General features: G+C 48.5%; 4 protein-coding genes across 4 annotated transcripts in view; 2 read left to right on the top strand and 2 right to left on the bottom strand.

Moving 5' to 3' along the window:
* Positions 1-23412: 23412 nt before the first annotated feature.
* Positions 23413-96591, top strand: LOC149370939 (uncharacterized). The gene is made up of 3 exons (XM_089578864.1): positions 23413-24804; positions 93001-93121; positions 96530-96591. Exons 1-3 carry the CDS (start codon positions 23605-23607, stop codon positions 96589-96591), a joined length of 1383 nt encoding a protein of 460 aa, XP_089434990.1. The 5' UTR covers positions 23413-23604.
* Positions 36925-55924, bottom strand: LOC149370941 (uncharacterized). Its single transcript, XM_089567857.1, has 6 exons — positions 55905-55924; positions 54944-55333; positions 50049-50226; positions 46099-47340; positions 40500-40820; positions 36925-37107 (listed from the first exon to the last, which is right to left on the bottom strand). Exons 1-6 carry the CDS (start codon positions 55922-55924, stop codon positions 36967-36969), a joined length of 2292 nt encoding a protein of 763 aa, XP_089423983.1. The 3' UTR covers positions 36925-36966.
* On the top strand, positions 63645-71754 carry LOC149370940 (uncharacterized). The gene is made up of 4 exons (XM_089567851.1): positions 63645-63699; positions 64333-64550; positions 68410-68742; positions 71316-71754. The coding sequence occupies exons 1-4, from the start codon at positions 63645-63647 to the stop codon at positions 71622-71624; spliced, it is 915 nt and encodes a 304-aa protein (XP_089423977.1). The 3' UTR covers positions 71625-71754.
* Positions 96592-141724: 45133 nt separating the features above from the next.
* The window catches only part of LOC149370938 (uncharacterized), a 2848-nt gene continuing 393 nt past the window's right edge, over positions 141725-144179 (bottom strand). Inside the window, exons 1-2 of the mRNA XM_089584338.1 lie at positions 143184-144179; positions 141725-143089 (exon numbers count right to left, since the gene is read on the bottom strand). The exon at positions 143184-144179 is cut by the window's right edge and continues 393 nt beyond it. Of these exons, the coding sequence (XP_089440464.1) occupies positions 143027-143089; positions 143184-144179 (1059 nt within the window). The 3' untranslated portion in view covers positions 141725-143026. The remainder of the gene's footprint in view (positions 143090-143183) is intronic.

Genomic DNA, 144179 nt, shown 5'->3' with positions numbered 1-144179 from the left:
CGACCGATAGTGCTGGTCGGTTTGTGCGTTGTCAGCACCCCTTCTTTTCCGAGAATGCGACCGAGCGTCTCGCTCACGCCTCTCACGTAGGGGATGCAAACACGTTTCCGCTTCTGGCATGCGTCTGAGGAAATAATAGACCGGATTTTGTTTTGCCTTTCTTGTTTCCTGATAATGCGCCGGATGAATGAGCTTGGGTAGCCGTTCTTTTGGAGGTCAGAAATGACTCGGTTCTTCTCCTTCCTTTTTTCTTCACTTGAGGAACATATGGAGTCGGCTCTCTTCAGTAATGACGTCACGACAGATGCTTTGTGCGGGATGGGATGGTTCGAATCGAAATGTAGGTACCGTCCTGTATGGGTTGGCTTCCTGTGCACCGAGGACTGCAGGCCTTTGTCGTGCCTTGTAAGTAGGACATCCAGAAAAGGCAGGCTGCCCTGCTGTTCATGTTCAACAGTAAATTGTATGGCCGGTTCAACTGAATTTAGATGACTCTGGAGGTTTTCTATCTCTGAGGTTTTCACCACACAAAAGCAGTCGTCTACATAACGGAGGAATAACTTTGGCTTGGGATTAAAGGAGGAGAGGGCCCGGCTTTCGACGTCTTCCATGGTTAGGTTAGCCACTGTGACTGAAATTGATGCCCCCATAGCAGTTCCGGTTGTTTGCTTGAAAAATTCTCCGTTGTAGGTGAAAAAGGTACTGCGCAGACAGAGGTCGAGAAGGCGACATACCTCATCGACGTTGAGTGGAGTTCTCTCGTGCAGCGTTTGGTCGTTTTCGAGTGCGCGGCGAGCAACGGACACAGCAAGGGGAACCGGTACGCAGGTAAATAGCGACACCACGTCAAACGAGACTAGGCTTTCGTCTTCCTCCACGGTAAGGTTCGAGACAAGTTGGACGAAATGCCGCGAATTCTGTACATGCGTGGGTGTTCTGCCGGCGAGCGGCGCCAGTACCTTGTGCAGGTAGTCAGAGAGACGTCGCAGAGGAGACAGGGTGAAGTCTACAATTGGCCGAAGGGGGACGCCAGGTTTGTGAGTTTTAGGTAGCCCGTAAAAACCTGGAGCTGAGCCGTTTCTGGAGATGAGGCGGAGGTAAAGCCATTTGAAATCAGGATGCCGCTTGAACATCTCTGCCAGGGTTTTGTTGAGTGTTGCCTGAGTGTTTGAAGTCGGATCCTTGCGAACCTTCTCATACGCCCCACTGCTCAAAAGGGCTGACGCCTTCTCCTCGTAGTCGCGTCGGTCCATCACCACTGTAGAGTTGCCCTTGTCTGCCGGGAGTATGACGATGTCGGTGTCGTCCCTGAGACCGCGTAGGGCTTTTCGTTCCAGTTGAGACAGATTGCTCGGAAATTTGGGGGGTACCTTGGCGATGACACCAATCGCTTTCAGGCGGACCTCTTCCCTGGCGTGCGGCTCCAGGTGCTGGATCGCATCTTCAACAGCCGCGACTAGTTTTGGGAGGGCGGGACCAGATGATATGTTGAATCCATGTCCTTTTGCGAGAACAGAGGATTCGGGCGGTGTTAAGCGACGGGAGGAGAGGTTCTTTACAAAGCCAGAGTTATGGGGGTCAGGCTGTTTCTTCTGCCGCTGCTGTAGGGCAAACAACTTCTTGTTTTGACACTCACGATGTTTGTTGGCTGCAGTGGAGGCCGCTTCCATGGCAAAGGCGTCCACCCGCGGGAAGAGCTCAGGCATCCTGTGTTCTAGTTGGCGGCGCGCGAAGAACCGGCCCAGCTCCTTTTTGCGGAGAACGGAATGGCACTCGTGTATCCGCGCACTTAATAACTGTTGCTCCGTTTTGGGCACCAGCCGTAGGCCTTCTGCGGTGGTTACAGGGCGCTTTAGGCGAAGGCTCACGGGTATCACATCCTTTTCCTTGCAGGTCTTGTTGAAGTTTAGATGTGTCCGGAAGACAGCAATACTCTTGGTGATGTTGACGTATCGCTTCACTAGCTGCATGGTCTCGATGCCGAAGTCTTGGCGTATAGACTCAAAAGAAAACATTCGACAGAAGTCTGTCTGGTTGGGAAATTTAATGTTAGGAGAAGGTAAGTGACGCCAACCAAGTAAAATACCTCCAGCACCTGGAGCCGCACGTCAGGGAAGAGGTCCGCCTGAAAGCGATTGGTGTCATCGCCAAGGTACCCCCCAAATTTCCGAGCAATCTGTCTCAACTGGAACGAAAAGCCCTACGCGGTCTCAGGGACGACACCGACATCGTCATACTCCCGGCAGACAAGGGCAACTCTACAGTGGTGATGGACCGACGCGACTACGAGGAGAAGGCGTCAGCCCTTTTGAGCAGTGGGGCGTATGAGAAGGTTCGCAAGGATCCGACTTCAAACACTCAGGCAACACTCAACAAAACCCTGGCAGAGATGTTCAAGCGGCATCCTGATTTCAAATGGCTTTACCTCCGCCTCATCTCCAGAAACGGCTCAGCTCCAGGTTTTTACGGGCTACCTAAAACTCACAAACCTGGCGTCCCCCTTCGGCCAATTGTAGACTTCACCCTGTCTCCTCTGCGACGTCTCTCTGACTACCTGCACAAGGTACTGGCGCCGCTCGCCGGCAGAACACCCACGCATGTACAGAATTCGCGGCATTTCGTCCAACTTGTCTCGAACCTTACCGTGGAGGAAGACGAAAGCCTAGTCTCGTTTGACGTGGTGTCGCTATTTACCTGCGTACCGGTTCCCCTTGCTGTGTCCGTTGCTCGCCGCGCACTCGAAAACGACCAAACGCTGCACGAGAGAACTCCACTCAACGTCGATGAGGTATGTCGCCTTCTCGACCTCTGTCTGCGCAGTACCTTTTTCACCTACAACGGAGAATTTTTCAAGCAAACAACCGGAACTGCTATGGGGGCATCAATTTCAGTCACAGTGGCTAACCTAACCATGGAAGACGTCGAAAGCCGGGCCCTCTCCTCCTTTAATCCCAAGCCAAAGTTATTCCTCCGTTATGTAGACGACTGCTTTTGTGTGGTGAAAACCTCAGAGATAGAAAACCTCCAGAGTCATCTAAATTCAGTTGAACCGGCCATACAATTTACTGTTGAACATGAACAGCAGGGCAGCCTGCCTTTTCTGGATGTCCTACTTACAAGGCACGACAAAGGCCTGCAGTCCTCGGTGCACAGGAAGCCAACCCACACAGGACGGTACCTACATTTCGATTCGAACCATCCCATCCCGCACAAAGCATCTGTCGTGACGTCATTACTGAAGAGAGCCGACTCCATATGTTCCTCAAGTGAAGAAAAAAGGAAGGAGAAGAACCGAGTCATTTCTGACCTCCAAAAGAACGGCTACCCAAGCTCATTCATCCGGCGCATTATCAGGAAACAAGAAAGGCAAAACAAAATCCGGTCTATTATTTCCTCAGACGCATGCCAGAAGCGGAAACGTGTTTGCATCCCCTACGTGAGAGGCGTGAGCGAGACGCTCGGTCGCATTCTCGGAAAAGAAGGGGTGCTGACAACGCACAAACCGACCAGAACTATCGGTCGCCTTCTCCCCCGCCCAAAAAACCGGCAGCCCAGAGAAAAGGCCCAGGGCGTCGTGTACAAAATTCCGTGTTCCGTCTGCCCGGCGTCGTACATAGGGGAAACGAAGAACTTCGCGGAAAGGATGAACCAACACAAATCGGACGTCCGTCACATGAATCGTCAACGCAGCGCCGTGGCCGAACACTGTGAAGGGTGTGACCACCCAATTGACTTCGACAGCACCATTGTATTGGAAACGGAAGCTAACCCACGCAGGAGGCTTCTACTCGAGTCGTGGCACATACAGCAAACACGAGAGAATGTTAATCGTTCCCTGGGGACTCTCCCCTCATCCTACGTCCATGGGCTGCGGCCATTGACCCGCAGGTCCTCCACACAGGGGCTTAAAAAGCCAAGCTGCGCTCGCCCGTAGTCACACCGTGAAGAAGGGGCCGAGCCGGTCCCGAAACGTCGTGTTTTTCCTGTATTTTACTTGGTTGGCGTCACTTACCTTCTCCTAACACTATAAGCTCTGCTTTTTTAACACTAGAATTTGAAGGCTTATGTTCGGTTCCCTCGCTAGGGGTCGAAAAGTGCGTTGCTACACTTAAATGTTGTATTACTAAGCGCAAAGTCAATCCGCATAGGTAGCCGAGTAAATATGAGGCGTCAGCAAGCACGCTAGCACGAGGGCGTTGACTCGCCAATGCAAAGCTTTTCGCCTGTAAGGAATAGACTGCCCACTATGTTGCGGATAAAATTGGTATGTCGCTTTACCCGCAGGCTCTGTGTACGCTACCCTGAATAATGCGGCAGGCTCGGCGAAAGGTAAATGGTCAATAAATCCCATGTTTTTACTCCACTTTTATCGAATAGTAACATATCACGGTTCTTTAAAAACATGACCACGGTCAAAATGAATGCTACATCTGATAAATGTCACCTCTCTTTCACCTCGTTCTTCCCACAATTTTTTGACACTAAAATTGGAAATGAAACGAAGATGTGGATGATAAAGGAAGTACAGTGAGAAGAAAGCGTGGAGGATAGCATACAGCCCACGTGCAATCAATGAAAACACTCTAAAAGAAAGATTTTCCTGCATATCGGAAGAATGGACAATTACCATCAATATTTCCATACCAGTACATTGCAGTTCTCAAATTTTCAAAATTTTTGTGCGTGAATGTTGGACATGTATCCATACATGATCAGCATCCAAGCTTGCCATTTACTACACTTAATATACAAGGAGTGACTCTATCGGAATATGACGTTTCGTTTGTTGTATCTCTAATTTAAGCACTACACGGCACTGTGGAGAAAACCAAATCGCAACGAGCTAAGCGGCGGAGCAGTGTACGTGATGTTATGAATTCTGTTCTCTCACATTTTATCTGTCATGTTCTTTTTCCCCTTGTAAACGTTCAAACTTCCACTTCTTCCTAAAAAAATCAAAATTGTCCAACGCTCACAACCGGATGCGACCAATATCAGCGCTAGCTGGTTGTTCGAAATGGTTTAGTTTAATGGTTTCGAGGAGTTTAACGGCTCAAAGCTACTCAGGCTATGAGGCACGCCATAGTGAAGGGCTCCGGAAATTTCGACCACCTAGGGTTGTTTAACGTGCACTCATATTGCACAGTACACGGATCGTTAGCATTCCGCCTCCATCAAAATTCGACCGCCGCGGTCGAGATCGAAACCGCGTCATTCAGGTTATCAGCTGAGGGCTATAACCACTGAGCTAGCGCGGCGATTTTTGTTCGAAATGCTAAACTGAAATTATGGAAACACCTTCCCCCGCAGCACTTTGGTTTTCGCACGCCTCTCATCGTTGCTCTACATAGCGGCCGTCGACACTGAGGTCTTGATGCGACTAGCGCATTCTTGTCATAAACTCTTTCAAGGCCTTGTAAGCAACACTTCTCCCCTTGGAGTCCAGCACAGGTCGTTTTCAAGCCGATGCGCATCACATACGCGCCACGCCCCGAGGACGGTTTTCTGCGTAAGGCGTTCCGCTCCGTCCATCACACATCCGGAGTAGGAGCACATCAGCTCTAAGGAGGACGTGCCCAACGCAAAAACAAGTTTACTTTCCACACGCAGTTAGCGCTGTAGATCTGGCCACCTCCTTCTTTGCTCGATGAAGAGTGCGAATTGGTTGGTTTGGTTTATTTATTTATTTATTTATTTATTTAACAATACTGTCAACCCTCGTGTGAGGGTCCTTACAGAGAGGGTATAAAAATTCCATAGAAAAACAGCACTATTCACAAGCATTGAATACATCAGCATGACACGGTACATCATTCGGTCAAGCATCAAATGGCACTTTCAAGCAGGTGGTTATCCAGAGATCGTTCGAATGCATGCACATCACTCTGTTCCACAACACTCATTGGCAAATTATTCCACATTTCAACTGCATTGAGGGAAGAAGGAATGTTTGAAAGTTTCACTACGGGCGTTGTAAGGCTGAATTATCCGACCATGATTTGTTCTAGAACTGCGTTTGCCTGGTGCTTGTATGTATGTTTCCTTCTGAATATTTATCTGTCCTTGGAGCATGGGGTTTAACGTCCCAATGTGACTCAGGCTATGAGGGACGCCGTGGTGGAAGGCTCCGGATAATTTCGGCCACCTGGGGTTCTTTAACATGCACTGACATCGCGCAGTACACGGTCCTCTGGCGTTTCGCCTTCATCGAAATTCGAGCACTGTGGTAGAGATCGAACCCGCGTCTTACGGGTCGGCAATCAAGCGCCATAACCACTGAGCCAAAGAGGCAGCGTGTCTGAATTCAGGTGAGGCAACATGGTAAGTCCTGATGGTGATGCCTATAATCAGAAAGTATGTTGGGTTGGTTTACTTCGGAATTGGTTCATTTGCGGCAAAAGTTAGTTATTAACAAAAATATTTCTCATTACGATGTGCTCTAAACAATAAGAAAACCAACATGGAGGCGAATATCTATCATATTCTGTTTCCACGCCCTCCAGAGCAATCACTGCTAGGAGTTCGTCCTTCAGACGAGCCTCCTTCCATATCCCAAGGGCGAGGCCAAGTAAGCCTTCAAAAACCTGTCTGTCTTTTTTTTTTAAATTTTACTTCATTCCAGCTAGAGCTCCTCTCATCCGAAAAAAAAAATGATAACGCAGCCCATTTTGTAAAAAAAAAAAGGAAACATTTTTGAGCTCTGCTTTAAGGTCGGCGATTTATAAATTTGTCGAGCGCGGCAAGAACATCATAGACCAAAGCATCGTCGTACCGAGCACCTCCGGCAGCACCGCTGTTAATCATTGGGCTCTTTCGGCAGAGCATTGCATTCGACAGAGCAGATGGAAGGCCGCAGTGTCCTCTAGTTCCACCTTTACCAAACAGCAATAAAATATCCGGAAGCGATAACCGGAATCGACCTTTCAGGGTAGTTTTCAAGGAAACTCCAGATGTTTTTTTTTTTTTAGGTGCGGGTACAACTATTACCAGACTGTGTTTTCTCTACCGGCGGCGGAATCTGGAGTGTCTCGACTGCGTCGGGTCATTGAATCCCGGAATCATATAACGAGCGAGCAGACTAAAGACCACATAGAAGAGTGCGATGGCCTTTGTATAACGAACTGTATATGGGCAAACTTCTTTAGAACTATCCCTTCAGTTCCTGGCTTCTATTTGTCTATATAGCTTTACTTTTTGAGTGTGCGCACAGGGGAAGCAAGATAGCATACTAAGCGATGCTCAGGACGGCTGCGAGGTGCGTAGCTTGGAGGTAGTTTTTTTGCTGGAGTAACCGTTAAGGGACACGGGGAACAACTCCATCTCACTTTTGTTTCGAGTAAAAATTCATCCCCTGGCTTTTTCTTTCTTCTGGTCACCTTTGTCCAGCAGCAAAAGCCGTGTTTATCCTTAAAACATGCATTTAACACTCTTTCCGCTTACTTGTGATGCCTGTACTAAAATCACCGTTTTGCAACCAACGGACAACCGTACCTTCGGGATCCACCCCAAAAACTGTGTCGACGCAAGCAATTTACTTCAAAAATGGCCCAGAGATGGCGACACTAGTGTTTTGTTTTTTGGCCTCCCGTACCTCATAGAAGCTCCGTTATCAGTCACACTACCGTTGTTGACACTAAAATGAAAATACACAAAAAATATTATTATAGCCAAGCTTCAGTTTGTACTCAGTCCAAGCGTGTTGCGGGGGATGCTGTTATCGCCTCAAGTTGCAGAAATGCAACAGTTTGCAATTGTCGAAACGCTACGATTTACTCAGTGAAACGTGTAGAAAGAGAAAGTGAACTTTATAACAGCGCAACCCCGTAATTAAAGTAAATATTTTTCTGCATTCACTATGCTCATTCGGAACGATATGCATGGCTTTAAACCCACGCTGGGCACGCAGCGTTAGGGGATGGCGGAGCCTGTGATGTGAGTTCGCAAAACTTTTATTTCTTTTCACGATGCCCATCTGTTAAGAATAACCTTGTACCGTATGATCATAATATGTGGCGCTTTCTATCATAAATTTTAAGCGGAATAGACCATTCGGCACAGGGTTATATGTGATTTAACAGCACGCTGTATTGGGCGAGTTTAAAGTAGTTTATCGTCATCTGCGCCCGTGTCGTCTTCTTTTTGGTTGGTTCTTTGTCTGTTTTGCGCTGATCTTCAAGTTGAATTATATGTGATGAGAGGCCCCAGAGAAATCCATATAGGAAATGGTCTACGTCGTGTTCTAAACAGCATAAAATTGTGAACCTCTAGTACTGACAATCCTTAAAAAGCAGTAAAATTGAGCTTTTATCCTGACTTTTTGTAATTAAAATTCCAATTCTTTATTTATATATCAAAGAACAAAAAGTTGTGCCTAGCACTGTCTGGTCAAGTAGCCGTAGGCTAGTCTTGTCCAAAAAGTGAGATACAATCACACAGGCACTCCAATACAATACAATTAAAACTTTTAACTGCGGGAAGATGTGCATATTGTCACGGAAGACAGAGCGACAGGACACTGACTGGCAGAATACGGCAGCCAGCCAGCGCGAGACACTTCAACGTCGTACCTTTCTTGCGCCACCTGAGAACACCAGGTGGCAATACTCCCCCCTCCCCCCCCAAAAAAAAATAAAAAAATAAAAGCGGGGCTGGAGCACGAGCGATGGAATGGAAACAAAAAGATCAGCACAAGAACAGAAAAATGGACAAGGGAGGTGGACGAAGGTGTACCACGCGACAACTAGCGGAGCACAGAGCGTACTGCCCATTACCGCTTGAAGTACGCTTTCATGCGGACTACGTTCACGACCTCAGAACGGGTTGGACGACGCTGAGGCCGCACAATCCCGTCTGGAAGAACTTCGTAGGTCACTTCTGTGACACGGCGCAAAAATCTGCAAGGTCCAAAGTAACGGCACATCAGTTTTTCAGACAAGCGTGGACGGCGTACAGGGGTCCACACCCAAACTTGGTCACCGGGGTGGTATTTGACGTGCAGATGATGGAGGTTGTAGCGGCGTGCATCGGTGCCCTGCTGCCGCTCAATGTGAATACGGGAAAGTTGACATGCTTCCTCGGCGCTCTGAGCGAACTGCTCGGCGTCTGGCGTGAGCGGATCGTCATCAGTGCAGCATGGAAGTATAGCATCCAGCACCGTCTGAACGTCACGTCCGTAGACCAGGCGAAATGGAGTAAAGCGGGTCGTCTCCTGGGTGGTCGGGTTGTAGGCGTATGTGACGTACTGGATAATCTCGTCCCAGGTAGCAATACACATGAATACAAGTGTAGTAATGAAACAACAAAAGACATCATAAGGAACAACTGCATAATATGAAAAAAAAAAATCGTACATGTTAGAAAAATAATAAGAAAACTGCGATGCACACAGCTGGTTGAGTAAGCGTTTGCTTACAGTATGTATGTCCCGGAAGAATTTTATTTTTGCTCTAGAAGTAAAGTTTTGAGCACATTTTACTTCGCGTGGAAGAGTATCTCATATTTTCTGAACACGGAGGGCTTTCCAGCTTTCACAGGGCAGCTCATTTAAAGGGATGTACACGAGAATATTACACAAACAAGAAACTGCATTGACCTGAAGAATGATCGTTCAGGCTAAACAACAATCTTTTTTTCTTCAAAACTGATTACGTCATGAAGGAAAGAATTCCAAATGAGGTCCCTGTTATCCTTCCACGTTTCCGCCACACAAAATGTGCAGCTGAAGCACCTTTTTTATGGCGTATAGACCTCACAGCTGCCCTTGAATCAGATAAAACGAACTAAATAAAAAATTTTTGACCCCCTGGACAGATAATATATACCAGTGACTCCAGTTCATCACTCTTCATGCTATGAAACCCCATTTTCAAGAAATGCCAGAATACAAAATTAAAATCTGCTTATATGTCGACATAATGGGTGATGTGTTTGGTATTGGGACTATGTTGTCCTGTGGGTTATGGAGTTCTCCTTTTAACATTTGTCGGTGCTTGAGGCAAGTCATTTTTTTCATGAAAAATTAGCGGCTCTTACAAGCAAGAGTACTAAATCATGTCGATAAATAGTTTAGGTCACAGAACACCGAAAAAAGCGCTGTCGACAGCAGCAAACATGTCAAATTGATTATCCATTTTAGCGCCGTCTGAATCGGATATGCTCTCGAGGGCTTGTAAATCACAAACTTGTAACGAATGTTTGAAAGTGAAAAAAGGGTTTCCTTTGGAAGCACCAAATGAGAAAAAAGATCACGCTGGAAATATACCGACTGCTGCTTTAAATGGATAAAGCAATCCTTTCATGTAATCCGCGCTGAAGTACGATATTACTACGCCTTGCATTTTTCCCTGTCCAATCGGGATTTCCACGGCTCGCCAAGAGCCGCTTAGTGCCATTCGGAAGGTCGACCAGCGTGCGACACAAACTAAAAAGGAAAAGGAAGTTGTCTGGGCAAGACTTAATGCTTTTAAATACTGGGAAAGAGGTTGAGACGAAAAACAAAGATGAGATACGAAATGAACAGCGCAATGAAGGGATCAGAATAGGTGAACACATCCGGCCGAGGGAAATGGGATGAGAACAAGACAGCCGGTTCACACTGAGATTCGGAGTAAGGCTCGTAGATAAGCCGCAAACCCTGGTGCGTGCAGCGAAAGAGCCGAAAGGGGTAACAAAAGGAGAAATAGTGAAAGAGGGTGAAAATACATGGAAAAGTATCGGCGATCGCCAAGATTTTTCTTTGGATCAATCCCTCTCCCTTCTTCCTCTTCATCCTCTTATAATCTACAAAAGGAACGCATCTTCTGGATATTGCTGACGTACCTTTTTTTCGACTTCTCAATTTCGGAAATTATGCTTAAAGTCAATGTTTTGAAATATTGCGTGACAACTAAACTTTGCCAACAGAGACTGCCGTCTATTTTGTGCTTCCTCTTCCCGTAGGTGAGCAACCTTTCAGATGCTCCAAATAAAGCAACGTGGCTCAGCGCTGTCATTCGCCACTTTCGCGGTATCGTTCGTGGCAGAAAAAGCCAAAAATTTATGCGGAAGAAAGACATTTTGGGAACTAATTTAATAACCTACGACTGTTAAAATCCGCTTTCTCAACCAGGGTTAGGCCAACTTTCTTTAGCCATTTTTAGACCAAGACCTAACCTATATCATGTGGAAATCTATAATACGACTCGTGAAATAGCGTAAAAAGTTCTGACTGTGTTTATGCTCTTTGTTCGTTTCCAGCTATTTTGATGGAGTGCAAAGACTCGAGATATAGAGTTCTTGATGGAAGACTTAAACACTTGGGCAACTTTGTATAGTAAGCTACTCATAAGACGCACAGGTTCCGAGATTTTTGCCTCATATTTTTATCCGTAACTGTGTAATTGTGGTAGCGAGGCGGTGATTTTTCGCGCTAAGATCCTGTCAGGGTGGCAATCCTGTTTCGTATTGATTTCACCTGCTAGTGGCTTAGAAAACACATCATGTGGCTTTTAAATGCTTCCCTTTCATATTCGGCTATTGAAATAAAACGAACATAAAACCCAACTTATGCCTGAAACAAGCGAGGAGTTTCGAGTCGATCGCCACCGCTTTTTCTTGCGTATATTAGCATACTGAATTTAACTTATCAACGCGCGTTCTACGAGAATTCTAGGAAATGAAATTTTCTAAAAATACGACTTCCTCGAAATTTCTGTTAAAACTTCAGGACTATATGCACTCACTAAAACGTGCAATATTAAATTTTACGTAATTGGGCAGTCTAAGACGATGGCTATCCTCTCACCTTCTGTCCGCATACTCGCATAAGCTATGTGTGCGAACAGGTTTTCTTCAGCACTCATCGGTCACCCCAACGTAATCCTGAATATCGAGTTCTGAAGACGATTCATATAATATATATGCAATTCACAATACCACTCAGGACGCTATGGTGTGTTCCAGTCCCAATTCTTTTCACGAGAGAGAGAGAGAGAGACTCTTTAATGAAGAGCAGAGAATTTAGCCGGCGTTTAAAAATCGCTGGCATGCTACTCTGCGTAGGGAGGGGAATTTGGGAGATAAAGACAGAAGGAGAGCAGAGTGGAAGAGGTAAAAAAAAAACGAAGATAAAATGCGGCCATGAAATGGGTACTAAGGATGCAATGGCGAGTATTGATGTAACCTATGGAGTGATGGAGTGCATAGTCCGTCAAATGGGCTGACGAAGTTCACTGCATGAAGAATGCATGAAGGTGACGTGCAAGCGAATTTAAAGCTTATCGAGATGTCCAATGTCTTTTAAATATGTGAATAGAAAAGTCATTGCAAGTCTCTGTTGCCTAAGGCAGGCTAAGGGACCTAAAACTTGGTCCATTGTAAGGGGCACTGAGCAGAGCTTCTGCATGCAATGTTCATAGTACGCACGCTCGTTAGCATATGCACGGCACTCAAGCAAGATATGCTCCACAGTTCCTATCGCGGCACAGTTGTCACAGTGCGGACTGTCCATTTGTCTATAACGGTATCGTAAGCCGTTTGTATATGCAGCATTAAGACGAAGTCAATGATAAAGTATTTCCAGATGTCGAGGAATTCTGGGTGAGAGTCTTGATCTAAGATGTGGGTCGATTGAGTGAAGAAATTAGTTGCAACAGCTCAATAGCTTTGGTTTCATATGCAGTCCGCCGGAGGCGTTTTCATCTGTGTGGGCTGCAAAAACGCCCGAGTAGTTAGCTTACGAAGCGTTTTAAAGTCCTATGTGACCGAAATGTAGGGGCACTACGTTCTATAACATCTCCTCTAGAGTGTACTGAGCCATAAAAACTATGTTCATTGGCTCTTACTGTAGGCAAATAGAAACATACTCTGTCACTAGGTAAAACTTTATTGCAAATAACATGCTAATATATATAATTCAAATCACTTATATTACTGGGCAAAAATTATCGCACTACTAATTTTCCAGTCATCAACACTACCCCACCCCTTGTGACCTGTCATCTGTGCTTGGTGTTTTTCATATCAGCGATAAACAAAATCAACAAACCCGAGAGCAAATTCTCTTTTCGTGTATGTTTGATATGGTTTCAGTGCCTGTCGGATTTCTCTATTCGCAGTGCGATTATTTAACATTTACAGATATTTTAAAACCTGTGTGAAATACGTAGGTGCGGTTTGTATAAAGGTAGATTGTACAAGGCGTGCATTGTGTACTAATATGGTTCAATATGTCAATATATTGTTTGAAATTAATTATTAAATTATTTAGTTTTGACTACTAGGAGCAAGGTTGCATTGCGAAATTTAAGGCCGTGAGCACCTTAGGTGAACCCTATCTTCATATTTTCTTCCTCGGCAATGTGGTTCGAAATATTGAGTCAAAAGTGTGAATCTTTTAGTTCGTAGACTTGCTCTTTCTGCACTCCATATTTTTAAACTGACACCATGCACATTTTTACGCATGAGTGTTGTTTGTTCATCTGGTAATGCCGGCGAATCAAACTTGATTTTAGCGACGCATCTCCGAAACAACCAGATGGTTCCTTCTAACTCACATTTCCGAAATAATCATTAGCAGTACTATAACAATGGGCTTCCCAGGATGTTGCTTGGATTTGTACATCAGAGAGCAGTACATCTACTGAACAACAATTGCAAACCAAATAACCCGGAGGTAGACACAGCAATTTTTTTCCTGCTCCACAACAAATGTGTCTTGTTTCCTGTTTGTCAACAAAAACTAGAGGTATCAAATCCTCCGTTGATCAACTTTAGTACTTGTGTCCCTATCGTGTTTGCCCTCGACCCCCTCTAGCTGCAGGCTAATTCGAGTCATATTCTGCCTCAGATATTCGCTGATCCCGCTGCCTCGGTAAGAAAGGAAGACAGCCCGCCTGTAATTGGAACCATACTGCGTAGTAAGCAAGGTGTGCACACACACAGCTTCGACCCGCCAGCCACTGTCACGTCCGGGTGATTGGGACGGTGGCGACAGCCGAGGAATTATCGTGAAGCAGCGCTTCTCTTCCGGGACCTCCGACACATCCGGCGATGTGATTACGCGACATGTACCCCGACACAGTTCAAAGCATAGCCCCCATCCTTGTCCGATCTCGTTATCGCGTCCAAACTCTGCGGGTATCGTATATCATTGTTTTGTTGCTATATAGTAGGTGTTTGTAGCTAAAACTTCTAATATAGACAATAGCGAGGAAGCGAGCTTCAGACGCGAATTATTTTCCAGTGTGTTCAGTGTTTCTTTTAGCGGCAGCAGTAACTGCAATTGATCTGTTTCCTGTTGCGCTGGGGAAGACCGATCCTCTTTTTGCGGAATTGTACATCACGGCCATAGGGAACTTCTGATCCTGTGCCACTGCTTCAGTGGAGAAGAGAGCAGAATCTGAAAGGCTGGAAATTAATGTGTTGCTTACCTGGTGTAAAAAAAGCTCACATGCGAACTGTAAAGAACAAAACACGTTCAGTGCCGCATGTGCCAGAAATGAGGGGATGTGTGAGCAATTAGGGCTTTTTTCATTTAGAAACATGGAATATTCGTATCTTTGTGATAAGTTTCTTTGGCACAATCCTAGGGACACTCGTTGGCATTTGTTAGGCTTCAAAATTCCATACTACCAAAAAAAATACATTATTGGGTGCTGTCTTTTCGATCAATTCATTTTTAGTTTTATTCTTTATAGCAATTCCAGCTTCGTTATAGATATTCTTATTTCCTAATCTGCTTTACATATATGCACTGCTCTTCTCTGTATTGTTGATGCTTTGTTTTCTTTTCAATCTATGAAGCATTGAAAACACGACTACACGTCATAACAGAACTTGCTTTTGTGCTCGTTGTGCACTTGTCTGTTGTGTTTCTTTGTGTTAAGTCCTGTTTGTTCTATTTGTCAAAATCAGCAATAAACAGGGCATTTTACTGTTTTCCAAAAATTGCCACGAAACTGGTGATTCTTCTGATAAAAAACGTCTCATATATTCCATAGTTACAGCGCGAAACACAGGACCAGAGACCAGGACAGAACACAGCGCTGTGTTCTGTCGTACTCTCTGGGCCTGTCTTTCGCGCTGTAACTATGGAATATCGTCACCAACTTGCCCAACAGCTTGCTTTATCGAACTTCACATGTATGTCCTTTTTATGGCTCCAATTTTTTTGCAAGTGGAACAAGAGCGCTACAGTCCCCACGAACTGTGATACCATACAAATGCGTTGCATTCATGGCATATAGTTTAAAACGAGTCGGTTTGCCCCGTTTAATTTTTGAAGGATGCACGTTGGCTAGAAGAAATGCCTTCGTGGAGAGCTCCGAATGAATTGCGTCCACCAACTGCGTAAGTTGCACCAACCTCGTACTGCACAGACAAAATTTTGCATTTCGCCTCCCTCCAGTACGGTGTTTTTTTTTTTTTTAGAGCATGTTTTGAAAATTTTCCAATGATCTCATCTTGAGGAACAAAATACGTCGACATATGATACTGCAAAGTATCGTCATCCGTTTCGGAAGCATGCTTATTTGAAAACAATTGCTGTCAGTGCTGTTACATGTAACTTCACGCGAATATATCACCACCTGCACATAGACACCGTCCCCTTGCCTCAAAATCAAATTACAAGCTATGCCATTGACATACCGCCAATCTATAGCATTTGTGCATGTCCCTAACATCTTCCATACAGCCTGGGAATGCGCAAGCATCTCCTAACCGGCCATCTTCTACTCCACAAGAGCCTCGTGGGAAAACTTACACTCCCGAAGCTGGCGCGTCCACAAACTTTTGCTGGTCTGTCGTGAATGGGAGATCGTGGCCAGCTCTGCGCTTCTAAATTTCAACGACCGCGCTATAAGGATCAACCGTATTAAGTTAAAGTTTCTTCTCTATCGTGAGCCCCTGAAATTACACCAATTTCAGCTTTAATAGAGGCGCATGTTAATGGCCCCTGCCTGACATAAAATTGGAAATGGCCGAATGACTGTCTCACATCTCGGTAGACACCCGAACCGCGCCGTAAGGTAAGGGCGGAAGGTGGCAGTGAAAGAAGGAAGGAAGGAAGAGGTGCCGTAGCGGAGGGTCCGGATTAATTCCGACCACCTGAAGATCTTTAAAACGCACTGACATCGCACGACACACGGCATACGTACCTGAGAACTCCGGCTATTTTGCCGAGCGCTATAACCACTGAGTCACCGCGACGGGCGCCTTTTGCGTTTCGCCTGCATCGAAACGCAATCGCCGTGGCCGTGTTCTAAACAGCAGCTTATATAGGGCTTGTTTCATTTGTAACCTCAAGGAGGTGGTGGTGGGACACTTTTATTAACAGCCTTTATGTTAGGCGTTCATTAGTTCCTGGACCAAGGTGGAGAGTGATGAACAAGTAGAGGATTAGCGCAATAGCCATTTGGCCACCATGTAAATGTGGAGGGCAATTTCAAAATTGAAACTTCACCGAGTGCCTCGCATGCTGCTCTGTGCTCTCTGAAAGAGCTGTGGTGGCAGTTGGACAATCAGAAAAATGTGCTCTGCAGAAAATTTTGCGTAACAGCGGCCACTAAGGCAGAAGCTTCCATATTCGCGATCAGCAATGCTGATCTCTTCGCGTCACCGTGGGGTTAGGATCCCAGTCACGGATATTTCATCGGTGCAGCGCATACGAGGACGAGAAGAGACACAGACAGAAAGTGAACTTACAACTGGCGTTTATTGTTGTTGTTGTTGTTGTTGTGACTGAGAGAAGGATGAAGAGGAAATTGCACGGGCCTGCTACTGGCTCGAGCCAAGCCACCACCGCTGCCACGTGCAGATAGAGGAGAGTTAGAAGAGCAGAGGAAAGAAAAAAAAAGGAAAGAAAAGACGCGCGTCGCAGCAACAACTGCATCCGCCGGAGCGGACGCTGCTCAAAAAACAGATAAGCGGCCGAAGCCGCGCTCGCCGTGTATTGAGGCTCTGCCTCTGTTTAAGTACACTGGCGGACAATCTCAAAAAAGGAAGAAAACATACACATAAAATGACATAAAAGGTTGAACCGGAAATCTGCACGAGGCAGCAGTGGCCCATGCCAAGTTGTGAACATTCGCTTATCGGTGGTTCAAGAAAAATTGACGGTGGTGGTGGTGAAAGCTTTTTAATAAACAGGAGAGTTTGCCGACCAAAAATGGCCCTTTACATAGGTGGAGTCCTCAGTCCAGGACCCCGCTGGACGAGGCCGCTACTCGCGCCCGTTGGAGTAGAGCCCTTTGAGACTCCAGCCCCGAGCAGTTGAGCAGGGCTGCCTCCCATGCCTCTCGGGAAAGGGAAGGATTGGGGGGAAGGGAAGGATTCTTTTGACAGGCCCAAACCATGTGGAAGGTATCGGAAACTTCCCCACAGTGAGGGCAGCGCCCATCAATTTTGGGGTCGAAATGTTTTACTATTGCAGGACACAACAGTGTTGGTCTGCAAGCGCGGCACTTTGGCACTCTAATGTGCTGCATGGCGAAAGCCTTTCCTGGCGCACTGTTCACCTTTGATTTATTTATTTTTATTTTAAATTTTTCGTATTGTTCGTCTTTATTTTTATGTATTTGTTAGTCTTTATTTTTGAACTTTTCCCTTGTTATTTTTTATTTTGTATTTCTTTACTGACATTTTTATTTTTTTATTTTGTGTTGCTTTTCATTTTATTTTTTGTTTTTAACTTCTGTATTTCTTTTCTCGCTTTTTAATTTTGTTTTCATTACCGTGGGTGACCTATTACTCCGAATCCGAGCACTCTGACGTCAAAACCGTTTCGACCAACTGAAAAGCGTGACATCAATGCTGACGAGCTTTCTCTGACAATATTTTGTCGACAACATTCTATCGACAACGATGAGGCATTAACGGCTTTCACTTTAAAACGTATTAAGGCGAAAGCTTTTAGTGCCTTATCGTTGTCGACAGATAGGTTTTAGCAGAGAGAGAGAGAGAGAAGGAAGGAAGGGAAAACTTTATTTACACTAATGGTTTTTCCTGCGGTTTGGGGGCATCTTCAGAGACGTCTTGGTTCTACCCCCAGGAGCCTTCTCTGTCGAAGTCGTCCGCCTCTAATCAGTGGTCGGTTGCCCTCAGTCCAGGGCTCCGCTGGCCACTGCCGCCCGTTGAGCTCGCTGTACCAGACCTTGTTGGTCTTCGCAGCGGTCGCTGGACAGCAGAGTCTCCCACTGCTCCGCACTCGGGTTTTGTATTTTGGGGACCACGTCTATGTTTTGGCAGGCCCATGTGATGTGGTATAGTGTAGGTTTTTCGTCGCACCAGGGACATTTGTTCGTGTATATCGTAGGGTGCATTTTGTTTAGTATATGTAGGTTTGGGAAAGAGCCTGTTTGTAATTGTCTCCAAGTGACAGCTTCCTCTCTGCTGAGAGATTTGTGCGGTGGGGGATATCGCATTCTTCTGACTCTATAATTTTGTAGTATGGCCGAGTATTCCCTGGCTGCTGGCGCGAGTTCCGCGGTCTCGTCGGAAGCTCGGAAAGTAATGTATCCTCGAGCTATCCTGTCGGCCTCTCGGTGAGAGAGAAAACTTTATTTACAAAGGAATTCGGGGCACGCCCCAGGGTCCCCGCACGACCCCACTGCACTCAAGTGTTTATGTTCCTGAGATCCATAACACTGGCAGCACGGCCGGTGGCGATGGTCTGCACGGCCGGGTCCTCCGAGTGCAGCAGGGTCTCCCAGTCCTCCCAGGACTTGAGGTTCTCCAGGTCCCGCGGGGGAGGGTCCGCCGGACAGAGGGAAAGGATGTGGAGGGAAGAAGCGAAGGGTTCTGGGCATAGGGCGCAAGCAGGAGTGGGGAAGGAGGGATGATAGTGGGTTAGGGTAAGGGGCGAGGGGAGAGTATGTGTTTGTAATCTGCGCCAGAGTGTTGCGTGTCTGTTATCTAGGGAGGGGTGGGGCGGGGGGTAGAGCTGGCGAGAGGCTCTGTATGCCTGGGTCAGCTCACTGAATGAGTGCATGCGATCCTTCGTGAATCCCCGATCCGAGGCCACCTGAGCCCGGTTTAAAGAACCTCGGGCTAAAAGGTTGGCGGCCTCGTTTCCGGGATTCCCGGAGTGCGCAGGCACCCATATCAGCTCCACTTGGCGGGGCGGGGGTGCATCGGGCGAGTCCAGTATGCCAAAAGCAGGGACATGAAGTCGGCCTCGAGCAAAATTTAGAATCGGAGTTTTAGAGTCAGTTAAAATATACCGGGCTTCCGTGCGGGTTATAGCAAGTGCAATGGCGGCTTCCTCTGCAGCCTCTGGGGACGTATCTGGAGGTAGAGGTAGTGTGAGGAGGGTGGATGAAGAGGAGTCCACCGCAGCTGCTGTCGCTTCATCACCCGTGCAGGCAGCGTCCACCCATACGGCGTCCGGCTGGGGGCCGTACGCTCGATGGAGTGCCTTCGCACGGGCTCTGCGGCGCTGCTCATGGTGGGACGGGTGCATATTCCTCGGGAGCGGCCTGATGAGAAGCTCTCGGTGAAGGGATCGTGGGATGGCGAGAAGGGTTGGGTCGTTGGCCGGTATTTTGATTCCCAGGGAGTCCAGGATATACCGACCTGTGGAAGTTTTTGTGAGCCTGATGTTTTGGGCCTGTCGGTGGGCCTCCACCAGTTCCCCGATCGTGTTGTGGAGGCCCAGGCCTAGTAATCTGTCTGTGGGTGTGTTGAGGTGAAGATGAAGTGCTACCTTGAATGCCTTGCGAATCAAAGCATCCAAAGCGTTTATGTCATGTTTGGATAGTTGTAAGTATGGGGTAGTGTACAGTACACGGCTGAGGACAAAGGCATGAATAAGGCGACATAGGTCGCGCTCCTTCATGCCTCTATGATGTCCCGAAACCCAGGTGTCACGCTTTTGACGGTTGTCCACCGAGATATGTGAGACAGTTACTGCTTAACTTCCTTTTCTCAAATACAATTTTCATTTTCTTCATTACGGCCCCTCTTTCTCTTTCTTCTTTCACTCCTGCGTCCTTCCTTCCTGTACTGTGCGGCTGAGGTGTCCACCGAGATGACAGCGAATTACTCCTCCATTTCCCTTCCACAAAAAGTGTTGCGTTCAAAGGGCAAGGCACCGCGCCGAACGGGTAATTGTGTTCCGTGGTCTCCCTGGCAGCCCTACAACACGCGCTCGCGTTCCACCCCTAAAGACAAAGCTTAAGCGTTATTAATTAAGAATTAATTAGTATCTTGTCGTTAATCAGTAATGAGCCACTATTTAGTAATATTCTATTGCTTAGTAATTAGTCATTAATGATGTGCGACGTCATCCAGTGGTAACGCCACTAGCGCCACATAGAGCAGTCAAAGTGGTGCAGAAAACGCTTTCGCCTTTACGCACTTCCGACGAAGTGTCCCGTGAATTTTGTTCTTTTTCACATAGAGCAATTGATAGGGTGCTTACGCATTAGTTTTAGAGTTTTTTTAATTTCATAGGCTTCAATGATTTCACTAGTAATCTTAACGCGGCTATCGGTGAAGACCTCGCACTGGTTGGAAATGGGAAACATGGTTCTTTCTTTTCCTTCTTTCTTTCTTCTGTGCAGTCTCTGCGATGAATGCCAAGATGAGCGGAAACATTGTTTTCTACTATGTTCTTGTATCCTAGTAACCGATCATTGAGACATCTACCTGTTTGGCCCATGTAGTGCTTGCCACAGGAAAGCTGGAGCCTGTGCACAACATGTGAACTCTACAAATTTGTTCTTGTGCTTCTTGGCACAGCTCCCCTTGCTTGTGCTGCGAGAGTTCACGAAGGAACAAATCTTACACAGCTTATCGGGCGCAGAAAAATACATATTCACATTGGTACGTGAGCCCACCTTCCTGAGATTGTGAGAAATCGTATGTAAGTAGGGGATAACCGCGAACTTTCTCGTCTCTCCTTTTTTTCAGTTCAATGGCTTCAATGCGGCTGAGGTCAAGGTGTCTTAATAGGCTCTCTGAAACGGATGTTACCAAACACGTCGGGCATCCTGCCGCTTCTAAGCGCTCTACTTGATTCTGAAAGCTGTGTACCATTGCGTGAAGGCACGATTTCTCCAGGGCGTTGCGAAAACATAGCTTGGCTATACCACGCATCGCGAGCTTCGAATGCGCAGACTGGTAAGGCGTTCTGGTTCATTTGCTCGTAGCGCCAGCACACAAGGTCATCAGAGAGGTGCAAGGAAAGGTCTAAGAACCGTAAAATTCCTTCAGAAGGAATTCATGTGTTGGCAAGCGGGTCAAGGCTAGTGATGCAAAACTCTCGATAGTACTATTGATACTATCGATAGATGAGTGGCTATCAAACTATCGATGGTAAAAAAGACTATCGATAGTGCTATCGATAGTGCACTATCGATAGTACTGTCGATAGTTCTATCGTTAGCACTAGCGACGGCCGTATTGATACTACTTGTTATATATAGTGCTATCGATTCTATAAAATCAACCACGCGTACCCACCGCATCCTAAACTTGGTTTCCAGAGTGTGGTATGGAGATTATGGTATGAGTAACTGACAGGACTCGGCCGTTTTCGCCGCCTGCGCGTCACTGAGCTCTGCAGATGTTCCCTACGTAAAGCCGCTGCATAAAATGTTAGCGTGCGAATATCCTAGTTGCGAAGCATGTGTGCGAAAAGCATTCTGCAGGGGGTGGTGGTGGTGAAAACAATTAGGAATGAACAGGTGTGTTTGGATCAGCCCGTAAGGAACCGATCCTTACAAACACTAGGTGGAGGTTGAAGCGGTTACTTCAGCAAGACGACGTCTGCAGTGGGTGGTGGTGGTGAAAACATTTGTTAGGAGGGAACAGGAGGTATGCTTGGATCAGCCCGTAAGGGACCGATCCTTACAAACACTAGGTGGTGGTCCCAAGTTTGGGACAACAGTGGTGGTGGCCGCCGCCCGGGCGCGCCCGACTAAGGCTTTTTGGTCCTGTAATTCGTGGTAGCCGAGCAGGGTCGCCTCCCAGTGCTCCCGGGTTGGGTTGGGGATGGGTGGAATAGCCGGGTTGGAGGGGCAGGCCCACACCATCTGATAGGTGTCAGATGACACCGCACTACAGTGTGGGCAGCTACCGTTAAAGGAGGGGTCAAAATGTTTTAGTGCTGCCGGACACATCAAGACGAAAAAATTACCGAAGATACTTTGGAAATTCTAAAGAGTGCCTGGCGAAAGCCTTGTGGTCAACCTACCGCCGCTTCCCCGAACCGCTTGGCGCGTGACGGGCTTCCCGCATGTGCGGTTTTTATTGTCTTTGGTGACGGCGGTCTCTATTTTGATAGTAGTGTTTTAGAGAGCAGCTCTTTCGCGCCCGTTTCACGGCTTCGCCGGCGCCGTTGTCCGTTCGGCGTTCATTGTGTTCATTGGCCTTGACGTTGACCTTTTACACTGCGATCATTTTAAGGAATGGAAGCGCTGGCTCCCTGGGTCAGTGAATGCCTGAATCGCGCTTTTGTGTTGTTGTTGTGACTGCAAGAGCCGTCGCCTAGCAACCGCCGCGGTGGACACCCGAACCGCACCGTACAGGAAGGGAGACAGTGGGAGGGAAAGAAGAAAGACAAAGAGGGGCCGTAGTGAAGAAAATGAAAATTCTATTTGAAGAAAGGTAATTATGCAGCAACTGTCTCGCATCTCTCGGTGGACGCCCGTCATCCGTTTGCAGAGGAATGAAAGAAGTGGGCGTGAAAGCAGGAATAGAAAGAGTGCCCGTAGTGAAGAATTTGAATTTGAGGAAAGGAAACAGAGAGGTTGCGCTGCTGCGCGGAGGAGACGCTACAGTTGGCACGATTCCAGCGCAAGGACGGACACCGCGAGCGTGGATGGACACCACGAGCATGAGCCATTAAAGGCTTTCGCCTTAAAATTCAGAGGGCGATTTGTTCACCTAAAGTGCGTTGAGGCGAAAGCCTTAAGCGCGGTGTTGGTGCTTGTGTCACTAATGTGGGGTTAAGATGTTAAGCTTCGCCGCTGGGTGGAACGCGACAGCGTCTTCCAACGCTGCCAGGGAGGCCACAGAACGTCATCGCCCGTTCGGCTGCACGCCTTGCTCGTCGGGAAATTCCTTGGAAAGTTATAGACCAACACTTACAACAACCCACGCAGACTACACGCTGTAGACCCGAAGTCATTTGACTCACACTGCAAATTCTGCGGGGAGAAGGCGGACCTTTACCATATGGTATGGGCCTGCCAACGAAATCAGGCGGTCACTGTCAATAACCAGCCAACGCAGGAGGGGTGGGAGGCAGCTCTGACCAGTTCGGAGGAAACGAGTCAAAAAATGGCTGAGGCTTAACCTGGTTAAGCCTGGAGAATGCGAAGCATCATCGTGTCGCGTAATTTGGAGGCGCACAACCACAGCGACGGCGCGAGGTGGGCCCCCGTTTCTGGATTGGCCGCTAGGGGTCCGAGTAGTACAGACGCACCCCACATCGGCTCCGCACAAAGACAGCGGAATTCGCCAATCGCCAGCATCATCCGCCCAAATTTCACCATCCACTGATCTACGAATGTGAGTGCCGCACGCCATCAATTTTTGGCCCGCCTAAGCCATTTTTCGGGCACCCACGGCCCTTTCTTTGTGACCTCTTCGCCTGAGCTAGGCCTCGCTCCGCTGGGAGCTATGCCTACTGCGTCGGACGCTTCCGCCACCAACACCATCATGGAGATGCAGGTGCAGGGAGAGGTTCTTAACCCCCACGACTACGACCCAAGGGACTGGACGCACATTCTTAGTGTGCCTGCCCGCTCCAAGGACGTCCTTTCACCATCCCGAAGCCAGGAGGCCGCAGCCTCTGCTACCGGTGCCCCCAAGTCTGCGCGCCTTGACAAGTCAGCGCACCTACAAGCAACGCGCACAGCTGCGCAGCGTTCGCGGCAGCAGCCGCCGCTTCCTGCTGCAGACTACAAGGTCGTGTTCAGATCACGAGGCGGGCTGCAGCTGGACCTGCTTCCACCCCGACAACTACGGGAAGCCATCCTTCAAGCGGCGTCCCAGCTACACGAACCAACACGTACCCATATCAGGGTACACCCCGTAAACAATACGTGCACCGTAAGCACGCCCATAAAAGCTGACGCGCTTGCCCTGGTTAGCGTAACCAGCATCAAAAACCAAGGCAAGGACTTCGCCGTCGCAGCTTACATAGCCCCGCCGGATGGAGCGGTACGCGGAGTCATCTCCAATGCTTATTGGAATGAGACCCCGACAGAGCTCCTGCAAGACCTGATCACCGGCAACCCAGACGCCCTCATCATGGACGCCTGCCGAATGGGCTCCACGCGTTCCATCCTAATCACTTTCCGAGCTGGACCTGTCCCACGCGCCGTCCTTTATGGAGGAGCCCTCCACAGGTGCACACCCTATCGAGGGCATATAGACGCCTGCACTAACTGCCGCGTCCCTGGTCACCGGGCAGACGTGTGTGTCCACCCAAGATCCCATAAGTGCCCCCGCTGTGGGCAGTCCCACCCAAAGGAAGATGTGCCCTCATGCACCCCCAGCTGCATTCTCTTCGGAGGCCCTCATATGACCGGCACCGGGAACTGCAAGGGACGGGGCCGCAAACTAGCGTCCCCGAAGAACGCTCTCTCTCCTCCGGGTACATCGCGGCTTTCCCGCTGCGATCAACCAGGCACAGCCAGCATACGCAGCTCGACGGCTTCCCGGTCGCCTTGTACAAGCCGGCAGAATGGCAGCAAGAACGCCACGCGTCTCACCTGGGCAGACCGCGTTTCCGGCAAAACCACCCGTCAACCCCCACCACCTCAGTCCTCCCAGGCAGACCCGAGAGACCAGGAACTCAAGGCCTTGCGTGACGAGGTAAGCCGCCTTTCCTCTCTCCTAAGCACCCCCGCCCCCTCCATGCCCCCTCAACCCGCACCCCCTGTCATTAATTCGAGCTCATCATCCACAGACACTTCGAGCACCACTCCTGCAAAGAAACAGCGCACCACAGACGCCACACCCCCTCCCGTGCCCCCAGAAATAGACGCTAAATTAGCAGCACTCGAAGCAAAATTTGACCATAAACTAAAGGAGCTAGACGCCCGCCTCGAGGCCAGATTCAATCACCTTGCCGCCGCCCTCACAGAAAAACATGAGCAGCGCATGGACGCTATGCTTACCAAGATGATGGAGCTCTTGAAGCATAATCTTACCCATCGCTTCACCCAACTTCAAACCCCCTCCACTCCCCCCATCCTACCTCCACAAGCACAAAACACGTTCCCTGAGCCACACATACCAATTGACACCCGTCTTAATACCCTCCTCAATCCCCCCACCATCCAATATGGCGGGGGGGAACACTAATTATCTCCCCATTATAACTTGGAACTGCCGCGGCTTCCGGGCAAAGCGTGCACCTCTGCAACTTCTCCTTCCCACCATCACACCTACGCCCCACATACTTCTTCTCCAGGAGACTGCACACCGAGCAACCCTCCCCAGCTACACATCTACACACTCGGATACCACTAACACACAAAGGGCGTCCACACTCATCCACCGCAGCCTCACCTACAAAACTCATCACATTACGTCTGAGACGCCCTGCGTGATCACGGAAATTATACATCACACACATTCACTTCCTTCTATATTTATAGCAAACATATACCACCCCCCGTCCCTGCCGATGGCCCCGCTAGAATCACTTCTGCGAAAGCTACACCATCTAGCAGGGAAACATCCCCTACTCATCGGCGGGGACTTCAACAGTCAGCATACTGACTGGGGCTACACAACCACGACACATCGAGGTCGCAGGCTCTGGCTGCTCCTGCAGAACCTCCAACTCACTGTGCACAACACGTTTAAGACGCCTACGCGGATCGGCAACAGTGTCAGCATGGACACCAGTCCGGACCTGACGCTCAGCCGCTGTATCCGCGGCGTTACCTGGAACAGAACACAACATACACTGGGCAGTGATCATTACATTATACAAATCACTGTCCCATACAAACCACCCTGTCACGCAAATATGACACACGAACTCATTAACTGGGATGCCTTTCGCACTGCACGCACCGCCCTCCCAGACACTCCCATCGCAGACATCGATGCATGGGTGCAATCACTCAAGCATGACGTTCACCACAACACGCGACACATTGAAACTACAACCGAAACACCGACCCTTGACACACGCCTAGCCCACCTCTGGGAGGCTTATCACAGCATCCTGGAACGCTGGAAAGGCAACAAACACAACAGAACGCTTAAAAGGCGGCTGGCCGCGCTGCAAACACAAATCCAACAGCACTCTGAGGAGCTCTGTCGATCCAACTGGGGACAGATATGTGACGGCATCGCCGGAAACCTGTCCAGCAAACGGGCATGGCAACTGCTCCGACACCTCATTGACCCCACACACACCAAATCAGCAGCACAGCACCACGTGACACGCCTCACACATGAACACATTGACGATCCCGACACCCTTCTAGACACACTTCAAACCATGTACACATCTCCAGGCGGCCCCATACCTCTACCGCACTACACAGGACAAGCAAATCCAACACTCGACATCGACATCACGGAGACGGAAGTCAGAGCGGCCCTCCTGACTCTCCGCGCCAACTCCGCCCCTGGTGCAGACCAAATCACAAACTCCATGCTCCGTAATCTGGATGACCAATCGATCACCCACATTACGAAATACTTCAACCAGTGCTGGAGGGAGGGTAACCTCCCGCAGTGCTGCCGCCACGCGAAGGTAATATTTATACCAAAACCCAACGAACCACTCACCATTCAAAACCTTCGCCCGATTTCGCTAACCTCATGCCTCGGGAAGCTCCTCGAGCATGTTGTGTTAGCGAGACTCACAAGTCACATGGCGGACAACAATCTCTACCCGCATAGCATGGTGGGATTCCGCCCTCATCTATCCGCACAGGATGCCATGCTGCAACTCACACACGACCTTTTTGACCCGCTTCTTCCAGGTCACACCAAGGCAGTCTTAGCTTTGGATCTCTCCAAAGCTTTTGATCGCATTGAACATCAGGCGATCATGACTGCTCTATCCCCATTGAATGTTGGTGTGCGCACGTATGCCTACATTCAAGCATTCCTGACTGACCGCACGGCTCAGATACACTTCGGCCCTCTGTCTTCCACCTCCTACACACTTCAGAGTATCGGCACCCCTCAAGGGTCCGTCCTTTCCCCCTTTCTTTTTAACATAACCCTCATACCCCTCGCCCGGAAATTGGCAACTATTCCCCACCTCAAGCACACTCTTTATGCCGACGATATCACCCTGTGGACCACCCACGGCAGTGACGGCGACATAGAGAACACCTTACAGGAAGCAGCCACCCTCACTCAAAATTGCGCACGGACCATCGGACTGTCTTGCTCCCCAGAGAAGTCCGAACTGCTCCTCATCCGGCCTAAGAACCACCGCTGTCCCCGCTCCCCTATTGCCATTGAATTGAATGGTTACCCGGTACCTGAGGTTGGCACCCTCCGTGTATTGGGCTTGCACATCCAGAACGATGGCAAAAACACCACTACCCTCAAGAAACTCAAGCAGGTTGCAGGCGCGATATCGCACCTCATCCGCAGGGTTTCGGGACATCATAGAGGCATGAAGGAGCGCTACCTATGTCGCCTCATTCATGCCTTTGTCCTCAGCCGTGTACTGTACACTACCCCATACTTACATCTATCCAAACATGACATAAACCGAAGTAAGAGATGATGTTGGGCTAGTCGGTTCATGGTTAGAGCGAAACAAAACTGCGCGAAGAAGACGGGACAAAAGAAAGGCACGAATACACACACACAAAGCGCAGAGTGTGTGTGTATTCGTGCCTTTCTTTTGTCCCGTGTTCTTCGCGCAGTTTTGTTTCGCTATGACATAAACGCTTTGGATGCTTTGATTCGCAAGGCATTCAAGGTAGCACTTCATCTTCCCCTCAACACACCCACAGACAGATTACTAGGCCTGGGCCTGCACAACACGATCGGGGAACTGGTGGAGGCCCACCGACAGGCCCAATACATCAGGCTCACAAAAACTTCCACAGGTCGGTATATCCTGGACTCCCTGTGAATCAAAATACCGGCCAACGACCCAACCCTTCTCGCCATCCCACGATCCCTTCACCGAGAGCTTCTCATCAGGCCGCTCCCGAGGAATATGCACCCGTCCCACCATGAGCAGCGCCGCAGAGCCCGTGCGAAGGCACTCCATCGAGCGTACGGCCCCCAGCCGGACGCCGTATGGGCGGACGCTGCCTGCACGGGTGATGAAGCGACAGCAGCTGCGGTTGACTCCTCTTCATCCACCCTCCTCACACTACCTCTCCCTCCAGATACGTCCCCAGAGGCTGCAGAGGAAGCCGCCATTGCACTTGCTATAACCCGCACGGAAGCCCGGTATATTTTAACTGACTCTAAAACTGCGATTCTAAATTTTGCTCGAGGCCGAGTTCATGTCCCTGCTTTTGGCATACTGGACTCGCCCGATGCACCCCCGCCCCGCCAAGTGGAGCTGATATGGGTGCCTGCGCACTCCGGGAATCCCGGAAACGAGGCCGCCAACCTTTTAGCCCGAGGTTCTTTAAACCGGGCTCAGGTGGCCTCGGATCGGGGATTCACGAAGGATCGCATGCACTCATTCAGTGAGCTGACCCAGGCATACAGAGCCTCTCGCCAGCTCTACCCCCCGCCCCACCCCTCCCTAGATAACAGACACGCAACACTCTGGCGCAGATTACAAACACATACTCTCCCCTCGCCTCTTACCCTAACCCACTACATCCCTCCTTCCCCACTCCTGCTTGCGCCCTATGCCCAGAACCCTTCGCTTCTTCCCTCCACATCCTTTCCCTCTGCCCGTCGGACCCTCCCCCGCGGGACCTAGAGAACCTCAAGACTTGGGAGGACTGGGAGACCCTGCTGCACTCGGAGGACCCGGCCGTGCAGACCATCGCCACCGGCCGTGCTGCCAGTGTTATGGAGCTCAGGAACATAAACACTTGAGTGCAGTGGGGTCGTGCGGGGACCCTGGGGCGTGCCCCGAATTCCTTTGTAAATAAAGTTTTCTCTCTCTCTCTCTTCCTCGTTTCACCACTGTCGTGACGTCATCGTGTCACGTGGTGTGACGTCATGTATCACGTGATTTGGAGGGGCATAACCACGGTGAAGGGCTGAAGTGGTAGCTAAAGTAGTATGCTTCGCATAAAATAACTCATCGAAAGAGCATGGTCAACAGCTTACGCCAATGGGGTTCCGGAGTGAGCTACACCCGCCGCTACAACCTCCTAAACAATTTCATTAAAATATTTTCACCACCACCGTCAGTAAATTCGTTTCTTAGGAAAGGAAATGCATCGGTCTCGCATATCTCGGTGGACACCTGAACCTCGCCGTAAGGGAAGGGAGGAAGATGGCAGTAAACGAAGACAACGTATTCACTATACGCGCCTTTGTTCATTCCAAACCATAGAACTGGCATAGCGGAGTGGTTAGCGTGCTCGTCTCGCACTCCGCAGACCCTGTTTCGATTCCCCAACTCTTCTAATTTCCTGCTCTGTTTTGTTTATTTATTTATTTATTTATTTTACTTGCAGCATCAGAGTTCCTTCAACCGATTGCATGGTTACTAGGCAAAGTACAAATGGCCCCGTTTGAAATTCGTGCACTGTGATGTCATGACCATTTCGACCAATTGTAAACCGTGACAATTCTGTCGACAGCCCCTGCTTACAACGATGAGGCATTAAAGGCTTCCGCCCTAAAAATGTTTGGACGACGCTTAAGCTTCGCCTTTAAGAGTGGAACACGACAGCGTCTTGCAGTGCTGTCAGGGAGTCCACGGAAACCCATCGTCTGTTCGGCGCGATGCCTTACCTTTTGGGCAAATCGAAAGTTGTTTTTTAAGGAAAAAAATTACGCCGACCAGTCTCACTTGCTATGGTGGACACCCGAATGGCGCTATAAGATTTCTCTTACACTGCCTTTATTCTATGTCGCCGGTTCGAATTCCTGCTAAGGTAGGCTCTAACTTGTAAGTTTGTGCTGCATGAAACGCTGAATGCTTCGACACCATCCGGAACAATCGGCGGCAATCGGTTGGTAAGATACGATTTTTTCCGACGCGCGGTGCCGAAAACTTTAACTACGGCTCCTACGACTTTTCAACTGAACGAGCTGTATAAGCTGCCGGGTAAAAAATGAAGCAATGAGGGGTCCCAAGGCAATTCCCGCTGAGCGCGGTGCGGGTGGGCTACTGAAAAGGAATGACGATGTCGTCATCGTGGACGCAAGGCCTTTGGGCAATTCCCAGGCCATATAAAACACGCTTCAAGGGAAGATGGTTCCGAGACATATATGCTCTTGGTGCGGAATTTACCCGGTGACTCCATAACGAGAACTTGTGGAGACCTGTTTGAACTGCAGGTGAATTAGACGCGGGGGGTGTCTACTCTCATCCAAAGACTAACCTGTGCCGTCGGTGTAGAGATACCGTCCAGTACCGCCAGAGGGGAGAGCGTTAACCTGCAATCAGGACGGCATTGTGGGCCACGGCACTCACTTACCGGGGCCAGCGGAGCCCTGGACTAAGGGCAACCGACCATTGATTAGAGGCGGACGACTTCGACAGAGAAGACTCCTGGGGATAGAATCAAGGAGAAAACGTCTCTGAAGATGCCCCCAAACCACAGGAAAAAGGACTAGAGTAAAATAAAGTTTTCCCTTCCTTTCCCTTCCTTACCGGAAGCCAAAACTACAAGTTTCGACTAGCCCGTAAGCAGCCGGGCGCGCAGCAGGGTGACGGAAAGAACAGTCGACCGAGACACGAGGAGGGCCCTTGAAGACCTCGGAGGCGGCCATCGAGCAGAGCGAGAGGCAGCAGCAAGAGCAGGACCGTTCGGATTCATTCCCTCCTTAGCCTGGGGCCAGGGGCGGCGGGAGGGGAAGCTGAAGACGAACGAGAAAAAAAATGTGAGCTGGCGAAATACGGCCTATAAAAGCCCGCTTAAGAGAAGGAATTTAGGAGAGAGCTACAAGTTAGGGATGATATATTTAGCCAGCTAGATGCCATATTGGCAGAGCTCAAACGACTTATTAAGGACACTAAAAAAACAGGATGAGAAGGGACCCCCAGTGCAGTTTAAACTAATGGAGACTCCGACTGTCACTCCCAAGCCCGGGGAGGGAATGGTAGAGAAGGCGGAGAGCCGGCCGGCGGTGAAAAGGCCGCCGTCGGCCAAAGAAGTGCCAAGAAGCTGGCAGAGACGTCAGTGACAGATACGCCGCAGCCTGCCAAGAACTCCAATCTCAGGGCGGATTTGATAGGCTCGAAGCTTTTAGCGGCAAAAGTGGCAGCCAGGTTGGGTAGGATTGAACAAAGATTGGACGCCTTTACCAATGAGTTTAGAGCCTCTCAGAGTCAGGTCATGAATATGTTCCAGCGGATTAACACTTTTCTGGAGGCTCACCTGTCTCCGATGGTCGACCAAGGGCCAATCCAGCTCAACACCTCGCCACATCATGGCCCACTGCCAGCAAATTGAGGTGTGGCAGTGGAACTGCCGAAGCTCCTGTCGTGAACGGGGGAACCTCCAGTTGCACATCGCTGGCCTCTTGTGCGGGGAAGCTGATGGAACAAATGGTTTTCTACAGGTTTCAGGACTATCTACTGGATGGTGAGCTGTGAGCTGCTCCCGTTCTTGAGACAATCATTGGCTCTAGGGCCCACTTGTTAGCGCAAGACGTTATGATACTGCTTAAGAGGGATATAGTGGACAGAGGGTATGGTATGGTACGGGGACTAAATCATTTTGGTGCTCGACCTGAATAAGGCTTTCGCTAATGTGGCCCATGAGGCCATTTTCGACAACTTTTCGGACATAAATCCAGTAGGCAGGGCCTTCCTACATGTTAAATATTTCCTTAATAGTAGAACTGCGGAAATATCGGTGGGAGAAATTAAGTTTGACTTCTTCCCTCGTGGAGGGGGGGGGGGGGGGGTGACATGAGGTTTGGTGCTGTCGCCATTCCTATTTAATGCTGCTTTAATTAAGTTGCCGCCGAGTCTGGAGGAGATCCAGTGCAAAACACGTTTCACGATGACGACATTACGTTATTGGTTATCACGGGCAGTGATGGTCAGCTGGAAGAGACGCTGCATCGGGCAGTAAATGTTGAGCTCGCTAGAGAGGCTGGACTATCTTGCTCACAATCAAAGTCGGGGTAGCTTGTGGTGCGACACGGACCCAGAGGAATGCACGCGAGGCGCTACGTCTCACCGCCTCCGCTGGAAGTGAGTTGGGGGATCCGGATCTTGGGGTTGTAGTTGCAGGAAAACAGAAATAATAAGGAAGTATTAGAGCGGCTCAACAACACGGTCAATGCGATGGTGAGACTGATTAGAAGAATAGCCAACCGCAAGAGAGGGATGAAGGAGAGAGACATGTGTAAGCTGGTGCAGGCATTTGTTTTAGCATGGTGGTGTATGCACTTCCCTGCCTTAAGCTGTTGTCACGGAGAGGGGTAAGGCAGAAGCTATGATCAGGCAAGCAGACACAAAGCTGCGTTGGGCCTAATCAATGATGCATGGACGGAACGTTTAATGGGTCTGGGGTTTCACAACACTGTGGATAAGTTATAGGAGGCGCATCTAATGATGCAGTTGGCTAGGCTGTCGAAAACACGGGCTGGAAGAAACTTTCAAGAAAAGATCGGCATAGAGATGGGTATGCAAGGCCATGAGGCGGTACGCAAGGGGTTCTACATCAAACCTTCGCCGAAAAAATGCATCCGGTGCATCATGAAGACAGAAGAAAGGCGAGGGCGAAAGCGCTCTATGGAAATTATGGGAAATACGAAGGGGCTGCTTACGTGCACGCTTCTTAGTATGGAGAAAGGAAAGCATTTGCTATAACGATAGTGTACGGGCGGGGACGATCGATCGCATTCGGGACGGTGGAGGAGACGGCAATTGCTTTAGCCATAGCTAGTACAAAGGCTGATATGATTTTCAGTGACTCGAAAATCGCCATCTGCAATTTCGTGAGCGGCAGGATATCGGCTGCGGCCTGGCGGCTTCGGAGCCGAGTCAGAAGGGGGGGGGGGGGGGGGGGTTATGAGAGAGGATGAGGTATTACAGGTGCCGGCGGACTCCGGAAACCAGGGGAACGAGGCGGCTCACGCATAAGCTAGAGGTTTCGTCAACCGAGAAGGTGAGTCGCCTGTTCTGGGAGGGTGTCCTTCTATGTCATTACAAATCACTACAAGTTGAGTCAAAGTTTTCCCGCCACCAGATAAGACATTGGTCAAGGAGCAGGAGTGTGTTCGCAGGAGACTCCAGACGGGATCTTTCCTAAGTCCTTATATACTCAGCAAAATATATCGGCAAGAGGTGAACCGGGAGTGTAAATGTTGTAGGGACCCGGAGACATATAATCATATCCTGTAGGACTGCAAAAAAGAGCCGCCCTCTGTGGCTCTACTGCAAGATCCTTCTCTTTAGCAGTGGGAGCCGTGTTGACCAGCTCAGACCCGGACGTCCATATCCGGGACTTGGACTGGGCAGCCCAGTTCGCCGTCTGCCGATCACAGATGGCCATCTAGCACGAAACCTCCTTCACATGCTTTTGACAAATTCAAGTTTTTCCTCCTCCTCGAACACGACCGCGGCACCAGCGTTTCCGTGGAGGGAAACCACAAAAACCCGCCGCGGTGGCTCAGTGGATAAAGCGCTAGTCTACTGAGCCGAGGGGCCTGGGTTCGAACCCGACTGCCGCGGCCGCGTTTCGGTGGAGGCGAAGCGCAAAAGGCGCCCATGTGCTGTGCGATCTCAGTGCACTTTAAATATACCCAGGTATTCAAAATTATTCCGCAGACTCCCACTACTGCACCTCTTTCTTCCTTTCTTCTTTTACTCCCTCCTTTATGCTTTACCTTAATTCCGGTGTGCACCGAGATATATGAGACAATTACTGCATCATTTCCTTTCCTCAAATTTAATTTTCAATTGTCAATTTCAAACACAAAACGCTCCTGTGTGTTGCGCGATGTCAGTGCACTTTAAAGGTATCAGGTTGTCGAACTTGCTCCAGAGCCTTCTAATACGCCGCATTTCTTTCGGTGGCTGAGTGGTTATAGCACTCGGCTGCAAAGATGCGGGTTCGATCCTGGCCGCGGCGGTCGATTTTGATGGAGACAAAATTTTAGAGGCCCGTGTACTGTGCGATGTAGGTGCACGTTAAAGAACCCCAGGTGGTCGAAATTTCCGGAGCCCTTCACTACGGCGCCCTCACAGCCCGAGTCGCTTTGGGACATCGTTGTTGTTCTTGTTGCCTTAGTGATATGGCACATACCCACGACGGGGGATAGGCCGGGGTATAGTCAGGAGGGCCAAACGAGCCAATCTAAGAGGGTAAATTGGTGCGAAGCTAATGGTTTCATTTGGGTAAGAATTCAAAATAATTAGAGCAAATAAAAAAAAGAAAAATGGAAAAGAAAAATAAGCTGGAGAGAAGGTTAGAGAATTGGGCGTTAAACCCCCATGAGCTATTTACCAAGCCTTTCTTCTTTCACTACCTCTCTTATTCCTTTCTTATGGCTCGATTCGGGTCTCCACCGTGATATGCGAGACATTGCGCAATTTACTGCTGCCAAGTGCATGGGGGCCTGCGGCTCTGTCAAGCTGTCGTTTGTGACAGCTTTTACTGCCGGCCTCCAGTGTCGACCGTGTACCCTACGACACAAATAAAGAGATTATTATTATTATTATTATTATTATTATTATTACTTTCCTCGCAAGCAAGCCTCCAACTTCACTAGCACATGGAATCTATATGCAACGAAAAATCGTGTGACACCACTCAGCACTGTACAACGAACGGTTGCTCTCAGTCTTGGTATACGAATGCGGTCGAGAAAACTTGTTTCACATTGCAATGAGCCAATCGGTGGTATACATACCCGAAAAATTAATACGATTGCCTAAAATGGCGGGCCTCTGCTTGCTGTGCGCATCAAACAGGAGCTTGACGAGGTCACCCTATTTTTCTTGCCATCGCTGCAATTTTCCGTATGGTCTGAGAGTACACATGCCGCACTAACACACGCCGCTGGCTTCTATCATAACGGGTCTAGTAAGGCTTTCGCCTTAAAGAGTCTGCGAGGCAATGCGAAGCAGCTCAGTAAAAAGCGCCACCCTCGACTAAGCCCAAATGAGCACGAGCTGACAGGGCAGAGAGGTAAGGTAAAATTGAAAAAAGAACTGTTCCTTCTCCGCCTGCTCACCAACATTTTAACCCTTCCGTTAGCCTGCACTGCAGAGCAGTGTCATACACATATCGCATGGTGTGGCCCTGCCCCTGCAACCTGGTTCTTCCCCCCATCCCCAAGCCAACCCGAGAGGACTGGGAGGTAATCCTTCCCGGTTGCCGCGTCTTAACAGGACCAACAAGCCTTAGTCGGGCGCGCCCGGGTGGCGGCCACCGCCACTGAGGTCACAAATTGGGACCTCCACCTAGTGCTGGTAAATACTGGTTCCTTACGGGCTGATCCAATGATACCTCCTCTCTCTTTATAGCCCAATAAATGTTTTCACCAGCACCACCACCCCTATAACGTTTTCTGGCTAAACCGATGCCTTTATAGTTTAATGCAAGTTTTCATTATCATGATCAGTATTACGTAAATCATAAATTCGGCATCGCAGAAGCACCACAGCACTAACAAAAAAAAAGTTTTCTATTAGAGCCAATGGCCTCAATTGCACTAATCGATTGATCGTTTGAACCATACACAGCCACACGTTAATCCTACGATTTAGGACTGTTTAAGTGATGTTTAAAATGATAAAAAGACAAGCTCTGCTTAACTTTCATCCACCTGTACGTTCATTTCTGACGTGTCCAACAACGGCGAACTCTTCTGTGATCATCTCGTTCATTGCTGCCTCACTAGAATAGAAGTGTCTCCCCACAGTAATGTAACTTCACAGGCTTGAAGTGACCCACACTGCACAAAACAACGCAGAAGGACTACCTAGGAATACACGCACTCTTTAATACATATACAACCTGTTAGAAGTGCAATGCTGAAAAATGCTGATTGTCGTAGCATATTCAGAGGTACTTATGAACATGAGGGAAGCGCAGTAGAGTTCAGTCGCAGTATCCACCACACTACAGTTCCCAAGAAAATAGTCCGGTGATCCTTGCACAGAACGCTGGCGGCTGCAGGACACGTTAGTGTACACTCGCCCGGCCATGCAAAGCAGTTCACGCTGCGTGTATCACGTACAGGGTCTTGAATAAGCTTCATTATTACGGCAGAGTTGCCAGTGCGCAAAATGTCCACAGGCGAAAGTATGCACGCCAAAGCGGGTTAACGCGAATAGTGGCGTCAACATATGCCCTGCTTATAACTTCAACACAACTATGAATCGCGCATGAAACAAGACGAAATTCGATTATGAAGTGCGTCAAATATGATGAAGCATACGAAATCTGCACGAACTGGTGAAGTTAAGCGCATAGTATATCTCTGCGGTCTCAAGAATTATATGTGCAGACATCAAGCAAGCTATGCATAAACGCAGCCTTGTTGGTGAGTCCTACTATGGCCGTCACAAAGAACAGACTGCTAAGCCGGGTACTGAGTGCATCCTGCACTTCACCAGCACCAGACTGCTTGAAAATCCACAAGTCCGTCACGTTACGGAGCCAAAAAAACACACCAACGAAACAGTCACCGTTCGTGTGCGAGCTAACAGACTGTTTGTAAACCGAAGGAATAAGAACAAATATATCTAGAATTGTATGTACAAAACGAGTAAACGCATTTTTCGTTGTCCTTACAAATATCCTAACGAGTTAGTAAGGCAGGAGCACAAAAAAAAAAACGAAGCGGATGACATCACACTAGTTTCGTGCGACGAGTCCAACTGGTGACGTTGCAAAGGGGCCTTTCGTGGATGTTAGACATACAGCCCTGTGCTCAGGCACGAGAGCGCACAGCGTCGTTAGGTTCTGGAGGCTCGGGCCACGTGAAGTTGCCGTACAGATGGTGTTGCGGGCCACAGCTGAACGCCCTTCGGAACCGAGGTGCTGCAGGGATCGCCGCGTTGCATTTGGCCACCTGCGGAAACACGCACGCCAGCTATTAAAAACTGTGCGGCCGTGGTCATCCGTCATTTCGTTTCTCGCCTCAATGGAGAGGCGAGGAAGGAAACTGTCACAAGTGAAGCTTGACAGCCGCGTCAATGCTATTCCATCTAATCTTTCTCTCAAAGCATAGTCCCAGCATACGCGCCAGTCACTGGAGTTCATTGGACTGAGCCCAATTATTCAAGCACTCGCTGCTTCTGTCGAGAATCAAACCTTGGATTTCCCATTTTGACACCATGGGGCTCGAGCAACTTGTTTTCGTTGCGTCAGCTCTCATAGCTAGGCTTTTCCACTGCATAAGAAGGTATTTCAGTACCACATTTCCTGCCCCACTTTACCAGGGTGGGGCAGAGTGCTAAAAAAAGGATATTCTATATCGATACACTAAAAACTGTATTTCCGATACTGATACACGATACCAAATCAGGATTTATTCCCGGTACAGGTACTCGATAGTGTATCGTCGGTACTTCGATACAACACTAAATAATAAGGCTGGTATTATTATTCACCAAGTTAGAAAAGACCTATGGTTATTAAAATTTTTTGCCTATTCGATGTAGCATGCTGTGCTGGAAAAGGGAATCCGGCCGCACTGATTTCTTGACGCTCCACTGTGAGCGAAGCTGTTTCCTTTAATATTTTCGCATTGGAATTTGAATCATGGTGGCATTGAAAAGAAGCTTCCACAAGCAGCCCAGGAAAATCGTTTTTGAAGCTAGTGTTCTTCATGCGAATCGGTCTCTGAACACTTAATTACATAAGAATAAACTTTAAACTGTAGCTTAAGCACTTTTTGTTACTGCACCATTTACTGGTTACCTCTCCCTTTGCCCTACGCTAAAACGTTCGAGCTCAGTGCGGTTTGGAAGTCGAACAGCTATTTCCACAGCACTAAGTTTATTAGAAAGTGGTACGATACGGTTAGTGCAAAATCACCACTCTAGACGTACCAACCCCGAGCAAGAATCTTGTCTTGCTTTGTGTTGTGTAAAGCGTCGGAGTAACTCGGGTAAGCTCGGGTTATTTCGGAGGAGCGTCGCGCAAGCTACAGCCAATGGGAGAAAGCTCGGAAAAGTTCGGGGGAACTTCGCGCTAGCTTTAGCCAATGAGAGGAGGACGTCGCGCCAGCTGCAGCCGAGTGGAGAGAGGGGCTGAAAATGGAGAACTAACGAGAAACGAGGTTGCGTACACATGAAGATGCCGGAAAGAACACGCGAAAAATGAACACGTTTTAGCGCTTCTACTTGGTTTAACTGCGTGAAAACCCAGCATTTTATCATAAAATCAGCGTAATAGACTGCATACAGAAAAATAAGCACATGTGCCGAGCGCTGACTTTCTTAGCAACAAAGCACATGCGCGCCAAACACACAATGCCATCAAACTTACAATTCCTATCTCAAGTCAAGAAAATCCAGTTACTTAAAAGTGGATGGAGTCCTCACCGTATCTCGCTATCTGTAAGGCATAAATATTATGGTGTTTCTTTGGTTCCCTCACATCACCCATAGCTCTTGTTTGACCTCAAAGCGGCGTGCATACTTCATTGTGATGCCTACAGGACTTCAATATTTCGATAGATGCTGTCCACGTGCTCCATCTGAGGTGTTCCCATGCTCTAGTAATCGCTTAGTGTAGCGGCCCGTCTGTCCTATATATACTCTACCACAGCGGAGCGGAATCCCATTTATGACTTGCGTTCTGCAATGCTTTAACTTGTTTCTGTCGTTGGTACCCCGCCCAACTTTTTTGTTTCTTGATTAATGAGCACAAACGGGACAGCTTCCAGGGAGAAGGAAAACGAACATAAACACTTAATTTTCCGACAACCCTCCTCAGGCGGTGGGGTTCCTTGTGAACATAAGATATCACCTCAGACTTCAGGCTCTCGCACATATGTCAACCCGTAGAGCCATTCAATTGGGGCGGAAGAACTTCAGCAAAGACTCAGCGAAAGACTCAAGAAGAGCGTGCGCTAAACCAGCAGGACAAAAGCAATCGTCCTCAGCAGCAGAACTAGTCTGAATCGCATGCGAACAGGATTTAGCAAGGGAAAGCCTTACTAATAAAAGTCTTCCATTCTTGTTGACACCGAAAGCAATTTTAAATAGCCGTGAAAGAGTGTTTTCTCTACCGTAACGGTGAGCCTGTCACCTTGTGCCTTCTGTCAAGTGAGTGTGCAGAAATATAGCATAATGTCATCCATAGGAAGAAAGACGGCTGACCGGGGAAACGGCACTATTATGGTTTCTTCCTAATTCCTCTTTTTTTAAATGCACGCTACCGCCTAAGAGAGCGCCGGCGGACCAAAGTCTAACAGCAGTATCAAAATATGCGGGAAAGCTATTTTTAGTACCGAGTGACGTTAAAATTGCACGCTACGCTAAAGAAGTCATTTCGATAGCAATACTCTGGTACTTTCAATTTTTCCAAGCGATACCTAATACGATACACAAAATGTATACCCGCCGCAGTGGCTCAGTGGTTGTGGCGCTCAGCTGCTGAATAAAAAGACTCGGGTTCGATTCCTGACGCGGTGATCGAATTTTTATGGAGGCGAAATTCTCGAGGCCCGTGTACTGTGCGATATCCGTGCAGTTAAAAACCCCAGGTGGTTTAATTTCCGGAACCCTTCACTACAATGTGCCTCACAGCCTGAGTCGCTTTGGGACGGTAAATCCGTATAAACAAACAAAATGTATGAAAACGTAATCTGCAGATGCATGTATGTTCGATACTGCCCGTTCTCGAACCCCCCCCCCCCCCCTCCTCGCGCCTTACTACCCTCATCAAAATTCTCCCTAACACAGTACTGTGCCCGGCAGTGCTTAAGGATTTCAACACATGCTTTGATGGCGCGTGCCAGTTCTGTGGGGAGGTGGCAGACACCATCTACATGGTTTGGTCGTGCCGATCAAACCCATCTATCTCCTCCAACCACATCAGGGAGGCCTGGCAGGCCGCCCTGCTCGGTTTTCAAGACCTCAAGACCCAGAATTCTTGGGTTCAACAGACGCGGGCAGCGTCGCTTTCCAATGGGGCCCCGGAAAAGGGACTCCACTTAGTATTGTGAGGTGAAGGGGCCAACAGGGCCCTACCCCAATTACCTCTCTGTAACAGTAGCTTGGTTTAGGCTAGTTGGTAACAGTTCTTAGAAAACATAGCGCAAAAAGGACGCAGACGACACCTGTCTGTCCTGTCCTCTCCACTCCTGTGTCCTTTTTGCGCTATATTTTCGAAGACCTCTCTGTAAATATTTAATTGATGATAAATGTTTTTCTCCACCACCCTTCCACAGCCGCTTGTTATTGCGAAAGCGCTCGTTTGACCAAGCAAGAGAACGCATTGGCCGGCACGCACCCTCCACTGGAGCATCCGTCCCGAGGTCCCGCACTCGGCGAAGCAGAAGAGGTAGAAGAAGAGCTGCGCCGGCGGCACCCACGGGAACATTTTCCGCTCGCCGCCGGGGGGCGCAGCGGCGCCGCCCAACTGGCCGCGCAGCTCGGGTATGTCTTGCATGCGGCTGGCGATGTGCGCCGCCATGCTCGCCGTGTACAGCTCGCGGTGCTCGTGGCTGCTGGCGTGGGGCAGCAGGCCGCTGGCGTTGACCAGGAGCTCCAGACGGATCACGTCCTCGGTCATCCGCCACAAGGCTGGGTCCGCAAACGCCCACGAGTACTCCTGCACGGAGAACGAATTAAATTGGTAAATTGGTTTTTGAGCAAAGGAAATGGCGCAGTATCTGTCTCACATATCTCGGCGGACACCTGAACCGCGCTGTAAGGAAAGGGAGGAAGGTGGGAGTGAAAGAAGAGGTGCCGTAGTGTAGGTCTCCGGAATAATTTCGAGAGAGAGAGAGAAAAAAAACTGTATTTACACAGGAAATCGGGGCACGTCCCAGGGTCCCCGCACGACCCCACTGCACTCAAGTGTTTATGTTCCTGAGGTCCATAACACTGGCAGCGCGGCCGGTGGCGATGGTCTGCACGGCCGGGTCCTCCGAGCGCAGCAGGGTCTCCCAGTCCTCCCAGGTCTTGAGGTTCTCTAGGTCCCGCGGGGGAGGGTCCGCCGGGCAGAGGGAAAGGATGTGGAGGGAAGAAGCGAAGGGTTCTGGGCATAGGGCACATGCGGAAGTGGGAAAGGATGGATGATAGTGGGCTAGGTTAAGGCTTGGGGGGAGATTGTGTGTCTGTAGTCTGCGCCAGAGTGTTGCGTGTTTGTTATCTAGGGAGAGGTCCACCTGGGGATCTTTAACCTGCACTGACATCGCGCAGCACACGGGCGCCTCTTGCGTTTCGCCGCCATGAAAACGTGACCGCCGCGGTCGGATTAGAATGCCCTCGGTGCCAAGAACCACCCACGCTGTGCCACATAACGTGGGCATGCCAGAGGATAAGCTTGGTACTCGTTATAACAAACCCGAGTGCGCAGCAATGGGAGGGAGTGCTCTCCAGCGATCGAGAAGGTCTGATTCTGCGAGCTCAACTGGAAGCAGCTTCTAGCGGAGCCCTGGACTAAGGACAGCCGACCTTAGCACAAGTAGATGGACGAAGCCATCTGACAGCCGCAGAAGAAAAGTAAATCTAGAGTTTATTTAATAAAGTTTTTCTCTCACACACACCCGAACCCGGAAACGGCTTCAGAGATTGTTTTGCGTGCAGATTAGAGGAAAAACTGCGCAAAAATGAGAAGGAAACAGGAGAGGGACAAACCACCACGCTGTACTGGCCCAGCACAGTGGTGTGTCTCTCTCCTGTGTCCTGTCCTCTTCTGTTTTTCTTCATTTAAACAAGGCAATGTATTAGCAGCTTCATCAAGCAGTGGCTTTTTCAACATGCAATAATAGTCTATTCTCGGCGTGCGTTTCATAGCACAAAGCTTTAAAATCTAGCTGAATTGCAGAGCGCACTCTAAAGCATTTTCCTAGGGGGATCTTATGGGGGCAATGGACTGTTTAACACAGTAAAATGGACTATTTAAGCTCCGCCTTGAAGCATTAGCGCCGAGCGTACTTTTTGAGAGTAGAATAATTTTTTATAATTTGAACTTCAAATATTGATTTTTTTTTCTTTTCAAGTAGGTCATGCTTTGGTCACCACGGGATCGACCGACGTCCCTTAAGAAGGCGCTTTTACTCTCTCTTGTATATCATGCTTCCATGGTGAAGCTTCAAGATGTTTGTTTCCCACGAACTGCACCGGTAGCGCCTGGGTTATAATTTTCTCTCGGTCGGATTTATGTATATAATGCTAGTTCAAGTATACAGCAGCAGGAAAGACGACAGTAAACAACGGATGCTTTGAATTTCCGGCACGCTTGGCTTTCTTTCCGCTGTGATGAATTATATGCTGCTGTACTTTTTATAGTACGCTGAGCCTTCCTGTGTGCACAACGGCGCCTATTGATTTCAAATCATAGATATTTTGGTTCCTTGCAATTTTTCCGGGAAAAAATCCCACTTTGTCTCCTCAACTAGATCTCCAAGTCTGCTGTACTTGTCACTAGCTATCTTGAATATGACGCTGCTGTGTTTTAATTGGTTCTAATAATGGTTCTGTTATGAGATATAGATGTTCTGCAGAGCAGCCAGTTACTGTTATGCATTTCACACCTAGTTTGGAAAGTCCTTGTGTTCGGAAAATAAAATTTTGGAAGTGCGTGTTGTCCTGTCGTTGGCTCCGGTGATTTCAACGCTTAGTGACCATTTGATCTTTTCTGGCATGTTTTTTACTAGTCCAGACGTGTTTATAACGCTCCGCCGGGAGGAATTTCGGGCTACAGAAACCGCTCGCCAAAATAGGTTTAGGAAGTTTCCACTCGGCCCCAATGAAAGCAACCGAACAGAAGCAGCTAGCAAAAATTCGTTCTTGCTTCATTAGTGTAGATTACGTTTTTTTTTTTTTTTTGAAGCCTAAGGACAACAGTGAGGTCACTATGGCCTGCAACTATAACAGCATTGAGCCTGCATGTTCTTTAAAGCCGTTGTTGCCTAGAGCGCACGAAAAACAGGGTCTTTTAACCTCCTTTCCTTTTGGAACAGTGGTATGGCAGGTGTCGACCTTTCGGATCGAGCCGTCAACTGCTACTATAAAGACATCAGGGACAATAAGTAGAGGTGGCTGTTGACACGAAAGCTCAGCTTTGCAATTGTGAACGCCTGAACAATCTGCCAGATTGCTAGCGACGAGGCTGCTGGCTATTTTTCTTTGGTACGAACGTTACTCGTCATTACCTACGGCTTGACATGCAGCAGCAACCAGCGGTTCGCAGACACTGCGGCTCAATCGTGTCCGATGCTTCTCTGAAAAGGAGAAAGCTTCGCGCGCAAATTGGAATAACTGTGGTGCCAGGAAAGATTCACGGGGGCCTGCAAGAAGTGTTATATCGCCCTAGGAAAAACTCACGGACCAATTTACAAAATTCATGCCACCAAGTAGGAGCGGAGCGAAGTAGCCACATTTGCTATAGGGAGGACCCAGCGTACTATAAAAAGTACACCTATATAACATCGGAACGTATGAGGCAATCGTGACGGAAATTCAGTAATCTTTTTTTTTTTATAAGGGAGCATTGTGTGTTAAAAATGAAGAAAATTTCTCCGATTTTCTGGGTCCCTAATGAGTTAAAAGTACGGCGCGATAGCTCCTATGGGTTGGTGTCCATATATACATACTCTACGTTACAGTGAGAGATCGCTGGGAGTTATACCATTTTGACGCCGTAGTGCAGCGGTTAAGCGGTGCGCCACTACCCAGAGATGGCGGGTGCTGCCACCAGTAGGGCTTGTGAGACCCAGGTGGGTCTTTCCCGAGCAACCTCTAGCGATTAATCATTGATTTACCTCAGAGCAGGCTTTAGACGAGTTCTTGGCAGAAAGGACTTGTAAAAGGGAATGCGTGATTACAGCTATCTCAACTCAACCAGCGACTGCAGCAGCGACAGCCCGTCAAATCTCTCAGGAACAGCTCTGAGGTATAGCGGCAAAAGCTTACGAATGACTGCTTCTTGGACGGTTAAACGGTTAGGCTGCTTTTGCGTTCAGCGATTTATTTTTCCAAGTACGATACAAATATTTTATGTATTACACTAGAAAATCTAATTTGTACTTTCCAGTGGTGCCTTTATTGAAGATTTGTTTCTGTGGAAAGGTAACGTACGAGCGCAAAAATTGCAAATTTCGAAGCTTGGCGCTATGCTTCGTGTGGTTGGTGAATACACTACCAACAATTTCAGAGCGCTGTTTGATTCTATGTAGTGTTGCCTGGTGTTTCGTGAGTCCTCTCTTCGGGCGGAGTTATGCAGTTATATTCCATTCGAGAAATTTTCCTTTTTAGAAAATTTGAGGGGTTAAATTTGCAAAAAGGAAAACATCCAATTTCAGATAATTTTAAAAAGAAAAATGTTTCACTTTTTCCAAATTTCTAGAGTGGCGAAGCTGCTGGATGGGAAGATTATCTTTAAGTAGGAACGTATAGGCCTTACTGAAGGCCTTTTCTGTTGGGGCGTATAACGTCACTACTGTTAAGCATATGCAACGGAAAAAAGGCAAAGGGGGCTTTGTTTTACCCTTATTCCTCAAAATAGATTACATACGGGCTCAGCGACAAGTACAGGGTATACGCAGAGCAAACGTCTGAAGGGAACTTCGAGAGAAGACTTAACACCTAGTGCTCTCAATCACTGTGACCGATGTGATCAAAGTTTCAAAGAAACTCTTAGACGATGGAGGAATAGTGCTTTCTCAGGACAAAGCAGTGATAGCGATCGCTTCATCTACCCTACCCTTTTTGTGTACATAACAAGTGCGTCCGCCCTCCCGCTGAGCTGAAACTTTGATATGCGCAGCATCGTTTTCCCGTCTTTAATGGCCTTATCAGCATTCCGCCTGGACGGCATCTTCAATGGCGAGTAGCAGAACGCAGAAGCTTTTTATCATGACATACAATGTCGCTGACTTGAAGAAAGTCTCGCGTGCAGCTATTACTGCTGCGACATAGTAGTGAAAATACTATGCGACGTGGAAACAACGGAGCAGCAGGAAAATGGACACGCTTTATCCATCGAGGCTGAAGTCCAAGTACGCCGATCTTCTTCAGAACAAACAAGTGACCAACCTGCTAGTCCGTTTTCTAATAGGAGCCATATAGTCCTGGAATCCAACGTGTCATTACCATTCTACAATTAACAATCAGAGGACACCACGCAAATCTGCGCTTGAACCTCGCTGCGCTGACACCGGACCCTGTAATACTCAAACCTATCGGCAGATTCCACTCGAGTGCTCAAAGAAGCAGGGAAAGGTTGGAAACGAACGTAGACCCTAGAAGATCGCTCAGATAGGATCAAGGGCAAAAAGATTAATCAAACCTGCCAGATTACCGAAGGCCAACACACCACGACAGGCTCCATGCAGAATTGATCCGTCAGTCAGCTAAAGCCAGTGGCGCCTTGGACTAGGGGTGCCACCCAAGTTGCTCGAGCAACCTTCCTCAATTCAAATAAAAGTTTTCACTCTTTTTCCAGAAAGATAGGCCTTCAGTTCCATCTGTCTACCTTTGCAAAGTTTTCGCAAGAACTTGTCTCACCTACCGACTGCACAACTGAAAGTACAGTGAAAGAACGAATGAACTATGCAACCTTCGTATGGCTTAATTTAATACATCATATAACAATGTGATAAACCGGGGACGAAGAGCAAATTAAATACACAACCAGCACTCGTTTTCAACTACACCCAACATTCTGTTGTTGAATTATTTCATCAAGCACATACTAACACCGCCTCACAATACGCATACTGCGCATTTCCCGAAATGATGCGTCAGTAACCGTAGAATTCAATAAAATACCGAGAGCATCCAGATCTAACACGGACTGAATGATCCTCCTATTTTTTCGTAAACGAAAAATGTTGCGTTCGACAAAACTGAGCATTTAGTGCTCGTTCTTCAAGACTCACTCTAAAGCGGCTGTCGTGGAACAAGCCGAAGCGCAGCAGTGCCACGAGCTGTGCGGAGACCGCCGTCCCAGCCAGCGACGTCAGCACGGGCGCCGGATGCCACGGCTCATACAGCGGCGAAGAGGTGAAGAAAAAGGGAACAGACACCTCGCGACCCACCAGAAGCCCATACAGCCGTGAAGCGGTCAAACCGGGCACGTGGAACACATTGTGGTGCGGCCGACGCAGCGACTGTTTGAAGAACGTCACCGTGTCTCTGGCGGCCCTACGGAACAGACTAAAGAAGGACGCGTGGCTGTCGTTGGGCAGGTAGGCGTACGCGTTGTCCAGCATCTCCCAAGTGCTGGTCATGTTGAACGCGTTCGCTGCGAGCCGCGTAGTAAGTCCATGCACCCGCTTGGCAATGCCGTCACCGTAAGAGGTCGTCGTCGCGGTCCGAGTAGTTTCTATCGCCAGCCGCAGCGCTTTCCACATTGCAGTTCGGTGGTTCATCGCCTCTCGGTGCAGCTGCCACTTCACCAGCGGGAGCACCATCTCCAGCGCCTCGAGGCACTTGAAGAAACGGTGGTTGTCCTCGCTGCCTACTCGGCCAATGTCTTCAAGCATGCTGGTGGTCAGGTAACGGGAGACCATGGGTGACAGCGCCCAGACCACGTATGCGCCCAGGAAGAGCTTAAAGCGCTCCCGCCACCCGTCCTGGCTGAGGTGCGTGTTGTTCAGCTTGTCGAATAGTTCGGGCTGAAGGTTGACGATCTCGTCGGCGGGCCAGAGTTGCGAGTCATCCGGGAGGTAACCGTTGACGGCCCGCCGCAGGTCCGGGTCGCTGAGGTTGTAGAAACTGGGCACGTTGAACTCGCCCCAGAAAACGTGCACCAGGTCAGCGATGTCGAAGTGCGTGTTCAGCACTTGCTCGATCATTCGCGAGTACGACTGGCCCGATTTGCCCACGATCTCGGCGCACCGCCTGAAGTAGTCGCTCTCCTTGCCCTTGACGGAGAGTGCGTCGATGTCGCGTATCCACTCACGGAAGCGGTACTCCAGTGTCATGTAGATGGCGTTCTCCGAAGGGCGGAACGGGTGGCGGCCCACGTAGAAGGACCAAAACATGGGCATGCCGAACTGCAGTGACGCTCGGACCAGGATGTCGAGTAGCTGCTGCCGCGTTGCGGAGGACATGCTAGGCCAAGGCAGGCCTAGCTCTTGGAGGAATTCCCTCAGCGTCTCGCCGCCTTGACTGCCTCCCTGCAGTTTTCAGAGTTGATTTATGAGTAGATGCGGGAAAACAGCTGTATTTTGGGCCTGGCAATGTAGCCATGCCTCACTGTCGAATTAAAGTAGACATGCATAGCCAAAAAACAGAATAGAAAATTTTCTGCCGTCGCAACTGATGTTTTTATATATTTTTGGTTGTGAAGTTGTGGTAACAAGAATTTTTGCAGTTAGAACGAAATCTTGTTTGGTATAGAGAACCTGCGCTGAAATTTGCCATGTCGATTGCAGCGCCGTAACATAGAACATAGCGAGAGGAGCAAAAAGTTTTGGGGGCACTTATAGTTCCATCCCACGCCACTTTACTAAGCTTATTGGCATGAGCTTCAGCGCTCTGCCGAAGCCACAAGTGGGGCGTGTCAGTTATCTGGGTTATGCTTACAGAAGCGAGGCAAATAGTGCTATCAGCCAAACGCGTGCTTCTAATCGTTCAGGAAGAACTTTAGTTTGGGCTAGTTGGTTCATGATTCAGGAGGAAAATGGCGCAAAAAAACGTGGACAAAAGAGACAAACACGACAGGACCAGCGCCAACTTGGCGCCAAGTTGGCGCTGGTCCTGTCGTGTTTGTCTCTTTTGTCCACGTTTTTTTGCGCCGTTTTCCTCCTTAATCGTTCAGAAAGTGCTCTCGCGTGTGTAGCCGCCCAAGCGACTGACGGCGCAGTTTTTAGTCGCCTAGTGGAATAACTTCAGTGCCACCGGGGAAGCGCAGGTTCTCTATTGTGCTGTTGTTTGTAACAATAAAACTACAGAAAAACGCTCCAGAAAGCACTTAACTATTAGTTACAATTCTAGAGAAAAATCTGTCACTACGACGGAACTACAAAGTACAAAGGGCACTTAAGATTGCTTACATGCTGTAAAGGCTAAAGCATTGATGCCTCACCATGAGTTGATATGTCGTCGGTTGTAATCCTTGTGGCGAGCTAGCCTCCAACCTCACCAGCCGATGTATGTTATGCACGACGGAAGCCAACATCCACCGAAACCAAGGGTTGTAGTGAATGTTTTTTTTTGTTTTTTTTAATTTCTGGTGTTCATCAATTCGAGAATAGGAAAATTATTTTTAAAATAATTGATTAGAAATCAGAGTAAAAAACTGCATACCACCGCTGTGATTCCTACCCATGACCTCGGAATTTCTTCTGCTTTTTGAGAGGTTTGGTTTGGTTTATGGGGTTTAACGTCCCAAAGCGACTAAGGCTATGAGAGACGCCGTAGTGAAGGGCTCCGGAAATTTCGACCACCTGAGGTTCTTTAACGTGCACTGACATCGCACAGTACACGGGCCTCTAGAATTTCTCCTCCAAAGAAATTCTAGCCGCCGCGGCCGGGATCGAACCCGCGTCTTTCGGGCCAGCAGCCGAGCACCATAACCACTCAGCCACCGCGGCGGCGCTTTTTGAGAGAGTTCACCTACATGCAATGAGAAGTCGTATGACATCATCCAGAATGGCGTACGACGAACGTTTGTGCCACCAATTTTGGTACTAAAGTCACGAAAAGGCTTACAATTGGCGGTACATATGTGAGTGGTTCGAATACCTTGCGAGCTAGCCTTCAAAATCAGTAGCAGCTGAGTGTGATTTGTAAAAAAACAAATTTATGATACCACCCGAATCACTATGCGCCAATGGTTGGGCCGCAGTTTTAATATCACGACATTAATGGCGCCATATCGAGGTCCGCCAGTTATGCCACCAGTTATGTCTGCCGAAGGCGATTGGGGCAGGAGTAGAGAGATAGAGATTAGATTGGAGAAGCGAGGTGTGGCTGCGCCTTGTGCCTGCCTTCGTTGCACTCGCCGCTTCTGTGCCTAGACGATGCTGATTGCGTCGTCATCTTTTCGGGACCATCTCCTGTCCTCTACGACGGTCTCCGACGAAATTTCGTCTATAGGGCTAACGCAACGATAAAGCACACTGAGAAAAACACTAATTGGGCTCCAGTTACTCAGAACACACAGAACTCAGAACTCAAGTGCCGCCACCACCAAGCTAACAACAGTCGCTCCTCACCTACAAAGCAACCTGCAGCTGAAACCGCTCCCTCGTAGCATGCACCCAGACCACCACAAAGATCGCAGGAAAGCACGCGCTTCCCATTTCAGAGAACTATGCGGCGCGAAGCAGGGCATCCCATATAAGGACACAAAGCCGCACCCACAAGTCCTAGACATCCACACAGCCGCTTCCCTTGAGACAGGCACTACCCGAGGAGCAGCAACTACCAGAACCCCGAACAACACATTGGCAGAATGCCTGGCCATATCTATGCCTACAGCAGACATCTGCACCCAGCTGCTCACAGACCTCATGTCCGTAGTGTACAGGCTCCCAAGAGGCACAGAGACTCCTCAGTCAAGGCACCGTTCCTTCATCTACAGCCCACATATTATATACGCTAAATGCCCTACAGGCCTTGGCCTCTTGTGCAAATGTTTTCCTTCAATGTACAATGTTCCCAGGAACTGAAGCTTCAATATCTGACAAAAGCAGAGATATTAGACGTGTAAGAAACATGAAATGCGAATATTATATCGCTCTGTGTTGAGGTATCAGAAATAGGCAAAGCAAAATGCTAATCTCGGAGATTGCTTCTTTAGAGATGGGCACGATACATGGTACATCGGGTTTCAAACGTAAGATTCTCTTGCTTTCCTCCTTTCTCCTCCGCATCTCACCTTGCTGAGGCAGCGAAATAGAAACCCGACAGCCTTGCCCTTCGCTTTCGTTGAACGCTTGGGAATGTCCCCGAGCAGCATGCTCTTGACAATGCTTCGGCTGAAGGCGATGCTGTACTTTTCCAGAGGTGTCACGTAGTGCTTATGCTCGGCGCTGTCCCACCCACCGCAGACATGCCTGCAGAGAGAGCGCTTGTTATCAAGCTGGAATATGTCTAGCTGTTGCCAACGTTTCGAAAACAGCAATTACCAGAATTCGCGTGGTAAAAACAGCCAGTTGCGCCGCTCGGGATACGTACACACCAATGATTCCTTGCAAGCGTCGTGCGCACAACCGCTGTTTGGATACCTTGCATTTCTTTAGGCATATATTTGCCGCGTTTACGTGACGGCTAACACTTTACTATTGGGCGTTTTGGATCCGCCTATTCACCCCAGATGGTATCATAAAGGTTAACGTGACCAAACTAAGTAACACATTCATGTCTGCGCTTCTTCAGTTCTTCTTGCAGGAGTATTAAGGGCGCCCTCATGTGAAGAAAGCATTTGTGTAGTGGGTGATTAAGACTGCATTTCCGGGTCTACAGGTTGCTTCAGCAACTATAAAACTTCGCGAAGATAAGACGAGAAGGGACACAAAAGAGGCACACACAAATGGCAGAACTTCCAAATGGATTTATTTTGTGAAGGCAGGTGACTTAGATGGCTCTTTAACATAACAAAACAAGGTGCAAACACAACGAAATCCTGCACGAGGCATTTACGAAGAAAATAACAACGCCACGTGTGCGTCAGGACTGATGGAGAGCCTTTCCTTGAAATGGATAAAAGTAGTGAGCTGACGCAGTTGTAACCCCTATTGACGATGTAGTACAATAGCTCGATAACTTGCTTTCAATTTTTGTATTGCCGTCGATAGGAAGTTTGTTTTTTCTATATAATGTGACAGCTTTTCGTGTTGCAGCTCTTGCAGTGCGGGGGAGATTACTATCCGTGCCAGCGGGCATTAATTGCTTCTGTTCCAGAGCGCGTTCATTAAAATAGCAGCTAGTTTGTTCTCTGTAGTGCCAACCGCACGAGAGAGGTATCTCGCACATCACTTCGGAGAAGCATTTAGTGAAATTGCTTTGATGGTTTCCTAGGTTTTCTTAGAATTCTCTGTGGCGCACCAAGGCTCTCCAACTGTCTTGATGCACACATGGCCTTGTTATTTTCTTCGTCGGTGCGTCGTGGGCGATTTCGATGCGTTCATAAATTTCTTTTATGTTAACGCCATTATATGTACCCTGCTTTCAAGAAATAAATCCAGGTGGAAGTTGTGCGCATTTGCGTGTTTGTTTTTGTGTCTCTCTCGTCCTGTCTTCTTCGCACAGTTTTATATTTACTGAATCTATGGAACAAACACCATGTCTCTCAAATTGCTCTTTGTTAAAATGACAGACAGGCGTAGCCGCTTAGCAGCTCCGTGGAAGTGCGACAGCAGGGCAGGCTAAGACGACGTCCCGCATATGACGTTGACACTGCAAGCGCTGGGTAAGCAGTAGCGCTGTAAAAATGAACGCATAGCTGCTGAACGCTTAGCCAAAGGCTATGTCATAAAAATAAGCGAACAAGCAATAGTGACGAGCCTGGCATAGAACGGCCGCACAGCCGAAAGAGTGGCCCCAGCGACAATGCGAAGGCAGCGGACTTTCAACTGCCGTCTCTGACTACGTTCGTGCTAGAAACAGCGACAGCATAAGGCGCGGCAGCGCGAATCCGCGCCACCGCAGCTTGCGATTTGCAGCCAAAGACGACTCTCGCCGGTCAATTAACTTAGCAGTAACCTAGGTTAGAAATAATTTCTTGTTTTTCTGAATGGCTTTCCAGTACAAGCTCCACAATGCGAAAATTTTCTTTCATAAAGTTTTGCTGCAAATATAAGAAGGCATCGTCCATGCTGTCTTCATTCGGCGAGTTTTCAGGGATGGTCAACACATTTCATGCGAGGTATAGCGCATGTAAGCAGCAATCTAATTTTGATTGCGTACGCGGGCGCTCTGCTGTCAGCTGGCGACAAATCGCTTAACTGTTGTACCCTTTAAATAACACATTTAAGTGCAAATCACCTCTGAACGGACTAACCAACGGTCATGCTGAAAAAATGGCACCCCATCAACAGTGTTCCAAATGTGAAAGAAAGCACTTCAAATGCTCATTCACTACAGCCTCGGTGAAATGTCTTAGACCTCCTGGCTTGCTTCTTGGCCATGTAAGTGTACAGTTAGGGCACATTATAAATTAAAGATATCTGGGGAAACATTTGGTTTATGGGGTTTAACGTCCCAATGAGGCTCAGGCTATGAGGAAAGCCATTGTGAAGGGCTCCAAAAATTTCGACCAGTTCGGATTCTTTAACGTGGACTGACATCGCGCATTGTGTGGACCTCTAGAATTTTGCCCCCGTGTAAATGCGACCGCCGCGGCCAGGATCGAATCCGCGTCCTTTGGGTCAGCAGCCGAGAGCCACAACCACTGTGCCACCGCGGTGGAGAAAATAGAATTAAGAAACTTGTTTTCACTCATCTGAAAGTTTGGGGTTTCAAAGCAGCCTTAAGTTCTCGCCCTTAGGTCCCTATGGCCAAGGCTGTACTTACGCAGTTCTTGCTATAGTAAGAGACTTTCTCTAGGGGCATTAAAGATACCTCTAAAAGACGTTCCTATACACAGTTGTGAATAGACACCTCCCTGTTGTAAACAATGTGATGTCATAGAGGCATATCCTGATGGGCAAAATCACCCCATTTCACCTCTCATTGGGTTTTGAATGTGAGAGCATTCTTCCGCCGCTTTTCTTTACCCGGGAAAAGCCGCCTCGATAAAATTCGCTGTGGCTTAGTTTGGTTAAGCACGGTAATTCCGAAAGCAATATCCGTACCTACGCCATGGTTCAGCTGGTAGTGTAGCTGGTGGTGGTGCTTGTGGTTAGACTTGTGGTGATGCGTCGTTTGTACAATCCAATCCAATACAATACAATCAAATCCAATCCAATCCAATCCAATCCCATCCCATCCCGTCCCATCCCATCTCATCCAATCCAATCCAATCCAATCAAATCCAATGCAATCCACTCCAATCCAATCCAATGTAATGTAATGTAATGTAATCTAATGTAATCTAATCTAATCCAATCCAATCCAATCCAATCCAATCCAGTCCAGTCCAATCCAATTTAATCTAATCTAATCCAATCTAATCCAATCTAATTCAGTCTAATGCAATCAAGGTCAAATGAAGGTCAATGGTGGTCACCGCCGCGGCACGGCAAAGGCGTGAAAGTGCAAGTAGTATTGCTTTCGCAATAATACTCCTGCACCACGCTATCAGAAGCTGTGTGCTCTGTTCACCAAAACACAAACGCGTGAGCCGATTACGTAGGTCAGGAGAGGTCCGTTGAGCACGTGTGAAGAGCGGCAGAGAGAGAGGGGGATTTCCTGAAAGGTTTTAGGCTGGAGAGGTGCGCATATCCCCCTCCCCACAAATCGTTAACAAAAGCGCAGGAAGTTACCTGGCGCCGTCTGCAAACACGCTCCCTTCTGAATCCGGCAGTATTTGCCCTCGTGTACCCTGGCCAGTACGACCCGAACTGCCATAAATGTGGTAAAAGGGCCACACATGACCACATTCTGTGGAATTGCGCAGATGATCCGCCTCCGGCGGAGTTGATACAGCTCCCTTCTCCCGTGCGGTGGGAGGCCGTGCTGGTCAGCTCGGACCCCAAGACTCAAGTGCGGGCAATCGAGCGGGCCAACGAGGTCGCCGCTAGCCATGGGCTAGCGGCCATCTAGTGCGTGCCTCCGCAACCTGCTATCGACGCAATACATGTTTTACAATCCAATCCAATTGTTAGGGTCGAGGATCTGCTGGATGTCCTGAGAACCTTTACGCCTGTCAGGTATAACGCTTCACGAGCAGGTTGCCGCCTATAACGTCTAACGAATCCATTGTGTGGCTAAAGGGTGGGAAAACACTCGCGAGAGCGAGGAGCTTTACCCAAGCGCCCGTTCATGAGTCTAGTTGCAGCACATGACCATTGCTGTCCAGGCTGTCACGAGAGGCACACCACGAGTCCCGAGCCATTTGGGCGTGAACCAGGGGAAGTGTGGTAATCTTACGCAATCATTTGTGCTATGTGAGGTTCGGGAAGGCTTACAACACCCTATAAGATAAAGGCGGCAGAAAGAAATATGAAAACAATAGACAAAATTAACACGGGCAGAAACGCATTCATTGGTCAACCTACGCTACCCCGTTCTTGACGAGTTGAAGGTGCACTGAAGAGGAATCTGAACTCGTCTTTTTGCCGCGGGAAATCGATCTACACGTTCCGAGCATTCTCAGAAATTTCTATTTATTGCCCTGTGTGGCCGATTTCCCTAATTAAATCGAATTAACGTCCGGCTCCCGCCTTTATATTTTGAATTCTCCCCGTACGGTGGGCGGAGTCGACCAACGCGTGGAGTGCCTTTCAGCCAGCTCCGTGGAGGCTTTTCTATCGCTTCATTTTGTTTTTTAGGTTTCTGTGAATAAATAGTTTCAGTCCCAGATAATATAGCCGCAAAAAAAGCCCGCAGAAATAAAAATACGCGCGGACTATTTGCTACTGCGGATTACTACGTATTACTCCACCGATGGCAGAGCGGTAAGCCGCCACGGGACTGGGTGAAAGGCACTCCACGCGTTGAAGTTTTTAGGAATGCTCGGAACGTGTAGATTGAGTTCCCGCGCCAAAACGACGAGTTCAGATTCCTGTTCACTGTGCCTTTAAGTAATCTTCGGGGTATCTGCGGCATTTCCAACACTTGCTCGCCACCTGGCCGCGAATGGAGTAAAAGCCGCTGGCGCGGTACGCTCACCCGTAGAAGTCGTCGCACGGGTGCACGCTGTGGTTGATGGAGAGCCTCAGGTCGTCGTCCAGAGAGAAGCAGCCGCGGTGGCAGGCGCCCACACGCTGCATGAACAGGACCGCGGGCGTGACGAGCAGCGCTGACGTCATGGCCAGAGACATGCTGAGCACGAACGAGGTGTAGCGCAACGAGCGGCCCGGGTACGAGGTGTCCTCGGGGGGCCAGTACTCGAGCGCATCGGGCGCAGGGTCCCGCCGTTTCCGCTGCTGAAGCCGCTCGTCGGAGTCGTGCTGCACCCAGTGGCGCTCCAGCAGTATCGTGCTGCTGCCCAGCTGCGGGTTGCGCGGAGAGCTCGCCAGCAAGATGGAGTCCATACGGAATGCTCCCTCTTCGGTTTGCCTGCAAGAGTACCAAAGATGAGAAGACCCAGGACGAGCGTGAAACGACACGTCCGTAGCTCTTCGCTGTCTTCTTCTTCTGCTCGTGCTGGCTCGTGCTGGCTCGTGCCGGCTCGTGCCATGAGTGCACGAGAGCGCGTTGGCCTTGTTTGGTGTCCTGTCCTATGTCCCCTTTCACACCTGTGCTTAAAGCAACGACTGAAATTTGGAAATTCTGCGGCTTAGATTTTTGACATAAATTAAATTTCTGGCACCGACAGCGTCGCAAGCGTCAGTTTCTTCGTGCGAAGTAAGTTGAAAATAATATACTTTACCTTTTTTTTTACAAACTAGTGCACTTATGCCTGCGCATAAGAAAGATGAAGTAATGTTAGGTTTACTTTCATTTTCCTTGTCATTGTCTTTGCACACTATCAGCTTCATGATAGAGCGAATCAATACAAAGATATTTTTAGCCCAGTATGTTAGTTGCATATTTGCCATGGCAGTTCCTGTGCACGCCGTAGCCAATACTGTTTCGTGACGCTAGAGTCAGCAAGCCTCTCTTCAAAATACGCATTCGCGGGGTATACGGTGTGATGGTGAGGTTCATGCTCCGGCATAACTCATAAATGGAGTCACCTAGAGCACCTTTGTCATATATTGGCATCCCAAATGTGCGTGACTGAGAGAATTCTGTGTTCTTATTTAGCCCGGGTGCTAATAACATCCTCATCAGCCTGATTACGGCCACTTCAGGGAAAAATCCTGTCCCATATCTCTTCAATTAACATAAAGGATGACATAAACGTGCTGCACAAAATATCTTAGCGCTCGAATGCTCATCTCTGTGCCCTTGTCTGTTTTTTCTTGCATTAATACTGAGAGTTCCGGCAGCAAAGGTAACCTCATTCAAGGTGGGCTTTTCAAGTGTAGGTTATTATTTTTTCCTAACTGGTGCTTGTTTTTATATGTGCAGACTGCTTGAATAGGCTATCATGTGGCATCCTGGCTGGATCGACACCTCGAGTTTTTGTTAATGCAGTGTAGTTTTCACAAGGGGCACCGTCATCACTGCGCTTCCTGCTTGTCTTCGTACGTACGGGCTGTTTGACATTATTTTCCAGAGGATCTTCTGGCTGACTAGGCTCCTTGATTTTGGTAATTCCGTGGCAAGCACTGCCCTTGTTCAACTTTTTACTTTTCTTTTGACGTGTAGAGCCTTAACAGTGGTTTTCAGAGGACTGCCTGGCTGGCTAAACAGCTGTCATTTCTGACGAGACTGTTCGTAGTGGACGTTTCGGCTGTTTCACTTTATATTTCTCTCTTTGCGTGGAAGCTGTTCACTAAAATTTGTATCACAAGGCCGTTTCTAGGCTAGTTTTTCTATTAGTTCATCTATCACAGTTGAACGGAAAGGCATTGACTTTGGCTGCGTGCGTGCAAATTCATGGCAGCAGCTCGTACACGGTTGTTTAGACAGCAATGAAAAGGCAATCCTTTAGGCCTCGTCTCGAGAGTGTTGCTGCACTAAAATGCTCCTCTAGAGTGATGCTTCCTGTGAAATGGAGCAATACATCTTTCCCCTGCGATGCCCTCATGTCAGCTGTATGATACAGCTGGAACAGAGAGCACTTTTAATGATGCAGTTCCAAGAGCTTTCGCAACAAACAACAATTTTCTCTTGTCTGTTTTTCAGATGTGTCCATGTGCGACTCTCCAAATTCCTACAAGTTTGGTTTGGTTTATGGGGTTTAACGTCCCAAAGCGACTAAGGCTATGAGAGACGCCGTAGTGGAGGGCTCCGGAAATTTCGACCACCTGGGGTTCTTTAACGTGCACTGACATCGCACAGTACACGGGCCTCTAGAATTTCTCCTCCAAAGAAATTCTAGCCGCCGCGGCCGGGATCGAACCCGCGTCTTTTGGGTCAGCAGCCGAGCACCATAACCGCTGAACTACCGCGGCGGCAATTCCTACAAGTACTTTTTCATTTACCATAGATTGAGGTGATGAAGGCAACAACCAAGTCAGGAGCACCTGCAGAGACGTTCTTGTGAGAGAGCGCATGAAATAACCCTCCTCTTGCTCTTTTCTCTCTGGCACAGCATGCAAGTAAGTGAAATCCTGTTTTCAAAACACAGTTCAGGAAGTACGAGTAAGTACTTTTCTTTTGTCACATTTTACCTCAAGCTTCATAGGGGGCAGGCATCTTTTTCTCAAGGCAAGCCTCAAAATGCAAACGGACCTAAGGCTTTTTTTTTTTTTTTCATTTCGAGTACGGCACTGCAATTTGCATCGATGCCACAGTTCTCGACTCAGTTCATGGTTTTCTGTGTAAAAGCAGTTTCAATCTTTCTTTCGTTAATTAGCCCTGGTTAGGTGACTCATTGTGTTTATGCTAGGGCAGTACACTGAGCACAAATGCCACTGACAGTGGCTTTGGATGCCGCTGTGCTTTAATTTGCTCATTTTTGCCGGTGCAGGGTGAAGTAAAGTATTTAAGTGCATGTGAGCTCCTGAAATGACCTCGTCCTACTTGCTTCTGACTCCTAGGAAGCCATTCTAGACGCATCAAGTTGCGCTCTTTGCCATTTACTTCAAAGCAACTTGCCTATCAAAGCACCTTATGCTTGCCTGCTTGACGCCGATCAACCGATTTATTCCCTTAAGAGCAACCAACATTGATCTGTCTGTTTTTTTCTGGTGAGAGACGTTATACGGAGCCAACCTTGCGCCATTGTGTGACTGTATTTCGCAGAATTTGATGCACCAGCGCTACACAGCCACTACCGCCGCTTGACATTTGTTACTTCCTTTCGTTCTTCATTACCGTGCTCCCAACCAGATCGGCTCCAAGCTTAGGCAAACCAAGCCAAGAGGCGCGCTAAGTCAAAGAGAAGAATAAGAAAATAGAGGAAGAAGCAAGAAGGGACACAAAATGGTCTTCTGGAAGAATACCTGTCGCAGGATCCGAGCCACATAGTTATTTTCAGAGATTTCTCATGTAATTCTTCCCTCGGACAGTTTCACGGTCTCACTCTTGGCGGCGCTTGAAAGCTCGAGGACTAGTCTTTTGTACCGATCCCTAATGTACTTTGTGCGCCATCATGAGCAAGAACTGCGTTCTCAGTGGATTCCAGGCCACTGTGGCATTATTGCAAATTCGACGGCCGATTTCTTAGAGAAATCATCCAACAATTAGGTGCGCTAGCAGCTCGGTATTCACTTCAATTCCGGTGTTGAGATCCAGTGTTCACCTTGCATACTGCTCGCACAGTATATAAGGATCATTTTGCGGACAGTGGTTGCAAGCAACTTAATGCACACACGATATTCCTTATAATCGTAAAGGATTGAAAAAAAATTGTTTAATACTTGTGTAAATGCGTGATAGCAATCCAATATCATGTAATGGCGTTCACTGTCCATGCTAATATATGCGACACCAATAGAATTCAGTTAATATATAGATGCGTAAACGGTTCCCACGAAGTGCCGACACTTCTGTGAACCAAGCACGATGACTGCTCAGTCAGCAGCAGTGACTAACTCATAGTTCACGATTCCCGGCACCGTAATGAGCGGTGACTCCAGAGAAAGCGAGCGCAAGTAGAGGTTCCCTTCTTACCTGTGTGGGTCTTGCGGCACTCCGCACGACCCACAACGCAACGCTAAAGTGTCGGTGACCAGCGCCGCAAAGCAGAGAGTGCCCTAGATAACATGACTGTCGGAGTACGCGAAACACGCAAAGGGTGCGCGACGGTTGCAACGACCGCACGGGTCAGATGTTCAAAAGACAGAGAGAGAGTGGAATCTTTTCTCCTTTTAGAAACCTTTTGCGGTTAGATCTAGTGCTTTACTACAGACGGTAGCGCCAATTCCTCCTTCAGTTATGTTCGTAGCGAATGGTGACGCAGTTACGGCCTCAGCAGAGGTTCCTTCGATTAGCATGGGTGGAAGCCGCTGGCGCTTCACTCCCGCTGGTATCGCCAGTTTATTGTCAGTTTAGCAGAATTCTTATTTCACAGAACAAAACAGAGGTGCTGAATAATCATATCAGTTCTGAGCAACCATTGCCAATGATACATTGCAAGCATCATCCGATTATAAAAAAGTCCCTTACTGGAGCAATGCTCTTAACAATATTTAGTTTTGTACGTTGCATTCCTGGCTATAAAAGTAGGCTTTTAATCAGCACAAAAAGTTCAGTATCAGTTTTTAGTCATATTGAATGTTCCACATTTTAGACGGATGAAAAATAAGCGCCACCGGTACATGTTATAAACCAAGGGCGAGTTAAAGTTATTTTCTTGTGCCTACCTTGTCTCTAGATTGGCTGGAGATTGACTAGAGGCTCCACCCGGGAGGCGCATTCTCTTTCTCTCCAATTCATGCTCACTCAAATCTGTAAGCATCGTTGGGATAGTACGAGTGTGGTCACTACCCCACACTACACGGGTCACAAGTAAATGCGTTTTAACAGTGAAGATACAAAAGGGAATGAGGTGCTATATGCTCCGCTCTCATTCTCCCTGAGGAACAAAACGGATCCAATAGAACACTAGCAATAACTGTATTTAGATGAGCAAAAAAACATGATTTCTCGTTGTTAGAGTACATGAAATTTTGGCGGCTGGTGTCACTTCCAAATTAAGGGCGCCGCTCAAGACACAGATGTACGCTGATACAAGTCAAAAATGTGCCGCTGAATGCCGCAGCACCAAGGAATACGGCAGGAGTGCATGACGCTGAAGTGGGCTGCGGAAGGCGGAACGAAGACGGCCGTGGCAACCTGCAGAGATGGAAAGCGAAACTTTAGAAATGTGTACTAGAAGCAGCGGGTCATTGGTAATATTAATGCGAAAGCAATCTATAGCTCATCGGCAACGAAATCTGGCGTTGTTGTCCTTAAAACTGGTCACGAAAAATGCGAGATGATGTCACCGTGGTATGAAAGAAATACAATTTTTTTTCCGAAACCGCAGGGAATCGAACCCCGGACTATCGCATTGCCAGGCGAACACGAAACCATAGGCAAACAAAACCCCGAGGCAAACCTAGTACACGCGTTTGCTTAAGGCTATGTTAATAGGTATGTCTGTCAACAGGAAGAGAAAAAGTAAATAGATAAATAGAACGAAACTGGAAATAAAAACAGAGCTTTCGCATTCGCACTGCTTTTTCAATTAGCTTTTTCTGCTAGATTAACGGAACGGCGTAAAGCTTTTCGCGGGGAAACGAGACATTAGCAAATATACTCAATTTTGTTAAATTTTAAACAGAGTCATGGAAAAGCCAATGAGAAAGTAAACGAGACATTCAAAAGCAGCGCTAAGTAACTACCTTAAGGGTTCTGTGCAGCGGTCACTGTGTTTTAAAAAACAAAAATGTGTATTCAAGAGGGGTATCACGTTAAGGTGTTCGTACTCCACACATTGTATGAGAGTGCAAGCCCCGATCGCATAGTTCGGCACCCCCACATGTGCACACATCACTACAGCACTGACGCACTACTCTCTGGTTGTGTCCCATGATTGCGTATTAACACTTCTTCCCCCTTAAGACGGTATAGTCCCTCAAATAATGTGGCCTGTGTCGCTGTCGCTGAGGTATGGACGAAGTTTGTAAAACAGGAGTAGGCCTTCCAGTCGACTCAGAGCGGAGATGCTTTTGGAAGGTCATGTTGCGCAGCGCCATCCGACTGAATTGCTCGTGAAGGCGCAAGTTCCTCGTAGAGTTCCTCACGCTGTGTTGGCAGCAGGTAATCTAGAATACGAACCTTATAAGACACCGTACCAGCAACGGGATCATGAATGACAGTTTACCAATATCCCTCAGGAGAAAACTATACAACAGCTGTATCTTGCCGGTACTCACCTATGGGGCAGAAACGTGGAGGCTAACATAGAGGGTTCAGCTTAAGGTAAGGACAACGCAGCGAGGTATGGAAAGAAAAATCATTGGGGTAACGTTAAGAGATCGGAAGCGGGCGGAGTGGGGGAGGGAACAAACGCGAGTTAATGACATCCTAGTCGAAATCAAGAGGAAGAAATGGGCTTGGACAGGGCATGTAATGCGAAGGCAAGATAACCGCTGGTCGATAAAGGTAACGGAGTGGATTCCAAGAGAAAGCAAACGTAGCAGGGGGTGGCAGAAAGTTCGGTGGGTAGATGAGATTAAGAAGTTTGCGGGAATACAGTGGCCGCAACTGGTGAAAGACAGGGTTAGTTGGAGAGACATGGGAGAGGCCTTTGCCCTGCAATGGGCGCAGTCAGGCTTATGATGATGATGATTACCAGCGGCGTCACATTCAACACTTGGTAGCCAGTTGGGTTCATCCAGATATTTTACGAAAACGGTTTCTTTATGTTTAAACTCTTGTCCAAAATCTCCAAACACCTTGATTCCCCCGCTCCACAAGCTTTTCTTGTTCGAACTCCGTTTCAGACTGCAAGTACAAGTGAAGTCTGTCAACCGCAGTAAAAAGTCTTTCACCCACGAGCCTTTCTGCAGGGCTCTTTCCCGTGGTCGAATGGGGAAGAATAGGTTGACTCAGAAGAAACCGGGAATGCTTCGTAGATATGTCTCCACTCCTCAACCGTTTGAAGACGTTTTGTCTCCCGTACCACCTTACCATTCACTCAACCTGGCTATTCGAAGAGGGGTGGTAAGATGCCACATTCATATGTCGAATTTGGTCCCTGTGCATGAACGCATGAACTCCTAGAATTCCTGTGACACAAGAGCTGTTCCATTGTACGAACAACGGTGTCTGGTACACCGAGTGTAGCAAAGAGAGCACGCAGTTTCTGACAATTTGCTGATGAAGTCATTGATGCAAGCTAGGCAACATGCAACGACTTTGAAGAGGAATCCGAAATGACAACGACAACGTTTCCCTGGAAGGGTCCAGCAATATCTATGTGAATGCTAGACCAAGTGCTTACTTATTTATTGCACTACCCACAGGTCCTGAAAGCATTAAAGAGGAGAGCAGGTGACATACTAACTGGAACTTAGAGATACAGCAGTAAAAATACTTATAAACCTAAATTCAAATCAAGCTCTCGTCAAAAAAAAAATGTTACAGAAAAACAAAATAAATGAAATTAACTTCAACTAGCAAGAGTAGCCTAAAAAGAAAAGTAAAAAGCAGATTAGATAAGCATACATAAAGACAACTTTTGTATAGTTATCTAATCTGCTTTTTCCTTTTCTTTTTAGGCTACTCTTGCTAGTTTCGGTTAATTTCTTTTATTGTTTAGATAAGCATACATAAAGCATACATAAACACAACTTTTTCGCGGCGGTTGAATTTCTACGGAGGCGAAATTCTAGACGCCCGTGTACTGTGCGATGCCAGTGCACGTTAAAGAACCCCAGGTGGTCGAAATTTCCGGAGCTCTTCACTACGGCGTCTCTCATAGCCTGAGTCGCTTTGGGACGTTAAACCCCATAAACCAAACCAAACCAAACCAAACCATAAAGACAACTTTTGCGAACATGTAAAAAAATGACAAGAGATATGACGCTCAAAAAGTTCCGCTGAAATTTGCATAAAATGGTGTTTAAACTTGCCCGCAATTCGACAAAAGCGCTGGCACTCTGTCGCCGTCTTTAAAGCAGTTCTTGATGTCAGTTTCCTGCCATGTATTGTGAAGTGGGAGCTACCGATTGACTGCCTGTATTCATTTGTACCCTAAACTCACTCAGTGTGGCCAGTATTTTGGTGATAGGAAGATCTCGGCGAACCAGGAGAATTCCACATTAGTGCTTAAAAGGGCCGCTTACGTAATACGTCACTAGTTCGAGCGGCAGCTAAGAGGAGAGTCATGGAGGTCATACAGTTGTACAGGCGTCGTGGTCATACATAAGGAGTTTAGTGCACCAAATAGTCAATTTAAAATGTAGTGTAACTTATTTAGACGCGTGCCCTAACCACGTTTTAATCCCAACAACAACCTGGCGATGAGATAATGCCGTCGTTTCGTGCCAATGGCACGAATCTGAACAACAAGCCTTTAAAGCTTACGCTATAAAAGGCGGTGCAAAGATGCCCGCAGAGCGAAGCGTGACAAGGGAACATTGGCATCATTTTCCCGTGAAATCACCACACCGTCCAACGAGTCCGAAAATAGCTCGAGTTGTCATAAGGTGCACACTGATTGCGCGAGCGTTGAGAAAACATTTCTAGTGCCATTGATTAGAAACAGCTGCGGTTTTGGTTCCGAACACCCTTACAGGCGGTGCTGTCATGGGATGATCACAACCACGAAATACGAACTAACGCCGCTATTCACGTGACCTCACTTAACCAATATAATCAGATCATGCTACACACGACATACTTCTCAATATTGCCCACGTGTTGTGACTGCTTGGAAGGTGAGCGTAAAGCTACGGCGCAAAGTTGCTACATTTGGGATTACCGCCGACTCTACCATAAACGTGTTTTTGAGAAAAACAAAACGCTCAGTAATTGTCTCAGCTTGTTGGACACCCGAACCACGCCATAAGAGAAGGAAGGAAGGTGAGGGTGAAAGAAGAAAGGGAGAAAAAGGTGCCGTAGGAGAGGGCTCCGGAATAATTTCGGCCACCTGGAAGTAGAGGGCGCTGGTTCAGCCCTATAAATAGAGACGCTGGCGTTCTTTTTGAGCAGCGACCGCTCCGGCGGACGCAGTTGTTGCTGCGACGCGCGTCTTTTCTTTCCTTTACTTCTTTTCTCTGATCTTTTAACTTTCCTCTATCTGCACGTGGCAGCAGTGGTGGCTTGGCTCGAGCCAGTAGCAGGCCCGTGCAATTTCCTCTTCATCCTTCTCTCAGTCACAACAACAACAACAATAAAGGGTCTTTGGCTTCCGGTCTTGAGAGCGTTCACTGCTGCGGCTCCGTCCGCTAGCATGGGTCCAGGCTAGGCCTAGTAGCCGGCCCAACTCTGCAACCCTGCCATTTCGGCAAACTCTACATGGTGTTAGAAGTCTTTGGATTCTGATTTTTCTTTTTTTTTGAAATCTTTAGGCTATCTCAAGACCAAGACCATCTACAACGCCATGGACGCCGAGGATTCTGCAGCTGCTCCGTTGTCTTCGACTGAGACGCAACCTCGATTCGCGGGTTTGTCTGGCCTAGCGCCGCCACCAGCGTTCGACTTCGATGACCCGGCCTCCTGGTCATCGTGGGTGGAGCAATTTGAAGATTTTGCTGTCGCCACGGGTGCATCTTCAGCAACGGACGAAGTAAGGATTCGCACACTTCTTTATTGCATGGGTGTTCAAGCGCGCCGCATCCTCTATTCTCTTGGGCTCACCGAGTTGGAAAGCGCACTCACAGATCTCAACCCCTCTTCATCCTCAACTGTTACCTCCTTCCGAGGCAACCGGTCTCAGATTTAATCTCTCTAATTAAAGCCGCCTCCAACGCTGCAAAAAAGGACCCCCTCATTATATTAGGGGATTTCAACTGCGCACATGTAGACTGGGGGTACACACGCACTAACAAGAGAGGAGCGGAATTGCGCAACACCCTTCAGATGCACGGCCTGTCCATATATAATGATCTGAGCACACCTACAAGAATCGGCAATAGTGTCACTGCCGACACAAGCCCGGATCTTACTTTTGGTCGCAACCTTCCCACACCAGTGTGGACAAACTCAAATGAGGCCCTGGGCAGTGATCATTATATCATAAATATACAGCTTGATTTCGCCATAAAAGCTAAAAACTACCGTGTCAGGATTACCAGCTGGGATAATCTTCGGAAGCACAGAGAGGCCAAAACATTAGAATCCCCCTTTAACCTCCACACATGGATGACAGAGCTGAGACAAGATGTCCAGGCATTCACGCAAACATTAGACGCCACCCCCGAGACTCCCGTTGCAGACAGTCGCTTAGCGCACCTACTCCAAGCTCAAAACAGTATCCTCACACGCTGGAAAACCCAGAAGCAAAATCGGAAACTTAAGCTAAAATTAGCGCAACTACAGAAACAAATAGAAGAACACAGTGCCGCACTCAGTAAATCTAACTGGCACCAATTATGTGACGGATTACGAGGTAATCTCTCCTCCACCAGGGCCTGGCATCTTTTGCGACATATGATAGACCCCACTCAAGCTAAAAAGCAAACTCGGCTCGCACTAAAAAGACTTACCCATAAAAATCGTCAAAATCATCAAGCACTGTTACGCCAACTCCAATCAACTTATACCACTATGGGCCAAGCTGTATCATATCCCGACTATGTAGGCCCCGATCAACCGTCCCTCGACGCCCCCATTATGGAGGTTGAAGTCAGAGCAGCCCTTATCAAGCTCCGAAACTCAACCCCTGGGGAGGACCAAATCACAAATGTCATGCTCAGAAATCTAGATGACCGTTCAATTTCCCTTCTCACCGACTACTTCAATGAGTGCTGGGAAATGGGGGCGCTACCTGCTGAATGGAAGCACGGGAAAATAATTTTCATTCCTAAACCAAACAAGCCCATTAACGCCCAAAACCTCCGTCCCATTTCGCTGACTTCGTGCTTGGGCAAACTGTTTGAGCATGTCATCCTCACCCGTCTCACGCAACACATGGAATCCCATGGACTATATCCCCATACTATGGTAGGATTTCGATCCCACCTTTCGGCACAGGACGCCCTACTGCAGATTTCACACGCTATCCTCAATGACATGTTACATCACACCAGAGCAATCCTGGCAGTCGACCTCACCAAAGCATTCGACAAAGTTACACACAGCGCCATCCTGCAGGGCATTCAAGAGCTGCAGTTGGGGCCTAAGACCTACAACTATATCCGGGCCTTCTTAAACGGTCGCACAGCCTCACTGCATATAGACGATATACAGACCCCCCCCTTCACGCTTGGCAACATTGGTACCCCGCAAGGGGCGGTGTTATCTCCCTTCCTCTTCAACCTCACCCTCATCCCCCTGGCCAAGGCTCTCAGCCGCATCCCGCACTTAGGACACACACTTTACGCGGATGACATAACGGTTTGGACCACATACGGCTCGGATGGCGACATAGAATCGACCCTTCAGGAAGCCGCTACAACTATCGCTACTCATGCGGCAAACATTGGGCTTGAATGCTCCCCCACAAAGTCAGCACTCCTCATAATCCGCCCGCGGCGCGTCCCTACCTCCCCCATCACTATCTACCTGCATGACACTCCCATACCGCAAACACCTACCCTCCGCATTCTTGGCCTGCATTTACAGGACACGGGGAAAAACAACCTTACCCTGAAAGCACTAAAACAGTCCACTTACTCCGTCATCCATCTTCTTAGAAGGGTTTCACATTCACGAGCCGGTCTAGACGAAGCAGATAATCTCAAGGTGCTGCATGCCTTTGTGCTCAGCCGCATTCTTTACGCCACTCCTTACCTGAACCTCTCCTGTTCGGATAAAGACAAGATCAATGCTCTTATCCGCATGGCTACCAAAGCAGCGCTAAACCTACCAAAGAGCACTAGCACGGACAGACTCATAAAACTAGGAATGCACAACACTATACAAGAACTTATAGATGCACATCGCTACACACAGTACCTTCGTCTGGCTGGCACGGAAACTGGACGATATATACTGGATTCTCTGGGAATTCGCATACCGGCACACACGACAGACTTCATCTCTCTCCCTCGAGCCATACACTCCGCGCTTATCCTGAAACCCCTTCCTAAGAATGTCCACCCTGAATACCATCAATCCCGCCGAGTCGCGCGAGCCAAAGCTCTCCATAAAGAATATGGCACTTTAGAGGATGTGCGCTGGGTGGACGCCGCGTGTGGTACAAACCGTTCAGTAGCTGTGGCTTATCATCCAGCAGCCCCCCCATTTACTCATTTCATAGACCCACCTTGTACCCCGGAAGAAGCAGAGGAAGCAGCTATAGCAATAGCCATTGCCCAAACCAATGCGGCTTATATACTAAGCGATTCCAAAACAGCCATTCTTAACTTCGCCCGCGGACGCGTCCATCCCCCCGCGTGGCAGATATTGAGAATGTGCACCCTAAATCCCGATAGGCGTATTGAGCTCGTGTGGGTGCCGGCTCACTCTGGCAATCCCGGAAATGAGGCCGCCGATAACATAGCCCGAGGACTTATTTGCCGGGCAAATGGCGACCCCAGCCGGGATTTCTCGAGGGAGCGGGCACACACGTTCTCAGAACTAACTCAACAAGCACGCCTTGCCCGTCGTCTCTATCCCCCTCCCCACCCCCGCCTATCCCACTCCCAACAAATCCTCTGGAGGCGACTCCAGACCCGAACTCTTCCTACCCCTCAGCTTCTATCCCACTTCCGCCATGTTTCCCCAGAGTGCACTCTCTGCGGAGAACCGCACGCCACCCTGGACCACATCCTCTTCGGCTGCCCTGCCGATCCTCCCCCGCAGGGACAGCCCGCCATCGGTACATGGGAGGAATGGGAGGCCCTCCTTGCGTCGCAGGACCCGGACGCGCAACTTCGCTGTGTGAACCGGGGTGCCAGTGCCATGGCCCTACGTGGCCTGGACACATGCGCGTAATGTGAGGGCTGTGCGGTGGCCCTGAGACCTTGTACTGTCCAAACTCACTTGCTTAATAAAGTTTTCCATCCATAAGCGTGTACAACAACCATCCGAGAGCGTGGACGCGTTCTATTCCACCCTGCGTTCGATGGTAAAGAAATGCAACTACGGCTCTTCCAGCGTCGAAGACAGAGTGGTTCGTGACCGCTTCGTTGTTGGCCTGTTCGATACTAAGCTTTCGGAACAGCTTTGCCGAACGCCGGATTTGACTCTCGAGAAGGCGCTTTTACATGCACGCTTGCATGAGGACGCGCAGAGGGAAAGGAAGGGACGAGCGCTCAACGGTACTTTGCCTGTGCATGTGGACGCCGAGAGGCGCTCGTCGAAACGCTTCGGAAAAACCCTGCAACTTCTGCGGACGAGAAGTTCACGCACGTGATACCTGCCCTGCGCGGAACGCTGCATGCAGATTCTGCAAAAAGAAGGGTCATTTTGAGAGCGTCTGCGTCTCCAAGCAACGCTCATCCGCATGACACTCGCACTCCATTTCTGTACATCCTATCAAGAAGGAGAAAACGGAGAACGCCAAGTTCGTTTGTGTCAAGGTCAACGGACTTCCTCTTGAATTTAAAGTGGACTCTGGTGCAGAAGTGACTGTGGTTCCCGCCACCTTTCCAGGCATTCCGTCGCGGCTGGACGCGCCGGAGGGTCGCCTCACCGGGTCAGACAACCGGCAGTTGAGAGTTGCTGGTCAATTTTTAGCTACCCTCGAATGGAAAGGTCGCACTTCGCAGCAGAGAGTCTACGTCCTGCCATCGCAGTCGACGCCACTTCTGGGTTATCCAGCCATCGCAGCTCTTGGAGTTGTTCATTTCTTTGATGCGCTGGCACGTTCGCAAGTAAGTCAGGCTCCTCCTTCTCATTCTCCTGGTCAGTTGCCGACGCAGGATATTTTTGAAGGCTTAGGGACTTTTGGTGCGGAGTACACTATCCGACTAAAACCGAACGCTGTACCTTTTGCTCTGAGCGTCCCACGTAGGATTCCCCTGCCCCTCCATAACGTGGTTAAAGATGAACTTGACTCGCTTGAAAGACTGGGAGTTATTAGGCGTATTGACAAGCCAATGGCATGGTGTGCAGGCTTGGTAGTAGTTCCTAAAGTTTCAGGTGGATACCGCCTCTGTGTGGATCTGACCAAACTTAATAAGGAGGTTCTCAGGGAAAGGCATGTTTTACCTACGGTTGAATGGGTCCTAGGACAACTAGGTGATGCCAAAGTTTTCTCAAAGCTGGACGCCACTGCTGGATTTCATTAAATCCGTCTTTCGGAAGATTGTCAGGAATTCACTACATTAATCACGCCTTTTGGTCGTTACTGCTACTGTCGTTTACCGTTTGGAATAACATCTGCTCCGGAATTCTTTCAAAGGGAAATGGCTAGAATCTTGGAAGGCCAATCTAACGTTGTTAATATGATTGATGACATTCTGGTTTTTGGGAAAGATAAAGAGGAACACGACCAGAAGTTATCTGAAGTTCTGGATCGTCTAAGCAAAGCAGGTGTAAAGCTTAACAAAAACAAATGTTGTTTTGGCCAACGGCAAATAGAATTTCTAGGCGTAGTTGAGTGAAACCGGTATTTCTCCGAGTCCTGACAAGCTTGAAGCTATCTGTTCTTTACCAACTCCGACAGATGTTCATAGTGTTCGCCGGTTTCTGGGTATGGTGAATCATATTGGTAGCTTCCTTCCAAATCTGTCACAGGCTACAGCACCGATTAGAGAACTTCTAAATAAGCATAGCGACTGGTACTGGGGTCCTATGCAAGAGTTAGCTTTCAACAAGGTCAAGTCAATGCTCACATCTTCACTGTGTGTAGCTAAGTATCATCCAAGCTACAACACAACTTTGTCATGTGATGCCAGCTCTTTTGGCATTGGCACAGTTCTTTTGCAAGAACAGCCCACTGGTGAGCTACGTCCTGTAGCATTTGCATCTCGTGCTCTGTCAGAGGCAGAAAAACGCTACAGCCAGACCGAAAAAGAGGCTCTAGCAGTGACATGGGCAATTTACCGGTTTGACCAGTTCATTCGTGGTATCTCATTTATTGTGGAAACGGATCATCAACCTCTAGTAACTCTTCTAGGGAAATCAGATCTTGACATGATGCCACCTAGGATTCAGAGATTCCGTATCAAACTGATGCGATATCAGTTCCGAGTTGTTTATGTTCCTGGCAAGCAGCTTGCTACTGCAGACACGCTGTCTCGCACTCCAGTAGCTCCACCTCCCCAACAAGTGGATATGGTCGAAAAATTCTTACAGCTGCATGTTTCAGCAATCACTGAGACTCGTCTAATCAGTCCTGATGATGTTCGCAGCCATCAACAGCAGGATGGAGAATGTACCCTTTTAACTCAATACTGTACTCAGGGTTGGCCGTATAGGAAAGGCTTCCACAATATATGAAAAAGTATTGGGAGTATAGAGGTGATTTGTCCCTCATAGATAATATTCTCTTTAAGGACCACAGACTTGTCATCCCTGCTTCTCTCCAAAAGGTGACATTAGAACTTCTCCACGAGGGTCACCAGGGTATCAATAGAACACGCCAACGGGCGCAAGAAGCTGTTTGGTGGTTTGGCATGTCTCAACAGATCCGTGACAAGGTACTCATGTGCCGACAATGTGCTTCAACACGAATCCCTCGTCAGGAGCCACTTATGGTTACAAAAACTCCTTTGATGCCATGGGAGGAGGTTGGCATAGATTTGTTCAAGCACAGAGGTCATGATTTCTGTTGGTTGTCGACTATTACTCGAGATATCCAGATGTCATTCACCTGAAGAATACAACTTCTGTTGATGTTATAAATGCCATCAAAAGCATCTTTGCTCGATTCGGCATACCCAAGCTAGTAAGAAGCGACAATGGACCTCAGTTCTCTTCAAAGCTCTTTTCCTCCTTTGCGGGTCAGTATGGTTTCGAACATAAAACGTCAAGCCCTAATTACCCGCAATCGAACGGTGAAGTTGAGCGAATGGTTCGCACCATCAAAGACATCTTCACCAAGTCTTCAGATCCATTTCTGGGATTGTTGGCCTATCATAATACTCCGGGTGTCACTGGTTACAGCCCAGCGCAGCTACTGCTAGGTAGAAGATTGAGAACAAGGTTGCCAATGGCTAAGTGCCAGTTGAGACTCAAATGGCCGTCATCTACGACTTTCCACTCCAGGGATCGGCAGGCTCGCCAGCTTCAGAAGAAGCATTACGACAAAAGGCATGCAGCCAGTCGTCAAAGAGATCTAGAAGCTGGGGATCGTGTTTGGGTCCGAGACGTAAAAACTCCTGCGGTGGTACTTAGTCCAGCAGCCCGACCGCGCTGCTATGTGGTGGAGACGCCGACTAAGGTTCTAGTCCGCAACAGGATTCATTTGATGCCTTTTGTCAACGAGATTTCTGTTCCGCAGTCGACAGAGCTTGTGTGGAATGACAACGGCCACTCGACCTTGCCTACTCAAACACAAGCAGCATCAGGGGAGTCCTCGGGCACAAGCACTGAACCTCAGTGTTCAAGCACGCTGTCGTCTCCGACAAATGCACTTGACAGCAGCCCTGTTTCTACACCACCTCGAGGGTTGCACGGTCCCTCACCTCATCGTGAGATGCTTCAGTCTTCGCCAGAAGACGTCCTGGACGCTCTCCCCTCTTCGTCACCACCTGGGCGCACTACAAGATCCGGCCGACGTGTGAGGACACCTCGCAGACTGAACCTGTGATGCTACAAGACAGTGAGCTGTGTCGTGTGCGTGATGGGGGTCAATGTGTCGGGAAGGGGAGATGTAGAGGGCGCTGGTTCAGCCCTATAAATAGAGACGCTGGCGTCAATAAAGGGTCTTTGGCTTCCGGTCTTGAGAGCGTTCACTGCTGCGGCTCCGTCCGCTAGCATGGGTCCAGGCTATGCCTAGTAGCCGGCCCAACTCTGCAACCCTGCCATTTCGGCAAACTCTACACTGGGGACCTTTAACGTGCACTGACATCGGACAACCCACGGCCTCCTTTCGCGTTTCGACTCAATCGGAACGCGGCCACCGCGGCTGGGTTCGAACCCGAAAACTCCGGCTGAGTAGCCGAGTGCCCAAACTACTAGGCCACCCTTCCATAATTCTGACGTCTCAGACGACGCCAAATTGTCACCCGAGTTTTTGTTTTATTTTTTTTTTACCGAAGGCGGGATCGCCCTCTGATCTTTAGACCTAAGCTGACACGGCGGCTTACCCGTTGAAGTCGTCGCACGGGTGCATGCTGGGGTTGACGTAGAGCCCGAGGTCTTCGTCCAGGGAAAAGCAGCTGCGATCATACAGGTCCAAGAAGTCCAGCATCAGGACGGTGGGCGGGGAAAGCAGTGGAGACACCACGTCCGGGGACAGGCCGAGAGTGAGGGAGACAGAGTCCACCCAGCGGCATCGGCTGCAGATGTTCGGGTGGGTACAGCACTCACCGTCCTCGGCCACGGTGGCCCGCCGTTTTCGCTGCTGCAGTAATCTGCTGCCTGCCTGCGAGCTCAGCGGCCAGCTTCTCATCAGGATGGGCCCCATGTTAGCCCCGCTTCCGCAGAAACTTGCCCTGATCAGGCGAGCCTGAGCGTGAAGGGACCGAGCGATTTTGGATGCGTGCGCGCAAAGAACAGCCTGCAGCCCTTCGACCTTCTTCTTCGCCTGCCCGTGCTCTCTCGCACCACGTGGGCACGTGGCTAGAATGAACGTTATTGGCGTTCTACATGTAAATACGGCCGCGATTACTTTGCCTGAAAGTACATGAGCCAAAATTTCCTCACCGAGGTTTTTAACAGTGTGGGCACTATCTGACCCATGCCAGTATAGAACTAAGATAACCCCTCGACACAAGAAGCTGTAAACATCAAAGTTAGTAAAATTCTTCCCTAAACGGGTGCACGTGCTTGTCGTACCTGGAAACCTAAGCCAACTGGCTTGGACGTCCGACTATCCGGCTATAAAAATATGTTTCACTAGATCGTTCGCATTCATCTTTTTTTTTTTGTTTTTGACAAATCACAACCTCGTTATTAAATGCCCACATACGTCTCCAGATTCGAAGCGAATCCCAAAATGCGCATGTATAATTTGACGGAAAAAATCAAGCAGCGCCATCAATGCGATATTCTATTGTTCAGAATGTTTACTTCTCCCTACTTTAATAGGCTCCTTGATAACGGCGCAGGGTGCCGCAGAAGTTGTCAGCTCAATATAGTCAGAGAAAAGTACCACGAATTCGGTGATTGCGAAAATTCGCTGTGTGTAAATGATTCTTCGCCAGCTCACTTATTGGGATGCCGCCGGTGGATCATCATCATCGACGTCAGCCTGGCTACGGCCACTGCAGGACCTCTGCCAGCAGCAGCCCCTTTAACTCCCGCAGACTTCATAATCTCATCCGGCCACTTAGCTCTGCGTCCCTTGCTACGCATGCCTTCTACTGGATTCCATTTCATTGCCCTTAAGCGCCATCGGTTGTCTTTCCTTCGCATTGCATGCACTGCCCGAGCCCTCATGATTACGACTAGGAGCCAGTGGCGGTCCCAGAGATTGGTTTTAAGGAGGGCGGACGGACTTCCGTATATTAAAAAAAAGACAAAATTAGAGACAGCAATGTTTTATTTACATTTTATTTGTACAACAATTCTTGTGCGTTTTTTGTTGAAAAATAAATGGCGAACGATATAGATGTTATACCATAACTCTTGCCTTGAATGTTAACGGTTACGTGAGCAATATTTTTTTCGATGCGCTGCTGCTTGTACTATTCCTCAAATAGTTCAGCCGCCGCGGTGGCTCAGTGGTTATGGTGCTCGGCTGCTGACTCAAAATGAGCAAGTTCGATCCTGGCTGCGGCGGTTAAATTTCGCCGGAGGCGAAATTCTAGAGACCCGTGTACTGTCCAATGTCACTGCACGTTAAAGAACCTCAGGTGGTCCAAAATTTCCGGGGCCCTACACTACGGCGTCTCTCATGATCTGAGTCACTTTGGGACGTTAAACCCCATAAACCAAAAAAACCAACCAACCTTCACGCTGATTTCTACCTTTCCCCTCATTTTTCTTCCCCACGCTCTGCACAGAGGAGGGCTCCGTGCTCCTTTGTTGGGCATAGGCGCTTTAGTAGTGCCGTTTATACTGTGCTTTGACTGTGTGACTGTGACTGTGTTGTGACTTTTGTTTTGTTTTGATTATGCTTTAACTTCCCTGATTTTCGTTGTGGCCGGCACTCGGTGCTTTGCTTTGACTGTTACTGTGACCATGACTATACTGTGACTTTTGCTTTCGCATTTCTTCATTTATTTCGCGGACTGCACGCTGTGCTTTGGCTGTCTGCCTGTGACTAACTTTTACTGCGATGTGCCTTTTGTTTCCTCTTGTGAGATTTTGTTTTTTTTTTGCTGCTTTGTTTTTCTTTTTAAATTATTTTTTCTTCTTTGGAGCATTTACTTCTTTTTCACTTATCTTGAATTGGCGTTAAGCCTGGCAAAGCGTTGCTGGACCGGGAACCCCCTCTCTTTCTTTTATGTTTTTTTTTTTTTACCTTTTCTGAGAGGAGCAATTAAATTGTAAATGTTCGTCGGATAAGATATTCGGCCACTGTGTGTACAACAAGGTCAAAGCACCTGTCGGGGCATTTCACGAGCGCGGTTGGCGGCCTTCATTGCTCAGTTCGGGGAAGGGGCTTTGTTCCGCCCTTGGTCCCCTCCGACAAGGCGGCTGGTCGGCGCGCCTTGTGAAGCCAACATAAGACAATAGCGAGGAAAAGTACAGAGGGGAGCGACAGCGAGAAAGGACAGGGGAGAGCTTTGTACACTATTTATAAAATGCAAAAAGGAATCAAGTTCCCACCACTCGCGCAATTTTACAGGCTCTGTCCGAAAATAAGAGCGCGCGAGTAGCCAGTATGCACAACAATTTACAACAAGGACAAATTGTACGTTGCGCCCTCTCGAACTAACCACGCGCGCGGCACACTGCACGAGAGGCCGGTAGGCGCGGGGGGGGGGAGGCGCCGGGACGCTTACCGTCCGAGGTAGAACCCACGGCGCGTTCACGTCCGGGAAGTCAAGCCCGCCTTCTCGCCCGTGGTGGGATAAAGGGCTCCTTACCACCCCGACGAGGTTGCTGGCCACCCCATCCGCAGGTGAATGGCACCGCCGCCGCCGCCGTCGTCGGCGCGCCGGCGCTAAGGCAAGACAACGATGGGGGCACAGCAGGACTCCGATACTTCGACAATCTCGTATAACCTGTAGAACGTAGAATTCTGTGAATAAGGCAGGCGCTAACACGGCGAACGCACAAAGTAGGGGACTACTTGACTTATCACAGACGCAAAAGCTTGACAGTTCTACGTCAAAAATGACATCTCGCTTTTTGAGAGCCCAAAAATGGACGTTCGGGAAAATGTGCAAAAACCGCCACTGCTAGGTGCTCATTAACTCGCGTTTGTTCCCCCACCCACTCTGCTGTCCTCGTGTCTCTTAACGTTGAAGAAATGATTTTCTTTCCCATAGCTCGCTGCGCTGTCTTCAATTTAAGTTTACCATTTTCGTTAGTCCCCACGTTTCTGCCCGATATGCCAGTACCGGTAAGATATAGCGGTTATATAATTTTTCTTGCTGGATATTGGCAAACCGCCATTCATAATCTCAGTATATCTGCCAAATGTGCTCGACTCCAGTCTTTTTCTCCTAGCTATTTCTCTATCATGATCCAAATCACAGTAACAATGGGTCCAAAGTCCCTTACCACTTCGAGCACCCGGCTGCCAATCGTAAACTCCTGTTCCTTTCTGAGTCTCTTCAACATTACTTTGCTGTTCTGGATATTAATTTGTAGCCGTACTCTTCAACTGTGCCTTTCTGAACCGCTGATCATGATCTGCAATTAATTCCTTGAGTGACTTCGTGAGGCAATGTCATCAGCCAATCGCAGTTTACTAAAGGATGCCTTATTAACTTTTATCCAAAACCGTTCCTAATCCAGGCCTTTGAATACCTCCTAAAAACAGCTGATGAATAACAGTGGGGAGATCGTACCTTTTTGCCTTTCTTAATAGAATTTTATTGCTGACTTTATGGAGCAATATGTTGGGAGTGCAGTCGTTATAGATATCTTCCAGTAATTCTCCATGGCGCTCTCCTACAGCTTGATTCTGCAATCCTTGCATGACTGCTCAGGTTTCGGCTAAGTCGAATGCTTCATCGCAATCTTGGAAGGCTATATATCATGGTTGGTTATATTCTGTGCATTTTTCTATCGCCAGATTGATGGTGTGATTATGATATATTGCTAAGAAGCCTTAACAAAAGCCTGCCTGTTCATTTTTTTTAATGCAGTCTAAGGTTGTCTTGAAACTTTTAGTGATTACCTTAGCAAAAACCTTGCATGCAACGTACGGTTAGGGGATTGGTCAAATTTTGCAAATCCTTTACGCTCTCTTTCTAACGGATTAAGGCGACGTCAGCATTTTTCCAAAATTCTTGTACGCTTCACGTAATAAGACATTGCTTGTACAGACAGGCTAATTTTTTTTTAACAAAATCTTCCCAAAGTCCTTCAACAGATCTTCTGTTACTGAAACCTCACCAGCTGCTTTCCCATTTGCAACTCTACTAAAACTTTTTTTATATCTTATTTCTTTACTGGCGGGATGTCCCACTGCTGTACACTGCTCTCTTTCCCGTTAACACCTTGATTACATTAGCTGCTGTATAAAACTGTGTAGCACTCTTCGGGCAATGTTATTAGCATTATTGCTAATGACATTCCCTCCTTGTCTCTTAGCGCGCACATCTGGTTTTTAGCTACGCCTGTTTTCTTCTGGAGTAAACAAGCATACTGTATTGAAAAGCAACACTCAAGGAAACTCCGTTCTGTTATCGTTCTGGGTGAAATTTCTCTCTGTGGTTATTTCTGACAGTGTTTAAGTTTGTCGGCCAGCAAAAAACTTTTTTTGGAGAAAAGATTGAGTTAAAATCTTCCCTCCACTCCATTAAAACTCGTGGCGCCCTTACCGAAATCTAGGGTATCCACCGTACTGGAGTGAATGGAGCTATACAGAAGGCCCTGAGATCTGCTCCCGAAAATCGATGTCGGCCTCGTAGATGTCGGCGTATGCATTTTACTTTCGAAATCGGCCGCTGATGGCGCCACCTATATTTCGTCTTTCATTCTTCTCTACCTTACAAAAGCTCCGTTTTCGCTGGGTGTGGTCTCTCTGCGAACAGAACGCAGTTACGCTATCGAAGCGTTCGTACTTCTACATCTCTCCAATAACATGAATACATGCTGCCAATTCAAGATGGTGCCTACTGCTCGATAGACTTGTTTCATTTTTTCTCTGTTTCCCTGCCAAAGGTGGTTCAGAGGCTTAAGAAATCGATCCTTTATTATCATGGTGACTTACTGAGGATCCTTGTCGAAAATCGGCGGCTCGATTTCGTCCCCTCAAGAACAGGCATGATGAGCTGTGTGATGCCGATGTTGATGATGCTGCGGCTCAGGATTGTAATATACAGACCAGCTGCTTTGCGAAGAGTCTGCACGCACGCGCCCCCAACCCCGGTAAAAAGTTCGGTAACTTCTGCACCCAGCACCAAATGTACGAAGAAAGCATTAATTGCATCACTGATTACTTCTAAAAGCGCCATCCTGCTGGAAAAGGAGGCCTTTCGTGAGAAAGAGCAATACCATTAAAGGGATAAGTATTGCCCCTTTTTCGCATATAAATCTATTGCCGCATTTACCTCTTTATTTTGCTGTTTGTGCTAAAAGTTGCAGTCTGCTGATCATTTAAGGTGGCCAATGAATGTGCCTCACCCTTCAGATCAGACGATTAGGCTCTCCTGAACAAAAAACATCGTTTAGAAAGCTGTGAAGAAGCTGTGTGGCGCCGACCATAGAAACAGACTCATTCATTAATCCAAAGCAAAAAGGGGTGCTGTGAGCCTACGACGTGGATTATGCTCACCCACGTGGACACCAATGTTCTTTCGTACAGAAAGCAGAAAGCGGATAGAATGAGTTTGTAGACGTAATGGAATCGGAGACACAAAGCCGCTAAACAAGCAGCCAGCAGTATAAAAAGAACAAAAGCAGTTTGTTTTAAAAATAAGAGATCTTTGTTCGTGACTTGTGATATTTGGTCAGGATGACACAACGCTTGAGAAAGTTCACTTTCTCCTCCGCGACGTGTGTACACCGACACTTCTGATGTCTTTTGCAATAGAAACTAGGGCGACGCCCCAAGGAAATCACGCCAAGATTGAGTAGCGCTTGACCACCTGGCTAGGCCGGGCACATGACAGCGGTGAAAGGGGGTGACCTGCAGGAATGATAATATTTTCGAAATATGAGATATGCGTTTTTAAGCCCACCCTTCCCTCTTAGACAGAACGGAATCACTTCGGTTACCGCGGGGAGTAAGAATATCACTTCGCAAAATGGTCATGACTCCGATGCTGATGCACCTACTCAGACAGAAGTACCATTAATTTGATCAGCTATAAATAGTCTGTAACCAAAGTTGCAGCTAAATTACGCAAGTTGTCAATTAATTTTCAATCGTTTCCCATTCCTCCCTCAACAGTGGCCGAGTGTCGTCCCTCCCTTATAAGTAAAGGTTTCATTCATTCATACGTTTTATTCATTCATTCATCGTCTTCCAAAACAGCCTTCTTTTTTCCTTTTCTCGCCGCATCACAGATGTCATTCCTTAGTTCTGCGACGTTAAAGAGCCCTTTGCGTCACAATCGCTTGCTGTTTTTTTTTTATATGAGGCACCCCGTTCTTTTACGGGTCGTGTCTATAAGGCCCGTGCATAGCGGTGGTTTAAGTGAACAATTTAAACATTCGCTAATATAGAGTGGTCCAAATAGAAAGAGTTATCACGGCTTCTCCGCTCAGGCGCACCCTGTTTCTCTTAGTCCCCTTGCTCGTTCTCGCCATTTGTCAGCCGGTGATAAATTATCTGAAAAAACAAGAAGTTTCTTCTCCGAGTGGACGCCGTTGGTCTAGGAGGAATAGAAGAGGGCATCATCTAACATGTAAAAGGCTACGCACTACCTTATTCACATTACCAATCCAGTGATAGAGAAATGCGCAAAATATAACTAACCCCATTATACACCCGTCATAGATTACGAGAGAGCGTTTGACTCAGTCGAAAAATCAGAAGTCATGCACGCGTTCTGGAATCAGGGTGCAGAAGAGCCTGGGGTAAAAATTATGGTTATCTATAACGGCTGCACAGTCACCATAGTTCTTCATAAAGTCAGCAATAAAAATCCCATAAGGAAAGGTGTCAGGCAGAGAGACATGATCCCGCCAATGATATTCACCGCCTGTGTACAGGAGGTATTCAAAGGCACGGTTTAGGAACAGTTGGTGATAGGAGATAATGGAGAATACCTTAGTGATCTCAGATTCTCTGACGGTATTGCCTTGTCAAGTCACTAAGGGAATGAATTGCAAAATGTGACCAATGACTTAAGGCAGGCAGAGAACGGTAAGTCTAAATGTTGACATGCAGAAAACCAAAGTAATGGTCAACAGCCTCGGAAGTCAAGAGCACATTACAATGAGTAGCGAGCCATCCCAGAAGTGGGAAAGAGAATAAATTGATTTAGAACAGGTAATGACAAAAGATCCGCATCAAGAGAGTGAAATAACCAGAAGTCTAAGATTGAGGTGAAGCGGATTTGGAAGGTTTCTGAGATCATGAATGGCAATTTACTAATATCCCTAAGGAGAAAATATATAACAGCTCTATGTTACAGGTACTCACCCATGGGGCGGAAACGTGGAGGCTAACGAAAAGGGCTCAGCTTAAACTGAGGACAACACAGCGAACTGAAAGAAAAATGATAGATGGAACATTAAGGGAGAGGAGGAAGGCAGAGTGAGTCGGAACAAGCGTGAAATAAAGAAGTAATTGGCTGGGGAGGGCATGCAATGCGAAGGAAAGATAAACGATCGTCGTTAAGGGTAACGGTCTGGATTACAAGAGAAGTCAAGTGTAGCGGGAGGCTGCAGAAAGTTAAGTGGGTGGATGAGAATAGGAAGTTTGGGGGTTAGGGTGGCCACAGCTGGCACAGGATAGGAATATTTGGAAAGATTTAAAAGAGGTCTTTTTTATGCAGTTCGTGTAGTTCGTGTGTGTGTACCTTCACTAAGGCGTCTCTCATAGCTTGAGTCGCTTTGGGACATTAAACCCCATAAATCATTGACCAGTTTTCTCAGACCTCACGCTTTCGGAAAGCAATGCTCTTAGTAGTATGCGTAAAAAATTAACAGAGTATGCTAAACGTGATTAAAATTCATCATAGTCACTGGTTTGAATTGAACCATATGATCTCCCGCAAAAATTAGCACTTACATTGCTTCTTTTACGTCGATACATTGAAAAAACTAAATTAATTTATGATTTATTTCATTTTCTCTATCCTTGTGCAAGGTGAAGTGCCTGAAGTTAAATCTAGACAGCTCGCATTTCTTCGAGGTGAATAACTCAATTTTACTCCTCCGCGCCGACCCAAACGTGTTAAGAGAGCCGACTGAAAGGACTTGCATCGCACTGAGAAGAACATAGACTCACATATCACACTGACTTTGATACTTTCATCATTGTTCACCAGCCGAACATTGTGCGTTTACCGAGAGACAGATTGCTCTTCCGGCACCGACACTATCCCCGCCTCAATCGCCAAAAGAGAGCCAGCAGCATTTAATGTGAGAAAGGGTTGAGCAGCAAGCTGAGGCAACCAGCCCTTCATACTTGACATTAGGCTCGAGTGAACGAAGCATTGATAGGCACAGTGAGAGACCCAGGATGTTAGTTGCTGACAGCAAAGCGCGAAATCCGGTAAGAATTACGTCCGCGACCCAAAGCAGACGTGCACGCACCCATCACAAAGAAAGCAATTTCTCTGCGTCCATAAAAGTGAGACCAAGCATCCAGGCCAGCCTCATGCATTGTCTGAAAAGAAAGCACCCCCCACAGAGCTAATAGCGAAAAAAAAGAGAAGAATAAACGTGAAATAAAAGAACAGTACTCTTCCCACTTGGATGCCACGTAAATATCTTCTGTTATTCTAAGTTCACAGCCTCCGCGGCACACCAGCATCTCATTATTTCTCTTGTTTCTTGCTTAAGCTGGCTGTACTCAGGCACGCGGTTTCAAAGGCTTCCGGGCGTGTAATGTCAGGGCCTGCCTCAGGAGAGGAAGCAGCAACCAACCCCGGCTCCGCACCGACGTAGACAAGAGCCGAGCCTTTATTCTAAGGCGGCAACAGAGCCCTCTTTAGAGCTCATTTAATGAGCTCCCGCCGCTGCACACCAGAAATTGGACGACGTGCCCTTTGTATCCACTCGCAGAGCCGCCGGCGAGGATCTCAGTGCCCTCGGAAGAAAATATAACCAGCTGCTCGCAATCTCGTGCCGCACAAGGCGGCGCTGTCTTTCAAAAGCGGCCGAGAGCCTGTCACAGCGGCGCTTTATGATGTGAAACATCGTAGCCCAAGGCGCTACCTGCGTTTTGTCTCTGTTATAAAAAAGAAAGATGTGGGTTTAGTAAATGAAGCGGTCGCTGTATGTCTCTGCACTGATACTCCACACTAGGAAAAAAAATAGAGGATAGTAATAGGTAGGGAGATACAAAACAACGAGTTATGGTGGTTGTAAGAAAGGTTTCTAAAATCGGAAATATAAATTACAGGCCTTCGAACACGTACCAATGTCTTCGACTGTATGCAGACATGGAGGAGAGAACTCGAACCTCTAGCACTTTTCTTCAGCCATTCCCCGATCCCTGCCCCACGACACATTATGGTCAAAGCTATTTTTAAACTGATGATAGCGAGTTTTTATGAAATGTTCTCCCGTAATCTTCGCAGCCATGAAGAGTGAGTACCGCACTATGCGCGTGAAGAATTGGTACATGACTTTGACTTCTAGTGAGATAAAAACATTAGAACGAAAGAAAGCAGCCACGCAACGATATGGTGGCTTCGTACTAAGCGCCACACGGTCGATTCGAATATTAACTACATGTAACATTATCACTGAGCTTGCCATAAACATTTCGAATAGTTAGATAGAGGAGGTTTACTTGGCGGGTATGCATATTACAGCTTTCTCTGTCACAACTCAAGGAGGCTTTTTGACAGGTACGCTCAACTTGCAAGAAGGCACGCTTTACAAAGGAAATATTTTGTGTTTATGAGGGTAAGACTTTTCTTTTCCTTTGAGTCTGCCGTACTGCACGAAACTATAAAACTGGATTAGAGTCTTTGGTCATTAACCAAAACTATGTGCTACCTTTCTTAGTTTGAGCGACGTTCTTGGCGTGGCGTTTCTGAATAGTAATAGGTACATGAATAATTCTTAAATCTAAGTCTCTCAATAACGTGCCTCGAACTTAAGCTCCACCTTCACTCAGTTTAGTGGAAAAACAGCGGCTCTTCCACTAGTACGTCGGCTGTCATTCATGAAGACCTCTGGGTGCTTCCTCCAACGAGGGCACCACGAGAAATCTCTTCCGCCGCGCCTTCTCTTGGAACTCCGAGTGGCTCCTCACAGCGCGCACGTTATACGTAGCGTTTATAATTTCCATAGCACTTCGGCAAGCAGTAGTTTTCGAATTCTTTTAGTAAATCATCGTAGTCTCACTCATCGTCCGATGATAAAATAACGGTATTCAATACGTCATGTGCTACCCGGCCAAGAATACGCAAAATAATGCAGCTTTCTGCTACTTATTCCGTGCCTTCGAGGCCTCCATCGCTATGAGGTACAGCTGGATACGCTGTTTTAATGTTCTCCATAGCGCCGCTGCTTTGTCGCTGGGTTGCTCCGGCGATAGTGGCTTTGTGATTATTCCGTGACCGCGCTTTACATTACTTCTGATGCCATGTTCCGATTGTGCATAATACGGTGGTGCCTACAAGAATAGTGTTTTATCGATAACATGGGAAACTATCCATTACAGCGCTCGTGCTCAGTGTTTCAGGCATGGTATCCCGCTGCACTGCCTTTCCACAAGTCATTTCCCTTAGTATTACTAAAGGATACGACAACGTCCTTCTTAGCTGTATACTAAAGAATTTTAAAGGCACGAGTATAGATCATTTTAAAAGCAAACTGTTCAGCAATACCACCTCCAAAAAAAACTGGCTGGGGCTTAGCTAAGGTTAAGCCTGAATATCTCGAAGCGAAAAGCTGAGGTGATCTGTGATAAACACGCACTTGCGGCGAACGTCACACGATAAGCCGCCGCGGTGTCTCAGTGGTTATGGTGTTCAGCTGCTGACCCGAAAGACGCGGGTTCGATCCCGGTCGCGACGGTTGGAGTTCTGTGAAGGAGAAATTCTAGAGGAGCGTGTACTGTGCGATGTCAATGCACGTTAAAGAACCCCAGGTGGTCAAAATTTCCGGAGCCCTTCACTACGGCGTCTCTCATAGCCTCCGTCGCTTTGGGACGTTACACCCCATCCGTCCAAACCAACCGTCCAACGATGACGCAAAGCGCGGCAGCGTGCGCCTGTTCTAGTTTGGTTGGTTGCGACTGAGAGAAGGATGAAAAGGAAAAGTGCACGGGCGTGCCAGCTGGCTCAAGCCGAGCCACCACCGCTGCCACGTACAGATAGAAGAGAGTTAAAAGATAAGAGTAAATAGAAATGGGCAAGCGCGCCTTATATACCCCTCCTTTCAAATGCGCACTGCGCACGGCTGCGTCGAAAGGTCAAAAGTTGGCGCGCTGGAGAAGCAGCGGCGCACATGCGTAGTAGCCTGCCCGGTGCGTGACGTCCCTCGTGCTCCGACATACGCCGGCTCACGCGAAGCGCGGTGTTTACTAGCGTAGTGAAGCTTTTCGCTTCAAAACTCATCCTATACGAGCCCCCTCACTTGTCTTAGTTGTGCACTTGGCTGGTTTTACAGCTCGCAGATGGAAACTGCCAGTATAAGCATGGTCGGAATAATGATCGCTCCGTGTGTACTCAATTGCAGTGGGTTAATTTAGCTGTACTTCAGCTGAATGCAGTGTGAGGTCAGTAGCTGTGGCGGAAGCGGCTGACCGATAGAAAGTGGGGCTTTTATCATTGGGAACCTTCTGCTACAAATTCTCCATTGTGTTTACTAGTTGTCGTCCGCGTCTTTCCATGTTCTTGACACCGCATACATAATGATGGCCGTTGAAGTCGCTGCATATAATTTGAGGAGCTAAACTATGGTCGATAAGCTTCCGCAGAAGCACGCTACGCGACTTTCTTTCGCGTAGACACCTACCCGGATGTGACAGAAAATATTAGTGAGCTCAGCTATATCCTCGCAGTCACTGCTTCATTGCCTCCTGTGCAAAAGATGGGTGCCATACCAAAACACATAAGGAATTTCCCGGCGTATGTAATAGTGCGGCCTTTTCATCGGGAAAATGTCTTATGCTGCAGTTTATAGGCAGCACTCTATCCTCATCAGCATGCACACATGTGCAGCCAATAGACAATGGAAGGAAGCTACAAAACTTTCAGAGAAATTTCATCATTAAGGTAAAACTCGTCCAGGTCCAACAATCGGCAAGGATCAGGACCAATCACGAATCAGGAAAACTCTGTTCAACGAAGAATTTGACGTGAAACGTATAGCATGACGTGTAGCTGAGGCGAAAGGTGTAAAGCGTCCCTTTGTAGCCGTATTCCTGCGCAGGAGAAGATGCTAACGAGTACTAACAACTTAATTCCAAATTTATGCCACCTTCGTGGATTCCCCAGAACACTGGACTAATCAGTTTAAATATCTAGAGCGGTGCAGTACTGGTAATGCACCTTATAAATTGAACATGATACTTGTGTGTGAACAAATTACGCAACACGTTAATTAACATATTTATTACTCAGACTTTTAAACGAACGTCTAAATGCTGTAGAAATTATTCAAAATTTTGTATCTGTTGCCGCTTGCAGGCAAAATCTAATTCCTTTGATGTCACTGTAAATAACGCGCAGTGTACTCGAGAAACCGTGTTACGTTCTCACTGCCCTCTTCTTGGTATCAGTTCTCCTACACTTCAATTCCCAGTTTACTTTGTAACTATAATTCGGTGTTATTGGTATTGCACAAGTATTCTCATTCCTTCCTTCGCTACGATTACAAAAACTTGCATAACTAGATTAACTACAGTGTATGATGACCTTGGTACGCTGTATGCTCTGAGAATTGTATCAGGTGCCTTGCCCACGTCAGATTACTACGGCCCTCTCCTCACGCATCATAAACCTTGTCTGAATAAGGAAGAGCACTGCCAATATCTACCAATTATTCCATGGTTTCTTTTGCGGAACATTATTAACGCCCTCCAGGATTAAAGTTTTCCACCTGACTATAGGTGCAGGCATCGAGATGTTAGCCCAATGAAAAGCACCGTGATAGAAAGAACCTATAGTTGTACAAGCCTTAAATCGTTAAACAGACCACCGGCCACATAGCTGGTTCTGTTGTAGTGGGCCCTTATTTTTATTAGGATCATGAGGAAGCGTGACATCACAGGACTGTATGAAATTATTTGTGCTATGCCGTAAACTGCCGACGGCGTGCTCGTATACCTGGTGTAGCCTCACCTTTCTGATAAGAAGAAGTGTCCGCGCTCATCGCGGAACCATTGCTGGGATTGTAGTCCCGTTGTTCGTTCTGGCTTTCTGTGACCTAAATTCTTCAGTTGAAGCACGTTTGAGGGTACTGACACTGCGAAGCATGAGCGCACAGTGAAGTCAGAATACTTAAATCTGGTTTGGTTTATTGAGGTTTAACGTCCCAAAGCGACTCAGGCTATGAGGGACGCCGTAGTGAAGGGCTCCGGAAATTTTCCACCACCTGGAATTCTTTAACGTGCACTGACATCGCACAGTGCACGGGACTGTAGAATTTCGCCTCCATCGAAATTCGGCCTCCACGGCCGGGATCGAACTCGTGTCATTCGGAAAATATCGTAGGGTTTATTTGGCTCAAGCAGGAAAGAATTTTATGTTGCGAAAAAAAAAGAGTACTAAAGACAACTGGTTTAACCACTTCTCAAAATGCTTTACAAGATCTACACCACAGCGATGTGCTCAGCATTTCAGCATCCACCTCGCGTAAGTGAGATGCGGTGTTCCATCCCCAATTTGTGAAAAAAAATTGGTACAAGCTTCTTAGGGTAAAGTTCTTGGCAAATGGTTCTTTGACCTCACCTTGAGCAGATGCAAACAACTTGTGCCACGGCGCTCTTCACCCACGGGTGCTCTCGCCTCCCAAAAACGCACGTCAGCTACAACATTTACATTCAAAACTATTTTGCTTAATGTAACAAAAAAAATATGCCTAATTTTTTCTAATAAAGTAGCAAACTGCTAATATTACAAAAGATATGCTGACCTGTGCGGAAGACTCTCTACAAACCTCTCCTACAGGAACGTTATATTGGAGCAAATGCATTCATAAACGCCTTATCTAAGACTCCTGAATAGTGGCTGTGAGTTCCTGCACGCAGCATCCGAGCATCACCATAGGAAGCATAGCCACTAATAACTACTCGGGCTCTTTGTTTCTGACAAAAGCTGCACATGACCTTCTCGTAATCGATATAGGTGACATTTGCTGCACTCCTCTTTCGAATTCTGAGTTCTTTTGTTAGCTCACCATCTTCATTAGAATTCCGCATCATCAGTAGTGCGAAATTGTCGGGTTAACATATTACCGGCTGCCCTGTGACGCTGATATGAATTGCTCAGAGCTGCTCATATCAATGATACGTTGAAAAAGTTGGCGGGTGCTAATAAAAGCTGACCACCCAGATCATGCGTGCGGATCTCTTTACTACCCACTCGAAACTGGCCACAGGCGACGTCCGAATTATGGCTCATCACTCTGTGGCTTGTTAAATTGCAGAAACTGGCAGTACTCTTCTTAATCGTTTGCAATTTCACTTCGGTTTAAAGTGAGCGATGTACAGAAAACACCATCCGATATTTAGGAACCACGTCCAAGCCCCCTTAAGTATCCGGCATAAAAGCAGTCTAAGTAACTTACTCTACGCGGCCACAAAACAACTTGAACGTGGCTTTGGCCTTTTATCCGTTAAACGCAGTATTACAGAACTGTGAATAGATGGTAATTACCATATATTCGCAGGGCAAACAACCCAAATAAGTTTTAAATTCTACATTGTGCTTGAATATGGTAAAATATTTCGAAGTGCATGACATGGCCTTGGTGATGAGCCGAAAGCGCTTAACAGCTTGCCAGATATTTGGCAACCGCGCCCACATTTACTACCAAAAAGCATCACTAGCTGCTCAGGCACCAAACTCTACTCGCAGAAGCACCAACCAGCATCACCAAAAATACTTCCACCGTCTGAAAGGCCTCCGCTTACTTGAAGCCTACGACGAAGCGGAACGAAAAAGCAAAGGCGAAATCGACTTCAAAGACACAGTTGGAAGAGCAGCTGCCCTCTTGAAGCGACACGCACCACCCTTCTCTCCACCCCACCCCCCTAGCTTAGGGGCTGCCAGCGACCCACTGCCGACTTCAACTCACCTTCATTTCCCACTTTCACGTTCCAGACGCGCCTACCACCACCCACCCACCTCCGCCCATCTTTTCCGTCCAGACAACTTCTCTCGCTTATGTGAAGTTTCGGCTCGGAGTGAAAAGCATCATCATCATCATCATCATCATCATCATTTCTTGTTCCTTAAAAGCTCCTGTCGGGGTATTACACAAGGGGGGAGCGTATCAAGGTTGATGTAAAAACAAAGGTCACAAAAATATAACAATGCCTTATAGAAACATAAAGATAAGCAAAGAACGCGATAGTTAGAACGGTGCAGGCAAAAAATGCCTTTAGGCCACAAGCACGACACACGTCGGCGAAAGGTTAGGGCAGCAAAACTCAATACAGGAAAAAGGATTTCATATAAACACAAATCGAAGAAGAAAGACATGTCAACCCAGGTGATCTAAGAACATCGCCCTAAACCTTGTCGCATCGTGCATATTTGTTAGTGAGTCGGACAGAAGGTTCCATTCTTCAATTGCGGTCAGAAAGAAGGACTTGTTAAAAGCATTGGTGGAGCCATGAAGTCGTTGGACGCTATTTGAATTAAAAAGGCGGCGCGATGTACGAAAGGGACGAGATATAAGGGAACCACAGAGATAGGGGAAATTGAAGTATAACTTATGGAAGAAACAGAGGCGCGCAACTTTTCGTCTGAGAGCTAAGGAAGTGAGGTAAAGTGATGATTTAATGGAGCTTACGCTGAAATGAAAGTATTATGTTGACGATATAAAGCGTGCTGCACGGTTCTGGATGGCTTCAAGCATGTTAATTAGGTAGGACTGATGAGGACTCCAGATCGCGGATGCATACTCCAGCCTACTGCGGACAAAAGTTTCATATGCCAGTTTACGTATGTTAGCGGGGGAAGAGGGAAGTGATCTTCTAATAAAACCAAGTGTACGTGAAGCGTCGGCCATGATTTTTGTAATATGATCAACCCAAGTTAATTTGCTATTGTTTGTGATGTCATGGTAACGATAAGATTCTACTTGCAATAGGTCCTCAGAAAATAAAGAGTGAGGATAAGTTAAATTGAAGCGTTTCCGAGATATTTGCATAAAACTGCACTTCCTAATATTCAGTTCCATCATCCACAAACAGCACCAATTTTCGATGAGCTTCAGATTGTTTTGGAGGGCAGCTTGATCGTCTTTAGTATTTATACGCCGCTAGATAATGCAATGATCTGCGAAAAGACGGATGGTGGATGAAAGAAGGACCAGAGTTGCCATCGAGAATAACTCCAACTACTTTTGCATAATAGTCGCAGCAGATAGCCGCTCGAATCTTGACTTTTTCTTGTTTTCCAGATATAACGAATGCAACCCTCCACGCCAACCCATGGTACTAAGAATCTCACCACATGTGCGACAGGCAGTTACCATCTAAACTATAAACAGCGCTTCGCAAAATATCAATCAATAAATTTCTTGCATAGAGCGAAAACATTTTGTTTTTGAGCATGTTCTGCTGCTATTTGAAGGTATAATCTGCATACTAAGTTTTCCTGAGAAATACTTGCGGTTTTTTTTTTAATAACAAGCGGCCAGGATTTTTCGATTCGCACAGAGTGTTCCAGGAATTCCGACATCTAGTATATCTCCACTGTTGCACTTTTCCTCTTCTTTTCAGTACATTTTTCATTTATTACTTAGCGCTACTTGTTTATTGTCGTTGTAATACCAACAAAAATCTTATTTCCCATCGCTACCTAATATTTCTTTACATGCAAATACCAATCGTTCAGAGGTAGTAAGGACACTATGTCTGCGCATAGTGTCTGCGCACTATGTCTGCGCACTATGTCTGCGCATAGAGGTAGTAGGACACTATGTCTGCCGAGCATAGCAATCCAGCGCTTGATCCCTCAGTGGGCCGAAAACTTTTTGGGGTGCCACCAGCGATAAGGGGCTGCCTGTCATAGTCTGGCGGCTAGGCATAGTCATCGACGCACACTCCATGCTTCCTCAGCCATTATCGGGAAGGACGCGCTACAGGACCAACAACACCCGTTTCGGACATAGGAACGCATGCACTTAATAGAACCACAAACGAAGACAGCCGACAAACCATTCCGCAGCCTTGTGTGGCACGGTGCACCTCAGTACCAGTGCTGATAAGTCTCAAGAGGAAACACACTTGGTGCGCGGATGCTCCTCTTGGCTCGCTGACTCGCGTCTCGTATTTTGTGCTTCACTTATGGAGCATCGAGTATAGTATCTTATTGCTTTGAGCAGAGTTCTTCCAGCCACGCGCATGATAGCCACCACGCCGTTCCTGTTTACTTGCCTTGAGCCTTATATCTACCGCCACGCTACGAGCTGGTTGTACTACGTTGCTCTTGGATCGCCGAGTGAGTGCCTTGTTAGCCCAGCGACGTCGTCCCCCGAATCATTCGCTTCCGCAAACACGTCGCTTCCGTTCCTTCTCCTTCGCGTCACTGCTCCTCTGCACTCACCGAAGGCCGGTCTGGCTGATATGTGCATTGTACCGTGTGCTCCTCGGACGGCAACTGGCATGTCATAGGAAGGAATAATGCAGCGCGAAAGGAAGAAATAGTTCTTGACGTTGCTTCTAGGATACTACTTCAAGGACGCTCTCTTTTTTTTCTTCTTGCCATTTCTTTTTTTCACCCCATGCCTCTCCTGTTGCATTTTTCGCAAACTTAAATGATGTCAGACATAGTTCACTGAAGTCGACACAGATAGACGCTCTTATTATGAAGCGACTTTGATATTTTTTATTCGTACATTTTTGAATCACCGCTTCGTACTCTATGTCTCGCTTCGTTTCGCCAGGCTCTGCTTTGGGCGATTAATTTTGCATTGCTGACCGTCTGACTCAGCCATGAAAACAGAGGCTCTGTCACTCGGGAGTGTAATTTGGCACGACGCTTTCGAAATGTAATATAACAGCTGAGAAAAGCAACCAGGAAAGTGTGCTTGCCTTTTGACTGTCTGGTGTCGTTTTTACTGTGGTTGAATAATAAAATTTCGACACAGCAAAACAAAATTGAATTTGGCTTCAGTGAATCTTAGCTACGGTCTCACCTCGCGAACAGAAAACTGTCTCTGTTAAAACGTTTCAGCGTATAAAGACCCTAATTTTAAAGAAAAAATACCGGAATGTCGAGCGATAGGTAGTGAGATTTAAAATTAAGCGCTTCTTCCTTCATTCGCCGTATGCGCCATCGGCACTTTGGAGCCTGCATTCCTCGGAGAAGAACGAGTACTAAGATGAACTTCCCATTTCCACGTGCTTCCAGCTCACGAAAAGGAATAGGAAACCTGTTATATCACGACAACACAAAGAACCATTTATGCCGAGCGAGACACAAAATAGACTTATATGGTTAGGAAATTGCATTTCCACCAAATCCACCTTACTAACATGGAAAAGCAAACTGCATCACATATACAGAACTCGCAGCAGTTTACGCTCACATCAAGCGCCGTTCAAAGTCTGAGCTTTGTCCAGGACCGCAGGGCCGAGGGATTCATCGTGCCACACCAGAGGGCGCGGTATTTTGAAGCTTCGCCCCTGTTTCGCCTGTGGCTTTCAAATGGCGGCAATCGATCCTTAGTCGAGCCGGACTTCAGAGTTGCGACTTAGCGTCGAATATTTCATGTATTTTGACCTCTGTGCAGTACAGACCGCGGTGAAAACCACGGGCCCAGTGTGAACGGCAGTAGCCTGATATGGTCGCCGGAGTAAAATCATTACAGTAACGGATTGTTTGGATTTCAGAAGCCCGAGAAACTGCACGGGAAACTGCTGCATGCTTCGCTGTATATGCAACGAAGGCATGCGAAAAAATAAGCGGAAATATTGGGTCGTGATAATTTAAAACCCTTTTCTTTTTTTCGAAATCGGTGATGTGAAGTCGCCGAAATGGCGAGTGAATACAAACCAGAGTATCATTTAGGTATCAATAAAAATATTACGTATATGTTCGTGCTGGCATTTCCATACTCGAACTCCATTAGTCGATGAGAGTATTGCCTGATGGGGGAAAGGACGGACCCTTGAGGGGTGCCGATACTCTAAAGTGTTTTTAACATTACCCTCATACCCCTCGCCCAGAAATTGGCAACTATTCCCCACCTCAAGCACACTCTTTATGCCGACGATATCACCCTGTGGACCACCCACGGTAGTGACGGCGACATAGAGAACACCTTACAGGAAGCAGTCACCCTCACCCAAAATTACGCACGGACCATCGGACTGTCTTGCTCCCCAGAGAAGTCCGAACTGCTCCTCATCCGGCCTAAGAACCGCCGCTGTCCCCGCTCCCCCATTGCCATTGAATTGAATGGTTACCCGGTACCTGAGGTTGGCACCCTCCGTGTATTGGGCCTGTACATCCAGAACGATGGCAAAAACACCACTACCCTCAAGAAACTCAAGCAGGTTGCAGGCGCGACATCGCACCTCATCCGCAGGGTTTCGGGACATCATAGAGGAATGAACGAGCGCGACCTATGTCGCCTCATTCATGCCTTTTTCCTCAGCCGTGTACTGTACACTACCCCATACTTACAACTATCCAAACATGACATAAACGCTTTGGATGCTTTGATTCGCAAGGCATTCAAGGTAGCACTTCATCTTCCCCTCAACACACCCACAGACAGATTACTAGGCCTGCGCCTCCACAACACGATCGGGGAACTGGTGGAAGCCCACCGACAGGCCCAATACATCAGGCTCACAAAAACTTCCACAGGTCGGTATATCCTTGACTCCCTGGGAATCAAAATACCGGCCAACGACCCACCCCTCCTCGCCATCCCACGATCCCTTCACCGAGAGCTTCTCAGCAGGCTGCTCCCGAGGAATATGCACCCGTCCCACCATGAGCAGCGCCGCAGAGCCCGTGCGAAAGCACTCCATCGAGCGTACGGCCCCGAGCCGGACGCCGTATGGGTGGACGCTGCCTGCACGGGTGATGAAGCGACAGCAGCTGCGGTGGACTCCTCTTCATCCACCCTCCTCACACTACCTCTCCCTCCAGACACGTCCACAGAGGCTGCAGAGGAAGCCGCCATTGCACTGGCTATAACCCGCACGGAAGCCCGGTATATTTTAACTGACTCTAAAACTGTGATACTAAATTTTGCTCGAGGCCGAGTTCATGTCCCTGCTTTTGACATACTGGACTCGCCCGATGCACCCCTGCCCCGCCAAGTGGAGCTGATATGGGTGCCTGCGCACTCCGGGAATCCCGGAAACGAGGCCGCCAACCTTTTAGCCCGAGGTTCTTTAAACCGGGCTCTGGTGGCCTCGGATCGGGGATTCACGAAGGATCGCATGCACTCATTCAGTGAGCTGTCCCAGGCATACAGAGCCTCTCGCCAGCTCTACCCCCCGCCCCACCCCTCCCTAGATAACAGACACGCGACACTCTGGCGCAGATTACAAACACATACTCTCCCCTCGCCCCTTACCCTAACCCACTATCATCCCTCCTTCCCCACTCCTGCTCGCGCCCTATGCCCAGAACCCTTCGCTTCTTCCCTCCACATCCTTTCCCTCTGCCCGGCGGACCCTCCCCCGCGGGACCCAGAGAACCTCAAGACCTGGGAGGACTGGGAGACCCTGCTGCGCTCGAGGACCCGGCCGTGCAGACCATCGCCACCGGCCGTGCTGCCAGTGTTATGAACCTTAGGAACAAAAACACTTGAGTGCAGTGGGATCGTGCGGGGACCCTGGGGCGTGCCCCGAATTCCTGTTAAATTAAAGTTTTTCTCTCTCTCTCTCTCTGTTGCCTGATAGAGCCGAAGACATCTATTAGGTTTGACCGACAATGGCGTACATTAGAAAATGACCCAGGAGACAGATTGCGGGCTTTTCATTGCGGTAAACTGTAGGAATTTCATTTCACGTCCTTGATATTCAAACAGGCGGAGAGAGAGAGGATATATTTTATTGACAACTGGTCCTGAGAGTAACTTGACGATTAGATGGGTGGATCCTCATTCCAGAACTCCAGTGGCCTGAGCTGCTCCATAAACCACATCGATTAGCTTTAGCTGATCTTCAAATGTACGCTAGTCACTGAAGCCTCCTGATGCTCATAATGTAGAAATATTACCATTTCGAGCGCACTCCTCTTTCTGCTTTGCTGCGCGAGTTGCAAAACTTTTTCTGAAGAAGGACGAAGAGTTCTAGTTTCAAACATATCTCGTCAAAAAGAATTTTTTTCTATTTTCCTACCCCTTCTATGAAGTTGGTAGTGCTGAAAACAATTCAGTACTCCGGCAAACCTAAAATTTACTTATTATTTATTTATTTTTCGTAAATACTTAGCGATATTCATGATTTTTTAAATCAATGACGGGACTGGTTGGTAACTGTCCGAAGGTAAAAAGTGTAGAAAGAGAGAAAGAAGGCGCATTAGACGACACAGATGCATGAGAAAAGATACCATTTCATAATCCCCAGCGCATTCAATAAGGCTGTCCCACAGTTTAGCTTTTGAAACAACTGTATGATGTGGAAACTCGGAACCCCTCTGAGTTAGCCGACCGCAAACCTTCGATACATATTTCGTTAAGAAGAATCCGAAGCGACAAATCAGGAGAATGATCGACGGTAGAAGGTAGCCATTTTCTTTTGCCCTATCGAAGGACACCGTTTTCTTTCTGGTAATTTAGTCTTTCCTAACACTGTCGTACTAATAGATCAAACAAAGGTAAAAAACGTTTTCTCCAAGGAATATTATTCAGCCTGTAAAAGCCAACGCAGAATTTCGACCTTCCTCCGAAGTCATGAGCGGATATTTTATTCTCAAAAGCCCATTAAAGCAAATGCCCCTGTTTATAAGATAATTTGTTATTGGATTACAAAATGCACAGGCCTGTAAATGCACAATAATGTGCTCAAATTTGCTTAATCCTGTTTCCACTTCTTTCCCACAGACCGTCCTATATTTCTAATTGCATTCGGCTCTTTTCCAGTACTATTCAATTTTATAGCATAGAGGCGTACCGATCGTTGCGCGTGGGTTTCAACTGAAAATCAATTAAGTCGTATTCTGCAAGGCAAGAGGTTTTAAATGCGAAAAGCAAAGATAGGCAAACTCAATTAAACTTTATTCTTTGCATGTTCTAAACAGGTTTTCAAAAACAAGAATATTTCGTAGCTCCTGGTTATCTCCAAGTTTAAGTTTTTTCTTGCTCCCTGCCCTCGCTTGAATGCAACCAGAAAATCACGCGTTGAAATTTGGACAAGCAGGGTTGCTTGCACTGTTTCAACATAGAGGAGTTTTGCGAGGTATGCAACTTCGAATTGCATCTGCACTGATTGGTCGAATATGGACCAGGCGATAACACAAAGTTTGCCCATCTATCTTTACTCGCTCTGATGATTTCTGTGTGACACTCGCAGCATCTTAGCTATTTATGATTACAAATAGAGAGTTATTACTTGTTAGCATCCATGGGAGCCCAGTCAAACAACTACAGAGGAAACGAGATTGAGGTGTCGCGCTTGTTAGGTCAGTATAACGAAAGACGTACCGCAGTTAACAGAAACAAACAGCAATAATCAGAGACAGGCAAGATTGCATGAACAGCAGTAGTATATGTATCATTATAGGTGTTTGGTACTTCCGGGCTGCAACATTCATTCTGCAAATGGAGGCAAAACAATTTTCTTTGTAGTATCGCAGTTGGTAAAAAATTCCTCTTGGTTTAGGAATACGGCCCGCGACCACCACTTGTTCTCGGCAGTTACTCTACGAACTAAGCTAGCCCGGACGGCTAGCAGATTGTAGGAGAAAGTGGAATTAATCAATAGCTCGAAACGCGAACGGTGATAGTCGTAGTTGATGATGGTCCAAATGCAGTGTAATTGATTACCGTTAGGAACATAATTACTCATTAACATGTCTTTGTGCCTGCCGCTGACGAAGACCACGGTTAATCATGGTGAATCGCTGCATCCAATGCTGTAGCTGTTCTTCGGTAGCGCCCATATGGCATGGACATATGTGACGTCATCATCGAAAACCTAACCAACAATTCACATCACAGCGTGCGCCTAATTGATAGGCGCGTCGCAGAACTCACCGCGAGCGCAATTATCCGCGATGGAGACGAAAGTCTAGAGGCCCGTGTGCACGTTAAAGAACCCCAGGTGGTCGCAATCTACGGCGTCCCTCATAGCATGAGTCACTTTGGGACGTTAAACCCCATAAACCAACCAAACGCAAGCGATGTTCAAGTTTCAGACGAGTCTATTTCGCTATTTCGGGCTCATGCGCTGCAATGCGCCTCAAGGAAGCGCAAGGCCTTTCGCGGCTCGTCTCGAACTAAACGATAGTACGTAACCTGTGGCCAAGGATGCCAGACGCGAAACACTCCTGGCCATTTTCGATTCATGCTAACTGTGCATGCAGTTCGCAAAGGATATCTCACTAGGCCTTGGGCGTCGAGCTACTGTGTGAAGGTTGTTTCCATTGCGCAAGCGACAAAATGCACATGTAATAGAGAGTCACAAGCCGTTCTAGGGCCACCTTTTTGTCTTAATCTTGTCTGCGTACGCCATCCGCACCTGCTCGAGCGAGGCGGGGGGGGGGGGGGGGGGGGGGCTAAAATCCCACCCATCTCTCTAGCTTAGGGCGACTGTTTCCTTCGCTCCACGGCGCGCTGGAAGAGCGTCGCTAGTAGAAGCGCGTTTGTGAATTCGGCTGCAAGTACCGCTACCAAATAAACACTTGGAAGAATTCTGTCACTGAGTACCTCTTCACACACACACACTCTCTAACGGAACCGAGACCTCTATTTCTTCTCAGCCGGGTCTGCTACCTTTTTTTCTTATCTTTCCCCCTGATTTGTGTGCCTCACTTCCTTTTCCCCCGTAAACTGCTGTCTCGCCCGCCCCTGCTCGTCAAACTGATGCTTGAATAAACGCGCTTATCTGCCTTGACCTTACTTTGGTTTCTCCATGTCATCGCTAGGTTTCATCGCCTACGCGCTCACAGGCCCTGACCCCAAGTACAGTGCGTTCCGCGATCCCTATTGCAGCTCCGGCGTCAACATCCGTCCCCACGGGGCTCTGGAGCGGCATCTTCTGGATCGCTGGATAGCAGGCTCGACGCCGCAATTTCTACATTGGGTCCATGCTATGAAAGTCTGCTCTTTCTCACTTCCTCGTCTTTCCGCAGCAGCGGGCAGCTGCGGCCTCCAATATGGCTGCGTCCGTGGAAATGAACAGACAAACTCGTTGCCTTTCGCGATAAGAGACAGCTCCGGCCTTTGGATCTCTGGCTGATCGTTTATCCTATCGTCGATATGTGATTCCGCAGTTAATATTCACTAGAGTTCAGTTTGTCCCTATTTCTTTATTACATTAATAGCGGTGTTGAGGGTTACTTTGTGTGGAGCATCCCGACTAACATGATCGTTAATTCTGGCAAATATTTCTTCTCAGTAAGGGACTCGACCCTCCCACAGCGTCGGCTTAAGAATGAGAACTTGGGCGCTTGTTTTAGAAGTTTAATGAATTTCGTAGTTTATTCCTTTCAAATCCATGAAACTTAATAGTCTTAACAGTCTTTTTCTTGATTACGCGTGCTCATCAAATTTATCATTGCATTTATGTCAACCGATATCGGTATGTCACTGTTGCCAGCTGCTCTTTGCTTGGCATGCAGTGTTTTTGAACTGCCATCGCCGGTCATGGCTGCTGAAATTAGTGGTCAGGTTAAAGTAAAAACAAACAGCTTTCATTAGGCCTCTTTCAAATGATCTTATTGGAATGCTGCACCGCACACCGTCTTTTTCGAATGCAGCTGCACGAATTTCACAATGCTCAAATCCGAAGTTCAAAATTCATGAAGGCCACGTGAGCCCCGTGGTTCCCTGTTTGCGCACTGCATTTTATTAGAAACAAAATAAAAAACCTAATTCTAAAATTCGCAAGAAGGAGAGAGAGAGACATAACTTTATTTGCCACAGGTGTCAGGAATTAGAGCAGGTAGGTACTGTGTAGCCCCGGGGGGCTACGTCCTGGGCGCACGAAATGAGTGAAAGTTCAGTGGTCTTGTCTGGCTCGCTGGGGAGCTGCTCCCAGTTTTCCGCAGAGGAACCTGCCAGGAGGGCCCCTGGGCACGGGTTACTTTCGCATCCCCATAGGATGTGCGCCTGAGTGGCGGGTTCTCCGTGGTTGCAATCTGGGTATATGGGGTCACATTTTCCGTCGGTTATTAGTGATAACGTAAAGTGGCAAAGAATTGGATGCGTCTGCAATCTGCCGTGCAGGATGCCTTGCTTCAGTCGAGGTTGGGGTGGGGAGGCGGGAAACGGCGACTCGTCACTTTATGCAAATTGGCGATGCCGGCAAAAGCCTGAGGGGCTCCAGCAAGAGCATCTGGATCCGTGTAACCGGCGGCTCGGATTGTTAATCCTCGGGCAAGTCGGTCGGCCCCTTCGTTTCCAGAGTTGACCGAGTGGGTGGGTACTCAGATTAGGCTAATTTTGCGATCGGCAGTGCAGCCGCGCAGCATGCGTGAGGCAAAGGCAGGTGCCGCCGGCCAAATAATTTAGTGTTGCTCGTTTTGAGTAACTGAACAGTGTGCACGTACGGCGGTCAGCGACGGGCAGAGCTATCGCTGTCTCTTCCGCTGCGGCGGGTGAGAGGGCGCGCGCCATGGCGGTGGAGATAAGGTCAGACTGCGGCATGGTTGCATAGACCACGTAAGTGGCTGCCTGTTGCCTTGCCGCGTCCACGTATGTTGCGTGTTCGTTGGCACGATATAAATCATTCAGAGCTCGTGCTTTGTGCTGACTGCGGAAACAAGGCTAGGCTTAACACAATACAACCGCAGCACTGTGCCAATGTCTACCGTAATGCAGGAACAGGGGATCTCAACAGTGTAAATGCCATTGGGCAAAAATGTGGGCTTATGCCTCTCCGCGGCAGCCGAGAAAAGCCTCAGGCGACTCTAATGACAAGAGGAGAGAGCAAATGACAGAAAAATGAGGAACAATTCTAGTAAACCAACAGATATCGCAGCTTCAGACGAAACCCAGTGATGCCATCACTGGTTCACCTGAATGTGGTGGCAGCATTCCCAAATACATTCACGAAATGTCTGAGCAACCGTTCGTCTTTCAGCATTCCGGATGATGTCATAGCATTTCTTTTTTATATATAGCTTACGTGTTTCAGTCAAATTATGGGCTAGCTCGAGACAGGGGCTCGGACCAATGACATATGCATCTACAATTACATGCTATCTGAGACTGCATCTTTGGGGACTACATCTTGGGGCTGAGGTGTCCACCGAGATGTCGAGATATGAAGTTGGGGGCAAACACGACACGAGTCCGGACCGATGGCATATGCATCTTCAGTTACATTTCGCGTATAGACGAATCGACCACCGCCGCTACAGCGATTTTGGTATCTTCTCCTCTCCAAGACGCGTCTGTATACACGGTCGTGGCTTGAGGAGCGTATGTTTTCTCAATGAATTCGGCCCTCGCTTCTCTTCTGCCTCGATGCAGGTTGGGATCCATATTTTTTGGCATTGGAGCTACCTTTAGGGTCTTGCGAAGCTCGTCGGGGATCGTTGCCGTCCTAGACATTTCTCGCATCTGCTCGCGATATCCGAGCCTCTGCAGGAGCGCTCTTCCAGTCGCTGTTTGCAACAGCCTGAGTTTTTGCGACTCAAGCTGCGCCTCTAGTAGCTCCTCAAAGGTGTTATGTAATCCCAGGGCCATGAGTTTTTCTGTAGACGTGTAGCGTGGTAGTCGGAGCGCTGTCTTATACGCTTTGCGTAGCAGGGCATCCGCTTGTTGTATTTCGTTTTTGTTGAGGCACTGGTAGGGTAGGCTGTACGTGATTCGACTAACTACTAGGCTTCTTACTAGCTTTAGTGTGTCCTCTTCACGCATGCCATGTCGCCTGTTGGTGATGCGGGTGATCATGCGTGCGACTTGTAGCGTTGCTGCTTTCAGTAATGTATAAGTGTGAGTACTGCGCTGGTTGGATTGAACCCACATGCCCAAAATTCTTATTGTTGTCTTTTCGGGTATGGGTGTCCCTTCTAGGTAGACGTTGAGTTTTAGGTCCTCGTTGGTTGGGACGGTCCGGTTTTGCTTGCCTCTCCAGACTCTCAGCAGTTCCGATTTCTCGGTCGAGCATGCGAGTCCTCTTTCTGCGAGGTATTGCTCGACACAAGAGGCCGCTTGCTGTAGCCTTTCTTCCTTCTCTCCGAGACAGCCCGTGTTTGTCCAGACTGTTATATCGTCAGCATACATTGCATGCCTGATGCCTTCGATGTTCTCTAGTTTTCGAGCTAAGCCTATCATAGCTATGTTGAAGAGTAGGGGTGAGATAACTGACCCTTGGGGTGTTCCCTTGTTTGGAGTGCGAATTTTGTCCGATCGAAGGTCTCCTATGCCGATGGTGGCAGTTCTATCGGACAGGAAGGCTTTGACGAAGCCGTGGATTCTGCGTCCGCAATCCAAGTTGTCTAGGCCCGTAAGGATCGCTTCGTGGCTGACGTTATCGAATGCCCCCTTGATGTCCATGGCCATTATGACATTTTCTCTCGTCCGAGGTACGTTTCGCAGGACATCTTGTATTTGGAGGAGAACGTCCTGCGTCGAGAGCTTCGCTCTGAAGCCGAACGTGGTGAGTGGTACACAGTCGTTATCTTCCATGTAATTTTGAAGTCTTAAAGTTACAACCCGTTCGTAAAGCTTGGCAAGGCATGACGTAAGTGATACGGGCCTGAGGTTTTCAGTTTGTAGCTTTTTACCAGGTTTAGATATCATTATTACTTCGGCGTGTTTCCAATCTTCGGGAACCGGCTCCGCCTCCCAATGTTTGTTAAGAAAGGTGACGAGCTCTTGTATAAGGTCGTCGCTCAGGTTGCGGATTAGGGCGTTGTCGATTCTGTCCGCTCCGGCTGCCGTGTTTCTGGTGGTGTTTCTTATGGCCGCGTAAACCTCTTCCACAGATATGGGGCGGTCGAGTTTCTCGTTTTCGGCTCCTCGATATGTTCCTTGGTATCGCGGGGGATTGTGATCGCCAAAACATTTTTCTCTTGCCTTCTCCAGTAGGGCGATGTCTGATCCCTCGAAGGAGTGGATGAATCTGTGGATGGCTTTATTGTTTTCTGATTTTCTGCGTCTCTCCGAGGCTGCCCAGCTGCAGAGTCCGAGGAAGTAGCCGTTGCTCTAGCGGTGGCGGAGGGCTATAGAACCGGGCGGTCACTAACAATACTCACGGACTCTCAAACAGCCTGCCGAAATTACATGAATGGCAGGATAGGTCGTCACGCGCTCCTCATACTCCTCGCAGCGAGCGACAGAATTAAAAACCAGGAAGAACAAAACGACAAGATCCCACACAAAATTGTGTGGGTACCGGGGCACACGGGGGTGGCAGGGAACGAAGAGGCCGACAGGATAGCTCGAGGATACATTACTTTCTGAGCATCCGACGAGACCGCCGAACTCGCGCCAGCACCCAGGGAATATTCGGCCATACTACAAAACTACAGAGGCAGAAGAATGCGATATCCCCCACCGCACAAATCTCTCAGCAGAGAGGAAGCTGTCACTTGGAGACAATTACGAACAGGCTCTTTCCCAAACCTACATATACTAAACAAAATGCACCCTACGATATACACGGACAAATGTCCCTGGTGCGATGAAAAACCTACTCTATACCACATCACATGGGCCTGCCAAAACATACACGTGGTCCCCAAAATACAAAACCCGAGTGCGGAGCAGTGCGAGACTCTGCTGTCCAGCGACCGTTGTGAAGACCAACAAGGTCTGGTGCAGAGAGCTCAACGGGCGGCAGTGGCCAGCGGAGCCCTGGACTGAGGGCAACCGACCATTGATTAGAGGCGGACGACTTCGACAGAGAAGGCTCCTGGGGGTAGAACCAAGACGTCTCTGAAGATGCCCCCAAACCGCAGGAAAAACCATTAGTGTAAATAAAGTTTTCCCTTCCTTCAGTTAGATGCTTTCAGACGCCGTTGAGGTTTCCACCGAGATGTCGAGATTTTAGAGCTACTGCGCCTTTGGTTTCCTCAAAAACCTTTCCTTTCCTCAAAACACTTGCTTTGGGATTCGCCCACGTAAGCAGACTTAAGCGCCCTCAGAATCTAAAAACCATATCATTATTGAGCCGTAAAGCCTGCCAAAATAGCTCGAAATGCATATGCTACAATTGCAAAGCATAAAAACTTTAACGGACGATAAAAGACAGCCGCAGGAAAGTTAAATTAATTGGCACAGTGACCAAGCAACGCAATGTAGCAAACGGAAAAAACATGAAATCCAAAACCATGTTCCAAGGCACATTCTGCTTACACAGTTAAACGCATTAGACCAACTGAGCGCCGGTCAACTTTTCTATCAGCCGTCACTTTTTCGCATCAAGGCAGAAGGCTGCACTAGTTTGTGGTTCATGATTGATGCCCTCCTCTTCTCTTGATACCTCTTTCGTGACCTTGCCTTGGCGCTTCAGACAAGATGAATTTGCTCAGGACGAACTGGCGGGATATTTGGTTACACATCTCAAAACGGTGCTTTGTGGTGTGTGTCTTCTTTTAGTCCTCGTTACTTTCTCGTGCGCTCGGAAAATTTTTGAGACAGTCAAGATGGTTACTTCAGGAAAAGTCACCATTTTGCTGGACTTTATAGGTTTCCTCAGCACATATATTTCCCAGCAAGGAACTTTACTTGTATCTCCTTATTAGGTGACATCATTTTTGTTAGGCAATCAGATCGATTTGCCTTTCAGTCACGATTCTGCTACAACTGCTGCAGCGTGCAGAACAGGGTTGTTGCGCTTTGACCTGAGATAAGTATCGAAAATGCGACCCGACATCCGCCAAACTAACCCAACGCAGGACGGATCCCTCAATGCCCATAGCTCTGGCAAACCGTACAATCCAGAGAAATATAATAACAAATCAGGTGCTTAACGACCCGCTTAAAACATAACGGCAGACACATTTTGCTTACACAAACCCAGAAAACTGCGGTTTCTCACGTTTCTGCTTAGCCATTTAGTTTGCACTGCCGTTGAATCCTCGCTGTTTTCAACAAATTGTTGCGAATACCTCACTGCTGTTTATGAAAGAGTGAACGTTGCCAAGGTCAGCTTTTAAGTGGGTATTGGGGTCTTAATTCTTTTTAATTGTTAACATCTCTTACTGAAACTTAGCATACAGGCATATCATTGGATGCTGATTTTGAATCTGCATTAATATTTCATACAACTCACCTGGAAGGAATATATGGCAAAAAATTGCCTGTTGTCTAGCTCATGTTAAACCTGGAGGATTGCGAAAGCAACATCTGCGCGTAGCCATATATTGTTGCGTGAACTACACTGCCCCCAGTTTCACCGTTTAGTGCGCTCTTGAACGGCCTTACTGCACATGATCGAGGAGCAAGTGACGTCACTACGCACAGCTGGCGTGCCTCGCCGCGCGCTCTCGCCTTCCTTTCCTTAACGGAGTGTAGGCCGTTGACAATGCCAACGCCGCTTTGGATGCCTTGATTCACAAGGCATTCAAGGTAGCACTTCATCTTCCCCTCAACACACCCGCAGACAGATTACTAGACCTGGGCCTCCACAACGCGATCGCGCAACTGGTGGAGGCCCACTCACAGACCCAATACATCAGGCTCACACAAACCTCCACAGGCCGGTATATCCTGGACTCCCTCAGAATCAGAATACCGGCCAACGACCCAACCTTCCTCGCCATCCCACGATCCCTTCACCGGGAGCTCCTCATCAGGCCGCTCCCGAGGAACATGCACCCGCCCCACCATGAGCAGCGCCGCAGAGCCCATGCGAAGGCAATCCATCGAGCGTACGGCTCCGAGCCGGACGCCTTATGGGTGGACGCTGCCTGCACGGGTAATGAAACGACAGCAGCTGTGGTAGACTCCTCTTCGTCCACCCTCCTTACACTACCTCTCCGTCCAGACACCTCCGCAGAGGTTGCAGAGGAAGCCGCCATTGCACCTGCTATCACTCGCACGGAAGCCGGTATATCTCAATTAAGTGACTCTAAAACTGCGATTCTAAATTTTGCTCGAGGCCGAGTTCATGTCCCTGCTTTTGACATGCTGGACTCGCCCGATGCACTCCCGGGCCGCCAAGTGGAGCTGATATCGGTGTCTGCGCACTCCGGGAATCTCGGAAACTAGGTCGCCAACCTTTTAGCTCAAGGTTAATTCTTTAAAGCGGTCTCAGGTGTTCTCGGATCGGGGATTCACGAAGGAGCGCATGCACTCATTCAGCGAGCTGAGGCAGGCATACAGAGCCTCACGCCACCTCTACCCCTCGCCCCACCCCTCCCTAGATAACAAACACGCAACAATCTGGAGCAGACTACAGACACACACTCTCCCGTTCCCCCTTACCGTAGCCCACTATCATCCCTCCTTCCCCACTCCTGCTTGCGCCCTATGCCCAGAACCCTTCGCTTCTTCCCTCCACATACTTTCCCTCTGGCCGGCGGACCCTCCCCCGAGGGACCTAGAGAACCTCAAGACCTGGGAGGACTGGGAGACACTGCTGCACTCGAAGGACCCGGCCGTGCAGACCATTGCCACCATCCAGGCTGCCAATGTTATGAACATTAGAAACATAAACACTTGAGTGCAGTGGGGTCATGCGGTGACGCTGGGGTGTGCCCCGAATTCCTCTTACAATAAAGTTTTTCGCTTTCTCTCTTTCCTTAAAATGATCGGAGTGTAAAACGTGGTCAACACCAACGCCAATGAACAAAACGAACGCCGACGGCCTATGTCTTCAGCGCCGCGTTTCTGGCACAACGTTGTAATTGCCAACGCACGCAGCGCACACCTTACACTACCGCCACTTAGCTTAAAGCATGGTTGAGGTGTCCACCGTTACAAGAGTGCAGTTATGCGCCTTCCCTCTGGTTCAGGTGCCCACCGAGATGTGGACACCTCGTCCTCACCTCACGCTGCTACATATATCCTGGCATAGCTGTTGTTGTTGTTGTTGTTGTGACTGAGAGAAGGATGAAAAGGAAATTGCACGGGCCTGCCTACTGGCTCCAGCCGAGCCACCACCGCTGCCACGTGCAGATAGAGGAGAGTTAAAAGATTAAAAGAAAGAGAATAAGGAAAGAAAAGACGCGCGTCGCAGCAACAACTGCGTCCGCCGGAGCGGACGCTCCTCAAAAAACAGACAAGCGGCCGAAACCGCGCTCGCCGAAGCGAGAACAGATACACCCTCACACTTTAAGCCACTGCCAATTTTACATACACCACAAACCACGCAGATGGCGATGCGCAATCGCTACTGTGCATCAGAGAGGGAGAGAGGGAGACTGTCGGCGAGGCGATGGAGAGCGTGCGGCTGCCCCGACGCGCCAGCTGTGCGCAGTGTGACGTCACCCGCTCCTCGCGCATGCGCAGCTTCGCCTTTCCAGAGCTCCACAGAATGGCTCGGCGATTAGCGTAGTGTTGCTTTCGCAACAAGAACATATCCTAATTAGGTCATTTCTTACGGGCCCTTATAATTTATCAGTAAAAAAAGTTTTTATTAAGAATATGCCGACATTTTCAAAGGCCCACAGCGCATTCTAAAGCTAATAAAATGCCTATAACGTCATTTTGTTGTTTATAAATAAATAACAAAGTTGCAAAGAAAAAACACTGTGGCAATAATTAACCCATACTTGGCCCAATTGCTGATCTATCATCCTTAAAGGAAAAAGAAAAATCAGGAGGGCGCTTTGTTGACCTAAAGTGCGGTGAGGCGGTGGTGGTGGTGAAAACTTTATTTACAACTGGGGAGTTTCGGACACACAGGTCCGTGGGCCCCCGCACGGCCCCACTGCACTCAAAGCGCAGTGCTCCTGCTTGTGTCACTGTGGCTATGATGTTAAGCTTCGCCTCTCAGAGTGGAACGCGACAGCGCCTTGCAATCCTGCCAGGGAATCCGCAGAACACCATCGCCCGCTCGACTCTACACCTTGCTCGTTCATAAATTGACTTTTAAGGAAAGGAAATGTGCCTGTCTCGCATATCTCGGAGGACACATGAACTTCGCCGCAAGGAAAGGTGGAAGATGGGAGTGAACGAAAAGACCGTATTCACTAGATGCGCCATCGTTCATTGAAACGATTGAGCTGGCATGGCGGAGTGGTTAGCGGGCTGCTCTCGCCCCGCTGCTCTGTACGCGGACGACATCACCCTCTGGGCAACACACGGTTCGGTTGGAGAAATCGAGGCCAACCTGCAGCAAGCGGCGGCTATTGTGGAGAGAGAGAGAGATAAAAGTTTATTTACACAGGAATTCGGGGCACGCCCCAGGGTCCCCGCACGACCCCACTGCACTCAAGTGTTTATGTTCCGAAGGTCCATAACACTGGCAGCACGGCCGGTGGCGATGGTCTGCACGGCCGTGTCCTCCGATCGCAGCAGGGTCTCCCATTCCTCCCAGGTCTTGAGGTTCTATAGGTCACGCGGGGGAATGTCCGCCGGGCAGAGGGAAATGATTTGGAGGGAAGAGGCGAAGGGTTCTGGGCATAGAGTGCATGCCGGAGTCTATTGTGGACGATTATACACCGCTGTGGCCTTGAGTGCTCCCCGAGAGAGAGAGAGAGGAAACTTTTATTTAAAATGAGGAAGGTTGCTCGAGCAACTTGAGTGGCACCCCTAGTCCAAGGCGCCACTGGCTTTCGCTGACTGACGGACTTGCTGAACCAACTTAAGTTGCTGATCCAGGGTCTCGCTGGTCAGGGCCACCTCCCACTGCTCATATGTCGGGTTGGATACAGTTAAGTGTTTTGGTTTCGTTGTGCATTCCCACGATATGTGGTAGAGCGTAGGGCAAGCTCCACACCAAGGGCATGTATTCTGATATTGAGTGGGGCTAATCTTGTGTAGGATGAACAAGTTAGGGAAAGTGTTGGTCTGAAATTTCCTCCAGTCTATGGCTGCGGAGGAGTCTAGTTTTATGTGAGGGGGTGGGTATTTTCTGCGCTCTCCCCGAGAAAATCGGAATTCGTGCACATACGTCCCAATCCAAGGTGCACAACCAAAATTGCCCTCTCCCTGCTTAGTGGCCCGATACCTGAACACGATGAAATCAGAGTATTGGGACTCTACATACAAAAGAACCGCAAGATTGACACCACGCTGAAGAAACTCCGCAAGGTGGGGGATCAGGTGGGCCGTATGGTCCGCCGGGTATCAAACAAACGAGGGGGGTTGCGATGCAAAGACGCCCTGCGGCTGGCCAATGCATTCGTAACCAGTCGAATCCTGTATTCCGCACCGTACCTCCACCTGCGCAAATGCGATGAGAACGCTTTCGAAGTGATTCTCCTAAAAATCTATCAGAGAGCTCTCGACCTCCCAATTGCAACATCCAACCAACGTCTCCTCGGCCTGTGGATGACGAACACCTCTGAGGAGTTGCGCGAGGCTCATCTCAGCAATCAATACTTGCGGTTAAGCAAAACACGTGCGCGTAGCCGCCTACTGACCCGCCTCCACATCAATTACACAACCCAAGAGGAGAAGCGGGTATCCATGCCCGAGGCCTGCCGCTTCGCACTAAAGGTTCGCCCCCTCCCCAATAACCTGACAAAAGATGCCCATGATGGCCGCCGCCTCGCGCGAGCGGAGGCCATTTCCGAGCAGTGTGGTGCTCCACCAGGGGCATTTTACACGGACGCGGCCGGTCCACACCATGGGGGTTGGTACACGGCTGCCGTTGTCCACCAAAACAACCCAGTTCAGGGTTTCACCTTCCGTGCCCCCAACATTACATTCGCGGAGGAAGTTGCTATCGCACTTGCAGCAGCGGATCCAGCGTCCCGAGTCATTATCACCGACTATAGGGGAGCTTGCCGCAATTTTGAACGGGGCCAAATTCCACATCGTGCCTTCCAAATTTTACACAGATGTGAGTACCGGGATTTCCCAACCCGGCGCACTATCATCTGGGCCCCAGCAGATGCGGGGATAGAGGGAAATAAGGTAGCGGACACTACCGCCCGCGACCTTAACCACCGGTTATCGCCTCTCTCGCCGCCTGATGCGGCTACTTATTTTAATCCGGCTATTACTTTTCAGGAGATCTCTCTCCTGTATCAAAACGCTCACGGCCGATACCCCCCTGTAAAGGCCTCAAGAAGGCAGAGGAGCGTTGGCTTCTTCGCCGCTACACCAACACGGTAGTGTGCCCGGCAGTGGTCAAACATTTCAATTCGGCCTTTTCGGGCGAGTGTCCACACTGTGGGGAAGTGTTTGCGGACACGTATCACATGGTGTGGGAATGCCCTGCCATTCCTGCTTTCCCACCCCACCCGAGAAGACTGCTCGGCTGCCCTGCTCGGCTGCTCAACTCCCCAGGACCAACGAGCCCTGGTTACAAGAGCCCGGGCCGGCACGAAGACCACAGGAGTCCCGGGCTAGGGATCCCTCCTAGTGATTGTGAGGGCCGGGCCCTCCAGGCACGGTCCAAGCAATACCTCTCTTGTATATAGTATAAATAAATGTTTTACACCACCACCACCGCTGACACAGTGGTTCGATTGCCCCACTCGATGAATTTCCTATTCAGTTTTATACATTTATTTATTTCATTTACTAGGAGCATCACTATGCTGTCCCTTTAATTGGTGGCTTGGTTACTAGCCAAAGTACAATTGGCCCTGTTTGGAATTCGCGCACTATGACGTCACGACAAATTCGACCAATTGAAAAGCGTGACATTTATGCCGACAACTCCTGCTTACAACGATGAGGCATTAAAGGCTACAGCCTTAATAATTGGCTGTGGTTTGCCCAATGGCCATCCCGAGTCGAATTGTGGAAGCAACGGCGAGGCAATCGCAGCGGCGGCGGCATATCAGGGGGCACTTTGACTGTCTAAAGTCCGTAGAGGCGAAAGCGTTTTCTGCACGCCTTTGACTGCCTATAGTCACTGGTGACGTCACCACTAAATGACGACGCACATAATTAAGTACTTATTGCTAAGTAATGAAAATAACAAATTAATGGCTAATTTCTTTTGTATTACTAAGTATTATTATCAATTCATAACGCGTAGGCTTCGCCTTTAGGAGCGGAACGCGACAGCGTGTTGTAGCACTGTCAGGGAGTCCACGGAACGCCACCACCCGTTCGGCACGATGCTTGCCCTTTGAACACAATGCTTTTTGAGGAAAGGAAGTGGCGCAGTAATTCTCTGTAATCTCGGTGGACACCTGAACCGCACCGTACAGGAAGGGAGGAAGTCGGAGTCATAGAAGAAAGAGGGGCCGTAATTAAGAAAATGAACGCAGTAACTGTCTCGCATATCTCGGTGGACACCTGTCATCGTTTGTAGAGGGAGGAAGTGGGAGTGAAAGAAGAAAGAGGGGCCGTAATGAGGAAAATGAAAATTGTATTTGAGGAAAGGAAATTACGCAGTAACTGTCTCCCACTCTGGCTCGGTAGACGAGAGCCTTAACCACTGAGACACCGCGGCTGGTTGTGATCCCATTTCAATAGAGATATGTAAAAACGCCTGTGTGACGCGCAACGCCCTACGGGTAAAATAACTCTAGCTGGCCTAAAGTAATCATGAGTCCTCCACTAGATGGCATAAGTCATTGCCATGTGTTGCTTCAGCACATTAAACATTTGAATTTCCGTCTGTAAATTCAGTCCAATGGTCAATAATCACTACTTTTCTGTGAATTAAAGCTTTTAAACTCTTTTTTTTTCTTTTTTCGAAGTTTGGAACAGCAAATTAGGCAGAGAGAGAGAGAGAGAGAAACCTTTATTGTCAGCAATACGTTGGTGATGTTCATGGGCTCTTCAGCCGCTCCTGGTGGCCGGCAGTTTGAGTCTGTCGGCGACCTCCTGCGCTCTTGCCGTGGCCCTGGACTGAACGCCCGGGTCCGGGCTAGCGACAACAGCTTCCCATTTTTCAAGTGTGGGAGATGTGACTAGATCTGCCGGAGGCGGATCCTCCGTGCAGTCCAAAATTATGTGGTCTAAGGTGGCAGGCTCGCCGCGCAGGTGACAGTACGGATTTATCAAATCTGGAAAGATATTGGAATATGTCCACGGGTTTGGCTGCGACCGCGTTTGCAGCCGCCTCCACGTGTTAGCCTGTTCGCGACTGAGCGAAACGTGTGGAGAAGGCAGGCTCGCTCTAAGCTCCCTGCAATAATTTGTTATGTCCTGGTATGTAATTAGCGTCTCACCCCTTGAGGCATCAGGGTCCAAGACCCCGTCACTAGCTCGGCTGACAAAACCTCGAGCATACTGGTGAGCGGTTTCGTTCCCTGGAACACCCGCGTGGGCTGCGACCCACACCTGATCCACTTCGTTCTTATAATTTGGTGTCGTACAAAGAATTTCGTACGCAGTGGCGTAGATACGTCCCCTCGCGAAGTTGCGAAGGGCTGTTTTGGAATCACTGAGAATTGTGCTGGTGCTTTCTTGAACGATCCCTAGTGCTATTGCAACCTCTTCGGCGTCTTCCACTCGGTCTGTGATCACCGTAGCCGCTACCCTGCCGGAGATCCTCACCGCGCTCACAGCGAAAGCGTCTTTGCCTTTAATGTTATAACGTGCCGCATCAACATACACGGCACTATCGTCCCCTAGATTTCTTTTTGCTTAACGTCTTCGCCCTGGCCCTCCTCCGGCTGTCGTGACGGTCCGCTTGCAAGTTCTTGGGGATAGGTTTGACCCGAATGCGTTCGCGCATCTCTGTCGGTAAAATTACCTGGCCTGAAGGCTCCTCGTCCTCTATGGCCAATCTTCTCACAATGTAAAGCCCCGTATCTGTCTGCCTGAGCCGCTACTCTTGCGATGTAAGTTGCGTCTCAGTCAGCTCTTCGAGAGTGTTATGGGCCCCAATAGACAGAAGTCTTGCGGTGGACGTGTTTCTGGGGAGGCCGATAGCCGCCTTCTACGCCTGCCTTATCAGGCACTTTAGCTTTTCACTCTCTGCTCTCTTGAGATCCAGGTAAGGGGTAGCGTACACGAGCCGACTGACGACGAAAGCCTGAACGAGCCGACATGTGTCGCGCACTCTCATGCCCTGTCGCCGAGTTGCCACGCGCTTGAGTCGTATCGTCTGCTGGACCAAGGTCGTCAACCTGTACAGCGTTACTTTGTTGCATCTGTTGGATTGTATATGCATTCCAAGCACCTGTATTGCTTCGACTTCTGGAATTTCGTTTCCACGGATTGTCAGTTGTATTCTATTCGGCTTCGTTTTGCAGGTCCATCCGTTATTACGGACGACCAGCAGCTCCGACTTTTGTGGGGAGCATTTTAGTCCTGCCCAACGGACGTGGGCGTCTGCGACGTCTGCCGCCTCTTGTAGGGCCGTCTCGATCTGCCCGTCGGATCCACGATTTATCCAAATCGTGACGTCATCAGCATACGGGGTATGTCTAACACGCTTTATGGTGTCAAGCTTCATAGGAAGTGTGATCAGCGCGGTGTTGAATAAAAAGGGCGATAATACCGACCCCTGCGGGGTACCCTTATGTTTTCCGACTGGAGTTTCCTTATAGCTAGCTGCGCTGTCCTGTTAGACAAAAAATCTCTTATATACTCATAAGTGTGTCGCCCTACGTTGAGCTTTGAGAGGTTTGCGAGTATTGCCTCGTGCGAAACGTTATCAAACGCTTTTTTAAAATCCGAACCCAGGATGGCATACGTACCATGGCCGTTCCCTGGGTCTACTATTTCCCGAGAGAGTTGAAGCATTACGTCCTGCTTGGACGTAATGGACTTAAATCACATCATTCGTGGACGTAAATCCGATCATCTTGTGCGGCATGAGGCGATGGATCTCTACATAGTTCTGGAAACGCGTGAGAAACACGTGCTCCATGAGCTTACCCAGACATGACGTGAGGGAGATAGGTCGAAGGTTCTCTATGTTCAGCTTCTTGCCGGGTTTCGGTGTGAAAGTAATTTTTGCATGTTTCCTTGCCGGCGGGAGGCTCCCTCCTTTCCAGCACTCGTTCCTGTAGTCTGTTAGAGCCTGGACCGAGTCATCATCCAGATTTCTGAGGATTTTGTTAGTTACTCCGTCCGGCGCCGCTGCCGAAGACGTCCGAAGTCTCCCTATCTTTTGAAATCTGCAAATCTTTCGCAAACTCATTGGCAAACTCAAGGCAACACATGACAAACTCATTGCCATGTGTTGCTTCACGACATTAAACACTTGAATTCCCGTCTGGAAATTCAGTTCAATGGTCAATAATCACTACTTTTCTGTAGATTAAAGCTTTTAAACTCTTTTAAAAGCATGTTATCATGCTTCTATGTGCTGCGCACCGCTGCCCCTGCTTCAGGTGCCGGGACCTCGTCAGGCCAATCGGCCTTTTGCCCCAGCTCCCTCTTTCTGTAGAAAAGAAAGTAAATAAATTTCAATTTTTCTTTTTACGTAGTTTAGAACAGCAAATCAGGCAAATCTTTCGCACTCATGGTTGTTGTCGCTGTAGATTCAATCTCAGGGCATTTTTCTGCCGGAAATCAACCAATCAATTTTATTTCTCCAGAAGGGCAACTGTATGTATCCCCTGGGCTAAACGCTGCTCAGGCAGCTTTACTGAGGCCCAAGAGACCACTAGGTGACAGTAGCATTCCAATAGAAGGCACAGCTATAGCACCAATAATCATCAGATAATGAGCTTAGAAACAATTCAAAACGTGAAGTAAGCAATGGGCATTGTAAAGAAATAATTGGATCAAAATTTAGTAATTACATCCTAAATCAGTAACCACACACATGACAAAACAATGCTTATTTGAACTCCAAAAACAAGTACCTGATTAACGTTTTAAATTACAAAAAAATAGTTGAATAAAAAATGTCTAGTAATTACATCCTGAACTGTGGAACATAAGACAACCTAATGCTTTCTACAGTTCCAAAAACAAACACTTCTTTTCGATGCAAGCCTACTACGTCTATGAATTTGTTTAGTAATACTGGAGGATTATGAGCAAGGATTGGCGTTTTTAAGCTGTACGGAAATAAGGAACCTCCCATATATCCAGACAAACACATCTTATCCCAAAGTGCGCTGTAAGCACAGTCTATTCTGCGAGTACAGATCATCTCTGTTGTTTTTGTTTACGTCGAAATTCTTCGAAAGACTGTCGTCTACAGCGAAGCTTCTTTATATGCACCTCTGTTGGCTCTTAAGCCTCCTCACTTGAGCTCATTGTCCAGGGCACGCCCCTTGCACTCACCTCAGCCTCCTGCTTACTAACTTTAAAGCTGCTCGTCGCATCTGCATATGCATGCCCCGCGTTGCTTACAAAACAGGCTTCCTAAGATTTCTCCCGGAGCTTCCCTCAAGAACGGTAGCTGTATTCTGTTGCCTGGCAGCTCTGTTTAACATTCCTTTTCCGAGACCCCCGCCTGCCTGCAAAAAGGATTAGCATAACAACAAACCTTTTTTCACGCTTCTCAAATAAGAGCGCATAATCACAAGGCGTAAACTTCTGGAACAGAGTTATTAGATGTCCTTAAGAGGCTAAGTAGCCACACTATGCAGTTTCGACAAAGTAAGTAAACGGAGAAATACAGTGCACAAGCCTTTAAGGAAATGGTAGGCAAATGCACGTTTCTAGATGCAGACGAGTCTAAGCTGCATTAGGATCTGAAATTGAAGGCAGCCAGAATTGTGGATTGTTCCCTCACTGAGAACCGACTGAAATTGTTGCGTATAATACTTCATCATGTCACACCCTGCTGCGTAAAACGCTATTAACATCATTCAAGCTGTACACATTTTAAAGTCTGCTTCAACTTTGAAAATCGACTAAAGCGAAAAAGCATGCAGCTTTTGATGACACTAGCATTCATGCGCTGGCAAGGCGTATGGTTAGCTATGGCCTTCTCTGCTCGTTTACTATCATCCTCAGCAGCATAATCATCATCAGGAGCAGAATCGTCTGCCTGCAAGGTACTGAATGCAGGGAAGAATTCGTTGTATTACATTGCCTTCTTAGTAATGGGCATGCTATTAGAAAATTTCATTATAAGTGCCTTGGTTATCGCTAATGTGGATTTGAGCCATTGTTTGCTAAACGCATCCTGGTTTTGTTGCATTATGACTGCGTTATTGCGAATTTCATTTCGTGCGTCCAGTATTGGTTCTATGTGCTTAGCCGCTTCCCTCAATCTTTCGGCCGGTTTCTTAGTATAGAGAGGCCGGTGCAATTCGAACACCTCTTTCAGATATTTGAAAACTGAACACTGAACACTAAGGGAAAATTGACGGACATCTTGCATGGACCTTAAGACAGGAATCAATATTAACCTGTGCAGTTAAAATCGGTATAGAAAGGATGAACGTAACATCATTTCAAGTGGCACCAATCGCAGTGCGTACTGTACTATTGTATGCGCATTAAATTTGGTGGAGTTGTTTCTTTAGAGTAAATAAATGTAAACTAAATAGAACGTCACCATATGCGTCACTATATAGTATGTAATACGGCAGAATATAGTACGAAACTTTACTACCAAGGCCACTGCATAATTTTTCAGTCTGTTCCACCTCACTGCGGCATCTTGGTCAACAAGAGAGCAGACGAAGCAGTCCGTGAAGGTGTAGAGCGTCGTAACTATAAGCGCATCTGCTTCACGAGATCAGATGCGTCCCAAGTCGCCAAACGATATGCCCAGATGAAAAGAACTGTCTCTGGAATTTTCCAAGTCATCATTTTTCCTTTCTTCATTCCATCGACCCACAGCTCAAACCAGGACTACCACTCGGGCTTCCGCGTTCTCTAGAAACAATTGACCACCACCGTCTTAATATATCATTTAGGTGCAGTCTACGATACTGTTTCAAGCAAGCAGACAGTCTGTATTGTGACAGCTACGGCTCAATTGAGACTACTTTATATTCTTCGAATGTCCAGCGTACGCGAAGGAACATGCGCGTTATGAACAATGGATGCGGTCAGTCCGTCACTCAAGTGCTACTCACAGTGGACTCTATATTGGGTCCTTTAGACTCCTAGGGACAGCAGCCACGTGCAATCGTATTCTTATTTGCCTATTCAGAAGTTATTGGTGTTTAAAAAAAAAAACTCTAAATTGCCCGAACACTTAATAACCCCACTGTACATGTCCATAACTTCCATTCGATCTCATCCAAAGAAGCCATCATGCAGTGAGCTGTTGCGTTGCAGCCCTCTTCAATGACCGCACTTTTTTCTACCACCCTTCTCCCATCTTTACTCCCCCGTTCCCTCCCCTACGCAGAGTAGCGTGTCAGCGAATATTCATGCCGGCTAAAATCTCTGCTATTCTTCAATGAGCCCTCTTTCTTAGTTTATCCTCTACCTGGTCTCGCACTGCACTCATTTGTTTTATGAAATTGGTGGAGAGAGAGAGAGTCAAAACTTTAAGTCAGCAATACGTTGGTGATGTTCATGGGTCTTCAGCCGCTCCAGGTGGCCGGCAGTTTGAGTCTGGCGGTCACCTCCTGCGCTCTTGCCGTGGCCCTGGACTGAACGCCCGGGTCCGGGCTAGCGAGAACAGCTTCCCATTTTGCAAGTGTGGGAGATGTGACTAGATCTGCCGGAGGCGAATCCTCCGTGCAGTCCCAGACTATGTGGTCTAAGGTGGCAGGCTCGCCGCACAGCTTACAGTAGGATTTACCAAATCCGGAAAGATATTGGAATATGTCCACGGGTTTGGCTGCAACTGCGTTTGCAGCCGCCTCCACGTGGTAGCCTGTTCGCGGCTGACCGAAACGTGCGGAGAAGGCAGGCTCGCTCTAAGCTCCCTGCAAAAATTTGTTATGTCCTAATATGTAATTAGCGTCTCATCCTTTGGGGCATCAGGGTCCGAAACCCCGTCACCAGCTCGGCTGACAAAACCTCGAGCATACTGCTGAGCGGCTTCGTTCCCTGCAACACCCGCGTGGGCTGGGACCCACACCAGATCTACTTCCTTCTTATAATTTGGCATCGTACGAAGAATTCTGTACGCAGTGGCGGAGATACGTCCCCTGGCGAAGTTGCGAAGGGCTGTTTTGGAATCACTGAGAAATGTGCTGGTGCTTTCTTGAACGATCCCTAGTGCTATTGCAGCCTCTTCGGCGTCTTCCACTCGGTTAAAGACCCCCTGAAGGGGGTCTTTAAGGTGAATAAAGTGAAGAAGTGAAGGTCTGTGATCACCGTAGCCGCTACCCTGCGGGAGATCCTCACCGCGCTCACAGCGAAAGCGTCATTGCCTGTAATGTTATAATGTGCCGCATCAACATACACAGCACTATCGTCCCCTAGATACTTTTTGCTTATCGTCTACGCCCTGGCCCTCCTCCAGTGGTCGTGACGGTCCGCTTGCATGTTGTTGGGGATAGGTTTGACCCGAATGCGTTCGGGCGTCTTTGTCGGTAAAATTACGTGGCCTGAAGGGTCTTCGCCCGCTATGCCCAGTCTTCTCACAATGTAGAGCCCCGTATCTGTCTGCCTGAGCCGCTACTATTGCGATGTAAGTGGCGCCTCAGTCAGCTCTTCGAGGGTGTTATGGGCCCCAAGAGACAGAAGTCTCGTGGTGGACGTGTTTCTTGGGAGGCCGAGAGCCGCCTTCTACGCCTGCCTTATCAGGCAGTTCAGCTTTTCACTCTCTGCTCTCTTGAGATCCAGGTAAGGGGTAGCGTACACGAGCTGACTGACGACGAAAGCCTGAACGAGCCGACATGTTACGCGCACTCCCATGCCCTGTCGCCGAGTCACCACGCGCTTAATGAGTCGTATCGTCTGCTGGACCGAGGTCGTCAACCTGTCCAGCGTTACTTCGTTGCATCTGTTGGATTGTACATGTATTCCAAGCACCCGTATCGTTTCCACATCTGGAATTTCGTTTCTACGGGTTGTCAGTAGTATTCTATTCGGCTTCATTTTGCAGGCAGATCCGTTATTACGGACGACCAGCAGCTCCGATTTTTGTGGAGAGCATTTTAGTCCTGCCCAACGGGCGTGGGCGTCTGCTACGTCTGCCGCCTCTTGTAGGGCCGTCTCGATCTGCCCGTCCGATCCACGATTTATCTAAATCGTGACGCCATCAGCATACAGGGTATGTCTAACACTCTCTATGGCGTCAAGCTTCATAGGAAGTGTGATCAGCGCGGTGTTGAATAAAAAGGGTGATAATACCGACCCCTGTGGGGTACCCCTATGTTTTCCGACTGGAGTTCCCCTATAGCTAGCTGCGCTGTCCTGTTAGACAAAAAAATCTCTTATATACTCGTAAGTGTGTTGCCCTACGTTGAGCTTTGAGAGGTTTGCGAGTATTGCCTCGTGTGAAACGTTATCAAACGCTTTTTTTAAATCCGAACCCAGGATGGCTCGCGTACTACCATGGTCGTTCCCTGGGTCTACTATTTCCCGAGAGAGTTGTAGCATTACGTCCTGCGTGGACAGGTGCGGCCTCAATCCGATCATCGTATGCGGCATGAGGCGATGGATCTCTACATAGTTCTGGAAAGGCGTGAGAAACCCAGACATGACGTGAGGGAGATAGGTCGAAGGTTCTCGATGTTCAGCTTTTTGCCGGGTTTAGGTATGAAAGTAATTTTTGCATGTTTCCATGCCGGCGGGAGGCTCCCTCCTCTGCAGCACTCGTTCATGTAGTCTGTTAGAGCCTGGACCGAGTCATCGTCCAGATTTCTGAGGATTTTGTTAGTTACTCCGTCCGGCCCCGCTGCCGAAGACGTCCGAAGTCTCCCTATCTTTTGAAATCTGCAAATATTTCGCAAACTCATTGGCAAACTCATGGCAACACATGACAAACTCATTGCCATCTGTTGCTTCACGACATTAAACACTTGAATTCCCGTCTGGAAATTCAGTTCAATGGTCAATAACCACTACTTTTCTGTGGATTAAAGCTTTTAAACTCTTTTTTTCTTTGTTCGTAGTTTAGAACAACAAATCAGGCAAATCTTTCGCACTCATGGTTGTTGTCGCTGTAGATTCAATCTCAGGGCATTTTTCTGCCGGAAATCAACCAATCAATTTTATTTTTCCAGAAGGGCAACTGTATGGTCCTCCGGGCTAAACGCTGCTCAGGCAGCTTTACTGAGGCCCAAGAGACCACTAGGTGACAGTAGCAGTTCAATAGAAGGCACAGCTACAGCACCAATAATCATCAGATAATGAGCTTAGAAACAATTCAAAACATGAAGTAAGCAATGGGCATTGTAAAGAAATAATTGGATCAAAAATTTAGTAATTACATCCTAAATCAGTAACCACACACATGACAAAACAATGCTCATTTGAACTCCAAAGACAAGTACCTGATTAGCGTTTTACATTACAAAAAAATAGTGGAATAAAAAATGTCTAGTAATTACATCCTGAACTGTGGAGCATAAGACAACCTAATGCTTTCTACAGTTCCATAAACAAACACTTCTTTTCGATGCAAGCCTACTACGTCTATGAATTTGTTTAGTAATACTGGAGGATTATGAGTAAGGATTGGCGTTTGTAAGCTGTACAGAAATGAGGAACCTCCCATATATCCGACAAACACATCTTATCCCAAAGTGTGCTGTAAGCATAGTCTATTCTGCGAGTACAGATCATCTCTGTTGTTTTTGTTTACGTCGAAATTCTTCGAAAGACTCTCGTCTACAGCGAAGCTTCTTTATATGCACCTCTGTTGGCTCTTTAAGCCTCCTCATTTGAGCTCATTGTCCAGGGCACGCCCCTTGCACTCACCTCAGCCTCCTGCTTACTAACTTTAAAGCTGCTCGTCGCATCTGCATATGCATGCCCGGCGTTGCTTACAAAACACGCTTTCCAAGATTTCTCCCGGAGCTTCCCTCAAGAACGGTAGCTGTATTCTGTTGCCTGGCAGCTCTGTTTAACCTTCCTTTTCCGAGACACCGGCCTGCCTGCAGAAAGGATTAGCATAACAACAAACCTTTTTTCACCCTTCTCAAATAAGAGCGCATAATCACAAGGCGTAAACTTCTGGAACAAAGCTATTAGGTGTCCTTAAGAGGCTAAGTAGCCACACTATGCAGTTTCGACAAAACATGTAAATGAAGTGCTGTGAACAAGCCTTTGGACAAATGGTAGGCAAATGCACTTTTCTAGATGCAGACGAGTCTAAGCTGCATTAGGATCTGAAATTGAAGGCAGCCAGAATTGTGGATTGTTCCCTCACTGCGAACCGACTGAAATTGTTGCGTATAACATTTCATCATGTCACACCCTGCTGCGTAAAACGCTATTAACATCATTCAAGCTGTACAGATTTTAAAGTCCGTTTCAACTTTGAAAATCGACTAAAGCGAAAAAGCATGCCAGCTTTTGATGACACTAGCATTCATGCGCTGGCAAGGCGTATGGTTAGCTCTGGCCTTCTCTGCTCGTTTACTATCATCCTCAGCAGCATAATCATCATCAGGAGCAGAATCGTCTGCCTGCAAGGTACTGAATGCAGGGAAGAATTCGTTGTATTACATTGCCTTCTTAGTAATGGGCATGCTATTAGAAAATTTCATTATAAGTGCCTTGGTTATCGCTAATGTGGATTTGAGCCATTGTTTGCTAAACGCATCCTGGTTTTGTTGCATTATGACTGCGTTATTGCGAATTTCATTTCGTGCGTCCAGTATTGGTTCTATGTGCTTAGCCGCTTCCCTCAATCTTTCGGCCGGTTTCTTAGTATAGAGAGGCCGGTGCAATTCGAACACCTCTTTCAGATATTTGAAAACTGAACACTGAACACTAAGGGAAAATTGACGGACATCTTGCATGTACCTTAAGACAGGAATCAATATTAACCTGTGCAGTTAAAATCGGTATAGAAAGGATGAACGTAACATCATTTCAAGTGGCACCAATCGCAGTGCGTACTGTACTATTTTATGCGCATTAAATTTGGTGGAGTTGTTTCTTTAGAGTAAATAAAAGCAAACTAAATAGAACGTCACCATATGCGTCACTATGTGGTATGTAATACGGCAGAATATAGTACGAAACTTTACTACCAAGGCCACTCCATAATTTTTCAGTCTGTTCCACCTCACTGCGGCATCTTGGTAAACGAGAGAGCAGACGAAGCAGTCCGTGAAGGTGTAGAGCGTCGTAACTATAAGCGCATCTGCTTCACGAAATCGGATGCGTCCCAACTCGCCAAACGATATGCCCAGATCAAAAGAACTGTCTCTGGAATTTTCCAAGTCATCATTTTTCCTTTCTTCATTCCACCGACCCACAGCTCAAATCAGGACTACCACTCGGGCTTCCGCGTTCTCTAGAAACAATTGACCACCGCCGTCTTAATGTTGCATTTACGTGCAGTCTACGATACTGTTTCAAGCAAGCAGCCAATCCGTATTGCGACAACTGCGGCTCAATTGAGACTACTTTATATTCTTCGAATGTCCAGCGTACGCGAAGGAACATGCGCATTGTGAACAATGCATGCAGTCAGTCCGTCACTGAAGTGCTACTCACAGTGGACTCTATATTAGGTCCTTTAGACTCCTAGGGACAGCAGCCACGTGCAATGGTATTCTTATTTACCTATTCAGAAGTTATTGGTGTTTAAAAAAAAACTCTAAATTGCCCGAACACTTAATCACCCCACTGTGCATGCACATAACTTCCATTCGATCTCATCCAAAGAAGCCATCATGCAGTGAGCTGTTGAGTTACAATCCTCTTCAATGACCGCACTCTTTTCTACCACCCTTTTTCCATCTTTACTCCCCTACGCAGAGTAGCATGTCAGCGAATATTCACTTTGGCTAAAATCTCTGCTTTTCTTTAATGAGCCCTCTTTCTTAGTTTATCCTCTACCTGGTCTCGCACTGCCCTCATTTGTTTCATGAAATTGGTGGAGAGAGAGAGAGAGAAAACTTTATTGTCAGCAATACGTTGGTGATGTTCATGGGTTCTTCAGCCGCTCCAGGTGGCCGGCAGTTTGTGTCTGTCGGCGACCTCCTGCGCTCTTGCCGTGGCCCTGGACTGAACGCCCGGGTCCGGGCTAGCGAGAACAGCTTCAAATTTCGCAACTGTGCGAGATTTGACTAGATCTGCCGGAGGCGGATCCTCCGTGCAGTCCCAGATTATGTGGTCTAAGGTGGCAGGCTCGCCGCACAGCTGACAGTACGGATTTACCAAATCTGGAAAGATATTGGAATGTGTCCACGGGTTTGGCTGCGACCGCGTTTGCAGCCGTCTCCACGTGGTAGCCTGTTCGCGGCTGACCGAAACGTGCGAAGAAGGCAGGCTCGCTCTAAGCTCCCTGTAATAATTTTTTATGTCCTGATATGTAATTAGCGTCTCATCCCTTGGGGCATCAGGGTCCGAGACCCCGTCAACAGCTCGGCTGACAAAACCTCGAGCATACTGGTCAGCGGCTTCGTTCCCTGGAACACCGGCGTGGGCTGGGACCCACACCAGATCTACTTCCTTCTTATAATTTGGCATCGTACGAAGAATTTTGTACGCAGTGGCGGGGACACGTCCCCTCGCGAAGTTGCGAAGGGCCGTTTTGGAATCACTGAGAATTGTGCTGGTGCCTTCTTCAACGATGCCTAGTGCTATTGCAGCCTCTTCGGCGTCTTCCACTCGGTCCGTGATCACCGTAGCCGCTCCTGCGGGAGATGCTCACCGCGCTCACAGCGGAAGCTTCTTTGCCTGCAATGTTATAATGTGCCGCATCAACATACACGGCACTATCGTCCCCTAGATACTTTTTGCTTAACGTCTTCCCCCTGGCCTTCCTCCGGTTGTCGTGACGGTCCGCTTGCATGTTCTTGGGGATAGGTTTGACCCGAATGCTTCGCGCATCTCTGTCGGTAAAATTACCTGGCCTGAAGGGTCCTCGCCCGCTATGCCCAGTCTTCTCAAAATTTAGAGCCCCTTATCTGTCTGCCTGAGCCGCTGCTCTTGCGATGTAAGTTGCGCCTCAGTCAGCTCTTCGAAGGTGTTATGGACGCCAAGATACAGAAGTCACGCGGTGGACGTGTTTCTGGGGATGCCGAGAGCCGCAAACTCCTGCTGTGTTAGTGCTTTGTTGTCGTCCAGGTAAGGAAGCTAGCTAGTTGAACTTCCTTTTGTCACGGCACCTTATGCCGATGGTTTTTTTGCCCGGTTTCCACATGGTTGATTCAAGGTTGGGCAAATGTCCTATCTTTTAAAGCTGTTGATGTATGTAGTTCCCCGATAATAAAATTACAACAACCATCATGTTGAATATTGCTCTTCCAGGTGACTTTGCGAAATTCGTTACCACTGCATTGTCTGGGTCGTCCTTCGTTTTGTCTTTGTGCCTTTATATTTGTGTTGGTTTGTATGAATTTATTTCTTGTGCACTCGCTGTCTATTATTTTCGTGACTACTGTAAAGCACGAGACATTCTAGCTGTATCATGTGGTTGCAGCAAATTGATTCGGCTCATCCTTATCGCACGCTTTTAGAGCTTTTTTTTTTCGTCAAGTCATTTTGCCTGTATTTCCGGTCTGGTGGGTAGCGTGAAAGGAAAGCGAAATAAACTTCTGTTAGTATGATTTCAGGCCATCGCCTACACTTCAATAAAGCAACCAACATGCGTACAGGCGTCGGTAGAGACGTGGACGGGACAAGCGCCAACTTTCAACAACTGCTTTATTGAAGTGCGGGAAGGGAACCTAGCGGGGCCGGCGCGCATGCGCTAAACCTCTTGTCTCCGAAACTTGCTGTTGTTAAACCCTGAGGCGCGTGTACAGAAGGTGGTGAAGGCATACATGGTTCAAAATAGTTAAGATTATACACATTATGATAACAAAAATCGATGTTCTTTTGGAGCCATGTGCACTGAGGGCGTGCTGATGCATAGATCGTTCTGAGCGATCTTCGCGGCTTCAAACAGCTCATGTTCGAGCCTACCAAGTGGTCAAGTCTATATCGGTCAGACAGGTCGCTGTTTAAACGACAGATTGAGGGAGCACGCCAGTTCACTAGATAAAGGCTACGGCTCGAACCTCCCACCCCATTGTAAGGACTGCAAATGTCTACCGCTGCTGAAAAGCACCTCGATAATCGGAAGGCATCAAGGTAGGCTCGAACGTGAGCTGTTTGAAGCCGCTAAGATCGCTCAGAACGATCTATGCATCAGCACGCCCTCAGTGCACATGGCTCCAAAAGAACATCGATTTTTGTTATCATAATGTGTATAATCTGAACTATTTGGAACCATGTATGCCTTCACCACCTTCTACAACAGCAAGTTTCGGAGACAAGAGGTTTAGCGCATGCGCGCCGGCCCCGCTAGGTTCCCTTCCCGCACTTCAATAAAGCAGTTGTTGAAAGTTGGCGCTTGTCCCGTCCACGTCTCCACTTTGTCTTTGTTTTTTTTTTTGCGCTCTAACTCCCTCATCATGATTAATCGACTCTGGGCCACGCCACCCTTTTGCCGTCTTCGAGACGAAAAAGCAGTAGACACGCAAGAGAAGGAAAAATCAGAACACGCCCTTACGCTCCACCTAATGGAATTGAGGCGACAGCGTTAACGAGTTAATGCCGATATATATGCGGAATCGGTCATCCTGAACTCTACATTCATAGGACCCTAGGAGTCTTCACACTGATCCTTCCGCAATGATGCACCGGTTAGCAGATGCGCCCCTGCCCTGACATGGCAGGTGCTGCCATCGGCGGGTCTTGTGCTCCCCAAGTTGCTCTTCCTGTGCAACCTCTCGCAATCAGTCATTGATTTAACAGCGACCTGCCACTGTGGCCAGATTCCTCACTATCCGGTGTGCAGGTTGTGATGACGCCGCAAGGACACATGACCTAGATTGGCCACATAGCTTGCCTCTCCGGTGCGTTGCTAGCCAACATATTTTTCGCTCAACGCCGGCAACGCCGATGCCGGATTTTTTAGGCAGCAGGGACTTTAACGCTATCTCGTTGAAATAAAATCATAAAAGAGAGCACCGCTTCAAGCCGGAAGCAAAGTTTTCGCGTGCACACATTTTATATGTGTTATATTTGATAACCGTTGCTAGCGCAACGGTTAAAAACTGAATGTTCAAATAATAGAGCTTGTAAACATTTCCACTAATCTGTCCTTCTATGGTTGTGTGTGTCTAATCACACACGTGTAAAACCCGCCACCACTGAGCCGACCCAAAGCACTCAGCAGAGAGTTTGAGATGTAATGCGCCAATGCAATCGCATCAACCAATACACTGCGCCGTTTTTGTTTTTTTTTTTTCGGGGAGTGGGTGTGCGCATTCAGTGCAGCGCCAAATGTGGTGGTCTTCTAAGTGCGTCGCCGACGCCAGCGCGGTATTGACGCGCCGCTTCTACGTCCCTGTGGCGCCGTCTGGGAGCCGTAATAGTCCAATCAGCGGCCCCGCAAGGCGCCAGACTGTCTTGAATTGAGCGGCCCGCTCTCTAGAAGTTGATATCGACAGCCTATGCATTGACATGAGTACCTTTTCTTCTAAGAAGGCGCCAGCAATTTCCTGCTATTCCTGAGCCTCTCGGCTCGAGCACGCGTGATTAATGACTTCCTGCGCGGACCCCATACAAAGTAATATATAGGCTCTTTTATGGGTTTTCGGCTTCCGCGAGACGCAATACAAGGGGCCACAAAAGAGCGGCAGCCTTCAAGTCGGCTTTTAATGGCTGAAAAAAAAAGCTTAAAAAATTTACTGAAGCTGGAAGAAAGAAAAAAAGGCCAGAGAGTAAAACCCACGCAGATCCAAGTTTATCCGTTTCAGCTTAAGTAGCTTTCACTTTAGAAGGAATAAGCGTTCGAGGTTAATGGTACAGAAATAGCGAGTTGTTTTTTATCAAGTTCCTTTTCAGAGTCTCTCAATCTAAACAGGACTGTCACTTCTAAAGCCCTGAGGCGCGACTGGTTTGCAGCTGACTGCGCTGCGGTGCTCCTCGCTCACAGGCTACTCGCGATCGGCAATGCAGGGTCGCTTCGACCCCCTGGGAATCATTAATGTTCGCCAACGTCGCACAGTACATGAGCGCCTTTAGCGTTTCGCTGAATGCCGAAATTCACTAGCCTCATTTCTCACAGTATAAAACTGTTCCGGACTTGCCAGGATATCTCCAGGTCCACTGATTGTGAAGTTTGTTAAAGTACACGTCTAAGGTTACTTACGTCTGTTTTTTATTCTCGTTTTTCATGCTTTATTTTTTAAAGACCTACCAACAGGTCTACCATGTTTAAAGCGCGCTTTAGTAGGATCCCCCTGTATTTAGCCGGAAAGCCGTTATGCGGCTGGTTTTCGTCCCGTGAATTGACAAAGGTGTCTAAGCTGGTACAGCCTGAAATTCATTGAACTTTCTGTCTTTTATTTAAGGCCACTGCCTTTCCGATTGGCACAATGGACAATAGGCACCATCAAAACAGGCGCAGGTAAAGTTGGCTCAGCCGGCATAGCGGTCGGTGCATAAAGGGCCGTTCCAAGTGCAACACGAATGTTCGAGCATTACCTAACAGTGTCAGCAAATAATTTTCACATTATCCTGGCCTAAATTAAAAGGTTACCCTTTCATGCTCGAGAGCTTGTACTGCAACACGCGTCGGCCTGTGCATATTGCTCCTTCCGGACACTGTCGCTGGCTTCCTTATGGTATACAGGGCGTTTCGCCCGAGATTTTAGAGATATTTTAAAAATAGGCTCCTTGAGTTAGAAGATTGGTTTTTCGCGTACTATTGGCAGTGATGTAGTACGTCAGAATACAAGCGAACAAGGAGCGATGTGCGCTGAAAGTCCTTTGGCCTCCACACTTGTGGGTCCCTCGTCACCTGATGCTCTACCTAGTGAATATAAACCAAAACCGTGAGTCTGGTCGAGATTCCCATCAAGGTGACTGCTTGGTTGGCCGGGTGACCTCTTCTGATTTTGCATCAGAGACCCATTCAAAGCCACCACCATGTTGTCGCATTCACCTGCCAAACAGATCATTACGGGCTGGTCGTCAAAGCTTTCTCTTATCATCTTACAATAACATCTTTGCAAGTCGTAGTTTAGTGCCTGCTTCGCTATTCCACTCTATATTGTCTTGGAATGAGCCGCATCGTTAAGAAGCAGGGCCTCACAGAACCTTGGCCATTAGCACACGGACAGCAGAATCATCGAACACAATGTTTAAATAAAAAATATGCAGGCCGTCATGCTCCGCACGTCGTAAGTTAAAAGTCGAAGCCTTCTTGCTAGGTTGAAAACTTTCGAGGTCACCATTCACAGATTTAGCTTAAAGCCGGTAATCATGCTCCTCTCAAATGATTAGCACGTTGTTTCCAGCGCCTGTCAGGACCATTTTCTTTGAGGTTTCGTTTACTTTAAAAATCACACACAGACACACACAAGCAGACTCGAGCCCACGCGCGTGTGCTCGTTTGTGAGAAACCATTCTCCGGTGGAAGCACCTCTGGGCACCCAAAATTAAAAATTCATCGCCCACCTAATAATATCCTCCATCGACCAAGCAATCCCCACCATCCTGAAGCGCCACCCCTCTGCCCGACTACCACACACCTCCACCTTCCGGAGTCATCACCCACATTCATAATTCAGGCCTTCACACAACCTTCCGCTTCCATCCTCCGAAAGGTCAAAACCCAACTAGGTGCCTCAGATCACACGGCCGCCTGGGCGGTTTTTCACTGTTGACAGCTTTTGACGCATTGAAAAGAGGCCACCTGCAAACTTGTTACTTGGGTTGTCGATGTTGTTTGCAGCGGACAAAGCTTCTCCACAAACAGCGGATGATGTGCTCATACCTCTTCGAACTTATCATGTCGGAACAATCAGGAGGGAAAGAGACTTTTAGCCGTCTGTCTTCACTAGCTGTAGAGAAGCAGAAATAAAATGGGAATAATCGCTCGACTTATACAGGCCATCAGGTGAATAATTCCCCTTCCTACGGCCCTCCCAAGAAATTCACACACAACTTTATTTGTGGGAAAGATGCTGTGAAGGTTTGCAAGATCGCTTGCTGTCTGTTACTCTTACCTTTCAATCGCCGAGCAATCTTTAGCGTAGCTAACGCACTGCGCGGAGAAATCTCCGTCTGCGGTCTTCAAGAACGGTAATAATCGTAATACTTGACCTAGTTTAGTATGACCGGTAAATACAGCCGAAATCATCTTTTCATATCTTGTAAAGCGTGGCGTTTCTTAAAGGGGCGTTTCTAAGGGGCTACGATATGCTACAGCAGGGTTCGCTGTCGTGCTGTATGGTGTTATAGAGCATGCCACGGTACGGTAGAGTATTTTTTGGTTCCGTAAATGAGAATTACCTTTCGAAATGGCATAGGGGCTTTAAGAGGTGTTGTTAAGGGCTGTTGGAAATTAGTTTAGAACATCGGTCACTTTCTTTAACGTTCAGTTAGGTTCTACAGCAGACAGGTGCTTTTGCGTTTCGTGTGCATCGAAATGCGTTATCCATGGCCTTGACACAGTCGCGCCAGATTAGGGGGCTTAGCAACGCACCGCAAAGTCAACAGAGAGTGCGTGGCGGATGTACCTAAATTTCTAACCAATCACTATAATTTTTTGGTCAAAATATTAGGATGCACTAAAGACAAATATACTGAAAGAGGTTCTCAAGTAAAGCAATTCGTTTTATACGTGTTTTGTCGAGCATATTTGCTGAATGGCTCCTGCCGTCAACTAAATAAAGAGAAGCTACGAAGCGGGTCTTCTACGAATGGATCCGACACCTTTTAATGCGAAAAGATTACTAGTCCCATTATGAGCAATGTCGGCGGTGTGTGTGAGTGTGTGTGTGTGCGTGTGTGTGTGCGCGCTTGCGTGCGTGCGTGTGCGTGCGTGCGTGCGTGTGCGTGCGTGTGTGTGTGTGTGTGTGTGTGTGTGTGTGTGTGTGTGTGTGTGTGTGTGTGTGTGTGTGTGTGTGTGTGTGTGTGTGTGTGTGTGTGTGTGTGTGTGTGTGTGTGTGTGTGGTCGGACTAGAAAGGGTAATTAGGCTTATTAGTTAATTCACGAATTAACGAAACTCAGAACCATTTACTTGGAGCATCACTATACGATTGCATGGTAACTAGCCAAAGTACAATTGGCCTCGTTTGAAATTCGCGTACTGTGAGGTCATGACCATTTCGACCAATCCATCTGTTAGGCTCGGCGGCGGCTCCTCGGGGAGCAGGGGAGTCCACGGAACACGCGACGAGGGGTTAGACCTGGCGTAGTATCGCTTTCGCAACAAGAGAATTTCTTACCCCTTATGCGGGTGGGGGTGGTGGTGGAAAACATTTATTTACAGATAAACTTCGGGAGGTGAGGTATGAACTGACCCAGAGGGGGCCAGCCCTCACAAGTACTAGGTGGAGGTCCCTAGTACGGGACCCCAGTGGCGTCGGCCGCTGCCCGGGCTCGCGCGACCAGGGGCCGTTGGGCCTGCAGGTCAGAGCAGCCGAGCAGGGTCGCCTCCCAGTCCTTCCGGGTTGGGTTGTGGTGAGGGGGGATAGCAGGGTTGGAGGGGCAGGCCCACATCATGTGGTAGATGTCCGAAGACTTCTCCGCACAGTGCGGACAGGTGCGCGAGAAAGAAGGGTCGAAGTGTTTGAGAGCTGCCGGGCACAGCCAAGTATTAGTATACAGGCGAAGCAGAAACCACTCCTCCACCTTTGAGAGACCATTACACGGGCGGGGATAAAGACCATGGACAGATTGATAAAGTAAAACAATGTCGTTGAAAGACTAAGCGGGAGTGAATTCGAGTCCCTGTTCGTCGGGGTCGGAGGAGAATTTCCGGTGAGAGAGCGCGCGGCGGCGGAGTCAGCTACCTCATTTCCCTCAAGGCCCATATGAGCAGGAGCCCAAACGATACTCCGGTGTAGATGATGTTTTGGAGAATGCCATAGGCTAGATACGGTACCCAGCCCTGCTCGACGTTCCAACATGCCCCTCGCTAGTCGGAAATAATTGTTTTTGAAGTCGGATCATATGCAGCCAACGCAATGGCGACCTCCTCCGCGTTTGTTATGTCACGGGCTCGGAAAGTACGGCCGTTCACTGTTTTGGATTGGTGGACGACTGCGGCAGTGTACCATCCCCCATGATGGGGGCTGGAGGCATCCACGTAGAATACGCCGGGTTTCGATCCATAATGGCGGGCCAGGGCTTCCGCCCGCGCCAGGCGCCGGCCATTATGGTCCTCACGGTTCATGTTCTGGGGCAGAGGGCGCACGTGGAGCGCGCATCTCCACTGGGATGGAATACGTACGCGCTCTTCCATAAGAGTGGTGTGTTGGACGTGCAGTCGGGCAAGGAGGCAGCGACCCGACGACGTCTTCGAGAGACGTGAATATTGGTTGGTCAAATGGGCTTCCCGGAGCTCCCGAAATGTGTTCACCATGCCCAGCCACAGGAGGCGCTTCTTGGAGGTGTTCACGGGGAGGCCCAGAGCCCGCTTAATAATTTTGCGGAGGCTGACTTCGAGTGAATCCTCGTCTTGCTTCCGCAGGTGGAGGTATGCTTCCGAATATAGAACTCGTCTTGTTACAAATGCATCGCCAGCCGCAAGGCGTCCTTACATCGTAACCCCCCACGCTTGTTAGAAACCCGGCGGAGCAAGCGGCCCAGACGACAAGCGCGGGTTCGCACGCTTGAGAGGCAATATGGATATAAAGAGGGCGTCTACTACGTGGACATCACAGGGCCGTCGCTCGCGGGATTCTTCACGGCTGCCGTAATCCACCGGGGAATGAATGTCGATGGCATATCTTTTCGGGCCCCAAATTCAACACGAGCGGAGGAAGTCGCAATAGCTCTCGCTGCCGCCGATCCAAAATCGAGAACGGTTATCACAGACTCTCGCCGGGCCTGTGAACATTACCTTGCAGGTGAAATATCACCTCTGGCCTCCCAAATTCTAAGACGCGCTTCCGCTGATCCAACTAGCACAAAAGTGATCCGGGCTCCTGGTCACCAGGGTCTACGAGGCAATGAGGCCGCTGATGCGGCCGCCCGAGCGCTCACACACCGGGCTCCTCATCCTAGCTCTTCTCGCTCAGAAGCTCATAAACCGCTTCTGCGGTTCCGCGAAATCATAATTCACTATTGCGAAAGCTGCCGTCTCTACCTGGCACCTGCCAAGGGGCTGAGTAAGGCGGAGGAGCGAACTCTGCGGCGCCTGCAGACAGGAACTCTCCTCTGTCCTGCCATAGCAAAACACTCCGATCCGAACACAAATGGGGCTGCCCGCACTGTGGAGAGATCTGCGATATCTTTCGCATGGTGTGGGCAAGTACTCAGAATCCTCACCTTCCCCCTTCACCCACCCCCACCCGGGAGGCATGGGAGACTGCCCTCCTCAACTGCTCCACACTGGATTCCCAAAGGGCTCTAGTAAAGCAGGCGCGAGACGGGGCCTCGTCGTGCGGTGTCCCGGACTAAGGATACCGACCATGCAGCAGGGTTTTCTGACCCTCAAACTCTCTTTGAGTATCAAAGTTTTTCACCACCACCACCTGGTACCCCACCTGACTGAGTTTGGCCAATGTTGTTTCTGACCGTCTATTTTGATGTACAAAGAGCCTCAGAACCCGGACTTCAGCATTTTCAGAGATTGGACCTGTCTCAGGAGACAATGAAATTTTGGCTGTGCACATTGGTGAAGGGTGTGTGTGCACAAATTCAGACTTCTGGGTGGAGCATTGGAGGCTGCAGCGGCAAGCATAAAGGCCCACAATGGTCGCCGCCTCCTGGAGATTGGCCTCAGTGTCTCCAAGGGAACCCTGTGTGGCCCACAGGGTGATTTCATCGGCGTACAGCGCATGCTGCACACCGTCGACTGCGCCCAGTTGGGCCGGCAGGCACATCATAGCCAAATTGAATAAGAGGGGAGAGAGCACCGCACCCAGGGGTGTACCCCTGGTTCCTAAATGAAAAGGGTCATGTTTATCCTGGATTCGAATGTAAGATTGTCTGTTCGTTAAAAATTGCCGAATGTATTGAAAGGCGTTTCTGCCGGAGTTAATTTGAGACAGGTGGGTGAGAATGCTATCGTGGGTAACGTTGTCGAATGCTTCCTTGAAATCCAAGGCGAGTACGACCTTGTCATTGTGAGGGCATTCGACGGGGTCGAAGACATCCCGATTGAGTTGTAGCAGGACATCCTGAGCATATCTGTTTGGGCGAAACACGAACATGGTGTCTGCGATAAAGTGTTTGGATTCTATGAACTCGGACAACCTATCACGTACCATCGTCTTTATGAGTTTGCCCACACAGGAAGTCAGAGAGATGGGGCGAAGGTTGTCCGCGCTGATGGCCTTGCCAGCTTTAGGAATGAAGGTGACCAGGGCGCTCTTCCAGTCGATGGGGAGTGGCACTTCCCCAAGACAGATTGAGTTAATGTAACTCAATAAAGACAGGTATGCCGGGTCGGGGAGGTTGGCTAACAGTTTGACTGTAATTTTGTCCTGACCCGGAGTGGCGCCGCGTTTCATTTTTGCCAGGGCCGCCCTCAGGTCGTGGAGCTGGAACGGTTTATCTAGCTCAACGTTCTCAGAACGTGCATAAAAGTACGCAGGCCCGCGGGGGTCCTGGGTGGTGCACAAGTACTGGTCCCGGAGCTTCTGCGCCAATTGAGTTGTGTTGCCCTGAAAGCTGCGTATTGCTCTTTGGAGGTGTTTTTGAGTTTCCGTGCTTGTTTGCGTTGAGTCAATTAGGGCCGTATAGCATCGGGCCACCCAGTTGGAGTCGGCGAGTTGGACCGCATACTCAGCCGTTCGTTGAGGGAGCTCAGCGATGCGAGCGTTAAGTTTCCGGTTGTGCTTTTGCCGGCGCCACCGACGGACGAGGCAATGCCGGGCCTCCCAGAGGTGGAGCAAGTGGTTGTCCACATCCGAGACCGCCTCTGAGAGCTGAATTGAGTTTCGAAGGAGCGAAGGCCAGAGGCCAATTGTTGTGACCAAGACTGGTAGCCTTGCTCATGTATTGGTGTGGCAGTGTTATAATTTTGCCTGAACTTGGTCCAATCTGGGAGTCGGGCTTGTGTTGTTGGTCGCGCGAAAAGATGGGTCCTAATCGTAGTTTTCAGGAGGCGGGGGTCGCTGCCGAAGGTTTCCTCGGTGTTGACCCAGTCTGCATACTGAATGTTGCGGGTCAATTGGTCAAGTCTGGACATGTATCCGTAGCCACGGAGTTGCCGATACGAGTTGGGTGGACTGGGTCAGTGTGAAGAGTGAAGCCCAGCGTTGACGCAAGCTCCGCCAACTTGCGTCCCCGCGTCTCTTCACGGCAGTAACCCCACATCCGAGCGGCAGCGTTGAAATCGCCCACAATCAGGAGGGGCTCCCGACCCGCAACTCTCAGCGCGTGGCTAAAGAGGTCCGCGAATGATACATTGGGCAATTTCGGATTGCAGTATACATTGAGTATGTGTAGCGGTGGGTCCTGCTTGCGGAGTGGGAGGAGGGTCACCATTACATAGGAGTATTCAAGTTGTATGTCTAAGTCGACCTGGTTGGCTGTATAATTTCTATGAACGCACAGACAAGACGAGGGGTCCTGCTGGAACGTCGTATAATTTGTTAGTGTGGCGCCTTTCCCTGGCTATTGCAGGGCAACCACGGCTGGCAAATGCTCAAAGGTTGAAAGTAAAAGTCGGAGGTCGGCCCGTTTGGAACGCGACCGGAGCCCCCGACAGTTCCGTTGAGTAATCATAATGGGGGAAGCCGATTTGGAAAGGGTGGAGCGCCTATACCGGGGATGTCCCGCCATGCTCAGATTTAGAGCTGAGAGATGGAAGTGAGGCTGCCCCCGAGCCAGATACCAGCGGCTGAAGCTCAGCACCTACAGGGGGGCAGCTGTCTTCGGCATCGTTAAGGTCATTTACTCGGCGGGACAATCTGGAGGGCCGACCAGATACGTCCTTAAGAGGACCGGCTCTGCGAAAAAGGCGGGTGTTAGTTGCGACGTGCTGAGCGATCATAGAGGGGATAGCCTCCATGACTAGCGATGAGGCATTCCATCGCTGTCTCAACAGGGTGTCAAATTTGGCATTAAGACGTGCTTCGAGTTCGGCAAGGGAAGGTTCCAGAGCTGGCGACGCCTCCGTCTCGCTCTCCATAGCGTCCGTGTCGGAGTTACTAGGGGGAGGGGGAGTTGTTTTAGCCTCTAAAGCTTCAATTTCAGCAAGTAGCATCTGGTTTTGTGCCAGGAGAGAAGCTAAAAGGTTGTGGAGCTCAGTGTCAGCCGCCGAGTGAGGGTGAGGGGAGAGGGGGTGGGAGGAGGAGGCAACACTGCGTGAACAACTCACCTGTTTGCCATTTTTGACGGCGTTGGCCCAGGAACCTGCCGCGCCATTGTTGTCTTGGGTGCGGGCTTGCTTCTCCTGTCCGCCGTATGGGGACGGTGGTGTCACTTGACAGCTCTTGGCGTCCTTCCCGCTGGTGGCGTCTGTCGTTTTGAAGAAGGCGGATGAGCCGCTCCTTCTCCGCCTTCTAACCAATACATTGCTGTGCCCGGCAGCGCTAAAACAATTTGACCCCTCCTTTAGCGGCAGCTGCCCACAATGTAGTGCAGTGTCTTCTGACACCTGTCACATGGTGTGGGCCTGCCCCTCCAACCCCGCTATTCCCCCCATCCCCAACCCAACCCGGGAGGACTGGGAGGCGACCCTTCTCGGCTGCCACGACTTACAGGCCCAACAAGCCTTAGTCGGGCGCGCCCAGGCGGCGGCCACCGCCACTGGGGTCCCATACTAGGAACTCCACCTAGTGTTTGTAAGGATCGGTCCCTTACGGGCTGATCCAAACATACGTCCTGTTCATTCTTAATAAATGTTTTCACCACCACCACCACCCACCTGCCAGTGCTGCTTGGGTGACGTGGCTGCCTGCCCGTCCCGCTGAGTTTCCCGCCGTTAGGGGTGGCTGACTTGGTATGCCGATATTTTTCAGTGCAGTACCTCGAGTTCGAGGCATGGCCACTACCACAAACCGCACATTTCAGCATACGCTCGTGAGGGGCCCGCACTCCCTCTTCCATGGGTGCCTGTTCTCCACACAGGTCACACTTGTCTTGGGTTGGGTTGGGGCAAGAGTCCGCCCGATGGCCGACAGTTCCACACAAGCTGCAGGCCGGAATAGTGGGGAAATATGGCTCCACTGTGACAATCTCAGAGTTTTAGTGCACGTATCGAGGCCTCACCGTGCCGGCAAAGGTGACCCGGGCCTTGTTTGAGGGGCCGAACTTGTGGATATCTAGTAATGTGCCGCTCTTTCACTGCACGCAAGGTTGGAGAGACTCAGACGTCTCTTGGTTGGTCACCGTAATGGCCCCATAGCAGACGTCCTCTTCGTGTTTATTTATTTATTTACCCTCATGGCCGTTAGGCGTTACAGAGGGGAGTGGGAATACATTCAAGTACCAAAAACAAAACAGCAGCTAGAAAAATTGAATATAGTTACAGCAAACACTGGTATAAAATCAATAACAGAATTAACAAATGGCAGCATTTCACAAACCAAAACACAAATGAAAACAGCAGCTAATAAATTAACAAAGTTATGGACACATACTTATATAAAATTAATAACAGTGTTCCGAATCGCCGCAGTATCAGTAATTACAGCAATATTGTGGGGAAGGTGATTCCAGCTGACACAAGTTCTGGGTATGAATGAATCATGAAAACATCTTGTGCGACACGGAGGGATCCAAACTTTGTGGCGGTGATCAATGCGTGCTGAAATATAGGGTAGTCTTTTTAATAACTTCTCTTTAAGATGAGGATTATGATAAATTTTGTGAAAAGTACATAATGAAGCTATTGACTTGCGATGGGAAAGAAGCTGTAGAGAAAGGTGAGCTTTCATGGCAGTTACACTACTAGTACGATGATAGGTGGAAAGAATGAAGCGACAACCGCAGTTTTGAATTGATTCTAAGTCAGAAATGAGAGATTCGACCCCAGGTTTCCACACCGATGAAGCATATTCCAATTGAGAGCGGACAAATATTTTGTGAAGTAATAGTTTTAATGAACTCGGTGCACATGAATAATTTCTGCTAAGGTATCCAAGCATGCGGTTGGCGTTATTTGTAATGTAGTCAACATGAGTTTTCCAAGACAGTTTAGAAGAGACGTGAACACCCAGATATTTATAAGACGACACAGTTTCAAGAGTGATGCCATTAATGCACTACGTAAAGGGTGTATTAGATAGACGCGAAATGGGCAAATGCTTGCATTTAGTGATGTTTAGCTTCATATTCCACAGGTTACACCAATCCAGTACCTTGTTAATATCTGACTGAAGAACACATACATCATTATCACCATAAATTTTGCGGTAAATAACACAGTCATCGGCAAAAAGACAAGTGGAAGACGATATACTAGTTGGTAAGTCATTTATTTAAATGAGAAAGAGGAGGGACCCAAGAACGGACCCCTGAGGCACGCCAGAGCAAACAGGAGAGGAATCTGAATTGCGTTATTTGCTGTTACGAACTGACTTCGGTTTGAAAGAAAACAATGCAACCATGCAAGCACTGTGGAATCAATGTTAATGCTGTTTTATTTAAGAAAAAGATGCTCATGTGAAACCTTCTCAAATACTTTTGAAAAATCCATAAATATATAATCAGCATGGGACCCGCGATCTAGAATGCAATGCAAGTCATTTGTGAAACGTATGAGTTGCGTTTCGCATGAAAACGATTTACGGAAGCCGTGTTGGGCATTAGTGAAAAAGCAACTGGATTCTAAACAGTTAGCAAGATGAGAGTAGATGACATGTTCTATGATTTTACATGGAATGCTGGTGAGCGACACAGGGCGAAAGTTATCAGGGCAATGTTTATCGTCAGATTTATGCAGCAGAATCACACTCCCAACCTTCCAGTCATTGGGAATACAGCCTGTTTCCAGAGACTGGTCAAACAGTTTGGTGAGGATAATTGAACACTGTACATCTTTGTGTTAACCAGAAAATTCGAATTAATGTTATCGACGCCACAGGAGGAAGAAATCTTAAGGTTTTCAATTATTCTCAGGATGCCAGTTTTGACAAAAATAATTGGATCCATGGGAAAAGCATCCAAGACCGGACGCTCCTGATTGGTAAGGGAAACATTGCCAGAAAAAGCAGCAACAAAAATACTGTTAAGAACACTAGCGCATTCATTAGGTGAAAATGCAACGCCGACAGAAGATGTAAGTAGTACTGACGAACTATCTTTCTTGTTCACAGTGTTCTAAAACTGCCTAGGGTTATTAATCAGCAAAGCAGGCAAAGTGCTGTTAAAGAAGGAGTCCTTAGCATTTTTCAGAGCTAATTTGTACTCAGCGGCCGCAGAAAGGTAACCGTCCCATCGTTGTTGCGAATTCGACGATTTCGCCGAGCGAAACAAACCCTTTTTCTTATTGGATAGCCTTTTTAAAACGTTATTAAACCACGGTGATTGGCTATTACACCGCATAACTCTAAGCGGCACAAATGTATTAGTGAGACGTTCAACAGTGTCCCTAAAAATTTCCCAGTTAGTGTGACCAGAACGCTGTGAAAAATCTGGTAAATAATTGTTTAAGAAAAGAGCTAATTCACGATTAATGGAATCATAGTCCGCCCGTTTATAATCTCTAATGGACTTGAAGATGCTCCGGCGATTAGGAATATTAATTTATACATCGAAATGAAGCAAGGTGTGATCACTAAGACCAGGTAAGTACGAGATTGAAAGGACAAGATCCGGCGCGTTGGTTAGAACAAGGTCTAATACATTGGAAGATGATGGCGTGACTCGAGTTGGCTCAGTAACTAGCTGCGAAAGGTTGAAGTCCAAACAGGTTCGCAAAAAGTTATTGCATTCTGTAGAAAAGGGGCGAGCATACGGCGATGTATTAGCCCACACGATACTGGGATAATTGAAGTCACCAGCAAGAAGGATTGCCGCACCCGGATAACGTACTGAGATCATGTTAAGAGCATCATGCAAATCTTCAACGAAAGTGGCACACGAAGACGGGGGACGGTAGCATATGCCCAGAATCAGTTTCCTGAAATGAACACGAAGTTCAACCCAAACCAACTCTAAAGTGCTACAAAGACTAATAGGTGAAGACACAATATCATCGGCGATGGCTATTAAAACACCTCCTCCACTTCTGTCACCTCTATCAGAACGGTAAACATTGTAGCGCTTCTTGCCATCAAACAGTTCCTTGCTCTCTATCTTTGCAGAAAGCCACGTTTCTGTCAGCAATACAACATCGGCATCACATGAGTCGATGACAGAGTTTAGATCTTCCCGCTTTGGTATTATGCTTCTTATATTTGTGAAAAGAATTGATAGCGCTGTCTTATCTCCAGTCGCCCGTCCACTGCCCCTCCCGCACCTCTATGGCGAAGCGTGTGGCGAGCCAGAAGCAGCGCGACAAGGGGCCACTAAAGATCCCGGTGGGCCAGCTAGCTCGAAAACGCTATCATGAATAGGGTCATAGCCGTAGCATTTGTTGTTACAATACAGTTTGTTATACCTCAGCTTATACTAAAGTCAGCATCCTTCGCGAACTGCACAATCTTCTTTCTAGCGACACGTGTCTGCAAAAAATAATCTTTTAGATAGATAGATCTTTATTTAGACAACAAGGTCTCGGATGCAGGGGCAAAAGGCAGATGCACTCTGCCTGACGGGGCCCAAGCACCCGACACAATGCTCACGACAAGCGGCAAAAGAAGCAAGAGCTTCATACACTCTCATTAGAAAAAACAACACATAATTATACAAGGTAAAAGTAGGAGGAAGGTGCATACTTTTGCAATGACATAATTAAAGTAAATATTTACAAGACACATCACAACAAGAAAAACACGAGAATTCAAAGAGTTGACGGAAAAACAGGGACATCAAGAATTTTAATGATTCGGGCGAGAAAGGAGGTAAGCTTTAGCATTTCTATTGAATGACTTTTGGGAAACAGATTTCTGAATAATTTCTATGGCCTGTGTATGTTTATTTAGAAGACTGGAAATTAAATATGAAAGCATTTCGGTTCCATAGTTAGTCCTTACAAATGGTACTCTGTAACTGACGTGCCTTAATTTATAAGGCGCGTCACTACTAGTGTTTAATTGAACATATTTAGTGGGATGATGTTTGAAATCGTTAAACACATAAGAAAGCAGTTTCAACTCAAATAATTCATTGATTTTTAGAATAGAATGCTTAGTGAAGTACAAACCTGTATGATCATTGTATGCAAGGTTTTGAATTGAATTGAATTGAATTTATTTTTCCAGAACAACTGGAAGGATTTCCAGGCAAAAAGCTGCTTTCGCAGCTTGTCTGGGACAGTCTCGCGACATATCGTATTGCTTTTTTCTGTAATGTTATCAGCCTTGTGAGGTTAGTTTTCGTTGTAGATCCCCAAACAAGTAAACAATACTATAAAAAATAAAAATATATAAAAATATAATAAAAATATAAAAATATTAAATATAAAAGGTCACTTACAGTGACCTTTCTATATTTAAGTTTAGCAGACTGCACTAGGATTTGTTGTTTTGTTTTGAAAGGCCGGAACCTCATAGCAATCGGACGATTCTTTTCGTCTAAGAACACACCAATCCTGTGTGCTCGTTCAAGCATGTCATTCGTAAGAACGGAATCAAAGCAGCCTGAAGCAAGGTTCATTAACTTTTCTTCGGTTTCATCCCACGTTTCGGACAAACTGTCGGGTACGCCGAAGAACAGAAGATTTTCCCTGCGCTGCCGGTCTTACAGCTCTGCCTGTCCAAGACGTAACTTCCTATTTTCATTGCCAAGCTGATCGTCTAGCTCACGCAAAATCCGCAATTTCCTGTGAGCCGCATCACTGGCGGATGATTTAGATTCCACTGCCGACAGTCTCGCGTCAATATCGGCAATATTCCTAATCATAGATTCCTGATTTAGTTTCATTTCATTAATAGACGCTATTAGGTGTGATTGCTCTAACTCCATTTTAGCGGTCCTTGAATTAACACCTAACAGAGTCAACATGTCGTTGAGCTGTTTCTGCAGGGAATTATCAACAGCGAGCTGTCTTTGGACCGTGTGACAGCGCCAGAGCCCGACCCAGGGCCAGGGTTAAGCTAAACGTCCCCCGACAACAAAAGCAGTTGACTAGAAACATCGAAGCACTGGACGAGCAAAATCAACAGCACTCCCGGGCGTGGGAACAGGAGCAGGCACATATTGTTCGATTTCTTAGCAAACATGGGAATAGTTATTACCAATCTGCATGAAAAAACCCATGCCGTGAAGCAGCCTCATGATGAGAAAGGTGCAGGCCGCTGCAGTGCGTTTTTGTCCAGGTGGAAAGGTGATGTCGTGGACGATGCGCAGGACATGTACGATGGAGCCATAGTGTAGTATGGTCGCCAGAGCTCTCCATTTTCCACGCTGCCACCTTGAATGTCGACAGTCACAGGCGTAGCCGGAATGGCATCAGCCGGTGCCATAGGTCCCGCGCTGAGATGAAGGATTGCCGTTATCTGCATGAAGAAACACATGCCGTGAAGCAGCCTCATGATGACGCTGTTCCCACGCTCTTTCCCACGCCCGGCCCGGCCACGCCCACGCCCGGCCATATTTGAGATGGCCGGCGAGAGAGAGAGAAACTTTATTACAACAGGAATTCGGGGCACGCCCCAGGGTCCCCGCACGACCCCACCGCACTCAAGTGTTTATGTTCCTAAGCTCCATAACACCGGCAGCCCGGTTGGTGGCGATGGTCTGCACGGCCCGGTCCTCCGAGCGCAGCAGGGTCTCCCAGTCCTCCCAGGTCTTGAGGTTCTCTAGGTCCCGCGGGGGAGGGTCCGCCGGGCAGAGGGAAAGGATGTGGAGGGAAGAAGTGTAGGGTTCTGGGCATATGGCGCATGCTGGAGTGAGGAACGAGGGATGATAGTGGGCTAAGGTAAGGGGTGAGGGGAGTGTCTGTAGTCTGCGGCAGAGTGTTGCGTGTTTGTTATCTAGGCAGGGGTGGGGCGGGGGGTAGAGCTGGCGTGAGGCTCTGTATCCCTGCGTCAGCTCGCTGAATGAGTGCATGCGCTCCTTCGTGAATCCCCGATCCGAGGCCACCTGAGCCCAGTTTAAAGAACCTCGGACTAAAAGGTTGGCAGCCTCGTTTCCGGGATTCCTGGAGTGCGCAGGCACCCATATCAACTCCACTTGGCGGGGAGGGGGTGCATCGGGCGATTCCAGCATGTCAAAAGCAGGGACATGAACTCGGCCTCGAGCAAAATTTAGAATCGCAGTTCTCGAGTCACTAAAAATATACCGGCCTTCCGTGCGAGTGAGAGCGAGTGCGATGGCGGCTTCCTCTGCAGCCTCTGAGGATGTGTCTGGAGGGAGAGGTAGTGTGAGGAGGGCGGATGAAGAGGAGTCCACCACAGCTGCTGTCGCTTCATCACCCCTGCAGGCAGCGTCCACCCATACGGCGTCCGGCTCGGAGCCGTACGCTCGATAGAGTGCCTTCGCACGGGCTCTGTGGCGCTGCTCATGGTGGGACGGGTGCATATTCCTCGGGAGAGGCCTGATGAGGAGCTCCCGGTGAAGGGGCCGTGGGATAGTGAGGAGGATTGGGTCGTTGGCCGGTATTCTGATTCCTAGGGAATCCAGGATATACCGGCCTGTGGAGGTTTGTGTGAGCCTGATGTATTGGGCCTGTCGGTGGGCTTCCATCAGTTCCCTGATCGTGTTGTGGAGGCCCAGGCCTAGTAATCTGTCTTTGGGTGTGTTGAGGGGAAGATGAACGGCTACCTTGAATGCTTTGCGAATCAAGGCATCCAAAGCGTTTATGTCATGTTTGGATAGTTGAAGGTATGGGGTAGTGTACAACACACGGCTGAGGACAAAGGCATGAATGAGCCGACATAGGTCGCGCTCTTTCAAGCCTCTATGATGTCACGAAACCCTGCGGATGAGGTGCGATATCGCGCCTACAACCTGTTTAAGTTTCTTGAGGGTGGTGGTGTTTTTGCCATCGTTCTGGATGTGCAGGCCCAATACACGGAGGGTGTCAACCTCAGGTACCGGGTCACCATTCAGTTCGATGGCAATGGGGGAGAGGGAGAGCGACGGTTCTTAGGCCGGATGAGGAGCAGTTCGGACTTCTCTGGGGAGCAAGACAGTCCGAAGGTTCGTGCATAATTTGGGGTGAGGGTGGCTGCTTCCTGTAAGGTGTTCTCTAGGCCGCCGTCACTTCCGTGGGTGGTCCACAGGGTGATATCGTCAGCATAAAGAGTATGCTTAAGGTGGGGAATAGTTGCCAATTTTCGGGCGAGGGGGATGAGGGTAATGTTAAACAAAAAAGGGGAAAGGACGGACCCTTGAGGGGTGTCGATACTCTGAAGCGTGTAGGAGGGGGAAGACAGAGGGCCGAAGTGTATCTCAGCCGTGCGGTCAGTGAGGAATGCTTGAATGTAGGCGTACGTTCGCACACCCACATTAAATGGGGATAGGGCAGTCAAAATCGCCTGATGTTCAATGCGATCAAAAGCTTTGGAGGGATCCAAAGCTAAGACTGCCTTGGTGTGACCTGGAAAGAGCGCGTCGAAAATGTCGTGTGTGAGTTGCAGCATGGCGTCCTGTGCGAATAGATGGGGGCGAAATGCCACCATGCTATGAGGGTAAAGATTGTTATCCACCATGAGACTTTTGAGTCTCGCTAACACAACATGCTCGAGGAGCTTCCCTACGCATGAGGTTAGCGAAATCGGGCGAAGGTTTTGAAGTGTAAGTGGTTTGTTGGGTTTTGGTATTAATATTACCTTCGCGTGGAGCCAGGACTGCGGAAGCTTACCCTCCTTCCAGCACTGGTTGAAGTATTTCATAATGTGGGTGATCGACTGGTCACCCAGATTACGGAGCATGGAGTTTGTGATTTGGTCTGCTCCATGTGCAGAGTTGGCGCGGAGAGCCAGGAGGGCCGCTCTGACTTCCGTCTCCGAGATGTCGGTGTCGAGTGTGGGACTTGCCTATCCTGTGCAGTAGGGCTGGGGTGTGGGGGCGCCTGGAGAGGTGTACATGGTTTGAAGTGTGTCTAGGAGGGTGTCGGGATCGTCAATGTGTTCATGTGTGAGTCGTGTCACGTGGTGCTGTGTTGCTGATTTGGTGCGTGTAGGGTCAATGAGGTGTCGGAGGAGTTGCCATGGGCGTTTGCTGGACAGGTTTCCGGCGATGCCATCACATATCTGTCCCCAGTTGGACCGGCAGAGCTCCTCAGAGTGCTGTTGGATTTGTGTCTACAGCGCGGCCAGCCGCTTTTTAAGCGTTCTGTTGTGTTTGTTTCCTTTCCAGCGCTCCAGAAAGCTGTGGTAAGCCTCCCAGAGGTGGGCTAGGCGTGTGTCGAGGGTAGGGGTTTCGGTTGTAGTTTCAATGTGTCGCGTGTTGTGGTGAACGTCATGCTTGAGTGACTGCACCCATGCGTCGATGTCTGCGATGGGAGTGTCTGGGAGGGCGGTGCGTGCAGCGCGAAAGGCATCCCAGTTGATCAGTTCGTGTGTTGTATTTGCGTGACGGGGTGGTTTGTACGGGACAGTGATTTGTATAATGTAATGATCACTGCCCAGTGTATGTTGTGTTCTGTTCCAGGTAACGCCGCGGATGCAGCGGCTCAGCGTCCGGTCCGGACTGGTGTCCGTGCTGACACTGTTGCCGATCCGCGTAGGCGTCTGAAACGTGTTGTGCACAGTGAGTTGGAGGTTCTGCAGGAGCAGCCAGAGCCTGCGACCTCGATGTGTAGTGGTTGTGTATCCCCAGTCAGTATATTGACTGTTGAAGTCCCCACCGATGAGTACGGTATGTTTTGCGGCTAGATGGTGTAGCTTTCGCAGAAGTGATTCTAGCGGGGCCATCGGCATGGACGGAGGGTGGTATATGTTTGCTATAAATATAGAAGGAAGTGAATGTGTGTGATGTATAAGTTCTGTGATCACGCAGGGCGTCTCAGACGTGATGTGATGAGCTTTGTAGGTGAGGCTGCGGTGTATGAGTGTGGACGCTCTGGGTGTGTTAGTGGTATCTGAGTGTGTAGATGTGTAGCTTGGGAGGGTTGCCCGGTGTGCAGTCTCCTGGAGAAGAAGTAAGTGGGGCGTTGGTGTGATGGTGGGAAGAAGTTGCAGAGGTGCACGCTTGGCCCGGAAGCCGCGGCAGTTCCAAGTTAAAATTTGCACATGATTAGTGCTCCCCCCGCCATATTGGATAGTGGGGGGATTGAGGAGGGTAGTAAGACGGGTGTCAATTGGTATGTGTGGCTCCCAAAAGGTGGTTTGTGCTTGCGGAGGTAGCATGGGGGGAGTGGAGGGGATTTGAAATTGTGTGAAGCGATGGGTAAGGTTATGTTCCAAGAGCTCCATCATCTTGGTAAGCATAGCGTCCATACGCTGCTTTAGTTTTTCGGAGATCGTGGCGGCAAGGTGATTGAATCTGGCCTCGAGGCGGGCGTTTGTGATCAAATTTGGCCTCGAGTGCTGCTAATTTAGCGTCTATTTCTGGGATCACGGAAGAGGGTGTGGCGCCTGAGGTGCGCTGCTTCTTTGCAGGAGGGGTGCTCGATGTGTCTGTAGATGACGAGGTCGGGTTAATGACAGGGGGTGCGGGTTGATGGGTCATGGAGGCGGCGGGGGTAATTAGGAGGGAGGAAAGGCGGCTTACCTCGTCACGCAAGGCCTTGAGTTGCTGGTCTCTCGGATCTGCCTGGGAGGACTGGTGTGATGGGGGTTGACGGGTGGCTTTGCCAGAAATGCGGTCTGCCCAGGTGAGACGCGAGGAGTTGTTGCTACCATTCTGTCTGGTTCTAGACGATGACCCTGAAGGCGTTGAGCTGCGTCCGTTGCCTGTGCTGGGTTGATCGCAGCGGGAAAGCCGTGATGCAGACGGGGGAGAGAGAGCGTTCCTCCGGGACGCTGGTTTCCGGCCCCGTGCCTTACAGCTCCCGGTTCCGGTCATATGGGGGCCTCCGCAGGGAATACAGCTGGGGGTGCATGAGGGCACACCTTCTTCGGGATGCGACAGCCCGCAGCGGGGGCACTTATGCGATCCTGGGTGGACGCACACAGCTGTCCGGTGACCTGGGACGCGGCAGTTCGTGCAGGCCTCTATATGCCCTCGGTACGGTGTGCATCTGTGGAGGGCTCCTCCATAAAGAACGGCGCGTGGGACAGGGCCAGCCCGGAATGTTATTAAAATAGAACGCGTGGAACCCATTCGGCGGGCGCCCACGATGAGGGCGTCTGGGTTGCCGCTGATCAGGTCTTGCAGGAGCTCTGTCGGGGTTTCATTCCAATACGCATTGGAGATGACTCCGCGTACCGCTCCATCCGGCGGGGCTATATAAGCTGCGACGGCGAAGTCCTTGCCTTGGTTTTTGATGTTTGTCACGCGAACAAGGGCAAGCGCGTCATCTTTTAGGGGCGTGCTTACCGTGCAGGTATTGTTGACTGGGTGTACCCTGATTTGGATACGAGTTGGTTCTTGGAGCTGGGACGCGGCTTGGAGGATGGTCTCCCGTAGTTGTCGGGGCGGAAGCAGGTCCAGCTGCAGCCCGCCTCGTGACCTAAACAAGACCTTGTAGTCTGCAGCAGGAAGCGGCGGCTGCTGCCGCGAACGCTGCGCAGCTGAGCGCGTTGGTTTCAAGTGCGCCGACTTGTC

The sequence above is a fragment of the Amblyomma mixtum genome, chromosome 1 (assembly GCF_055824585.1).
Source record: "Amblyomma mixtum isolate Tamu chromosome 1, ASM5582458v1, whole genome shotgun sequence".
NCBI classification, from domain to species: Eukaryota; Metazoa; Arthropoda; class Arachnida; order Ixodida; family Ixodidae; genus Amblyomma; species Amblyomma mixtum.
The sequence above is the reverse complement of the archived record's forward strand: the minus strand, read 5'-3'. Positions and strand labels throughout refer to the sequence as shown.

Bases quoted from the DNA above. Each gene is read 5' to 3' on its own strand.
- LOC149370939 (XM_089578864.1), top strand. From the start codon at position 23,605: ATGCCTACTGCGTCGGACGCTTCCGCCACCAACACCATCATGGAGATG. The intron at 24,805-93,000 runs GTAAGCCGCCTT...CCCTATGCCCAG, and splicing joins TCAAGGCCTTGCGTGACGAG to AACCCTTCGCTTCTTCCCTC. The intron at 93,122-96,529 runs GTGCAGACCATC...TCCCTATTGCAG, and splicing joins CTGCGCTCGAGGACCCGGCC to CTCCGGCGTCAACATCCGTC.
- LOC149370941 (XM_089567857.1), bottom strand. From the start codon at position 55,924: ATGAACCTCACCATCACACC. The intron at 50,227-54,943 runs GTGAGCGTACCG...CTCTCTCTGCAG, and splicing joins CCGTGCGACGACTTCTACGG to GCATGTCTGCGGTGGGTGGG. The intron at 37,108-40,499 runs GTGCGTGCCGGC...GTGTTTCCGCAG, and splicing joins GACGGATGCTCCAGTGGAGG to GTGGCCAAATGCAACGCGGC.
- LOC149370940 (XM_089567851.1), top strand. From the start codon at position 63,645: ATGCTACACACGACATACTTCTCAATATTGCCCACGTGTTGTGACTGC. The intron at 64,551-68,409 runs GTAAGGATTCGC...CATCCTATCAAG, and splicing joins CATCTTCAGCAACGGACGAA to AAGGAGAAAACGGAGAACGC. The intron at 68,743-71,315 runs GTAAGTCAGGCT...TCTGTTCCGCAG, and splicing joins ATGCGCTGGCACGTTCGCAA to TCGACAGAGCTTGTGTGGAA.